The sequence below is a fragment of the Acomys minous genome, assembly GCF_964271855.1.
Source record: "Acomys minous genome assembly, chromosome: 20".
In the NCBI taxonomy this organism is placed as follows: Eukaryota; Metazoa; Chordata; class Mammalia; order Rodentia; family Muridae; genus Acomys; species Acomys minous.
This window is the reverse complement of record NC_140502.1, coordinates 9,975,895-10,119,066: the sequence shown is the minus strand read 5'-3', so window position 1 is coordinate 10,119,066 and position 143,172 is coordinate 9,975,895. Positions and strand designations below refer to the sequence as shown.

At 45.1% G+C, this 143,172-nt stretch overlaps 5 protein-coding genes across 14 annotated transcripts in view; 4 read left to right on the top strand and 1 right to left on the bottom strand.

Annotated features, from left to right (window-relative positions):
- EPS8L1 (EPS8 signaling adaptor L1) overlaps positions 1-7,595 on the bottom strand; it is a 15,791-nt gene extending 8,196 nt beyond the window's left edge. For all 4 annotated transcript variants that reach the window (XR_014777007.1, XR_014777008.1, XM_084770316.1 and 1 more), the window contains exons 1-9: positions 7,493-7,595; positions 6,788-6,842; positions 3,069-3,109; positions 2,511-2,569; positions 1,951-2,112; positions 1,593-1,742; positions 1,149-1,231; positions 546-807; positions 106-232 (exon numbers count right to left, since the gene is read on the bottom strand). Coding sequence is in view for 2 of the 4 variants with exons in the window: in XM_084770316.1 (XP_084626442.1) it covers positions 106-232; positions 546-807; positions 1,149-1,231; positions 1,593-1,742; positions 1,951-2,112; positions 2,511-2,569; positions 3,069-3,109; positions 6,788-6,804 (901 nt within the window). In the remaining 2 variants the exon portion in view is untranslated. The remainder of the gene's footprint in view (positions 1-105; positions 233-545; positions 808-1,148; positions 1,232-1,592; positions 1,743-1,950; positions 2,113-2,510; positions 2,570-3,068; positions 3,110-6,787; positions 6,843-7,492) is intronic.
- A 15,622-nt stretch (positions 7,596-23,217) lies between these two features.
- On the top strand, positions 23,218-44,776 carry RDH13 (retinol dehydrogenase 13). The gene is made up of 7 exons (XM_084770340.1): positions 23,218-23,438; positions 24,236-24,354; positions 26,779-26,934; positions 35,907-36,011; positions 39,499-39,711; positions 40,644-40,745; positions 42,380-44,776. The coding sequence occupies exons 1-7, from the start codon at positions 23,374-23,376 to the stop codon at positions 42,622-42,624; spliced, it is 1,005 nt and encodes a 334-aa protein (XP_084626466.1). The 5' UTR covers positions 23,218-23,373; the 3' UTR covers positions 42,625-44,776.
- Positions 44,777-52,973: 8,197 nt separating this feature from the next.
- LOC311591271 (leukocyte immunoglobulin-like receptor subfamily A member 3) lies at positions 52,974-142,649 on the top strand. 5 transcript variants are annotated; one of them, XM_084770723.1, is made up of 14 exons: positions 52,993-53,106; positions 53,310-53,345; positions 55,557-55,841; positions 56,990-57,274; positions 123,092-123,379; positions 128,135-128,419; positions 129,681-129,968; positions 133,709-133,993; positions 137,268-137,555; positions 141,512-141,613; positions 141,696-141,738; positions 141,940-141,977; positions 142,189-142,241; positions 142,322-142,649. In XM_084770723.1, exons 1-14 carry the CDS (start codon positions 53,073-53,075, stop codon positions 142,484-142,486), a joined length of 2,475 nt encoding a protein of 824 aa, XP_084626849.1. In that variant the 5' UTR covers positions 52,993-53,072; the 3' UTR covers positions 142,487-142,649. The 5 variants fall into 5 exon arrangements, with proteins under 5 accessions (XP_084626853.1, XP_084626849.1, XP_084626850.1 ...); XM_084770727.1 differs by lacking the exon at positions 55,557-55,841 and having other exon boundaries at positions 52,974-53,106; positions 57,145-57,274; XM_084770724.1 differs by lacking the exon at positions 55,557-55,841 and having other exon boundaries at positions 52,996-53,106.
- Positions 70,513-78,532, top strand: LOC311591280 (leukocyte immunoglobulin-like receptor subfamily A member 5). 2 transcript variants are annotated; one of them, XM_084770747.1, is made up of 5 exons: positions 70,513-70,654; positions 70,893-70,928; positions 71,961-72,245; positions 73,499-73,786; positions 78,187-78,532. In XM_084770747.1, the coding sequence occupies exons 1-5, from the start codon at positions 70,624-70,626 to the stop codon at positions 78,324-78,326; spliced, it is 780 nt and encodes a 259-aa protein (XP_084626873.1). In that variant the 5' UTR covers positions 70,513-70,623; the 3' UTR covers positions 78,327-78,532. The 2 variants fall into 2 exon arrangements, with proteins under 2 accessions (XP_084626873.1, XP_084626874.1); XM_084770748.1 differs by lacking the exon at positions 70,893-70,928.
- On the top strand, positions 86,116-94,301 carry LOC311591281 (leukocyte immunoglobulin-like receptor subfamily A member 5). Of its 2 annotated transcripts, XM_084770749.1 has the most exons (5): positions 86,116-86,258; positions 86,497-86,532; positions 87,565-87,849; positions 89,103-89,390; positions 93,795-94,301. In XM_084770749.1, exons 1-5 carry the CDS (start codon positions 86,228-86,230, stop codon positions 93,932-93,934), a joined length of 780 nt encoding a protein of 259 aa, XP_084626875.1. In that variant the 5' UTR covers positions 86,116-86,227; the 3' UTR covers positions 93,935-94,301. The 2 variants fall into 2 exon arrangements, with proteins under 2 accessions (XP_084626875.1, XP_084626876.1); XM_084770750.1 differs by lacking the exon at positions 86,497-86,532.
- Positions 142,650-143,172: the final 523 nt, after the last annotated feature.

Below are 143,172 nucleotides of genomic sequence, written 5' to 3'. Positions count from 1 at the left end.
CTTAGGGAAGTCAGACCTGGTGGGTGGTGGGAGACCCCAGGGAGAGAGACTATTTGGACATCATCCGGGAAGGTGCATTCTCCGGTCTATATGGTGGCACTTTACCTCCAGCAGCTCGGCGTCGTGTCCTGCGGCCGCGTTCGCGGTGCTCCAAAACCCGGGCAGCCTCTGCTGACTTTTGCAGTCTTGATACAAAACTTTCCACGTCGTCAAACACGTGGTTCAGGATATCCTGCCACACGCAAGAGACGGGGAAGAGTAGGGGTGCTCCTGAGTCTCAGACTCTGGTCCAGGTCCAGGCCGCCCGTCTGAGCCCTTGGGCACACCCCCTATGTCAGGCCACGCCCATAACTGCAACAGTGGGTAGTCTATACCAAAGACTCTGACCACACTTTTAGAACTAAGCCCTACTCTGGACCCCAGCACGTTGTCAGCAAGTCACACCTGCGGGTACCACGTTCCTGAATCTCGCTCTTCATCCCCAGTTTGACTTGATTATCGTGAGACTCCTTTCCCCGAAACTGGTGCCTTTCACGCATGCTTACCACGTCCCTCTCCGCCTGCAAACCCGCCAGCTCAGGACCCCGTGGGCCCAGGTCCGGGGAGGTAGGGTCTGCGTTGCTCGAGGTGCGCGCTGGGTCGGGTCTCCTTGCTTCTTCGGTCTCTGGAATTGGCTCCACTTGGGGTCGCCCGCGGCCTGCGGATGGTTCCACGGTGCTGATCGCCGCGCGGACTGACGGGCGACGCTGTAAGGGCGGAGTCTCTGCAGCCGGAGAAGCTCCGCGTTGCAGCTCCTCCTGCGTCGCCCTGAGTAGTGAGAAGGGGAAAACTGAGCCTCGGTCGGCCAACCGATGGGACCAGGGAGGGAGGCAGGGAATCAAAAGTAAGCTGCGCATACCATTAGTCAGAAATTGGGTACCGACATGGGGAAGCAAAAAACCAAGACTTAGCTACAGCAGAGGATTGGAGAGGGAGGTCACCTGGTCTGGGAGGTACAGGCAAGACGTGGCCAAGGCTAACTTGTCACCACATTCAACCTTCTAGGCTGTTGATATCAAGCCCATTTCTTAGTTGAGGAGAATGAGAGCCATACATTTTCGGGAGAATGTTTGCGGGGCGCTTAGCATGTGCTTTCTCCTTCCCCTCACCTGAGCGCGGCCGCCCTGCGTTCTCCCCGCCCGGAGCGGTAGTTCTGCAGAGCCCCTTGGATGTCCTCACGGATCAGCTCCGCCTGCGAATCACACTTTAAGGCCTCCCCCTTTGAGCCCCACCTATTGCCTCCCAGGCTACTCTCTTGTTCTCAGCGCCTTGCCTCCCTTCGGCTGTCTTGGAAAAACCCCATGGACCCTCATCTTGGTTCTGTCTGTTCCCTAGACCATCTTAAGTTTTTCTCAAGGCCTCAGAGTATCTCAGCCTTTCGCCTGCCTGCATCTTCTTCCCATCGTCTTGGTCTAGAGTTCAACCTATTCTCAAACCTGGCTCTCGCTTTCCTATGCCTTGCCCCTCCATTTGCCATAGGCCCCGCCCCAAACAGGGAAGCCCCGCCTTTGAGTACACACTCCAGAAAGCTACCTGGAGCCACACCCACTCACCCCGAGGAGCAGGCCCTGGAAGAAATGGACGTCCGGCTGTGTACGCTCTGGCTCTTGGCACACCAGGAGCAGCAGCGAGCGGCTCCGGCCTCGGGGCATCACTGCGTCGCAGCGTATGATGGCGTCAAGAGGATACGACTCTAGTTCTTCCTGCAGAACGGGACCACAGGGTAAATAGAGGCACAGACTCCTGATACCACTACAGCTGTGCCCAGGAACTGGGGCAAGGCAACCGCAAGAGTTTAGGGCCCTGGAAATGACACCCTGTTTAACAGCCGAGGTTTTAAAAGACAGCTTGCCAAGATTCACCCTCAGGTCCCGGTCCCGTTGCTTTTTCCACCCACGTGCTCCCTGGCACCTTGGAGACAGGATCAAGTAGAGTGACGTGGCCAGGTGACACTCTCAGTAGCATCTCCTGCGCCCAGACGCGCCCCTGGCTATCCATGACGGCCAGCTTTCTAGAAGCATCTTCTACCGTGTGTACGCCGTCTTCCTCCCCCAAGCAGAAGGTGACCAGGTGCTGGCGAGAGACAATGAAAGCAGTGAGTCCCAGGCAATACCAGGCTGGTGCTGCGTGGGCTAAGGGCTTCTAGAGGTAGACTTGCAGTTCAGCCTAGCCACCCTTCCCTCAGGATGCTTTCCTTGGATCTATTGAATCCAGACTCAGTCCTCCTCTCTCAGGACCAGGACTCCTGGCTACTTGGCCCTGCATCCAAGCACTGGGGATGGCTCAGCAGAAGATCTGATGGATCTGAGGTCTCAGGCAATGAGGACGATGTCCATGGGGAGAGAAGGGCCCGCTGAGTTTTCCTAGAGTCTTTTCTGCATGATGGACCATCTGTTTTTAAAACCTCTGCCACTTCGGGCTCACTTCTCCCCCCAAGAGAAATCTCAGGAAAACACAGACCCCAGACTTACATTGACATGATACTGGGACACGTCAGCCATAACCACGGTGGAGTAACGTTTCCTCTGTTCTAAGGGAGGGGAGGGGAAAGTGCATGCAGGAGTCAGACGCCAGCCTTGTTCCTTAGACCTCCCTACCCTCCCCTCAAACCCGGGAATTCAGACCCCAATCTTCTTCCTTCAGATGTAGGAATCCAGACTCCAGCCTCCCCCCTCAGACCCAAGAGCACAGGTCCCAGCCTCCCCCCTCAGACCCAAGAGCACAGGTCCCAGCCTCCTCCCTCAGACCCAAGAGCACAGACCCCCAGCCTCCCCCCTCAGACCCAAGAGCACAGGTCCCAGCCTCCTCCCTCAGACCCAAGAGCACAGGTCCCAGCCTCCCCCCTCAGACCTAGCAATCCACACCCCAACCTCCCCCTTTCAGCCCCAGGAGACCAGAGCCCAGACTTCCTCCCTCAGACCCAAGAGTACAGATTCAATGCCCTTCTCCTCCTGAGACTCAAGACCACAGGCTGCATTCTCTCTTCTCCCAAGACCCATATTCTTGGTCTTTTCCACCCTTAAGCTCACCATAGATAGACTTTGCACTTGGTTTGGGTGCAGCCTCAGGCCTAGTGAAGAAAAAGAAATAAGAGGTTAGAAGGCCGGCGGGGCCGGTGATAGATGCTGCTGGAATGCTAGGCAAGGGAAGGTAATGGTGAGCCATGGAAAGTTTGAGCAGGAGAGAGCAACACTGGGCTTTAAGATGATATGAAGCCGGGCACGGTGGCGCACGCCTTTAATCTCAGCACTCAAGAGGCAGAGGCAGGCAGATTTCAGTGAGTTCGAGGCCAGCCTGGTCTACAAAGTGAGTCCAGGACAGCTAAGGCTAACACAGAGAAACTCTGTCTTGGAAAACAAACAAACAAACAAACAAACAAACAGACTGGTGGCTAGCTTCGGTTGTCAACTTGACTACATCTGGAATCAACTAAAATCCAAGTTGTAAGAAGGTTTTCTCAGTTGGACCATCTGATGTGGGGAGACCCGTCCTAAATCTGGATGACACTGGTGGTGTCATCCCACATAAAAGGCCACAGAGGAAGGAACTCTCTTTTTGCCTGCCTGTTTTCATTGTCACCGGCAGCGCCGTCTGTTCTGTTGCCGAGGCATCCCACCAACTGTATTAGAGTACATGCCTTCAGAATTCTAAGGTAGACTGAAGACCAGCAGCCTTCTAGGAATTCCCGGGGGACTCCACCACCCCACTGGGACTGCTCACACAGTCAGTCCTGTTTACTAAACAGTTACTGAATTCTTGGCTTTTCTATTGTCAGACAGCCATACTCAGACCACAGTATGCAAGCCACTCTAATAAGTCGTGTGTGTGTGTGTGTGTGTGTGTGTGTGTGTATGTGTTCATGTGTATGTGAGTGTATGTGTATATGTGTGACTGTGCATGAGTGTTTATGTGTGAGTGTGTGTGCATGTGTGTGTGAATTCATGTATATATGTGAGTGTGTTGTTCATGTGTATGTGCACGTGCGTGTGCTCATGTGTATGTGTGTGTGTGTGTGTGTGCGCGTATTCACTCTACCAGTTCTGTTCCTTTAGAGATTCCTGACTAATACAAAGATGAAGGGCTGAGCCTGGTATAATTAGTGCACACTCATCATCCCAGAATTCAGGAGACAAAGAAGGAAGGATTTCTGTAAGTTTGAGGCTAGCCAGGGCTACATAGTGGGAGCGTGTCTTCAAAAACCAAACCAAACCAAACCAAACCAACAAAACAAAAGCAAGACCCTATAAATAAAACAAAACAATAGAAAAACAAAAACAACAAACAAACAAAAACACAAAAAGCTAAGAGCCCAGGGCTGGAGGGCTAGCTGAGCAGTTAGGGGCCAGGCACTGTTCTTCCAGAGGACCCAAGTTCAGGTCCCAACACACACATCGGGCAGTTCACAACTGCCTGCAACCAGCTCCAGGAAACCCAGCGTTTTCTTCTAACTTCTGCAGGTACTGCGTACCCACAGACATACACACACACAAATACCAATAAAAATAGACCTACAAAAACAAATAACCCTACAAGACCCTGGTAAGAGGACCTAGCCTTTCCTACCTCAGTTTCCCTCCCCGTAACATAACACAGCATCTACCTGGTGTGGTTGTTGTACAGATTCAACCCAGCAAGTGAAGTATTTTTCTTTTCTTTTCTTTTTTGTTTTGTTTTTTGAGACAGGGTTTCTCTGTGTAGCATTGGCTGTCTTGGACTCGCTTTGTAGACCAGGCTGGCCTCGAACTCACAGCGATCCACCTGCCTCTGCCTCCCGAGTGCTGGGATTAAAGGCGTGCGCCACCACGCCCGGCTTTAAGTGAAGTATTTTTCATTCTCAGTAATAGTTATTATTCTGATTATGTTGATACACAGGGCTTAACACACAACGCTGCGGTTGCTCAATATATGAGAATAAGGTAGCTGGCGTATGTGTGGAATCACTTCCTTCCCCTTCCACTGTGGCTCAGATCTTCCCAGGCAAAGCATCCCCTGGCTCTTCCTGTCCTCAGTCTCCTTTTAAAATTACCACTGGAGAGATGGCCCAGACGTTAAGAGCACTGGCTACTCTTAATAAAGGTCCTGAGTTCAATTTCCAGCAACCACATGGTGGCTCACAGCCACCTATGAGATCTGGTGCCCTCTTCTGGCCTGCAGGGTACATATAGGCAAAACACTGGGTACGTAAATAAATAAATCTTTTTAAAAAAATTACCACATGCAGCCGGGCGGTGGTGGCGCACGCCTTTAGTCCCAGCACTCGGGAGGCAGAGGCAGGCGGATCGCTGTGAGTTCAAGGCCAGCCTGGTCTACAAAGTGAGTCCAGGACAGGCAAGGATACACAGAGAAACCTTGTCTCGAAACCCCCCCCCCAAAAAAAATTACCACATGCAATAATTCCTTTTGTTGTTGTTGTTATTGTTGTTGAGACAGAGTCACATGTAGCCCAGACTGGCCCCAAAGTTGAGGATGACTTTGAACTCCTGAGCCTCCTGCCTTTACATCCTAAGTACTGGGAATACAGGCATAGTCCTTCTTATTACATATTTAATAAAGTATTAATTTAACAAATAATAAATTATTCATTTACATGTTTTTGAAACAATGCCTCTACTATTTTTCTTTTCTTAAAAAAAAAAAAGATTTATTTAAGCTGGGCCATGGTGGTGCACCTGTTTAAACCCAGCACTTGGGAGGCAGAGGCAGGCAGTTCGAGGCCAGCCTGGTCTACGGAGTGAGTCCAGGATAGGCAAGGCTACACAGAGAAACCCTGTCTCAAAAAACAAAACGAAAACAACAACAACAAAAAACTCCAACAACAACAAAGAAGAAGGTGTATTTATTTTATGTGCACCAGTATTTTGCCTATACGTATGTGTATCTCTGTGAGGTGTTGTATCCCCTCGAACTAGAGTTTCAGACAGATGCTGGAGACTGAACCTGGGTCCTCTGGAAGAACAGCCAGTGCTCCAAACAACGGAGCCATCTTTCCAGCCACAACCCCCCCCCCCCCCCCTTCTTGAGTGCCGGATTTAATGTGCTCGTGCCTTATTTATGTGGCGCTGTGGATTAGACCCGACTGTTTCATACATGCTAGGCAAGCACTCTATTAGCTGAGCCACATCCCCACTCCCTGCAATTAAAAAAAAAAATCCCCATTTCTACCAGAAAAACAGTGGGGGGGGGGTGGGCTCAGAGTAGGCATTAAAGTCTAGTTTGACTCCGGCCTTTTATGCTGATCTTGCTTGTCACATTTGACTACCACCGTTGAGCTGGAGGCTCACTACCTCTCCTGGTTTAATTTCCACTCGTTGTTTGTCTTTCTGCCTGCTCCCTCCACGTCTTCACTTTCCTCGGCCCTACTTTTCCAGCCGAAGGTGGACACTTAATACTAAGATAAGGAAGGGAACAGTGGCGGTTCCTAAAGGTGGGGTTGCCTGTTATGGGACAGTCAGCTGAGTCCTGTCCTGCATGATTCTGTCAACAATATGTCCCTATTCCTGTTAATGGAGAGCAGAGGCGGGGGGGATGCAGTAGGTGGCACGCCCCTGCCAGAGGCATACCAAGGCAGAGTATCCAAATTTACAAGGGAACCCCTTCTGTCTGTGCCCAACCACAGGCTGGCCAGGGAGGGGGAGCATTCCTCCTGGATACCTAGAGCCTGGGGCTGAAGAAACAGGATCGGCAGGTGTGGGGGAAGGGTGGAGGGGCTAGGGCTGCCGGGACGGGGGAGGGGGGGGGTGCCACTTACCCTGGGGTGGTGCTCATGGTGGCAGAATGACGGTGCTTTGTCCACTTGGAGGGGCCTTGAGAGCCGGCAAAGACGTGAGTGACTGACTTGGCTTCAGGCACAAGACCCTGACCCAACCCTCTTCCCTCAGACCAAGGAGTCCCCGTGTACTGTTCCCGCCTCCCACCCCCATCCCCTCCTTTAGACCCAAGAGTCAAGACCTGACCATTTACCTGCAGACCCAGGGGTCCAGACCCAGTCTTCCTCCCTCAGACCCAGGGCTCCAGACCCAGCCCTCCTCCCTCAAACTCAAGAGTCCAGAATCCCAGCCCTTCTTCCTCAGACCCAGAGTTCCAAGTCCCAGCCTTTTCCCCTCAGACCCAGGGGACCAGGGAGAAGTTTATCCCTCAGATCCAAGAGTCTAGATCCCAGCCATCCTTGCTCAGGACCAGGGGTCCACGGGGTGGGGGTGGGGGTGGGGGGGAACCTCATCTCTCAGAACTAAGAATCTAGACCCCAGCCCTTCTTGCTCAGACCCAGGGGTCCAGAGGGGACCTTATCTCTCATATCCAAGAGTCTAGACCTCAGCTCTCCTCTCTCGGACCAGTCCTCAGTCCAGGCTCCAGCGTTTCTCCCTCAAGTCCAGGTACGCAGCCCCCAGCTCTCTTCTCCCGGACGCCAGGGTCTGGCCTGACCTAACCACTCCCGGGGTTCAGGCCTCCTCACCTGCCTGCTGGCTCTGTCTGGCTCTCAGCCTTCAGCTCGCCCTCCCTTGTATTCTGGACTCCTCCTCCCAGCCCTTGTGGCTCTCGCATACCTGAGCACTCACCTGGCACTGCCCGACTGAGGTGGCTCAGGGGCGGGGCTGGCTCAGGGGCGGGGCAGGCTCAGGGGCGGGGCTGGCTCAGGGGTGGGGCTGGCACACACACAGTCTCAAGTGCGGGGGCTGGGTCGGCTGCAGGGGATCCCGGAAATTATGTGTGTCCGTTGTAACAACAGAGCAACAACAACAATTTGCTGTCACACTTGTTCACACGTCGTCGTCGGAGTGAAAAGCTCCTCCTCACATATGTCTTTGAGTCCTCCTCCTCCTCCTCCTCCTCCTCCTCCTCGGGCTGGGGGTGGGGTGGAGGTTGGATTTCTTCTTGACTGGTGAGGAAGTTAAGGTGTGGAGTGGTTGGGCCACTTGTTCATACAGCTAGGTCACCAAAAGAGAGAGAGAGAGAGAGAGAGAGAGAGAGAGAGAGAGAGAGAGAGAGAGAGAGAGAGAGAGAGTGTGTGTGTGTGTGTGTGTGTGTGTGTAAAAGGAGATAAAACACTGACTGCGTGACCAGGGACAGCACGTGCCCTGGCTCCTGGGACACCTATCCGTAATTGCCTTCTCCCTGACTCTAGGCTCCACCTACTCTTTTCTGTCTCCCTTGGGGAATTTCCCTCCGTCATCCTCCATGGAGCTGAGGGCTAAGACTTGTCCCTGGTCTCAGTGGGAGAGAATGTACTTAGTTCTGATGTGCCAGGGTGGGTAGGTACCCATGGGGGCCCCTCCTCTTCTCAGCGAAGTGGAGAGGGGGGTGGGGGGAGGGGTTGTGGGGGTGGGGCTGACAGGAGAGGAGGGGAGGGGCTGCAGCCAGCCTGTAAAGTGATTAAATAATGATGATGATGATGATGATGATGATGATGATGATTAATAATAATAATAACTCATGTCATTAGATACCTAGCACAGTGTGGTTTTTAACCTTCCAAATGCTGCAACCCTTTAATACAGTTTCTCATGTTGTGGTGATGCCCCAACCATAGAATTATTTCGTTGCTCTTTCATAACTGTGATTTTGCTACTGCTGTGTATTGTAATGTAAACATCTGATATATAGGATATTTGATATATGATCCCCTTGCCCCAAAAGGGCCACGACCCAGGGGTTGAGAACCCCTGACAAAGCTGGATGTGCTGGGTCACTCCTGTGACACCAGCCAGGAGGCAGAGGTGGAAAGACTGTGTAAAGTTTGAGGCCAGCCTGAACTATGTAGTCTGTTCAAGGCCAGCCTGGGCTACAGTGTTAGACCTTGTTTGAGGATTTAGCTCAATTGGTACAGTCTTGCCTTAGCACACATGAAGGCCGGGTTCAACCCCCAATATCACATAAATTGGTCGTGGCTACACACACTTGTGAGCCCAGCACTAAGAAGGTGGAGGCACCAGGACCGTGAGTTCAAGGGCTTCCTCAGACACATAGTGAGTTTGGGGCCAGCCTGGGCTACAATGGGCTCAAGCAACAGTGATAATAACAACAAAGCCCAAACCCAAACAGAAAGTCCAGCCCACCTGACACATCCTTAAATGAACAGACACCTTTCTGAGGTAGCCTGTTGAAATGCTACCTCTGCGTCATGGTCCTTTGTGACTAAGCTGTGCCACATCATTTCTTCCCCAAACCCATGATGAGTGTGGCTTTACTGAGATGAGGAAACTGAGGCCCAGTATGTCCAGACATTTGCCCAACACCATTATTATAACAGCCAAAGTTGTGGAATCAGCTTAGGTGCCTGTCAATGGTTGAATGAATAAGGAAAATGTGGGATGGGCACACAAGGGAGTATTATGCAGCCACAAAGAGGAGAGATGGCATCATGTCATTTGTGGAAAAGTGACAAGAACTAGAGAGCATCACATTAAATAAAAATGTTCTTAGCCGGGCGGTGGTGGTGCACACCTTTAATCCCAGCACTTGGGAGATAGAGGCAGATGGATCACTGTGAGTTCGAGGCCAGCCTGGTCTACAAAGTGACTCCAGGACAGCCAAGGCTACACAGAGAAACCCTATCTTGATAAACAACAAACAAACAAACAAACAAACAAATGTTCTTACATTTACTTGCTTGTGTGTGAGAGCACGCATGTGCTTACATGTATGCTTGTGTGTGAATGAAGGTGCACATTTGTCACAGAGTGTACATGGTGGTCAGAGGTGGTCTGTGACAGTGTGTACATGGTGGTCTCTGTTGTTGTTCACCGCTGTGAACACCAGGGTAGCCGGCCTATGAGTCACAGGGCATGAATTGGTTCTGTCTCTCATCTTAGTGCAGAAACACTGAGATTCTAGGATCACGCCATCACACCCGGCCACACACACGCCATCACAACTTTACCGGAGCTCTGGGGATTTGAACTCAGGTCCTCATACTTGTACAGCGAGTACTCTGCCCACTGAGACATCTCCCTTTAAATACTGCTATCTGTTCATTGGGTTTACTTTGTGTCTCCTCCCCTCCTTAGCATGTGAGCTTTTGCACGGCAATGGCTGGGTGCCTAGATCGCCACTGACGGCTTTTCCTCGGGTGTTTTGAAAGGGGACCCTGGCCCACTGCGGAATTCCTGTGAGAAGAAGGGGTTCGAGTCACCCCAGGGGCCGGTTTTGATGGTCAAAATGGCTCGGAGCGCAGAACAGGGGGCTGGAGGGGATTTGGCGGTGGCTCGGGGCAGAAGAACACACACTCAGCAGTAAGGGTCTCCATGCTACAGACAGGAATAAGTGGTCCCGTGACTGCCCTTTTTGGGGGCTAGTTAGTGTCCTTACCATGTCACAGTTTTCAAGCGTGAACCACATGGCTGTAGGAAACAACCCAGGGTCGGAGTGAGATGCCGGAGCAGCGGAGCTCAGGAACCCAGCATGGGACACAAACGCAGACCTGGCTGAACCCACATCCCTTCCTTATGTACGGGGATAAGGATTGTTGTGCTCCAGGGACCCTGATTCCAGGGTCTGAGGGAAGAAGGCTGGGGTCTGGACTCTTGGGTCTGAGGGAGGAGGCTGGGGTCTGGACTCTTGGGTCTGAGGGAGGAGGCTGGGGTCTGGACTCTTGGGTCTGAGGGAGGAGGCTGGGGTCTGGACTCCTGTGTCTGAGGGAGGAGGCTGGGATCTGGACTCCTGTGTCTGAGGGAGGAGGCTGGGGTCTGGACTCCTGTGTCTGAGGGAGGAGGCTGGGGTCTGGACTCCTGTGTCTGAGGGAGGAGGCTGGGGTCTGGACTCTTGTGTCTGAGGGAGGAGGCTGGGGTCTGGACTCTTGTGTCTGAGGGAGGAGGCTGGGGTCTGGACTCCTGTGTCTGAGGGAGGAGGCTGGGGTCTGGACTTTTGGGTCTGATGGAGGAGGGCTAGGGCCAGGACTCCTGGGTCTGAGGGAGGAGCACTGAGCCTCGCTTCTCTCTGAGGAGCAGAGGAGGAGTCCCACCCACTGTCCACCCTACCCTCAGTTTCTTCTACCTGCCACTGCTTCTGGTTGTGTGCAGCACGGGTAGCACTGAAACCTGACTCCCCACCCTCATTCCAGAGCAGAGCGAAGAGTTCTTTCCTCCTTTCTTGGCAGCAAAGGAAGCCCCTCCCTCTCCCTGAACTATAGCTTGGGCTCCCAAATTCAAGTGAGGCTCCCACCCCTGGTTAGCCTGACTCGGACAGCCTAGGGTGGAGGTTACAAATGTCCACCTGGGAAATCTCTCCTTGAAGAGGCCTTCCCACTGCCATGCCTGCTTGGGCAGCCGTGGAGGGCCTCTGGTGAAGCTGATAATCTCTCCCCGTGTCCACCCTGGTGCACCGTGGGTCAGGAAGGTGGAATTTTCCTCTCTTGCATTGGAATTCATTCCCAAGTACCAAATGTAGGGCTCTGATGTACTGAGCCTTGCCACTTTCATTTCCCCTACCCTCTCCACTCCTGCCTACCCCATACCCCCAACCTCTCATGAGGAAATCCTGCTGTGGGAGAAAAATCAAGCTCTCAGGTAAGGGGAGCAGCTATGGCTGGTTATCAGGGAGGGTGGAGTCAGGAAAACAGGGACTGGTTAGCAAAAGCCTATGTGTGCTTGAACACAAAGAGAGCCTGTTCACTCAGTACCTAGCTAGCTCCCAGCTGGCTTTAAGGCCTCAAATTCTGAGGCTGAGGCAGGAGGACTGAAATTTCAACGTCTGCCAAGAGCCTGGACAAACGTGGCAACAATTGTCTTAAGATAAAAAAGTAACTGGGTTATTAGGAGCGTTACTTAGCAGAAGGGTGCTTGCCTAGAATCCCCCAGTAAGGGGGCTGGGGGTGTGGCTCAGTGATAGAGCCTGTGGGGGACCTGGGTTCTATGTTTTATTCTCTCTCTCTCTCTCTCTCTCTCTCTCTCTCTCTCTCTCTCCTCCCTCCCTCCCTCCCTCCCTCTCCCCCTTCTCTCTCCCTTTCTCTGTGTTTGAGTCAGAGTTTCTTTGTTTAGCTCTGCTTGTCCTGGACTCACCTTGTAGAGCAGGCTGGCCTTGAACTCAGAGATCCACCTACCTCTGCTGGAATTAAAGGCATGCGCCACCACTGTTCGGCTTTCACTCTCTTTTTATTTTTTTATTTTTAAAGATTTATTTATTTATTATGTATACAATGCCCATCAGATCACATTATAGATGGTTGTGAGCCACCATGTGGTTGCTGGGAATTGAACTCACGACCTCTGGAAGAGCAATCAGTGCTCTTAACTGCTGAGCCATCTCTCCAGCCCCACTCTCTTTTTTAAAAGATTAGTTTTCATTACTTTTAATGATGTCTATATATTTCTCTCTCTCTCTCTCTCTCTCTCTCTCTCTCTCTCTCTCTCTCTCTCTCTCTGTGTGTGTGTGTGTGTGCCAACACCCAAGGAGGACAGAGGCATCAAATCTCCCAGGAGTTACAGGTGGTTGTGAGCCACCCAGAGCAGATGTTAGGAATTGAACTCAGGCTCTTGTGAAGAGTTTTTTACATGCCCTTAACCTCTGAGCCATCCTTCCTCCAGCTCCTGGGTTCTATGCTCAGTACCTGACCTCTAATTGTTGCCTTACCCTTTTCCTCAGCAGGAAAGATTTATTGAGAAAATACGCCCCATCTGTCTGTATACATGGTCTGAGTTTATGGTGTGTGCACAAAAGCAGGTCATGGGCGCGATGTGTCCTGACCCCAGGGAAAGCATTTAATGTATGCTTGAGGGGCTGTGTGCGAGGAACAGATGTCATCTCTGAGCAACGGAATCACTTTCTGTTATAGTTTCCTTCTGTTGCTATGACAACCCCCTAAAACAGCTGAGGGGAGGAAGGACCGATTTTTAGCGTGCAGATTACGGTTCATTCTTCTGTGAGAAAAGTCATGGCATGGACTTGAAGCCAGGCCAACTGTGGGCACTGCCTTCTCATGGACAAACCTATATGCAAACACACGCGTAGACATATTTGTAAAAAATCTTGAAAATAAGACAAAACCCAAACACTTTAAAATATCTTATTTACTTATTTGTGTGTACAGGCATGTGTGTGTGTGTGTGTGTGTGTGTGTGTGTGTGTCCTTGTACAAATGCCAAGGCATGCTTGTCGTGGTCAGAGGACAATTTGTAAGAGTGAGTTCTATGGGTCCCTGGCACTGAACTCAGGTCATCAGGTTTTGCAAAGACTTCTTCACACGCTGAGGCATCTCACAGGCCCCAGAAGATGGTTATGGTCATGGGACTTCAAATTGAGGCTGTGCTTGGTGGCCCATGCCTGTCATCCTAACACCAGTGAGGTTGAGGCAGGAAGATTGCCATACACTGAAGGCCAGTCTGAAGTACTCAGAGTCCCTGACTCAAAACAACAACAGAACCAGGCAGTAGGATATAGCTCAGCTGGCAAATTACTTACCTAGCATTCATGGAGCCCCAGGTTCAATCCCCAGCACTGGATAAACCAGGCCTGGTAATCACACCTGTGTCACAGAAGTCAGGAGGCAGAGGCAGAAGTATCAAAAATACAAGGTCATCCGTAGCTTCATGTCCAAGTTTGATGCCAGCCTGAGCTACATGAGACCAGGGGGTAAAGGTACTCGCTGCCAAGCCTGATGACATGAGTCTCATCTCCAGGATCCTCACAGTGGCAGGAGAGAACTGTCCTTTGGCTTCTACGTAGGTGCCGTTGTGTACATGAGTAACTAACTAATTGAACTGGTGAGACGGCTCAGTGGGCCAGTGCGCTTGCCACAAGCCTGACATCCTGAGTTAGATCTGCGCAACCCGGGGTGGAAGGAGAGAACCAATTTCTGAAAGTTGTGCTCCGACCTTCACATGTGCAGTTTGCCACACACACACACACATGCACTCATGAAAGCATACACACATGCACAAACACACACTCACACCCAAGCACCCAAGCACATATACACAAACTCAAGCAAGCACACGCGTACACTCACACACACACCCACTCACACACACATGCAGTTGCACATACACACACACACACAAACGCACGTACACATGCACTCATGCGAGCATGCGCGCGCGCGCGCACACACACACACACACACACACACACACACACACACACACTAAAACAACAACAACCTGGTAAGAAACAACCAACCATAACGATATTAAACTAAAAAACTAAAACCCAAATCAAACACAGGAGGGACACATCTTCATGCTGAGGGAAGCTCTCAGGGCCAGGTGAGGTGACGACGTGCTGTGAAGAGAGGCAGGCAGGGCCAGCTGTTTGTCTGGGGTGCATAGGGAAGGCTTCCCAGGGTGGTGCCCCAGCGCTGACCTGGATTTTGAGGAATGTGCAGAGGACTCTCGGAGCTGAGGGACGAAGTCTCGAAGGAGGCCAGTGGATGAGCTCTGCAGAGGCACGGCCATGGCTGCGAGAGACCTGTGGCTGTGACGGTGGCCAGGATTGGAGCAGCTGGGACCGAGGGGCTTAAGTGGGTTTGGCCCCTGTGGCTAGGCATGTAGCGCAGGGGTGGAGCGCTTGTTGGGGGCTGAGGGTATGAAAGCACTTGCCTGGATTCTTAACAGCGAGAGGCTGGACATGTGTCGAAGTGGTGGAGCATCTGATTAGAACCCACCAATGAGGCCGTGGCTCAGCTAGAGAGAGCCTGCTGCGCATGCGGAAGCCTCTGGGGTCTATTGCTAGTACTAAAGAAAGAAAGATTTCCTTCCTTCTTTCCTTCTTTCTTTCCTCCCTCCCTCCCTCCCTCCCTCCCTCCCTCCCTCCTTCCTTCTGTCCCTCCCTCCTACCTCCCCTCCCGCTCTCCCTTTCTTTTTGCTCTGTTTTTGTTTTTTTTTCGAGACAAGGGTTTGTCTGTGTAGCTCTTGCTTTCTTGGGACTTACTCTGTAGACCAGGCTGGCCTCGAACTCCGCAGTCTGCCCACCTCTGCCTCCCGAGTGCTGGCGCCACCATCGCCCGGCTAAGACTTCTTTTCTAAGATACCATTTTTAATCTGTCCTTTGAGAGTTTCATGCATGTACACAATAATATTTTCTTTCTTTTCTTTTTTTAAGATAAAGTCTTACCATGTTGCTCTGGCTGCCCTGGAATGCACACATGGGAATGCGCCACCGTGCTTGGCTGTATTTTGATCTTATTCACGCCCATTCCTTCCCTCCAACTCCACCCCAGACCCACCAACTATAAGTCTTATTGTATTATTATTAATAACTACTTGAGTTCAATTAGTGCTGAGCAAATGCAAACGTTGTGGGGCCTCTATGTTTAAGCCAGGCAGGGCCTGGGTGATAGCGTAAGGAGGCAGAGGCAGGGAGATTCAGGGCAAACTCAAAGCCTGGCCGCCCTGTGTACAGTGAGTTTGGGGCCAGTCTGGGCCATGGCCACCTTGGGTACAGTGAGTTTGAGGCCAGTCTGGGTCACAGACGGACCAGGGTGTGGTGCCTGGGTCCCTCGTTAAGCTCTGAGGACAAGCAGGATTCCCCTAGAGTTAGCTCCTGACAGCAGCAGTCTGAAGGCGGGCAGAGAGCCGCGCCTGCCTCGGATGCTTGACTGCAGCTCGGTGCCTCTCCAGAACCGGCCTGGCTGGCAGAGGGAGGTGGAGGAGCAGGTTGGCGGCAGGAACTGTTTGTTATTTGGGAGGGACGGAAGGTGAGGCCCCGTCTGAGCAGCCACTGACTGAAACTGGAAGAGTTGGCCATTCGGAGGAGGCCGGGAGGGGTGGGGGTGGCCAGACCCCAGTGTGGCTGTGGCTTGGAGCAAGTTCCAGCTCTTCCTTTTGAGCTCCTGACTTTCATCTCTTTCCTCTCTAAAATGGGTGCAATTTCTAGTACTTTCCTCCATGGCTGCTAGGGGTGCCTCCTTGTGTGATTGGTAAGACAGAGCAACAGCTTGGGTCATGGTGAAGCAAGTGCTGGGTCAGCCAATGACAAAAAGCCTGGCAGAGGAGTGTAACAAACAGTTCAGTGACCAAGGTGATAGGAAGTGACACGAATATTCATTATATTCTGTGGCCAGGCAGTGCTGCATTCTGGTACTTGTTTTGATGGCTCTAGCCTCAGTTTCCCTTCTTGCTCCTTCCCTTCTCTCCTTTCTTCCTTTCATTTTTGGAAGACAGAGTCAGAGTCTTTTTTTTTTTTTTTTAAGATTTATTTATTTATTATGTATACAATGTTCTGTTCACATGTATTTACACACGTACACCAGAAGAGGGCACCAGATCTCATTATAGATGGTTGTGAGCCACCATGTGGTTGCTGGGGACTTGAACTCAGGACCTTGGGAAGAGCAGCTGATGCTTTTAACCTCTGAGCCATCTCTCCAGCCCTCAGATTAGCTGTGTATCTGAGAATGACATTGAGCTTGTCACCCTCCTATTTTTATGTCCAGAGCTTTTGGATGGCACCAGTGCACAACCATGCTTGGCTTGTGTGGTGCTGGGAAGCGCACCTAGGACCTCAGACATGCCAGACAGGTACTTTACAACCTTAGACTCTAGAGCTGAGCTTCTTTTGACAAAGTCTAAAAATAACTCTTTGATAATCTTTTTTGTTTGTTTGTTTGTTTTTTGAGACAGGGTCTCTCTGTGTAGCTGTGGCTGTCCTGGACTCACTTTTGTAGACCAGGCTGGCCTCGAACTCACAACGATCTGCTTGCCTCTGCCTCCCGAGTGCTGGGGTTACAGGTGTGCGCCACCACGCCTGGGGCTTCCTTTGATCATCTTATACATGCTTTGATTATATTTGTCTCCCTCCAATTCCTCCTAGACCCACCACCCATCCTTCCCTGCCCACTCAACTTTGTGCCTGTCCTTCCTCCCCACCTACCAACTCAATTTAATGCCATGGAGTACTCTTGGATGTGTGGCCTTCCAGGGGACCGTGTCTGACTGAGTCTCCCTGTCTCCATCTATCCATCGCCATCCTCGCTAGTGGACTTCACACCCGCCCCTTCTCTTCATGTTGGTGTTTGCTCTAGCTTGGACTAGCGTGGTTTCATGCGCATGCTCTCTCCTAATCACAGTGAGCTCCTACACGTGCAGCTGCCCTGTCCAGAAGACACTGTTTCCTTTTTAAAAATTTTTTTAAATTTTTAATTAAAAAAAATTTTTTTTTGGTTTTTCGAGACAAGGTTTCTCTGTGTAGCCTTGGCTGTCCTGGACTCACTTTGTAGACCAGGCTGGCCTCGAACTCACAGCGATCCGCCTGCCTCTGCCTCCCGAGTGCTGGGATTAAAGGCGTGCGCCACCACGCCCGGCCCACTTTTTAAAAAAAAAAAAAAAAGATACTAGTTTTTTTTATTGAAAAACAAAATCATTCATATTACATCTCAATTGCTATCCCATCCCGTGCATCCTCCAATTTCTCCCTCCCTCCCGCTTTCACCCCATTCCATTTCCCTATGACTGTGACTGATGGGGAGCTCCTCCCCTTGAATATGATGCTAGGGTATCAGGTTTCTTCTTGGTAGTCTGCCAACAGGCCTCCCCATCAGGGGGACATGGCCATATATGGGGCGCCAGAGTTCGTGTGAAAGTCAGAGGAGACACTGTTTCTTTTTCTTTTTTTTTTTTTTTTAAAGATTTATTTATTTATTATGTATACATTTCTCTGCTTGCTTGTACCCCTGGAGGCCAGAAGAAGGCATCAGATCACATTATAGATGGTTGGGAGCCACCATGTGGTTGCTGGGAATTGAACTCAGGACCTCTAGAAGAGCAGTCAGTGCTCTTAACCACTGAGCCATCTCTCCAGCCCCGAGACACTGTTTCTTATAGTTACTCATACCCTCCGGGTCTTCTACTCTCTCCACCCCTCTACCACGATGGTCCCCGAGTCTTCAGAGGAGGGCGTGTGACACAGAAATGCAGGGATGGGCTCGGTGCTCTGCAGTCTCGTATTCTTTGCCCCTTGGCCAGATGTGAGTCTTTGCACCTTGAATCACCACCTCCTGCAGGTAGAAGCTTCTCCGACGAGCGTCGAAAGATGGATTCTGGTTCCACATCCACTCTGAGCTTTTTTAAAAAAATATTTTTATTTAATTTATGTGCGTTGGTGTGAGGGTGTCAGATCTTGGAGTTACATACAGACAGTTGTGAGCTGCCATGCGGGTGCTGGGAATTGAACCCGGGTCCTTTGGAAGAGCAGGCAGTGCTCTTAACCACTGAGCCATCTCTCCAGCCCTCACTCTGAGCTTCTTATGGCTATTCACTCAAGATGTCCCCTCACCCAATGTTCCCCAAGCATTTCTTCTATGCCAGGTATTGTGGTATGTTCCGGGGATAGAGCTATGAACAAAACAGCCCAGAGTGTCTCTCCCCGAGCTCGATGCTGGTGGAAACACAGCGCCGGCACATTCAGAGGGCTCCAGATTTTTATCATGCTATTCAGAATGACACAACCTGGAACTTGCAAAGTATTTTCCGCTTACTATTTCGAACCAAAGTTGACCTCGTGTATCTGAAGCCATAGAAGGCAGGTCCACGGGTAAGGGATGGGCTACTGCAGACCTTCCACCTTCGGACTCCACCTTCCAGCCAGGAGAAGAAAGGGAATGGAAACTGGTCCAGTGCCATCGCCAGTACCATGAGCAACCGAGGGAGGTATGGATACTGGGGTGCAGCTAGATGCATGGACAAGGACCCGATGCTGAAACTGCTTCACTGCCCCTCTTCAGTCCACAGTCTAAGATGGAGCCAGAAAACAGGAGTGACAAGAAAACCGCACATGCGCAGTAACCCAGGGAAAAGAAGTGGGGAAAGAGATGGAAGGGCAGAGGCTGGGTGAGAAAGGCGTGGTGATGGATAAAAAAAAAAAAAAGAAAGAAAAGAAAGTCACGAGAGGAGAGTTGGTGATGCTGCCTGCCAGGACTGCAGACCCTGGGCAAAGTCAGGCAGGGCTGGGGTGGTCAGCCCTGGGGAGGGCAGAGGAGGCCTCTGCAGGGGGTGCAGAGCACCACTGGCCAGGAGGGGGTTCCCAAATGTGAGAAGAGCTGGGCAAAAAGTAGCAGATAGGGAGGAGGGGAGGTGGGGGGGAGGAGGCAACAGCCTGGTTTTTGAGGCGAGGTTGCAAAAATAGAAGAGGTGAGGCTGCGGTCCTAGAAAAAGGACGTAGATCGTGGCTTAAAGGCCAGGCTGCAAAGCCTGCCTGTGGCTCAGAGGGTGCTGGGGAGCCACAGAGGAGCTTTCAGCAATGGAGGGCCGTGAGCAAGACGGCTGCTTTCGGCTGCTTTCGTGAAAGGAGAGGTGTTTCTTTGTTCACTTTGCCTTTTGTTTTTGTTTTATTTTTTTATTTTTTGATGTGGTGGTTGTGGTGGTGGTGGTGTGTGTGTGTGTGTGTGTGTGTGTGTGTGTGTGCAGCTTAAAGGGACAGGAGGCAGAAAAGAAACCAGAGACGGACCTCAACACACTGGACTGTTTATTTTAAACAGGGAGAGGCTGACACAGCAGGGAAGGGGGTGCCTGCCAAAAGAGGAAGGGTGTACGTACTTAGAGTTTATACAGGAGGGTTGGAAAACGGAAGTGAACACGACTTCAGAGAGCTACGTGCTAAGTCTGCAATTCCTCCTGAACTCGTTCCTCCAGACAAGGACACTTTATCTTTAGACGCTGCCTTGTCCCAGCTATCACCGTGCAGGACACAGAGGGAGGTTGGGTCTGGCAATGGCTTTGAGGCGGAAGGGGCTGGAGTTTCCACACAGGATGTTGGTCAGGGTCTGGCAGAGTTTCTCAGGGTTTATTCTGACAAGGTGAGCTGGTAAGCAGAACGCTTGCTTTACTTGCTGTGGCCATGCAGCAGCATATGGCTCTGCTATCCCCCGGCTTTAAGCAAGGGCCGCTCTGGGGGCTGAGGATGCAGCCGAGTCGCTAGAGCGCTTGTCTCACATGCACAAACGAGGCCCTGGGTCTGACTCCCAGCACTGTGTAAAACAACTAAGTTGTCCTAGCACTTAGGACGCCGACTCAGAAGCCCCAGGCCCGTACAAACCAAGTGCGGTGGTGTCGTCAACTTATAATTCTAGAACCTGGGGTGGGGTGGAGGCGGGAGAATCCAGAGTTCAAGGCCATCCCTCAGCTATATGGGGAATCTGAGCTAGGCTGGCCTGTAAGATACCCTGTTTCAAAAGAGAGAGAGAGAGAGGGAGAGAGAGAGAGAGAGAGAGAGAGAGAGAGAGAGAGAAAGAGAGAGAGAGAGAAAGAGAGAGAGAGAGAGAGAGAGAGAGAGAAAGAGAGAGAGAGAGAGAGAGAAAGAGAGAGAGAGAGAGAGAAAGAGAGAGAGAAAGAGAGAGAGAGAGAAAGAGAGAGAGAGAGAGAGAGAAAGAGAGAGAGAGAGAGAGAAAGAGAGAGAGAGAGAAAGAGAGAGAGAGAGAAAGAGAGAGAGAGAGAGAGAGAGCGAGAGAGAGTGAGAGAGAGAGAGAGAGAGAGAGAGCGAGAGAGAGAGCGAGGGAGGGCAAGGGGGCTGACTGAGAGAGACCTCCTTCACTGAGGGCCTCGAAGCTTCCGCCCTGAGCTAATCTGAGGACCCCGTGGGAGAACCCTCTCAGCACCTGGGACAGCACCCAGTGTGCATCAGTTTCTTCTTGACATCATCAGCCTTTGGCAGAGGCAGCACAGCCAACCTGAAGCCCACAAAGACATTCCATCCGCCCCGGGTGTGTCTGGGAATCGGGTAGGAGGCCTTCAAAAGCAGGAGTTTGTTTGCATCTTTCTCTTTGCAATAATCACTTTCCTAGCCAGCCACGTTCCGGGACTCACCAGGGATCAGGTTCTTGCGAACACAAACGACTTCTTGTCCTCTTTCCAAATTTCATGTCAGGGGCCGGCAAACTGTGGCCCTCTGCTTGTTCTCTAAATAAAGCTTTATTGGAACTCAGCCGTGCTGGTTTGTTTGTGTTTCGCCTGTGGCTGCTTCCTGCTGCTGTGGTGGAGTGTCTGCCACCCTAGGGCAGTTTGAGAGGACTAGCTGGTGTTCTCAGTAGGAGTCTGTCCTTAGGAGTAGATGGATTTTTAAGTTGAATGCAGCCAAGGTTGTTCTCAATTACATAGTGAGTTAGAGACCAGCCTGGACTACAAGAGGCCCTGTTTCCAAACAAACAAACAAACAGACAAACAACAAAGCAAAAAGTACTCACCACTGTGACTTCTTCCACGTCTTGTCTTCTCCTCACCACCTGACTTAGTCAGGGGAGCTACTGTGATGAGACACCATGACCAAAGCAAGTTGGGGAGGAAATGGTTTATTTGGCTCACACATCCACATCACACTGTTCATCATCACAGGAAGTCAGGACAGGGACTCAGACAGGGAAGGAACCTAGAGGCAGGAGCTGATGCAGAGGCCATGGAGGAGTGCTGCTTACCGGCTTGATCTCAGCACTCTTTTCTTTTCTTTTTTCTTTTTTTTTTTTTTTTGGAGTTTTTTGAGACAGGGTTTCTCTGTGTAGCCTTGGCTGTCCTGGACTCTCTTTGTAGACCAGGCTGGCCTTGAACTCACAGCGATCTGCCTGCCTCTGCCTCCCGAGTGCTGGGATTAAAGGAGTGCGCCACCACGCCTGGCTCCTTCTCAGCACTCTTATCTTTCAAGCGTTCACAGAGCAGCTCGCTAAGCTCTCAATACTCAAAGGCTTTTCTAGGCCAGAGTTCCAAGGTCCTTTCACAATCCTCCCCAAAACACATGGCCAGGTTCTGTCAGAGCAATTCCCAATGTCAGATGCCAGTTTTCCAAGCATGGTCCTTCCAAGTCCCCTGCTTCACTGGTCTTGGAGCCTACTTCTTCAGGAGTCTGGCATACGTGGAAGCCTCACCTCATGGATCGAACTACTGGATTCTTTGACCATTGGTAGACAGCTGTTGCTGGACTAGCTGGACCACAGCTTGTAATCCACTCTAATAAATCTTTAACCCCTCACCCCTACCACTGCCACAACTTGCTTTTGGTCATGATGTTTTTTAAAAAAGATTTATTTATTTATTTATTATTTATACAGTATTCTGCCTGCATGTGTGCCAGCAGGCCAGAAAAAGGGCACCATATATCACTATAAATGGTTGTGAGCCACCATGTGATTGCTGGGAATTGAACTCAGGACCTTTGGAAGAGCAGGTAGTGCTCTTAACCTCTGAGCCATCTCTCCAGTCCCTGGTCATGGTGTTTTAGCATAGTAATAGTAACCCTAACTAGGATACCTCCTTACATTTGTGGTACAATGAAGGAACACAGACAGTTTTTAGGACACTCTTTTTAAATTTAAAAAAAATTTAAAAATTTATTTGATGTGTGTGGATGTTGTACCTGCTTGAATGTCTGGGTGACATTTTTGTGCAGTGCCCCTGAGGTGGAAAGAGGGTGTATGATTCCCTGAAACTGGAGTCAGACATGGTTGTGAACCGCCATGTTGGGTGCTGGGAACTGAACTTGGGTCCTCTGCAAGAGCGGCAAGAGCTCTTAAACAATGAACTACCTTTTCAGGCCCAGGGGAACGACCTTTTACTGTAACCACCAGTGTGAGGGCAAGTGCAACTGTGGCTGAATTCAGTAGCTGTGCCTGGAACACAAGAGGTGCTAAATAATTGTTTCAAGAAGTTGTAGGGGAGCATTCACAAATGCACGTTAAGGCTGTTTTTTTTTTTTTTTTTTTTTCTGGAATGACCCTAAGCAGAGCTTCGTACAAAGGGAATGTCTGGGTCAAGTGTATACATGGGCGATCCAGGGACAGATACCTGACTAGACTTTCAGGAACACCCACTGACAGGGAGTTTCCCTCCGTCCTTGCCAACAGTGAATACTTACCATAAATTTGAACGCTGCCAATCTGATAATTGAAAGATATTATCTCATTGTCACCTTCATGAAGACAAATCGGATGTCAAGTGTGATGGGAAGTTTTCAAGCCACAGGATGAATTTGCCCACAATCTGTAGCTTTCTTCCGGCTGCCTTCCTTTCCTTCCCTCTGCTTCTAGACACTGACGCTTCAGTATGTTATAATCTAATTTCCTCTTCTCTCCCTTCCCCTTCCCCCTCTCTCTCCCTCCTTTTTTTTTTTTTTTTTGGTGTGTAAAAGTGTGGGCACGTCTTTGGACTGGTTATGTGTGATGACATTTGATCTGGCCGCCGGCCCGCACCAACTTCCTCCCCGCGCCATCTCCTGAAACTACATTTCCCAGCACCCAGTGCGCCGTGGACCTGCCTTCCAAAGAAGCCCCGCCCCCGTCACTGGCCCCGTGCCAATGCCCTGTTGGGTTAGTTGTGTCCTTCCATTTCCACGCTACGGACCGGAGCGCACGTGGATGCCTGGGCAGCGCGTTCGTCCTCGGAGCGTGCTGGAGTGCAGATCCCCCGACACGCTGATCCACAGCCTGGCATGAACCGGTTTCTGCTGCCGGTGTCCGTGGTGGGCACTGTGATCGGCGGCACGGTGCTGCTCAAGTGAGTCTGTGCACGTCTCTGGGCGCGCTTGGTGGTAGGCCTGCGGCAGGGGAATGCAGCACAAGGCCATCGAAGGGTCCCTTGTTCTTAGTCCTCTCGTCCTGGACTCTCCCAGCTGCCTTTCCGGTCTGAGCTGGAAGAGGGCGGGTCACCTCCCCAAGGTCACCTAGGGAGAAGTGGTGGGGCTTGGACCTTGTGCACTTTTTGTCTCTGGACCGCTCTTTACTTTTCCTCCTCGCCCCCCCCGCCCCCTCCCCCCCCCGCACGCCTTCTTTCTTTTCTTGTGCTTTTCAGACAAGTTCTCACTATGAAGCCCTGGCTGGCCTGGAAACTCATTATATAGACCAGGCTAACGTGGAAGTCACAGAGATCTACCTGGCCCTGCCTCCTGGGTGGCGGAAGCCAGGGCGTGTGCCATCACATTGCCTACATGAGGTGCTTTATTTTTATTTATTTTTGCCCGCATGCATGCTTATGCCATGCTTTTGGAGGTTAAAAGAGGGTGTCAGATCCTCTGGATCCGGAGTTATGGATGCTTGTGAGCCACCGTGTAGGTACTGGGAACTGAACCTGGGTCCCTCTGTAGGAGCCACAGTGCTTTTACCGTTCACACATCTTTCCAGCCTCATGATGTATACAGTGTAATTATGAGCATATCGACTTTCTACTCCTTCTAGGCTGGCCTTGATGACCTTAAATTCCCGGTCTTCCTGCCATTGCCTTCCAACCGCTGGGTGTGCAGGTGTGTACCACTACTGCAGGCAACGCTCACTCACTCGGCTGTTTCTCACCCTCAGGGACTATGTTGCTGGTGGGGCTTGTCCCAGCAAGGCCACCATACCTGGGAAGACTGTCATTGTGACAGGAGCCAACACAGGCATCGGGAAACAAACTGCTTTGGAACTGGCTAAAAGAGGTGAGAACGCCAGCTGCTTCCGGGCTTTGAAGAGGCGTGTGCACGCTGGTGTGTATGGGAGCACAAAGGTGGAAGCATTCCCGGTGTTTATTTGCAGACAAATAAAATGTAGCTCATCCATACAGTGGAATGTTACTAAGCTTTTAAAAGGAATAAAAATGCAGACATGCCTCTGTGTGATGACCCTAGAGGATGCTGTGCTAAGTAAAAAAAGCCAGACACAGAAAAAGACTACTGTATAATTTTGCTTATTAGAGCAGTCACATTCTTTAACAAAACCCTATTTTTATTATGTGGTGTGTGTACGTTGGGGTGGAGTGGGGTTTGAGCTTGCCACCGTGTGTGTGTGTGTGTGTGTGTGTGTGTGTGTGCACGCGTGCGTGTGTGTATCTGTGTGAGTGCGTGTGTGCATGTGTGTGTATGTTGTGTGTGCGTGCATATGTGTATGCGTGTATGTATGTATGTATGTATATGTATGTGTGTGTGTGCATGTGTGTATGTGTGTGTATATCTGTGGGTGTGAATGTGCGCGTGCATGTGTGTGTGTGTGTGGGTATCTTTGTGCGTGTATGTATGTGTGTGTATCTGTGTGTGTGTGTGTGTGTGTATCTGTGTGTGTGTGTGTATCTGTGTGTGTGTATATGTGTGTGTGTGTGTGTGTGTGTATCTGTGTGTGTGTGTATATGTGTGTGTGTGTGTGTGTGTGTGTGTGTCAAGTTCAGAGGATGACTACGGAAGCTGGTTTTCTCCTTCCACTATGTAGAACCTGGGGTTGAACCCTGATCCTGTAAGTGCCTTTACCTATTGAGCCAATCACCCGCCCCAGAACTTGATACGTTTGCTTAAGAGAGAGAGTGTGTGTGTGTGTGTGTGTGTGTGTGTGTGTGTGTGTGTGTCGGGGGACAGAAGACAGCGTCTGGTGGCATTTCTCAGAATAACAGCAGCACATTCCCCATACATCCCCCAAATGTTTCCCTCTTCCCACATGTCCTTAGACTATTTTCATGACCCTGAAGAACCTTTTTCCCCTTATTCATCGCACCCTGATTCCCCTAGCCCCCCAGCTCCAGGAAACCGCGTCTTCTCTCTCTGACTCTGGATTTGCCTCTTCTGGACATTGCATATAAATGGAAGCGCGCATGAATTTTGTGTCTGACTCATTGAGTGTGGTGGCTTCAAGGTCCATTCTCTGTGTCATATGTCAGGGTGTCATTCCTTTTTATGGCTGAATAGTATGCTATTGCATGGATAGGCTACACTTGGTTTCCGTTTATTGATTGGTGGTTGTGACATTTGCTATTTTGTGTGTGTACGTGTGTGTGAGTGCAAGTGTGCATGCATGCATGTGTGTGTGTGTGTGTGTGTCTATGTGTCTGTGCGTGTGCATGCTTGTGCTAGCGATTGAACCTGAGGCCTCTTGTTTGCTAGGCACGTGGTCTACTACTGAGCCACATCTCCAGCCCCTCACTGGGGGATTCTAGGCAGGTGCTCTACCACTGAGCCACACCCCCAGCTCCTCACTGGGGGATTCTGGGCAGGGGCTCTACCACTGAGCCACACCCCAGCCCCTCACTGGGGGATTCTAGGCAGGTGCTCTACCACTGAGCCACACCCCAGCCCCTCACTGGGGAATTCTGGGCAGGGGCTCTACCACTGAGCCACACCCCAGCCCCTCACTGGGGGATTCTAGGCAGGTGCTCTACCACTGAGCCACACCCCCAGCTCCTCACTGGGGGATTCTGGGCAGGGGCTCTACCACTGAGCCACACCCCAGCCCCTCACTGGGGGATTCTGGGCAGGGGCTCTACCACTGAGCCACACCCCAGCCCCTCACTGGGGAATTCTAGGCAGGGGCTCTACCACTGAGCCACACCCCAGCCCCTCACTGGGGGATTCTAGGCAGGTGCTCTACCACTGAGCCACACCCCAGTCCCTCACTGGGGGATTTTAGGCGGGGCTCTACCACTGAGCCACACCCCAGCCCCTCACTGGGGGATTTTAGGCGGGGCTCTACCACTGAGCCACGCCCCCAGCCCCTCACTGGGGGATTCTAGGCAGGGGCTCTACCACTGAGGTACACTCCAGCCCCTCACTGGGGGATTCTAGGCAGGGGCTCTATTGCTGAATTACATCCTTAGCCCTGTTTCTGCTTTTGAGACAGGTTCTTACTAAGTTGCCCAGGCAGGCTTTGAACTTACTTTGTAGCCTAGGCAGGCTTTGAACTTGTAGTCCTCTTGCCTCAGCCTCTAGAGTCACTGCCATTTCAGGCCTATACCACCAAGCCTGGTATATTTTGGCTATTGAATAGGTTACTAATAACACTTGTGTACAGGTTTTATGTGGGTGTACATTTTCTATTTCTGTTGGTAGATGTGTAGGACGAGGTTTGTTTTCTTCTCATGTTTTCTTCTCCTGGGCTTTTAGGAGGCAACATCATTCTGGCCTGTCGTGACATGGAGAAGTGTGAGGCGGCTGCAAAGGACATTCGTGGAGAGACCTTGAATCCCCATGTACGTGCCCAGCACCTAGACTTGGCTTCCCTCAAGTCCATCCGAGAGTTTGCCAGGAAGATCCTCAAAGGTAGGCAGGAGGACACTGGCTTTTCCAGCCAAGGTTTGGAGCTTCAGGCCAGCCTCTGAGCAACCTGAAGCCGGTAAGTTAGGGAGCAGAGGTTAGCTGAAAGGGGCTGCTAGCTAAATACAGCTGCCACCTGTTTTTTTCTGTCACCTCCATAAGGTCAGCTGTGCGTACTCATGAGAGTCCAGTCACCATCTGGCTTGTGGACAATGGGCATTCCCTAGAGGTAGGAGGGGGTGGTGTTTTTTTTGAGACAGGGTCTCTCTGTGTAGCCTTGACTGTCCTGGACTGGCTTTCTAGACCAGGCTGGCCTCGAACTCACAGCGATCCGCCTGCCTTTGCCTCCCGAATGCTGGGATTAAAGGCGTGCGCCACCACGCCCGGCGGGAGTGGTGGTTTGAATGAGTATGGCCTCATAGGCTCATATGTTTGAATACTTGGTCCCCAGTCAGTGGAACCTTTTGGGAAGGATTAAGAGGCGTGGCCTTGCTGGAGAAGGTGTGTCACTGAGAGTGGGCTTTGGGGTTGTAAAAGCCCACACCATTCCCAGTTAGCTCTGTCTGCTGCAAACTTGTGGACCAGATGTGAGCTCTCAGCTGCTGCTTCGGCCCTATGCCTGCTTGCCTGCTGCCATGCTCCCCACTAAGATGGTCATGGACACTAACCTTCTGAAACGCTAAGCCTCCGATCAATTCTTTCCTCTATAAGTTGCCTTGGTCGTGGTGTCTTATCGCAGCAATAGAAAAGTAACTAAGAGGGGCTAGGGAGAGTCATTGGACCTTCATCTGAGTGGACATTCCTTCCGGCCATTTATATGTGGTTTTGCTCTAATGGTACATGGGTTCTGGGTCTGGGGAAGGAACTAAAACACATAGGCTGGGGATGGTTAACTTAGAAAGGCTTTCTCTATGTGGCCTTGGACGTAGACCTTCCATGGGGCTTTGAGGTCACCTACGCTGTTGCCCACAACTATTTACCCATGGTCTGTAAATAAACCCAAATAAACTCATGGGTTTCCCAGGGTGAACTTTGGTGGAATGGAACTGTGCTTTGCCATTGGGACCTCCTCAATAGTATTATTATTTTGTCTTAAAGATTGCTTTATTTTTGTGTAAGCATAGGAGTGCTGTCAGACACCCGAAGAAGGTGTCGGGTCCCCTGCAGCTGGAATTACAGGTGATGGTGAGCCTCTCTGCGTGGGTGCTGGGAACCAAGCATGGGTCCTCTGGAAGAGTATCAAGTACTCTTAACCACTGAGCCGTCTCTTCAGCACCTCTGTGGGACCTTGCAAGGAGGAAAAGGAGGTAGACGTGGTTTGCGGGGCTTGGGCAGCTCAGTCGAGTTTACTCTTTCTAAGTGGAGGCTTCCACTGTTTCCCGAGCTAGTGAGAGGGTCTTGCTGGGCCATAGCTGGTTGTTGCAGCCATGATGTTTATGCTGAACACCTGTTTCCCTGCTGGGAGTCTGAGCACTTAGGCTGTTTGGGTGGGTGGCTGGGTGATGAGTGGCAGCAGACGTTTGCCCCTGTTCCTCTGGAGGCTGGAAGTGCAAGGCTGTGTCCGGTGAGGCCCCACTTCCTGCTCATAGGTAGCACCATGGCTGTGTCCGTGGTGGAAGGGAAGGAGAAGGAAGCCTCTTTTGTGAATGTCGATCAAATCCTGAGCTTCTGTCCTTGTGACCCAGTGCCAACAGGGAACAAGAACTAACAGGATCCAGATCTCTCTCTCTCTCTCTGCCTCCCTCCCTCCTCTCCTTCCTCCTCCTCCTTTCTCCTCTTCCTCCTTCTTTTTCTTCCTCTCGCTCTCTGCCTCCTTCCTTCTCTCCTTCCTCCTCCTCTTTCCTTTCTTCTTCTAATTCTTCTCTCTCTCTCTCATATACGCACATACGTATGTATGTATGTATGTATGTATGTATGTATGTGTGTGTGTATGTATGTATGTGTGTGTATGTATGCATGCATGTATGTGTGTGTATGTATGTGTGTGTATGTATGTGTGTGTATGTATGTATGTATGTGTATGTATATATGTGTGTATGTATGTGTGTATGTGTATGTATGTGTGTGTGTGTATGTATGTATGTATGTGTATGTATGTGTGTATGTGTGTATGTGTATGTATGTATGTGTGTGTATGTATGTATGTATGTGTATGTATGTGTGTATGTGTGTATGTGTGTGTGTATGTATGCATGTATGTATGTGTGTTTGTATGTGTGTATGTATGTGTGTATGTGTGTATGTATGCATGTATGTGTATGTATGTATGTGTGTATATATATGTCCACACACACACACACACACACACACACACACACACACACACACGCACACACACACTACAAGGAATCGAATCACACAGTTATAAAGCCAGATCTGCAGCTCGCAAGCTGGAGGCCGAGGACATACAGTGGGTACTGTTTCTGTCCAGGGCTTGCAGGCTCCAGACTGGTTTGACTTTGAAGGCAGAAGAGAGTTAATGTTCCAGCTCAAAGGCCTTAGGGGGAGGAATTCTCTCCCCTGTGCAGAGGGTCAACTTTTATTGTGGTTGGGGCTTCTGAAGGTTGGAGGGAGCCCACTCATGTGGGGGTGGGCTGTCTGCTTCATAGTTTGTTGGTGCAAATATTAATCTCATTCAAAATGTAATTTGGTAGTGTTTGACCAAATAGCTGGGCATGCTGTGACCCAGCCATGTGAACACATAAAAATGTACCATCCCTGTCCAATCTTACAACATTCATTATGTGTGTGCATATGTATGTGTGTAAATTAGTATGTATATATATATTTATGTATGTAGCTTATTGTATATGTATATATGCATACATATATATATGTAGTTTTATTGTGTGTCATAGCTCACATGTGGGAGCCGAGGACAACCTGCAGGAGTCAGGTCATCAGGCTTGGTAGCATGAACCTTTATTCACTGAGCCCTCAGCCTTAAGACCTTTTTTTTTAGATAAAATTTCACTATGTAGGTCCTCATATATAGATGTACCTCTGCCTCCCAAGTGCTGAGCTGGCATTAAAGGCATGGTGTATGCCATTACACCTGCCCTTTCCTCTTTTTAAAAACATTTAATAATTTTTATTTATTTATTTTGAGACAGGGTCTTACTCTGTAGCCATGGCTGGCCTGGACTCCCTATGTAGATGGATTGGCATGGAACTCACAGTGATCCCCCTGCCTCTGTCTTTTGAGTGCTAGCATTAAAGGCGTGCACCACCCACACCTGGACCTTTTCCCATCTTTTTTTTAAATTTTAATATTTTATTTAATTTTAATCTATGTGCATTAATGTGAAAGTGTCAGATCTTAGAGTTACAGACAGTTGTGAGCTGCCATGTGGGTGCTGGGAATTGAACCCCGGTCCTTTGGAAGAGCAGGCAGTGCTCTTAGCCACTGAGCCATCTCTCCAGCCCCAGCCCCCCTTTTCCCATCTTAATTTGGTATGTTGCACAGCAGAGCTCTCAGCGTCAGGAGTTCAACATGCTCTTTTAAAAGTTTTTTTACTTTGATTACCTTTTATTTTTTATTATTTTTGGTTTTTCGAGACAGGGTTTTTCTGTGTAGTCTTTGCTGTCCTGAAACTCTGTAGACCAGGCTGGCCCCTCACTGGGGGATTTTAGGCAAGTGCTCTACCACGGAGCCACACCCCCAGCCCCTCACTGGGGGATTCTAGGCAGGGGCTCTACCACTGAGCCACGCCCTCAGCCCTTCACTGGGGGATTCTAGGCAGGGGCTCTACCACTGAGCCACACCTCCAGCCCCTCACTGGGGGGATTTTAGGCAAGTGCCCTCCTACTGAGCCACACCCCAGCCCCTCACTGGGGGATTCCAGGCAGAGGCTTTACTCCTGAGCTCCATTCTCACTCAGCCTTTACCATATTGTTTTAGGAGTTCAACTCAGAGCAGATCGTGACTGTGCAGGACAACGGATGGACCAAGTGGTGGGGATGTGTTACGGTGCTTAAAAACACAGCACCTACCATGTGGTTGGAAGGCAGGAGTCAGGTGGAGCCAGATCTGGGAGTGCAACATAGTGCTGCCAGGTAGCAATTTGCAAGGCTAGCCGCTGAAATGAGGTCGGTCTTCTTTCAGCATCACATCTGAACTTGGAGGGTGAGTGGAGAAGAAGGGCAGGAGGCTGTGACTCATCATGGCGCCCAGGCTTTTCTGAGGACACGGATGAGTCAGATGGGCCCTATGTGTCAGGTCATGGGTGATCCGCGTGCTGCGGGAGGGCCGTGCCTGGAGCTCCCTTTTGCCGAGTGCCCTTTGATAATCCCGGGGCTCGGCTGGCAAATTCTGTACTTCTGCCACAACGAGGGCTGACTCAGCCCGTGTGGTTTCCTTCCAGGTGATGTCAACGCTGGCGCGTGTCAGTGTTTTGAACAGGAGCATAGTTCCGTCTTGAGGCAACTGTCAGGAAGTACAAGACGTGTTCAGCGTGCTGCTAGCTTCCTTATTTTAATTTGTTTATTAAAAAGTTAATCACGTGTATGGGTATTCTTCTTACATGCATGCAGTGCTTGCAGAGGCCAGAAGAGGGCGTCAGATCCTCTGGAACTGGAGTTAGAGATAACTGTGGGACACCATGTGGGCTCTGAGGATCAAACCCAGGTCCTCTGGAAGAGTAGCCAGTGCTCTTAACCCCTGAGCCATCTCCCCAGCCCTTTGTTAACTTTTTGAATTACATTTACTCAATCTAATTATTCATCTATCTGTCTGTCTATCTATCTATCTATCTATCTATCTATCTATACTCGAATTATTCATCTATCTATCCATCTATCTAGCATCTGTCTGTCTGTCTGTCTGTCTGTCTGTTTGTCTACCATATGCTAGTGCAGGTGTGCCAACAGCGCACACATAGAGGTCAGAGTATAACTTGCAGTCCGTTCACCTGTGCGTCCTGGGATCAAACTCAGGGGAAAGGCATGGCCGATAGATCTGGTCAGAGCATTTTGTTTGGAGGTGGTGGGAGCATTTGGCACAGGCTGCTCGCATCATGGTAGATCTGGAAGCAGAAAACATTGGCAGGAACCAGAAGCGTGCATTCCCTTCAAGGCCGGCCTTCAGCGACCCGCTTCAGCTAGCGGAGGGGGAGGGGAGGGGGGTCGTACCAAGGATCCTGCAAGGGGCACCAGCTAGAGACTGAGTGCTCAGACATATGGGCCTTTAGTGTGTGTGTGTGTGTGTGTGTGTGTGTGTGTGTGTGTGTGTGTGTGTGTGTACATGGGTGTGCATGTGTACCAGGGTATCAGCAAGCACTTTTTCTCACTGAACCTTTCTCCAGCCCATTTGTTCCCTGTACAGCTACCATTGGTGTTTTGTTTTTTTTAAAAATCTACTTAATTAGTTTTAATTATGTATATGTCTGTGATTATGTGAACGTGAGTGCTTTGGACTTCCCTGTAGCTGGGCTTACAGGAGATTGTAAACCGCCTGATGTGGGTGCTGGGATGCAAACTGAACTTGTGTCTTCTGCAAGGGCACTATGTACTCTCAGCCACTAAGCCATCGCCAGCCCAAGGGAGTTTTGTTTCTTTTTTCTTTTCTTCTTTTTTTTTTTTCTTTAAATAAAACCACTTATTAGCCTGAGAAACCTCCTCTGGTTAGAACTTATTGATGAGTAGGAGAGTTCTCTTTTGTGTGTTTGGTTCTCAGTCTTGTGGAATGTCTGTTTCAGGGAGGCGGTGACCTCAACTCTCCTGCACACCCTGTATTTCCAGTGTTCAATAATAGGTGCTTAGAAAATACTTGTTGCCTGACTAGTAATGACACGTTTCTACCAGGCAGCTACTATTATCTTTTTTTTTTTTAAATAAAGGAAGAAACCGAGTCCCAAAGAAGCTATGTGAACTGCCAGGGTCAAAAATCCGGTCAGGTTTTTTTTTTTTTTAATTTTTAATTTTTTTGGGGACAGAGTCTCACTCTGTAGCCCAGGCTGGTCAGGATTATAGGCACGAGCCACCATGTCAGGCTTGAGAGTTAAGATTTGAACTCTTGTCTGCGTGGTACCTCTTATTCCCGCCCCTACCCCAACACTGGGAATCAAACCTGCGACTCTGCACATGGGTGATGGTTGGTTGTCTCTGTCACATACATCTGGCCACAGCTGTCAGGGAGTTTGTCCATTCAGGTACTTGGGATGGGGGAGACCCGCTGTAACTGTGGGCAACATCATCTCCTGGGCTGCGGTTCCTGGACTGAACAAGATGGAGAAGCAGTCTCTTTGTGCCGGGGTTAAAGGGGGTGTGCCCGCTAGGCCCAGCCTTTAGATTCATCTTATTTCATTACTTATTTAGTTCTGGTTTTATATATTAGCGTGTGCCTGTTTGTGCGTGTGGGTGCAGGTGCCTGCAGAGACCAGGAGGGCAACGGAGATGGAGTTACAGGTGGGTGCTGGGAACTGAAGCGTGGTGACCCTGGATGGCCTTGAACTTGTAATCCTCCTGCCTCAGCCTCCCCGGTAGCCTACACTACCTACCACCCGTGGCTTGGAGCTTGTCTTCTTCATTGGTGTCTTGTATTCCATGCTCCCACCAAGTGAAGAACGAGATCCTGGGCCACGTCTTTCACATGCTAGACACCCGATTCCTTGCCTCCACTGATGATATCTCGCAAGTGCTGTGGGTTCAACGAAGTCTCTTATGTGGGAGGCTCAGAAGGTGGCCTTGCTTGGAGATAGGCTCTTTGTAGAGATGATCAAGTTCTCAAGTGAGGTCATCAGGATGGGTCCTGGGTCAGTATCCCTGGTGTCCTCATTATAGGAAGCTGGGACAGAGAGGGAGGGCTGTGCACAGAGGGAAGATGATGTGACGGAACAGGGAGTAGTTGGCCATCACCTAGCCAAGGCCAGGGACAGACGCTCTTCCTTAGACCCAGTCCGACCAGCTCTTGATTAGATCATGATCCTGGCTTTTCAGTGCTTCAGCCATCTATTTCTGATTTTTTTTTTTTCGAGACAGGGTTTCTCTGTGTAGCCTTGGCTGTCCTGGACTCACCTTGTAGACCAGGCTGGCCTCGAACTCACAGCGATCCACCAGCCTCTGCCTCCCAGAGTGCTGGGATTAAAGGTGTGTGCCACCATGTCTGGCCATTTCTGAATTTTTTAAGTTTCTTTCTTTCTTTCTTTCTTTTTTTTTTTGAGACAGGGTTTCTTTGTGTAATAGAACCCTGGCTGTGCCGGAACTCTCTCTGTAGACCAGGCTGGCCATGAACTCATAGAGATCCACCTACCTCTGCCTCTCGAGTGCTGGGATTAAAGTTGTGCACCACCACCGCCCAGCTAAGATGTATTTATTTTATTTTTATGTGCATGAGTGTTCTGCTTGCGTAGATTCATGTGTACCGTGTTCATGCCTGGTGCCCAAGGAGGCTAGAAGAAGCCATTAGGTCCCTTAGAACTGCAGTTAAGGACAGGTGTGAGCTACTATTTTAATACACGGTCACTGCAGTGAAACACCATGATCAAATGCACGTTGGGGAGGAAAGGGTTAATTTTATTTGGCTTACACTTCCACACCAGAGCTGTCATTGAAGGAAGTCAGGACAGGAACTCAAGCAGGGCAAGGACTTGTAGGCAGGAGCTGATGCAGAGGCCATGGAGGGGTGCTGCTTACCAGCTTGCTCCTCATGCCTTGCTTACCCTTATCGAACCCAGGACCAGCAGCCCAGGGATGGTAGAACCCACACAATGTACTGGGCACCTCCCCCCATCAATCGCTAATTAAGAAATGTCCTACAAGTTTGCCTAGAGCCTTACCTAATGGAAACATTTTCTCAACGGAAGTTCCGCCTTTTCGGCTGATTCTAGCTAGAGTCAAGTTGACATAAAGCTACCCAGGGCACCTACCATGTGGGTGCTGGGAACCGAACTCAGGCCGTCTTCAAAAAATCAGCAAGTTTGTTTAACCGCAGAGCTGCCTCTCCAGCTCCCCATTTCTGTTTTTTAAGTTGCTTGGTTTGTAGTGTTTTGTGATGTCAGCCAGAACAAATGTTCAGGGTCCTCTTTAAGAACAATATGAACTCGGGAGGCAGAGGCAGGTGTATTGCTTTGAGTTCGAGGCCAGCCTGGTCTACAAAGTGAGTCCAGGACAGCCAAGGCTACACAGAGAAACCCTCTCTCAAAAAACAAAAAACAAAAACCAACCAACCAACCAACCAACCAAACAAACAAACCCCCAACAACAACAAAACAAAACAAAAAAACCCCCCAAAACCAAAACCCCCCAAAAACCAAAAACCAAAAACCAATATGCACTCTTAACTGCGAAGACATTTACTTACATTTTTTGAGACAAGGTATCTAGCCAAGGTTGTCCTTGGACTCTCTATGTAGCCTGAACATAACTCCAACTTTCTGATCCTCTTATGGCCTCCTGAGTGCTTGGATTTCCACAACACCTGTTTCCTGTGGTCCTGGGCATGGAAGCCAGGGCCTAGTGCATGCTAGACAAACCGCGCACCAACTGAGTATAACTCAGACCCTGAGGACCTCTCTTTAGCTGGCTTGTCTTTTCTGACAGTCTTACTTTCAGGGTTTATGTGTTGAGCTGCCAGGGATCAGGCTCAGCACACAGCCTTGGGAGTATGAGAGAGAGGTTGCACACATCATGGCTGACCAGTAAACAAGCAGAGAGTGGGGGGAAAAGGCAGGACACTTTGGTAATGTCCAAGACCCTCTCCCAGCAACCTCCTCCTACCGGTCAGTGCCCCATGGTCTTTGTGTCTGTTGTCACGTGACATCCTCCCTTTGTGCTTTAGCCTGGCTTGTCTCCCTTAGTAGGACACTAACTGTTGCATCAGGGCACATTCCGTGATCTTATTATCATCCTGTTTCCCAGGGTGTCCACCTTCACAGGCGCAGGGTAGACAGGACAGGAATGTGTGTGGGTAGCCCCGTCCTACCCTCAGGCAGGGGCGCAGTCGCCCTCAGCCCTCACGTGTCTGTCATCATGTCTTCCAGAGGAGGAGCGAGTGGACATTCTGGTCAACAATGCAGGCGTGATGCGGTGCCCACACTGGACCACTGAGGACGGCTTTGAGATGCAGTTTGGTGTCAACCACCTGGGTGAGGTCTGGGCTGACGGCTGGGCTGGTTTTACATGGGGTGAGAGTGGGTTCTCGATGGGGGTGGGATCTTGCTCCATTTTAAAATTTATTAATGTTTCTGTTTGTCCATAGACTGGGTGAATCTTCTTTTTTTTTCCCTTTCTTTCTACCACTTTTTAAGATTACTTTTCAGGTCATTATAAAGATGATGGCCTTTTCTTTTTTCTTTTCTTTTCTTTCTTTTTTTTTCTTTTTAAGATTTTATTTATTTATTTTATGTATGTGAGTACTCTACCTGCATGTATACCTGCCTCCCAGAAGAGGGCATTAGAGGGTACAGATAGTTGTGAGGCACTATGTGGTGGCTGGGAATTGAACTCAGGACCTCTGGAAGAGCAGACAGTGCTCTTAACCACTGAGCCATCTCTCCAGCCCAATGATGGCCTTTTCATACACAGGGTCCTTAAACCTTGGTGTCACTTGGTCCTTTCTCCCACTGACCTTCCCTCCATGCTCCTCTGTCCTCCCCCAGTTAGTCCTCCTTCATAGTTTTTTATTTTTGTGGCTGTGATAAAATACCCTCGCCAAAAAAAAAAAAAAAGCAGCTTAAGGGAGAAAGGGTTACAGGTCACAGTCCATCGCTTCGGCAAGTCCAGGCAGCCAGGACCTGATGTGGCTCCTGCAGAGCCGAGAGATGCACGTGTGCGTGCTCAGCTAGCTTTCTTTACTCATATCGCGGGGCTCAAAATGAGCGCACGGCACCGCCCACTTTCAGGGTGGATCTTCCTGCATCCGTGATCATAATCTACACGCCCTACAGTCAGGGCTACAGCCAACATGGCCTCTGCAGCTGCACTGCAAGGCTGTTTACAGCACCAGATTGACAATGAAAAGACTGTATCTTCCTTCTGTTCTCTCTCTCTCTCTCTCTCTCTCTCTCCCCCTCCCTTCTCGCCCCCCCTTTTCTTTCTTTTTTTAAGATTCATTTTTATTGTGTGTATATGGGTATTGCCCTGCACGTGTGTCTGTGCACCACAGGCATGCCTGGTGTCCTCTGAGGACAGAATTGAGTGTCAGATCCTCTGGGGATAGGAGTTGTGAGCAGCCATGTGGGTGCTTAGAATTGAGCCCGAGTCACCCAGAAGAGCAGCCAGTACTCTTAACGGCTGAGCCATCTCTCCAGCCCTGATTTCAATTTCTCATGGCCTCTTATTCATTGCATGTATCTATCTCATTTTCTTAATTTTTTTTCCCTTTAATCAAGTGGTGGTGCTGCGTACCTTTAATTTCAGCACCAGGGAGACAGAGGCTAGTGGCATCTTTATGAGTTCCTAGGTCAGCGTGGTCTACATAGCAACCTCCAGACCATCACAGGCCGTGTATAGTGAGTTCCATTCTCAAAAAACTAAAAAAAAGAAAATTAATTTAGCTTTGAGAATCTCATACATGAATACAATGAAATATGATCATGTCTACCCAGTATTGCTTTCCCATTCCACCCACCATGTCCCCTTGTATTATGCTCCTTTCCCAATATCATGTCTTTTGAAGCCCAGGCTGGCCTTGAACTTGTACGTAAAGATGACTGTGAGCATCTGGTCTTCCTCCGTTTCTAGGTGCTGGGATTGTAGGCATATGGCACCGTGCCTGGTCGGTTTTTTTGGATGCAGGGTCTTGGTGTCACGTCTTCTTTATCCGTTCGTCTGTTGATGATCATCTAGGCTGGCCACCGGGATCAGTGTGGTGATAAACATGGATGAGCTAGGGTGTGCTGACCCAGGGTCCCTTGGGTCTCCGTCGCCAGGAGAGGTGGAGCTGGGTTATAAGGTAGTCCAGTGTAGAGAAGCCTCCATACTGATCTCCACAGTGACTTTACTGGTTTACGTTCCAGCAGCAGCGAGTAAGGGCTCTTCTTTCCACATGTCCTCGCCAGCCTTGGTTGTTATTTGTTTTCTTGGTGATGGGCGTTCCGAGCAGGCTGAGATGAAAGAGGAGTTTCCCCCAATGGCTAAAGATACAGAAAACCTTTTCAAGTATTTATTGGCCGTTTGTATTTCTTCAGCTGAGAACTCTGTCAGTCCCTTATTGTGTTTATTGATTGGTTGATTTTTTTTTTTTTTTTTTGGTTCTTTAACTTTTGCCATTCTTCCCAAGTCATCATTCTTCCTAATGGAAAGGAGGAAAAAAAAGGAAGAAAGGCTGGGAAAGGGAAGCTATTATTTTACCAGTAAGTATAGCTATGATAAAAAAACACCAAAACAAGCATAGTGAGGTTGTTTTAATGAGAATGGCCCCCATAAGCTCGTATGTTTAAAATGCCCGGTTCCCAGTTAGTGGAACCGGTTGGGAAGGATTAAGGGGTGTGGCCTCGTTAGAGGAGGTGTGTCACCCGGGGCAAGGACTTTGAAGTGTCAAAAGCCCACACCAGGCCCAATGTCTCTCTCCCTTTGCACGTGGATCAGGATATAAAGCTCTCAGATACTTCTTGGACACCAGTGCCTGCCTGCCTGCCACCATGATTACCATGGACTGGTCCTCTAAAGCTTGGCAAGCCTCCCTGCCCCCCCCCCCCCCAATTAAATGCTTTCTCTTGTAAGAGTTGATTTGGTCATGGTGTGTCTTCATAGCGGTAGAACAGTAACTAAGACACTGGGCCATGGCGTCATGCACCTTTGAGAGCGTGATTAGGGGTTGTGGTGGAGGAGCGCAGCCACTCATGCACCCCTGAGGGAAGGGAGAAGGTCATCTTCAACCAAGCGCACAGCTCTTGGACGTGCTTGGAGCACTGAGGGAGGATGGGAACACCTGGCTAGCCAGACGGAGCAGCTGACATCAACCCTGACGATTAATGGGATGACAGATGTCCCAGCCAGCTTTCCCTTACATCCAGGTGGCGTGTGTCTTTAATCCCCGCAGAGTCAGGAGGATTGCCTCAAGTTCAAGGCTAATCCAACACACGGAGTGATAAACAAAGCACTTGCTGCTAAGCTGAGACCCACATGGTGGAAGGAGAAAAAAAAAACCAACTCCTGGAGGAGGTTCTTGTCTCTCCATGCATGCTGTGGCACATGTTCCCTCCCCTTCCCCAAATAAAGGCAATTGCCAAGAAGAAGAATCAACTGAACATAAATTTTTTTGTTTTTTTTGTTTTTTGTTTTTCTCCTCAGAAAAATAACAACTCCAAACAAAATACCAAGAGTGGGTGAGGATATAGAGGAGGAGGATTATACTGCTGCTGGGAATGAAAACTAAATTAGTGGGACTGGAGAGATGACTCAGTGGTTAGGTGGTTAGGAGCGCAGGTTGCATTGGGTTTGATTCCCATGCATGGCTTCTCACAAACCTTATTTGTCCGGTTCCAGTGGATCCACTGCCCTCTTGTGGCCTCTATGGGCACTGCATTCATGTTTTGCACAGACACACATGCAGACAAAACTCCGATTCGCACTAAAAAAAAAAAAAAAAAAGTAAAACAGAAAACTATTTTCTTGTCATCCTTCATCCAGGTCACTTTCTATTGACAAATTTGCTGTTGGACAAGCTGAAGGCCTCAGCCCCTTCACGCATCATCAATCTCTCGTCCTTGGCTCACATTGCTGGGCACATAGACTTTGATGACTTGAACTGGCAGATGAAAAAGTTTGACACCAAGGCAGCCTACTGCCAGAGCAAGTTGGCTGTTGTCCTCTTCACCAAGGAGCTGAGCCGCCGGCTGCAAGGTGTGTCAGTGACTGCCTTTCCTCGTCTCCTTCCTTACTCTCTGCGTCTAGAATAGTTGTATATATAGCCCCGAGCTGGTGACGAAAAGGAAAGCAGTAGTCAAAAGGATGGCACCTGTACCACCATGTCCCCTTCCAGTGCCGGAGCCAGGCATCACTAATAAATCATGGCTCTAATAATTGTTCTTTAGTCTCAGTCAGCTTGCCTTCATCAGACATGCTTATCTTGGATAGACTTCTAAGCCTTTGGGGCTGTAAGCCAGTGGCTGTGAACGGGGAGTGGTGTTGTATCAGTGTTTGCAGACATGCCTATCACAGCTGGGTCAGCAAGAGGGGCCAACCTGGTCTTTTTTCACTAGTCTTTGTGTGTACCTGTTTGTTTGTTTGTTTGTTTTTGTTTAAATTGTTTTTTTTCGAGACAGTGTCTCTCTGTGTTAGCCCTGAATGTCCTAGACTCACTTTTGTAGACCAGGCTGGCCTCGAACTCACATCGATCCGCCTTCCTCTGCCTCCTGAGTGCTGGGATTAAAGGTGTGAGCTACCACCACCTGGCTTGGGTACCTGTTTGTATGTGTGCATGCATGTATGGCGTGTGTGGCTGTGTGTAAGTCAGTGGACAATGTTGGGTGCCATTCGCTTTGTTCTTTTATTAGAGGTAGCATCTCTTTTTGGTCTGGAGCTCACCTACTAGGCTAGGCTAGGTGCTCAGTGAGCCCTAGGGATCTGTCTGTCTGTCTATGCCTCCTCAGCGGCCCCCCACCCCACACTCCCCTACCCCCCACCCCCCTGCCCAGGGATTGCAAGCATGTACCACAGACACGTGTTTTGTCCTGTCTTCTGGGCATCAGACTCAGGGCCTCCTGCTTGCGTGGCAAGCTCTTTAACCACTGAGCTATCTTCACGGTACTCAGCGAGCTTTTGGTTTTTCACAGGCACTGGTGTGACTGTCAATGCTCTGCACCCTGGTGTGGCCAGGACAGAGCTGGGAAGACATACAGGCATACACAACTCTACCTTCTCCAACGTCACACTTGGTGAGTCCCCTTCCAAGCTTGGTGCCCTCTCCCTGTGGCCTCTCAGCTGGGGATGCAGGGCTTTCCCTCAGACGCCTTCACTTCATTTCCTTTTCTTTTTCTTTCTTTCTTTCTTTTTTTTTTTTTAAAGATTTATTTATTATGCTTGTGCAGGCCAGAAGAGGGCATCAGAACACATTATAGATGGTTGTGAGCCACCATGTGGTTGCTCACAGAGACAGAAGCAGCAACCATGGAGCCTGCGTGGGTTTGAACTAGGTCCTCCGCATGTATGTTTATGGGGGTTTTGTGGGACCCCCTAACAGTGGGAGTGGAGCTGGTCTCTCTGACTCTTTTGCCTGCGCCTGGGACCCTTTTCCTGGGTTTCCTCACCCAGCTCCCCCAATATGAAGGCTTGTGCCTAGTCTTATTCTGTTTTGTTATGCTGTGTTGTGTTATGTGGGAGGCCTGCTCATTTCTAAAGGGAAACAGAGGAGGAGTGGATATGGGGAGAAGGGAGGGGGTGAACCTGGGAGGAGTGGAAACTGCGGTTAGGATGCATCGGGTGAGAGAAGAACTCAGTCTGAGTCAATAGAGCATTACAGCTGGTGTTCATAGTCCCTGAGGATCATTTAATGGCTGTGTATTAAGAATTTTAGTGAGCCGGGCGGTGGTGGCGCACACCTTTAATCCCAGCACTCGGGAGGCAGAGGCAGGCGGATCGCTGTGAGTTCGAGGCTACCCTGGTCTACAAAGCAAGTCCAGGATAGCCAAGGCTACACAGAGATACCCTGTCTTGAAAAACGAAAAACAAAACAAAATAAAAAGAATTTTAGCTGGAGAGATGGCTCAGTGGTTTAGAACACTGCCTGCTCTTCCAGAGGTCCTGAGTTCAATTCCCAGCAACCACATGGTGGCTCACAACCTTCTGTAATGTGATCTGATGCCCTCTGCTGCAGATAAAGCGCTCATATACAATAATAAATAATAAATAAATACATCTTTAAAAAAAAAAAGAATTTTAACATGGGAGTACCGCAAGGTGCATGCAGTAAATTGAGGGCTGGAGACGTAGCTCAGTTGGCAGACTGCCTGGCTGGCATGCATGAAGCTCTGGGTTGGATCCCCAGCACCACACAAACCTGATGGGCTATGAAATGCCTCCCAGCACTCGGGAGGTGAGTGAGCTCAGGGCCAGCCTGGGCTACACATGTTCCTGTCTGAGAAGAAAGAAGATTATTTCCAGGAAAGATTAGAATAGGGAAAAATACAAAAACAAAAACGTGCTTTCATCTTTCTGGGAACCTCTGGAGAGGCTTCCTGTAGGAGGCAGCATTTGGATTTGTCCCTCCTTTTGGAGGAATTTGGGGGGATGTTGCCAAGGGAGGGACCTTTAGGTAGAGGGAACTCCAAGGACAGAGGTCTGGAGGTGGGGCTCTTTGGGACTTCAGGGCAGATTCCAATTCCAGCCTCAGGGGTTTTGGGCTCCCTGAGTGTAGAGCAGGGATTCTCTCTCTCTCTCTCTCTCTCTCTCTCTCTCTCTCTCTCTCTCTCTCTCTCTCTCTCTTTCCCTCTCCCCCTCTCTCCCTCTCCCCCTCTCTCCCTCTCTCTCTGTCTCTCTCTCTCTTGATGGAATGTTCTGTGATTGCTTGTAGGGCCCTTCTTCTGGCTGCTGTTCAAGAGTCCCCAGCTGGCGGCCCAGCCCAGCACATACCTTGCCGTAGCAGAGGAACTGGAGAGTGTTTCTGGGAAGTACTTTGATGGACTCAGAGAGAAGGCTCCATCCCCCGAGGCTGAAGATGAAGAAGTAGCCCGGAGGCTTTGGGCTGAAAGTGCCCGCTTGGTGGGCTTGGACTCGTCTCCTGGGTCTCCTGGGAAGGGGCAGTCCATCCGCAGATAACCGTCAAAGACCCGGATGGAACTGCATTACCACGGCTGCTGCTGGCCATGCCCTCATCATCCTCTAGGGGCAGTGCTGCACTTGCACTGTTAGACTCTCAAGACCACGGATGCTGGCTGCCACGCCCTCATCATCCTCTAGGGGCAGTGCTGCACTTGCACTGTTTGACTCTTGAGACCACGGATGCTGGCTGCCATCTTCTCCTCATCCTTTAGGTGGCAATGTTGCACTGTTAGACTCTCAAGACTACGGAGGCTGGCTGCCATGCCCTCCTCATCCTCTAGGTGGCAATGTGGGTCCTAGCTTTTATTGTGGTCCAACATTGAGTTGGACTGTGGTAGGTAGGCATTGACTCAGGTCCAGTGTACTCTCTTGGTTACTGGGGAGCTGGCCCATCAGGTGCCTCCCTTGGGAATCTGATGGAGGGGAGTGATGGGGGGAGGAGTCAGTCACTCTGGTTATGGGCAGCGTCCAAAGACAGCAGTAGCTGCTGTGGTGGACTGCTTGGTCTACTGTTGAAGAGCAGGTAATCAGACATATACGACCAGTCGTAATTCCCTGTGGGGCCTTGCACACTTCTTGGCTGTTGTTCTAGTTTGCTTTCTGTTGCTGTGATCAACACCTTGGGGAGGAACTTGGGGAGAAAGGGTTATAGGTTATAGGTTATAGGTTATAGGTTATAGTTCACTATGGAAGAGCGAAGCCAGGGCAAGAAGTTAGGCAAGAGCTTGAAGCAGGTACCCATGGGGCTTTGCTCCCAGCCTTATTTCATATACATTTCTTTTAGTTTTATTATTATTATTATTATTTTACAGAGAGGGACTCATTTTGTAACCCTGGCCTTCCTGGAACTTGCTGTGTAGACCAGGCTGGCCTTGAACTCACAGATGTCTGCCTTCTGGGATTAAAGGCATGTGTTTCCATGATACCAGCCCAGGCCTACCCGTCCAGGGATGGCAGCGCCCACAGTGGGTTTGTACCTCCAACATCGGTTAGCAGTGAGGAGGATGCCCCAGAGACATTCCCCCAGGGCTGTCTGGCCCAAGCGGTTCCTCAGCTGAGGGTCCGTTCTCTTCTATGTATGTCAAGTTGACAACCAAATGAACGGGGACAGCTCTTGATTGCAAACTGCAAAGGATAACTGCTACCTCAGGGGTGGTGTGGGCGTGACTCAGGGAACGGCAGCTGTGGACCTCCTGTGCTGGGCGCTGGCTGCGGTGCTGGGATCCAGTGGGAAGGCTGGCATAGCCCCGCCGTTTGCTAGCCCTGAAGTGCTCGGGACAGAATGAGAGCGAAAAGCTGCCAACTGCTGCTGCTGCACAAAACCGAGTGACCTCTCCAGTTCCTGTCGTGACTGTAACCTTGGACACTCAGGCTTCTTGTTTGATTATAATCACATGTGGGGTGTAGTGGCCCCCACACATCGCTAACTCCAGCTCTCAAGAGGCGGAGGCAGGGGGATCAAGACTTCCAGGTCATCCTCGGCCAGCCTGGGTTTGTACAAGATCCTGTCAGAACAAGTGAAAGCAGTGAGGTCTCCAAACATGAGCCGGGTCACAGGTTTAAACTAAAAACAAACATTTATTTAGTGTGTGTGTGTGTGTGTGTGTGTGTGTGTGTCTGTGTGTGTGTACAGGTGTCTGCACATTCCCTCGTGTGTGTGTTCCATGATGGAAGTCAGAGGTCGACTTGTGGGGGGATCTATCTGTTCTCCTCATGAGTCCTGGGGATCCAACTCATCTCAGGCATGATGGTAAGGACCTTTACCTTCTGAACCATCGTGCTGGCCCTGAGTCGCAGGTTTTATTTTATCTTTTATTTTTTATTTTTTTAATATGGGAATTTGTTCCACACACAACTTGTGCATGTATTCCTTTTAAGAAACCAAGACGTTCAATTGTTAACCAAGACAGTGATTTTTCAGCAGCTGCCCGGTATTTCTCATCCATTCTGTTCTGCTTAAATTAGGCTGGATCAACTTCACCTCCCCCCGCCCCGCCCCCACGCCCCACCCCTCCACAGGCTAAACTTGAGCTCTCGGTCTTCTTGTCTCAGCCTCTGGAGTCCAGAGATTACAGGCCCCCCTCGCTACACCCTGCCAACTCCCAGTGTTTACAAACAAGTGGATGGAATTAAACACTTCTGTCACTAATTGGTCGACGTCTCTTTTGTGTCGTGTGGGGGGTGTGTACCTCTCTTGCTGGGACAAAATTTCTGCAAAAGCAGCTTTAGGAAGGAAGGGTTTTTAGTCTGGCTGCCAGTTCCAGGGGAAGACGTGGTGGCAGGAGGCAGGGACTGGGCAGCTCACTATGTCCGCAGCCAGGAAGCAGAGAAAGGAATGCTAGTGTTTAGCTCCTCTTGGCCTTTAATTTTTTTGTATATTATTTGTGTGTGTGTGTGTGTGTGTGTGTGTGTGTGTGTGTGTGTGAGTCTGTGATCTTAATGTGCTTGCCTGTAGGAAGGAATGTGCCACTTCCTGGGGCTTAAGAAGCTTCGCTCGTGGAAATGTTTTACTCATGATGAAACTGCCACCCAGCAGGGATACAGAGTCTCCTTTAGGCGACACGGTGTGGTAGTTCATCATTGACGCAGGCAAGCCTTGGGGAAAGTTTACTAACCTCGGGCTCAATTAGGTTTGGCTTATACATACTTTCTCTTCCAGTGGTATCCTTGGCAGCCTTGCTTCTTGACTTGCATGCCCCCCATATTCTTCCTGGCTTAGTAGAGCAGATTATTTTCTGTGCTGGAGACTGAATCCTGGGTCTTATGTATGTCAGGCAGGTACTCTACCACTGAGCTACACCCCTCAGCCGTTCTCACAGGGTTTTTTTTTTTTTTGTTTGCTTGTTTGTTTTATTCATTTAGAGATAGAGTCTTATGCACTACAGGCTGGCTCTGAACTCAGTATGAATCTGAAGATGATGTTGCATTAGCAACCATCCCTTCTGCCTCCTGAGGGCAGGTGGGTGCCACTATGCCTGTTTTATATGATGCTGGAGATGGAACCTAAGGCTTTGTGATGGCTGGGCAGGCACTCCACCAACTGAGCGGCCTTCCCAGCCTCTCTCATAGGCTCTTAACTGACGTGGCCAGATTTTTACTTATCTCCCTAATCTTCTTTGACCATAGCCTAGAAGTCATTTGCTCAATGCAGGGTAGTGACGGTGGGGGTGAGGCCCCGGGGTCTGTACCTTTTACTTTTTCATTACTAGTGTTAGGGTCTGAAAATCCAAAACAACCTAAGCAGGCACAAGAGTCCAGCAAAGCAAGATCTTTATTTGAATTAGGCAGCAAAAACTGACCAGTCAGGGACAACAGCACAGACTGTTCAAGCTTTCATCTTAGTAAATAAATATTTAGCAGACGACGAAAATTTTATTGTACTCAGGTCACTACTGATCGATCAGAGATACAGAATAGACTTTGGAACCAAAACAAAACCCAGACAAATATCCTCATGAAGGATAAGACAAATGCTTGTCTTCTCTCCCCTGTCCTGAGGCTCTCATTAGTGGAATCTAGGTAGGTGTTCCATTCTCCCACTGGGGGAATCTAGGCAGGTGCTCTGCCACTGAGCCATGCTCCCAGCTGCTTACCGGTGGATTTTTAGGTAGGTGCTCTGTCTACTGTTGGAGCTATAACTGCAGCCCCTCACTTTTCGATTCTAGGCAGTCACTCCATCACCGAGCTATTTTTGGTTTTTCGAGACAGGGTTTCTCTGTGTAGCCTTGGCTGTCCTGGACTCACTTTGTAGACCAGGCTGGCCTCGAACTCACAGCGATCGGCCTGCCTGCGCCACCACGCCCAGCTCCTTTTCACTTTTTATATTGAAACACGAACCCATTGAACTGCCCAGGCTGATCTTGAACACACATGGCGGCCCAGGAAAGCCCAGAACTTGCAACTACAGCTGGTTAAAAACAATTTGTTGAAAGTGGGTGTGGCCTCCCCTTGGTGGGGAGGCCTGGGGACACTCAAAGAAAGAATAAGCAGGCTGCCAAGATGAGACTTGATAGCCTATGACCATATAGTGGGGGAGGAGGTCCCCCTCGGTCATAGACCTAGGGGAGGGGAATAGGGTGAAAGCAAGAGGGAGGGAGGAATGGGAGGATACAAGTGATGGGATAAACAATTGGGTTGTAATCAAAATAAATTAATACAGTTTAAAAAAAAAAAGAGAGAAAGTGGGTGTGGGGCACAAGCCTGTAATCCTAGTACTGGAAAAGCTAAGCTCCCCCACTTTCTTGTCATTCAACACCACCTCAGCAGGAGTGTCACCTCAGCCTGGCGTGTGGAGAGAAGAGTGACCCTCTAGTCCAAGGTTTTGAAACGTTAGTCCTTCTCTCTGCCCGGTTGTACGGCCGCGTTGAGACCCTAGGTGTCTTTCATTTCTCTACAAGGCGTCTACAAGGACAAACCCATCCTCTCCACGCAGCCAAGCGCTGCGGTCCTGCTGTGACTGTGTTTCTCAACCTTCCTGATGCTGTGACCCTTTAATGCAGTTCCGTGTGCTGTGGGGGAGCCCAGCCATAAAGCTATTGTCATTGTACTTCACAACTGTGGTTTTGCTGCTGTTATGGGTCATAACGTTAATAATATCTGATATGTATGTAGGCTATCTGATATCCTGAGGAAAGTTCATTTGACCTTTAAGGAGGAAATGCAACCTTTTGTTGCCTTTTGCCAAACACCTAAGACATATTTATTTATTTATTAACTAATTTATTTATTGACATATTTATTTCTAAAGAGGAAAACCTGCCTTTATTTCCAAACCGTATCCAAGAAGGCCGGAAAGACTTCAGTCTATCGTTTGTTTCCCAGGCCCACACGGGGACCTATGGATGCTTTGGTTCTGTTGACTACCCCCTCTACAAATGGTCAGGTTTCCAGCGGCTTTCTGAGGTGACTGTTACAGGCGAGAAAGCTGTGGTGCAGCCTTCCAACTGCAGGAACTCTACATGACCATTTGTTTGGCAATGCTGCCGTGTGTTGGGTGCAGGTGTTCTACTGGGGTGAGGCCAAAGGATTGGGGATGACCAGCAAAGAGGGACAGTTATTAGGGAGAGGAACCATGCCACACTACTGCAGAGCCACTTGGAGAAGGTTCGGCTGGCTGCTGTGCCGCAGGGAAGAAAAGAAAGGAGAGAGGAGAGGGAGGCAGGGCCAGGACCCTTTTGTTGTGGTTTTATAGGGGAAAGGCAGGATAAAGAGGTTTCAGATAGATCCATTCGGATGATTTTAGAATCTCCGTGGTGCGTGGGTCACCTTGGTTCTCTGTAGCCTGACCCTGAGGGTCACTAGGGCAGAGAAACAAACGCCAAGACCTGGAATGGAGTGCCAGGCTGGAACGGAGAGAAGGTGTGTGAGAGCGTGGGCTCTGGGTTTGGTGGGTTTGGTCTGAGTGGCTCAAGGGCGGCCTCATCTATGACTCAGCCTAGTCCTAGGATGGGAATTCTCCAGAGGGCCAGTTAGGCACCAAGACTCCAAGACTATCAGGAACATAGAAAACAAGAAAACAGCCAGCGGCTGAGACCACAGAGGTGACCTGCAGGGGGCTCCAGTGAGCATGACAGGGAGATGGGGAGTTCAACGTGCAGCTTGAGACCTTCAGAACTGGTTTCTTAGGTGAGGTGAGTTTTGAAGCTGTGACCGGGTGTGGGTGTGGGTGTGGGTGATGTGTGGGGGAGGTGGGGTGTGGGTGGTGTGTGGGGGAGGTGGGGGTGTGTGGGGAAGGTGGGGCATGGAGGATGAGAGTCTTCAGGATCCATAGCACAGAAACAGCAAAGAGAAGGCTTAGAGGAGTATTAGCAAGAGCTGAGCCACCGCATTGCTGGGCTGATGGGGGGCGGGGGGGGGGCGGGGGGCGGGGCGGGGCGGGGCGGGGGGGGCGGGGCGCGGACAGGAAGTGGGAGGGATTTGTGGAGTTTAACTGGGTCAGGAAGTTGCTGGTCATCAACTCAGCTGGCTATCAGGCAGGAGGGAGACTTGGGGGTGAAAGATAAGATTATTAGGAAGCTGTCAGGTGTCTGCCGTTGGACCGACATTAATGTCTGCAGCTGGGAACTTCCTCGCAGAGAGAGTCCTAGTTCTTAGGAACAGAAGTAGGTTCCTTTTGTCCCGATCAGCAGGGGCGGGGCACGTTTTTTCGTACAGAGGTTCTACGGCAATATCTGGGGACATGTTGGTTGTTATGACGACGGGGGTAGTGTAAGTGCTCACATGGCGGGTGAAGTCCCAGGACACTGCCCGCTTTGTAAAAGGCACAGGATAATGGGCTTGCTTGATATTTTTAATAGGCATCAGATGGGATTGTAAAGATGTTCTCAAAGAGCTTTTCTTGTGCACATCTTTATTACTGGGATGAGCATCCATGAGCATAACAGTGTAGGAGCTCGCTTCTCCCTGGAGTCCAAGAGAACCTTTACTGTGACTAATGTTCACCACTCACATGCTTTTCCTTATAACATCTGTAGGGACTCCGTGACACACAGGGTCCTGGGAGTGAGGACCAGGAGATCAGAAGACAAAGAGGATAGGAGATACAGAAGATAAGAAACTCTGGGATCAGGTCAGGCATAAGCTATGTCTTATGCCAATGAAGCTTATTAAGAAGCACAGCCTCTTTAAATTTCATTTACTTATGTATTTCTTAAACGTAGGAGTGCTCTGTCTGCATGTACACCTGCATGCCAGAAGAGGGCATCAGATCCCGTTATAGATGGTTGCAGGCACCATGTTGTTTCTGAGGAATCCTGGAAAGAGCAGCCAGTGCTCTTAACCACTGAGCAACCCCACCAGCCTGAAGTGCAGCATCTTATAAACTATTTGCAGGAGAGAAACAGGACAAAGGCAGCAGAAACTGTCATACAATAGAATGAAACCAGCAGGAGGGAGTCAACCAATGTTTTACAAGAGGAACATTACAGGCTGAGCACAAAGTGGTGCCGTGGCTGATAACTCCATGTCTCTTCAAGGGAAAAAGCCAAGTTCCCAGGAACCAAAACCTTAATTCTTATGGGTCATTGCTACTTGCATCTTATGCCTTTCATGTCGTGTCCTATTGGGGAGATTTGTCTAGACTATGCAATTTATCAATTTCCATTTTATGTATATATGTATGTGTGTGTGTGCATTTATACATATATGTATATGAACTTATCCATTCCCTCAGTCTCAACATAGAGATTTTAATGAATGCTTACTCTGCTGCGGAAGAAGAGAACAAACCAAACCAAAAATAGAATAGAGATTATGCTGTCACACGGTGGTCAGAGCAAGGCTATGAAGTGGAGAGGGATGGTGACACTTTATTGATGAAATGGGAAAGAAAATCCTCTACCAAGAGGGTAGTCACTGCGCTATGGAGTGTGTGAGGGAAAAAGGACACCATGAAGTGGGAACAGAGCATACAAAGGCCTGGAGGGTAGACATGCTGGCAGTATTCATTGAAAAACAAGGATTGCAGCATGTGGAACAGTGTGCATGTGGCGGATTGTAGGTGTCACAGCAGGGGTATAGCAGAACTCATTTCCAAAGGAGGTGAGAGAGTGCGGAGAGGCTAAGTGTAGCGAGAGGCTGCATTCCTTTGACTGACTGTGGCTTTCTCCTTTTCTAGGAATGTACAAAAAGCCACAGATTTTCACCTCTGCTCAACTGCTCTGTGACATCCTGTAAGAAGGTGACCCTGTAATGCAGAGATATGGTATGATGTGTCTCTTTTGACCCAGAAACGCAACATGAACTTTACCCAAGGCCTGAAATCTCAGTACAGGCTCAGACTCTTTTAATTAATTAATTAATTATTTATATGAGTGTTCAATTTACATGTATGACAGAAGAGGGCATCAAACCCCATTATAGATGGTTGTGAGCCACCATGTGGTTTCTGGGAATTGAACTCAGGACCTCTGGAAGTGCAGCCAGATACTCTTAACTGCTGAGTCATCTCTCTGGCCCCAGGCTCAGACTCTTTCAGGCTAACCTTACGGTGGGCTCCGAGTGGAAGGCCCACAGGAACACCTACAGATGCTACAGTTCGCTAAGGCCTCTGCCTTTCCTGTGGCCAGACCCTAGTGAGCCCCTGACATCCCAAGAAAAAGGTAGTGAGGAGGGAAGATGCTGGCTGGTGTTCTCTGTAGGATCTTAGATCCACCCACCCATCATCTTTTTTTCCATTGGTGTCCGTGGTGATGAAGGGGTGACCCAGATTCTTTGGGGGGTCAGAGAAAGAAGTACAAAAAGAAAATGGAGTGGGTATCAAGAGAGATCCATCCTTCATGGTGGGAAGAGCTTACTGTGGCTTGTTCATAAGCCAAGATATAACCGTCAAGCCCCACTCTAGTGGCCTATCTGCTAGCCTGGACCTAATATCTTAAAAGTTCTACAACCTCCCAAACAAGAACCAAGTTGGGAACCAAGTGTTGAAATGAGCGTACGGAGGACATTTCACATTCAGACCACAACTGTCTTAGCGCCTGTTACTGTCAACTGGACACAGCCTGGAGTTATCGGAGAAACAAGGTCTAACTGAAGGATTGCCCGGATCAGGTCGGCCTGTAGGCATGTCTGTAAGGGACTGTCTTGACTGTTATTGATGTGGAAGGATTCAGCCCCACTATGGGCGGCACCCTTCCCTGGACAGGGGCCCTGGGATGTATAACAAATCCGAGTAAGCTTGATCTCACAAGCCAGCAAGCACCATTCCTGGCTTCCTTTAGTGAGGGACTACAACGTGGAAGTGTAAGCCAAGTAACCTTTTATTCTCCAACTTTCCTTAGGTCATGGTGTTTCATTGCAGCAATAGAAACCCTAGCTAAGACACAGGCTAGCTCCTTTCTGGGAATTCTCATTCAGGGCGAATGCATTTAATGCCACGGAACTGTACCCCTATGAGTGGCTAAGGTGACGTTTCGGTGTTATGTTTGCCTTGCCATAAGCTACACAAAAGAAGACGTGTTCGTATACATCTCACATGAAGACCACTTGCTGCTCTTTTTGAAAACCGGGGTTAGGTTTCTTTTTTTTTAAAGATGCTTCATAGATTTTTAATATAAAAACAGTTCTGTTCCATAACAAATAATCGATACAACTTTTGTAGGCTTTTTTTCTTTTATTTTTAAATTTTATTTTATTAATTTATTCATATTACATCTCAATGGTTATCCCTTCCCTTGTATCCTCCCATTCCTCCCTCCCTCCCATTTTCCCCTTACTCCCCTCCTCTATGACTGTGACTGAGGGGGAACCTCCTCCCCCTGTATATGCTCATAGGGTATCAAGTCTCTTCTTGGTAACCTGCTATCCTTCCTCTGAGTGCCACCAGGTCTCCCCCTCCAGGTGACATGGTCAAATATGGGGCACCAGAGTTCATGTGAAAGTCAGACCCCACTCTGCACTCAACTATGGAGAATGTCCTGTCCATTGGCTAGATCTGGGTAGGGGTTTGAAGTTTACGGCCTTTATTGTCCTTAGCTGGTGCCATAGTTTGAGTGGGACCGCTGGGCCCAAATCTGCCTATCATAATGTTCTTCTTGTAGGTTTCTAGGACCCTCTGGATCCTTCTACTTTGCTATTCTCCCATGCTTCTCTCATCTAGAGTCCCAATAGGATGTCCTCCCCTCTATCCCAGTTTCCTGGTTAGTGAAGACTTTTGTGGGACATGCCCCTTGGGCTAATATGCAGATATAAGTGAGTATATACCATTTGAGTCTTTCTGCTTCTGGGTTAGCTCACTCATTATGATCATTTCTAGTTCCACTGGGTTAGGTTTTAACCCAGTTGTAACTGCCTGTAGCTCTACCTCCAGGGAACCAGACACCTTCTGGTCTCTGCTCAGCATACACACAAAATCAAAAGAATACTGAAGAGCTCTCTTAGGTAAATGTAAGTAACCAATATACTATTGTCAGCTGTATGGACTTGGCTGTGTAGTTAGGGGTCGCAGGAATGTCCCTTGCACAGCATCTATGTATTACATAAGTACTGGTCCTCGGCACCTTCTCTGGTCCTCGCTTCTCCTTCTCCTCCACTTTCTCAGGTTTGGTGTCTTCCTGTGCTCTACCGGGAACAGTCCAACTGCACGATGGATTCCACACTTACATTCCATGCCTCCCAGCTGCATCTCAATACAGCACCTCCCACGAGCTTCCTACACCAAATATGCAGAGGCCAAGGGACAGCATCACACATCTCACAGGTCTGGGGCTAAAAGTCAGAAGAGGAAGTGTAGAGAGGAACTAGAAACCGGAGAGGAGAACTGAGAGGGCAGAGGCAGTTCTTGTGCAATGAGAAGCTCCAATCTTTCTGCTTTGCACTGGACCTCACCATCTTGGTAGGGGTACTGGGCTCCAGTCTGCTCTGTCCCATGGGTGTGTCCTCCTGCGCAGAATGTGTTGCCCGTTCTCAGTGCTGTGTGTGCGCGCGGAGATCTGGCACGAGGAACTGCCATGGCCCTCACGGTTACTCTGCTGTTTGGAGCTGGTAAGTGCTGCAGGGACCATCATTATTACCCAGAAGGCAATGACTGTAAAGACCCCGGTTCAGAATCTGGTGGCTACGTAGGTCATTATTCCTGGCACCTGCCTTTCTGTCTGAGCCTAATCTCTTACCCTGAGCTTTGTAGTTGGGAATAGGTGTATTATGTACGGGATGGACATCTCTCACGAGGTCCTCTTCTATTTCAGTGTTTTTCCAGGAGCAGAGGATCTGGGCACACTGCGGTGAGTCTCCGCCATTTTAGCCCCGGGAGCTCTGAGTTTGGCTGGGATTGGCATGCTGCTGGGGGTGGGAGTATGATGCTCTTGTGCTGATCCTGAAATGAGAGCACACCCACTTCCCATTTGTTCCTTGCAATGGCAGCCATCATTAAGCTAGTGATTATCCACAGCGTGTGAATGCTGACAAGACCCCTGGGTCAGAAGGACATGGCAACCGTCAACACAGAGGATGGGACACACACACACACACACACACACACACACACACACACACGTACATTTCCTCCTGACAACAAGGACAAGGCTTTGGATTTGCTTTCTCTATTCCCATCCGCTTTCACCTGGGCTGAGTCTAGCTCTCTTACTGAGTTCTGCTCCTTGGCCATATATCACCCATGAGGCAGAACTGAGGTAAACGCAGGCTCAAGTTTTAGCTCATCCAACCTTATTCTGTAAACCTTGTTTTGCCTCTGGACCCAGTTTCTTCTCCTTGAACGGCAAAGTAGTAAGGTGTTGGTCAGTGGAGTCAGAACACATGTAAGGGGGAAAAAAAAAGTCCTTCCCTGTTCTGGACACTTTCATACAGAGCTTATGATTGATTGATAACATTAGTGTTAATTCTATTTTTAATCTTTAAGGCACCTCCATACTGATTTATATATTTCAGGCATAAGTTTGCATTGCCCTAAGAAGTAAATAAAAGGTTTCCTCAGGCCATCATCACCAATACTACTTTGTCTTTTTTTTTTCTGATGACAGAATTTGCATTCCCTGGTGGCTACCTCCCTCCTACAGTGCATGTGGCCTGTGCCTAAACTCCTGTGATGCCAGTAGGCAGAACAGAGCCCAGCTGGTAGACTGTAGATATTTACTCCCAACTGTATGGCCAGGCACATGCTTTATCTCAATATGCTGGCTCCTACTCTGCTCAAGCGTGTAATCAGGAAGGTCTGAGGAACTTGGTGCTGCCGCTTCTTTTCTAGAGCATTTAAGCTTCCAGATTTTTTCTAGGTGGACCAGCCCATATTTTCTTTTTCTCTTTTGGTTTCTTGAGACAGGGTTTGTCTGTGTAGCCTCGGCTGTCTTGGACTCATGCTGTAGACCAGGCTGGCCTCAAACTCACAGAGATCTGTCTGCCTCTGTCTCCCAAGTGCTGTGATTAAAATTATGCACCACCATTGCTTGGGTGCTTGGAAAATCTTTTTTTTTTTCAACCCTTTCCTCTGAGGTAATGTGCCAGGGACCAAACGGCCTGTGGCCGACCCCCACCCATTCAGCATCTGCAGCAAACATCCTGCTTGGCCACTCATTAGGCATGCAAGGCATCCGGCTTAGCCCTGAGAAGAGAGCGATCCGATCCTGAGAACCACAGAGACAACCTGCTTTGCCCCACCTAGGAAAACCCCTCTCCCTGCAGATGTTCCCGGGGCTCAACCCCAGAAGATTTTGTACTTTTCCATTACTCTCCTCGCTTACCCCCGCCCTCCCTAAAGCAGGTTTTAAAAAGCCTGCCCTCACCTTCAATAAACGGCTCTTGACAAGCTACTGTTTCCTTGAGCTCTGCGTCTCTCTCGCCCATTGCTTTATCCACAGGTTGCGACCCCCCTCAGCCCCCCAATAACTGACCAGCCGGACTGGTTATGTGGATACTTTTAGTGGAGTAATGTCTATCTTTGATCTTAAGGTGTATTTCTTGTGTGAAGCCAAAGGATAGATTCTCTTTTTTTGCATCCATTCTGTTAGCCTGTGTCTTTTTACTGGGGAATTGAGTCCATTCATATTGAGATTTAAAACCATAATGACCAATGGTTTTAAAAAGTCATATATATATATGTATATATATATACATACATAAATGAATCTATGACATTATATATCATGCTGATTGCAATTTTTCCTTCCTCTTCTCCTTTAAGTCTCTCCCATCACCTCTTCTCTTCCTCCTACCCCCATTCACCCTTCCTTTGCTTCCTTTGCCGGGTGGTGTCACATATTCCTGGTATAGTGAGGTGCAATTTATGACCTCAACATCTGGGTGAAGGACTAGCATCCCTACTCAAAGCCACCTGTCCTGATGAAGCACGGCCAATCTGGAGGTCACAGTTCAGATCCCCGGGGGTCCATATCACCACACGATCAGGTACTCCATAGATCCTTAGGAACAAGGCTTTCATGACATCATCAAACTCAAGCTCTTTTTCTGTGTCTCTCCAGGTCCATCGCCCCAGCCTTCTATATGGGCAGTTCCAGGAGATGTGATTTTCAAGGGCAGTTCTGTGACCATCTTCTGCAGGACACCTCCAGGAGTGACCAAAGTGTGTCTAAAACATTCTGTATCTGATAGAGAGTGGCATCACTGCACCCAATGGGGATCCCAGGAGGTTTTTGAGTTCAGTATGTGTAATATGATACACACCAAAGAAGGGGTTTACTACTGTGTGTACTACAAGAAAGACCAATGGTTGGGAGATAGTGACAAACTGGAGCTGGTGTTGACAGGTGAGCAACTGCCCCAATACACTGTTCTTCACACTTAATCTCACTGAACCATGTAGGTCCCATCATGTTCCCTGCACCCATATATTGGTCCCTTTCCTCCCCCTCTTGTTCCTTCCACTCACTTCCGCTCCTCTCCTCTTTTGTCCTCTCCATTTTTCTCATTCTCCTCCATCGCTTTTTATCTCTTCCTTTCCTATCTTCTATCTTCTGTCTTATTTCCCCCCCTCTCCTGAGATGGGATTTTCATTGTCATCCACTCCTTCACTTACTTCCTAATTAGTCCATATTTGCTGCCATCTTTGGGCTGTGGATTCTCCTTCACAGGCTGGTAATGTGCACATGATATCTGGCTAAGAAGGATATTGAAACAAATGGCACAGAGGATGTGGTATTCAGACAGACAGACACACAGACAGACAGACAGACAGACAGACAGACAGACACACACACCCCTTTCTTCCTTAGGATAATTTGGAATTAATTTTGAATTTGCTTTCCTTTTCTCTCTATCTCTTTTCACCTGGACTATGTCTGGCTCTCTCCCTGAAGCCTGCTCTTGGGAGGATATCATCATCCTTGGGACAGAGTTGACATCAACGCTGTCTAATGAGGGTGCATTACAGACAGGATCCAGCTAATTTCAGAGTCTCCCAGACATTGTGTGACACAGGAGGTGTACATAATGCTTGGGTTTTATATGGAAGCAAGAGTTTATATGGAAGCAACACCATGTTGAGTGTCCCTTGGAAGTGGCAAGGTTTTGTGATAAGAAAGGCAACACAGAGGGTTCATTCCTAGGCAGGCAGGAGACAAGAGAGACGCTACTAGATAGCACTAAGGCAGGAGAGCTGTTCTTACATTGTTTGGTAACAGTGAAGATTATTTAGGCCACCTCAAATGTGTCAGAAGTCCTGGAAACTGTGAGTTGAGACTTCCCTTTGGAGGTGTGCTGGTTAGTTTTCTTCAACATGACATAATTGGGAGTCATCTGGGAAGAAGGAATGTCATGAGAGGAATTGACCCCATCATATTAGCCTGTGGGCATCTCTGTGATGCACTTTCTTGATTCCTTCTTGATGTGTGAGCTCCTTGGGAAGCAGGCTCTCCTGACATTAGATGGTTAGATCTCTTTTTCTGTGTCTCTCCAGGTCCATTGCCCCAGTCTTCAATATGGGCAGTTCCAGGAACTGTGGTTTCCAAGGGCAGTGATGTGACCATCTTCTGCAGGACCCCTCCAGGAGTGACCAGAGTGTGCCTAACCCATCATGTATTGGATAGAGATTGGAGTGATTGTACCTCACAGGGATCCCAGGAGGTTTTTGAGTTCATGATTCTGAACATGATACACACCAATGCGGGGATTTACTACTGTCAATACTACAAGGGAGGTGGATGGTCAGAAATTAGTAACAAACTGGAGCTGATGGTGACAGGTGAACAAACACTTAAGAATACTGTTCTTTAGCCTCAGTCACTGTTGCCTACCTCACTGTACTACCTATGTTCCCTCACAGGCCCTGCCTTTATATCTGCTCCCATATGCAGGTGTTCTGGGTTACTTGGGACTCTTGATTGAAGAAAAGAGAACCACTCCAAGATGAATTTATGTATCTCAGAGGCAGGGGGTCAGCCTCTGAAGTACTGACAGCCTCCCAGAGATTTTAAAAATTGTTACACAAAATCTCCCTTTAGCATGACAGTTTCTACATACCAAGACTTCTTATCTGATCTAGGGGTTGTCTTGAAAGACCCATCACCCAGCAGTTCTCAGCCTTAAGAGACTTCCTGGTTTGCAAGGCCTGTCTCCGGACTCTGTTATGCAAAGGCTCTGAGAATTCTTCAAGAGAACAAGTTCATAAAATCTCAGATAAGAATCACTAACAAAGGCTACTTCAAAGTTTAGGAACCATCACTCCATACAATGGTTTACTAAATTTCTACTCCACACGGACATTGGCCTGTCCTCTTTCCTTTTGTTTTCTCTCCTTTTCTCTGCTTTCCTCTCCTCTCATTTCATCCTTTCCTCTTCAATTTTCATTTTTCTTTACTTTTTTTTTGAGACAGGGTCTCAATATCTCAGTCTGGCCTTAGACTTGATGTGTATCTAATCATAATCTTGAACTTTTGATTCCTCTACTCTCTTATGACTAGCCTTATAGACTAGACAACCACAGCATTCATGTGGTGATGGTAACAGAACCCAGGGCGTTGTGTATACTAGGCAGGAACCTATCAACTAAGTCTGATTCCCTGAGGATGAGGTTTGTCATCCTCCCACTGCACTGACTGTGGCCTAGCCTCTGTTCAGAATATGGACTATTGCTCCTAAGGAATGGGGTTCATGGGAAATTACAGCACCTTCCTACAGTACCTATATAGAGCCTCCCTATGGTCCTTGTTCATATAAAAAATGGAAACATGTTTTGTGATTTCTGTAGAATAGCAATGGATGAATTTCCTTTTGTTTTCATGTGTTCTTTCCTCTGCTCAGTCTGTGAATTGTAGGCTTAATTATAATGATAAATAACAGGATCGTTTTGTGATTATTCTTAGACAGGATGTCCCATGTAAATGCGGCTGGCCTCAAAATATTTATATAGACCAGGCTGGTTTTAAACTCACAGTGATATATCTGTCTTGCTTCCTGACTGCTAGGATCAACGGCATGTGCTGCCATGACAGCTATTAACAGGGTCTTTAATTCCAGGTGTTTATGAGGAAAAGCCATCCCTTACTATTGATTCTGGCCACTGGGGTCTCTCAGAAAGAAATGTGACTCTCCTCTGTCACTCACAGCGAGTCTTTGACACCTTCATCCTCTGCAGAGATGGAAATGCTTCCTTTCCTCAGAACTGCTCCTATCAGGACCACAAGACATTCATCATCTCCCCTTTGAGCCCAGGGCACAGGAGGACCTACAGATGCCTTGGCTCTTTCAAAAAGAATTCATACTTATGGTCACTTCCTAGTGACCCCCCTGAGCTTCCAATCCCAGGTAAGTATGTTTGACATTTTTTGTTATCTCTGTGCTTAGGGAGACCTCAGTGGATGCCATGTGGAACACATCAATATCTCTACATGTCTGCTGTATAGTGTTTGTTTCACACTGTACAGGTGTCATGACTGTAATTGATTTCATTGTCATTGTAGAAGCTGAATATTACTGGCTAATTATGTGATATTAGTGTATATGCAGGTATATTCATTTGGAGAAGCGATATTACTCATTGTGATATTTGGGGTGCCACTCAATTTCTGGCTGTGTAACACACTGCATCATACAATAACACACAGACAAACATTGAGAAACACACAGACACAAACTCAGAAACACACACACACACACACACACACACACACACACACACAACCACACCACGTAGTCACCCTTAGCTAATTGTGATAGAGAATTTGAAATGGTCCATCATAGTTATGTCATTCAGGATTACCATAATCTTTACCTTACACCATATTATATGAGCACAGTGCTGTGTCCAAATAGCCACCATGTTGCTTGAGAAAGCATGAGACATTCACAGAAGAGAACAAGAGAGATTCATCGTCAGGACCTTGTATGATTAGGCCCCAGCTTCATGATGGATAGGATTCTGTCTGTATCCTCAGCTCTCTCAGTTATTTGGTATGTTTCAGTGTTTCAATGGAGCTGACAGATTCTAGATATGTAGACGATGGGAACAGAAGTGTTGTCTGAGAAGTATGGGAAACTGTGGGTGTTGATGGGTTAGGGACAGAAGCGTGAATCTGAGGATGCAGGAAGAAACAATATCCCAAGAAAAAGCATCATGGAAAATAGAGTGGGACTTTTTGGGTAAAGAAGCTGTTTTGTTTAGCTCATGGGATGAGAGTCAGTACTGGAACATGAATAGAAGCAAAATATATTTCATGTATCTATGATATTTCAAAGTATAAAACTATTAACAAATAATCCAATGCAAAACAAAAAACATATTTTCAAACTGAATGACACAACGTTGCCGTCAGGAAGCCAGGCAGCTAAATACTACAATAACACACAGAAGAGCTAAGAAGAGGAAGTAGTGTGCTGAGGTTGTGTGGAAACAGTCAACAGATAAGCATGGTCTGGTGCTTGTGCTGTTTAGCATAATTGTCAACTTGACCTAGCCTAGAGGCACCTGAGAGGAAAGCCTCTATTGAAGCATTTTGTAAATCAGAGTGTCCTGTAAGCATGGCTGTGGGTATCCTCCTGACCATTAGCTGATCCAGAAGAGCCCAGACTACTGCCCACAGTGTAACCTTTTTGCATGTGGCTCTGAGCTGTATATGAAGGTTCTCAATGAGAATTAGAGTGACTGTGGGAGAAAAGGAACACAGGGGGAGTGCAGTCTCCTCAAGACTCTTCTTCCCTCACTTTTTATTATTCTTATTTTCTAACGGTATTGGGAGGAGAGAAGTGGGAAGGCACATATGGGTTGTAAACAAGCCAAAGGATATGGAGAGGACCCAACACCTCAGCACAATATTGAATCCTGTGTCCCCTTAAGGGACTTTCAGCATTAGGCTTCTGTCAACCTGAATGGACAGACATAGCTGTGAACTTCCCTTTCTCTGAGACTTGGTATTCTATTTTTCTGTCTCATTCAATTATTTCTTCTTGGTTCATGACCTCATTGTACGTTGTCTGTCATGAAACTCTGTAAGTAGGTCAGGCTGGACTCAAGCTCACAGAGACCCACCTTCTTCTGCTTCCCACATGCTGGGATTAAACTTTTGGCCCTAGTGTGCAATGCACTCATTCAATTCTTTGTCAGTGTTATTGTGTGAGTTTACTAATCTCCTATATGACTGCCAGTATCCCTGTCAGCAGCAGCCAAACAAGAACCCAGAGTTAGGGAGGCAACAAACAGTGTTTGTACATCATTTAAATTTTAGAGTCCTGCAAGAGCTCCTGCCCGGACCTCACTCAAATGCACAGTGTGAAATAGATGCCTAAGATGCTAAGACTCTAGTCGGGAGAGGCTATTACTGGAAGCACCCAAATGAGAGATGGGTTCTGGATCAATACAAAAGCAAGAGGTTTACTGTTCCAGTGCACTGGGGTCTATCTACTCATTAGAGTGAGGCAACCCTGAGCAGCAAATTTATTGTGATCTTATAGGTTTTAGACAAAGAAATGAGTTTTACAGTATGTGAGTGGTTGGCATTTGGACAGAAAAGCTACAATCAAGGAGTTATGAACCTTGGCATTTTGTGGTTTGACAATAGGTGGAGAGGCAAGTTGACCTATGGAAAATATTGGCTGAAGCAGTCACAGGGGACGTTAGGAACTTTAACCTGGCTTCCCCTAATTTGTTGTTGCTATGTGATAGATCATTTGCTGATCAGCTTGACTAGAAGCGAGTATGTTTTGAATTTTGAGACAAGCTGTCTGTGTTGTTAGTGAAAACAGTGTATTTCTTTAACTCTTGGAACAGTCTACCCTGGCAGGTGGCTAGGATCAGTTAATTGTGGCTCCTCTCAGAATTGTTTTACTGTCAGAGAAGGGAAGTGTAAAAGTAGTCTGCAGCAGTGGAGATGTACAGACTTTGGCCTTAATGGGGGTCCTTAAGGGAGGACTGGGTAGGCTGGCTTCTACATTGCCCCAGATGTTGGCTTACGTGGGTTCCTTAAGGAGTGGGGGATCTTCAAGATAAATCAACTTTCCCCTCCAAGTTGCTCTTAGTCATAGTATTTTATTACCCCAACAGAAAGGAGACTAGCATAATGACAAACATTTGTAGGATTTGCTCAAGTGAAGTGTTTTTCTGATGCTCATTTATTTTAGTGCTATAGTCAGACATTTCCATGATCCTGAGTTTTGTATTTAATGGAGTATATGACATCTATCTGATCAGACACCTGGTCACATCTCAACAGACATCTTAATTGGCGAATATACAAACCTCCTCTCATCATCATGTCCTGGTTGCATGAGATTTCATCAGTCCTATTGGATATGTTATTTGTCTGTGCTCTTTTGTATTCCCTCAACATGGATCTTTACCATATTCCAACTTGTTTTCTTTTTACAAATAAGTTTATATTTTCAAATTTATTTAGTTTACATCCCACTTGCAGCCCCCTTCCTCTCTTCCTCCCACCCTCCCCTAGTCCTCAGAAAGGCAGAGCCCTCCTCCCCTATCATCTGACCCCAGCCAATCAAAGTCTCATCAGGACTTCCTGTATCTTCTTCCTCTGTGGCTTAGGAAGGCCTCCCTGCCAGAAGGAAGTGATCAAGAAGCAGGCAACAGAGTCTATATCAGGAACAGCAATTGCTTCCTATATTAGATGGTCCTCAGGGAGACTGAGCTGCCTATTGAGCACACCTGAGCAGGGGTCTAGGTACTCTCCATGCATGGCCCTTGGTTGATGCATCTGTCTCTTGTCAACATCTAACTACAGATGGAGAAGGTCTCAAGAGTTTCTGACACCTTTATGATGAACTAGTGAGTACTGATAGGTTCTGGAAATTAGGGCGTCACTGCCATTGGCTGTGTAATCTTTTCTCCTGCCCATAGCTCACCACCCACCCATGACGTCTTCTCAGCTATCCCTACAGTTCTGGTTATTTGGGAGAAGTGATCTTTTAATAACTTGTGTAGAGATGTATTGTGTTCTAAGAGCATGTGTAATGGTCATTTAAGAAGTAGCATCCCTAAATTAATAATAATAATAATAATAATAATAATAATAATAATAATAATAATAAAAATAACACATATATTAACAATTAAGATGTAATATGAATAAATTAATCAAATAAAAAGGAAGTAGCAGCCCAGAATAAATTACATATGTGTATATATTTGATATCTGTTGATGCATAAATTTAAATATTGTTTTTTTCTCTCCACAGAGTTTTCTACTTCAGATTACAGACTAGAGAACTGTCTCCGGATTAGCCTGGCTATCCTCCTCCTGTTAGCCCTTGGGGCTCTATTGCTTGATGCTTGGAAGAGCAGGAGAGGTCCCCATGGAGCCTGTAGAGAGTCTTAAGCTGAGAGCCTTGCTATCCAATCCTAGATAAAATAAAATGTCTAAATAAGATTGTGATGTTTCTCCTGAACTTCCAGTGTCCGTAGATGCATTACAATACTTGTGATGCAGCAACAGACTGGTTGATCAATGGAATTGAATCGAAGACCCAGATATGAACCCACACACATATGGTCAGTTGATTTTTGACAAAGAAGCCAATCCATTCAGTGGAAAAAGGATAGCATCTTTAACAAATGGTGCTGGTCTAACTGGATGTCTATGTGCAAAAAAATGCAACTGGACCCATATTTGTCACCTTGCACAAAACTCAAATCCAAGTGGATTAAAGACCTCAACATAAAACCAGAGACACTAAGTCACTTAGAAGAAGAAGTGGGGAAGAGCCTGGAACATATTGGCACAGGAGACAACTTCCTGAACAGAACACCAACAGCCCAGACATTAATGTCAACAATTAATAAATGAGACCTCATGAGGCTGAGAAGCTTCTGTAAGGCAGGTGACACTGTCAAGAGAACAATGCGACAGCCTACAGACTGGGAAAAGATCTTCACCAACCCTACATCTGACAAAGGCCTAATATCCAAAATATATAAAGAACTCAGGAAATTAAACAGCACCAAACCAAATAACCCAAATTAGAAATAAATTGGGCTTGGAACTAAACAGAGAATTCTCAACAGAGGAATATCAAATGGCTGAGAAACACTTAAAGAAATGCTCAACCTCCTTAATCATCAGGGAAATGCAAATGAAAACAACGCTGAGATTCCATCTTACACCCATCAGAATGGCTAAGATCAAAAATTCAAGCGACACCACATGCTGGTGAGGAAGTGGGGAGAGAGGAACACTCCTTCATTGCTGGTGGGAATGCAAACTAGTACAACCACTTTGGAAAGCTATCTAGTACTATCTTAGAAAACTGGGAATAGAGCTTCCTCAAGACCCAGCTATTCCACTCCTTGGAATATACCCAGAAGATGCTCCAGCACACAGCAAGAAAATTTGCTCAACCATGTTCATAGCAGCCTTATTCATAATAGCTGGATAATGGAAACAGCTTAAGTGTCCCTCAATAAAAGAATGGATAAAGAAACTGTGGTACATATACACAATGGAATACTACTCAGCTATTAAAAACAAGGAATTTCCAAAATTTGTGGACAAATGGATTGAACTAGAAATGATCATAATGAGTGAGTTAAGCCAGAAGCAGAAAGACTCAAATGGTATATACTCACTTATATCTGCATACTAGCCCAAGGGGCATGTCCCATGAAAGCCTTCACCAACCAGGAAACTGGGACATAGGGGAGGACATCCCATTGAGACTCTGGATGAGGGAAGCATGGGAGAATAGCAAAGTAGAAGGATCCAGAGGGTCCTAGAAACCTACAAGTAGAACATTATGATAGGCAAATTTGGGCCCAGGGTTCCCGCTCAAACTAAGGCACCAGCCAAAGACAATATAGGCTGTAAACTTTAAACCCCTACCCAGATCTTGCCAATGGTCAGAACATTTTCCACAGTTGAGTGGAGAGTGGGATATGACTTTCTCATGTACTCTGGTGCCTCACATTTGACCATGTCCCCTGGAGGGGGAGACCTGGTGGCACTCAGAGGAAGGACAGCAGGCTACGAAGAAGAGACTTGATACCCTATGAGCATATCCAGGGGGAGGGAGGAATTCCCCCTCAGTCACAGGCATAGGGGAGGGGAGTAATGGGAAAATGGGAGGGAGGGAAGAATGGGAGGATACAAGGGATGGGATAACCATTGAGATGTAACAAGAATAAATTAATAAAAAAATAAAAAAACAATACCCTTGATGTTATTGGAATATCAGAGTGCTTTGTGTGGTGTTTTCAGGAGACACCCCCTGTGTAGCCGAGCCCACTTCTCTCTCCTGTGTCCTGTGTGACCTCTCTGTAGTGTCCATCCCTCATTTCTTATTTCTCTGCATTTGATTGCTTTGGAGTGTGAGTGCATGTGCAGTGTTGACCTGATCACAGTCAGGTCATGGATGCTCACACCCTACACCCATGGGAACGCCACAGCCCTCCCTGTTTTTTGTGCAGATGTTGATAGTGCATACTGAAAATGTCCTTTGCAGCTTCTTCATCCAGGAAGACTGCAGCCATAGACTGCTCTTCTGCAGAGGTCTCTGATGAGACCAGCTAACCAACTCCCCCTCACTCCTGTAGCATATATCATAAGCAACTCAATATGAGTTCCCAGGGTGCTCGTGCAGCCCCATCAGAGTGCACACTGTCCACCTGATCACAGCTTTGCCTGGTTCACTTGAATCTTTGTTTCTTAATCACGTTTTGTCCCCAGTAAGGTCCTGGAGCTTAGCTGCATGTGCTGTGTCTCTACCACATCTCATGCGGTTAGGTCCTTACTCTGTCTCATTCTCTCACCTCATTCCTGGGTTACTGATCCTGTGAGCAACATCCATCATCCAGTATGAGTGCTTTTGTAAAGCCCAGAAACTGTCTTTCTTTTTGATATTTATTTTGTGACCAGCATATGGGTTTATTTGACATATGTTACTACATTTGTGACACTGGAATCATCCTTTTTTTCCTGTGCCTTTTTCTGTATAACCTGACTGCTCTAGCTCATTTTCTTCCTATCTCTACTGCCACTGTACGACATAAACTCCATCATCTTGTCTATTTCTCCCTCCTGTAAGATCTTTGAGAACTATATGATGATTTTTACCAAATTTCACTCATACGAGAGGACCATATTTTCCTGTGAAGCATAACACTAATTAAATTCACATCTATGCATATATCCATTCATATATACATAAAATATTTAGGAAGCTCAATAATAGTAGGTTTCCATGTGGCTTTTTAATACATCATTATTGTTAGTTATCCCTTCCCCTACTCCTATTCTGCGCTCCACCACCTCCCTCTGATTAGACCCGTTTCCCCGTTATTCCATATTTCCCCTTGACATCACTTGTGTTATAGGGTGCTGACTCCCTTAGGGTGTGTCTTCCCTCACCCTACCAATGGTCCCTATCTACTTTTCTGGAATCTTCATGTACTTCAAATGAAACACACAGCCGTAGAACCTCAACAATGATATCCACATGTGAGTGAGAACATGCAACGTTTGTCTTTTTGTATCTGGATGCTTCCCTCAGTGTAGTGTTTTCCTCCTTCATCTGCTTACCTGTAAGTTATCTTTTCTTTACAGCTGAATATGGTCCTGAATTGTACAGATACCTGTCCTAGTCACTGCTCTCCATTGCTGTGTAGAGACACCATGACCGAGCCAATTCCTATGAAAGGAAACAATTCATTGGGGGCTTGCTTACAGTTTCTGAGGTTTGTCCATTATCATCATGGAGAGAAGCATCATGGTATACAGGGAGACACCAGAGCAATAGCTGAGAACAGCATCCTGCTCTGTATGCAGAGAGGGAGACTCTAGGCCTGGCAAGGGCTTCTGAAACCTCAAAGCATTCTTTATAATTCCTCCAACAAAGCCATGCCTCCTTATGTTTTAAATAGTGCCACTCTCTGGTGACTAAGCACTCAGATCTATGAGCCTATGGGTGCCATCATCAGTCAAACTACCAGAGACTCACAGTTTTATCATTTACTTGTAATCTGATGGACCTCTAGTGACCTAGTTATCTTCTGTGACCTAGTTATTTTGAATAGAGAAGGTGTGAGCATACAAAGACATGCACCTCTAAAGTAGAAAATAGAATATTTTGAGTATTTGCCAGGAGCAGTATCGTGGGGTCATATGGTAGATCTAGTTTTATTTTTCAGAGGAATTACCTCACTGGTTTCCACAGTGTGTACCCCAGTTTGTGCTCCCATCAACAGTATTTGAGGGCTCCCAATTTATCCAACATACTAAACAGCATTTTGTTTTCATTTTTATAATTTTATTTAAATAATTTATTCAGATTACATCTAGATTGCTGTTCCTTCACTTGTATCTTCCTTTTTCTCCCTCCTTTCATCCCTCTTTCACCTTATTTTCATCCTCTAGGCCTGTGACAGAAGGGAACCTCTTCCCCCACCATTAGTTCAGGTTATCAGGTCTCATCTAGGTAGCCTGCTTCCCCTTCCTCTGAGTGCCACCATGCCTCTCCACAAAGGGAAAGTGGTCAAATGGGGGCCCCAGAGTTCTGCCAGAGTCAGTCTCCTCTATCCACCCACCTGTGAGGAGTGCACTGTGCATTGGATAGATTCGAATAGCTGTTCTAGGTTTACTGAATGCACTGTCCTTTGTTGCTACAGTAGATTGTGGCGGCTCCTCTGGATCCAGATCTGCCAGCCTTGATGGTCTTCTTGTAGGTTTGCAGGACCCTCTGGTTCTTTCTATCTCCTCATTCTCCCATACCTCTCTTACCTGGAGTCCCAATAGCAAGTCTGAACATCTGTCCCCCGCACTGAGTGAAGACCCTTTGGAGACCTCCTTGTTGGACCAGTGGTGCTAAGAGGAAAACTCATAGCATTAAGTGCCTTTATAAAGAAATTGGAAACATCCCATAGGAACAATTTTTACTTGGTTATGTCGAGCCATCTTCTGGTCCATATGACCCCCCTATTTTTGTTATTAAAAAGTAGTCTGGTATTTATAGACTCCTTCAGGATCTTAGACTAAGTAAACATATGCTTAAAATGGGCTCCTTCCACACTGGCTTCCCACATCTGGGGGCCGTCCCTGTTCACCTCTATTTAGTCATTGTGGACATTAAGCATTGCTTTTTTCCTCTCGAAAACTGGGCCTATTTATGACTTCCTGTGTGGAAACCTAATCATAATGTGACCACCGAGAGATTTCAATGGAAGGCTTTCCCCCAGGCAAGGAGAATTAGGCCCTCCATCTTGCTTCAAGGGCATGGTGAGAGTACAGCGTCACTGCCTGGTCATCCATTATACGGACAATCAGTTACTTGCACATTGCTTCAAGGGTTCCCTTTTGAACCTACTAAAAATATTGGTCTCAGATCTTGAGAGAGTTGGCCTTACATTTGCTAATGAGAAGATTCAGACCCTGCCCCTTCTTCATCTTCCTGGGATATAAGATCACCAGTGAGATAAAACCTCTCACCCCACCCCACTACTAATTAAAGGGTCACATTCCCTTAATGATCTCCCAAAACTCTGTGGTCAACTTAGTTGGCTCACCTTTCCTCTCTTTTCCTCCCATTGGGTTGCTCCCTCTTCTCAACCTATTGCCACATGCTTCTGATCCACCCAAACATTTCTCCACAAAGTATCAAGCTCTCTCTTCTCCATGGGGCTCTGATCCTTAATATTATCCTCTGGATGGGGGAAGTTCCATTGTCTGTCTTCTAGTCCAACAATTGGCCTCTTTATTGGATCCACCTCTCTTGGTCATATACTCATAAATTAGCCACAAAAACTGAATTCCTTCTTATGTTAGCCATCCAAACACAGAAATACACTAACAAAATCTTTAATACAGAACCCCTCAATGTCTTCCTCTTTTATGTGTCAGAAATTCAAATTTCTTTTTTGAGATAGTTCCCTCTTCCATATCCCAATGCCAGGATACCCCAATAACATTGATAACCATCTCTCAGCACACAAACTTTTACAATCCCATACCCTCTTGTGCCTAGAGAGCACCCCCTTTTCCAGACTCTCTGGATGCCTCATTTCCTGAACTACCTTGGCATTCACTGACACAAACACATCCTTTTTTGGGGTCATCCTTAAGAGACCTAATCAGGCAGATATAACTCACATGTTCCCCAACCTGCCCTAGGTCCAATTGGGAGAACTTCTGGCTGTCCTGAAGGCTCTGGAACTCTGACAGCAGGAGCCCATTAACATCTTCTCTGACAGCAATTATGCTGTACAAATGGTCAGGGTTCTGCTCCTGCCCTGCCCTTGATCCTCCCCTCTTCTCATCGACAACATGAATGGTACCTCAAGAATCATGCTGGATAACAGACAGCATCATTGGTTTATGGAACATGTATGCTTCCATACAGGGCTCCATGGTACCATAGCTGAGGGGAATGGCCAAGTGGACAAGCTTATTGTCTTAGTGGCACGTGCCCCCATAGAACATGCAAGGATCCTTCATCACAGATTCCACCTGTCTCCTTCCGGCACACACACTCTATTTCCTGAATTTCTCTTGACACAATGTAAACATGTGGCTCATGCCTGTAAATCTTGCACCTCTCTTATGATACCGGAGCCTCTTAGGGTTACTCTTAGTTTGTTACTCTTAGGACAGTCATGCCCATCTCTGGTTGGCAAATGGATATTACCTACACTCTGAGCTTTGGTAATGTTAAATATGTCCATGCAATCCTTGACACATATTTCAAGTTTGTCTGTGCATAGGCTCTCTCAGGTAAGGAACAGCCCACACTATTAAGGCCAATAAGAGTGTCATGCTGGATTTGTGGGTGCCATGAGATATTAAGACTGACAAAGTCCCAGCTTACACTTCTGCCCAATTTAAGGTATTCACGTAATTTGGTGCCTTAAACACTCCACTGGCATCTGCCATAATCCACAGGGACATGCCATAGCGGAGAGAGCCAATAGAAGCCTAAAAGAATTGATCTTCAAACAAAGATTCATTATGATATCCCAGGAGGCACATTTGACACCATAGAGGAACTTTTTACAGTTAACTTCCTCACTTTTGATACAACTGAGGCCTCCTGTGCATACAAACTGTGGAGTGTATATTAATAATTAAAATTGAGTTATTTTAGTGAAATCAGTAGTTACTCCTTAAGCAGTTTTATACACAAATACCCACACAGAGAGATTAGGATATATTTAAGTAGCCTACAGCACAATGATGCACTAAAAATACTCCAACCTAAACCTCCATGCTTGTATAGTTTTTCTCCCATTTTGATTTCCCATTTGCTTTTCACTTACATCCCAGGCCCAGCTCATTCCTCCTGGTGCTTCTTGGTCTTCTCCTCATGTCCCCCAGAAATGAGCACCCATTGCCCAGCTTAGAGATGGTGTGGAGGAACCTGACCGGTTGGCCAAAGCCATAGAACCTGCTGTCTCCTGCCGAATAAACGCACCTGCAGCCTCTTACCCTTGATGTTTTCACCAGACTCCTGGTGTCCCTGTGGCGGCTCAACCCCTCTCAACTCCTCTGCCCGAGCCCCCTCCCATCTCCCTCCTCACCCTCCTCACCCAGAGGCTGGACTCTTTGGAGTAGGATCAAGAGAGACTTGGCTGTTTCCTTAGTTGGTCAGGAGAATTATTTACTGAGATCATGCACATACTACAGAAGCATTTGTCTGTATCTTTCCTGGTCTTCTCCTCCTGTATTCCAAGTTGTCATATTTTACATCTGCGTATATCCCATCCAGTTTAGTGTAACTGTTCCAGTGTATTCACGGAGCATTGGGGATCCATGTTTTCTGGCTGCATCTCATTGTTTTCTCTGACCTTGCCCACAAGTCTACACCACATATGGGAACACCAGACGTCAGTATGTGCACACCCATAATGCCTTTAAGAATTTCAATCCAGAACAGGAAGTGTATAGAGAAACTGTTGCCTGGACCAGAGCTGTGGTATAGAATTGGTGAGTCACAGGCTGGTCTTGTGTAAAAGCACATCCCCTTTCTGTTTATTTGGATGTCATCATCCCTGACAGAGGTTCTGTACTCCAGTCGGCTCAGTCTCATTGGTTAAGTCCCTCTGTGCAGACTCTGTCACCAGTTCCCTCTGTGTGTGCATGTGGAGATCTGGCATGAGGTGCTGCCATGGGCCTTGGGGCTGCTCTTCTTGGATTTGGTAAGTGTTACAGAGGTCATTATTCTTAGCCAGAGGGTAATGAATATAGACTCCCAGTTTTAGGACCTGGGTTCTGTTCACAGAACTTTCCCTCTGTGAGTGCCTGGCCTTATGGCTGCAAAGGGGTCCCTCCTGACCTCAGTATGTCCGTCTGGCCTGGTCTTTTCATCTGAGCTCTAGTTGGGATCAGTGTATAACAGGACAGACTTCTCTCACCGGGTCTTTTTTCCTGTTTCAGTGTGTTTAATAGAGCAGAGGATTTGGGCACACGATGGTGAGTCTGTTCTCTGTTTTAGCCTTGGGGAACTGAATTTGGATGGGAATAGTACGGGATCTGCTTGCAGAGGCCTCCTGAGCAGACTCTAAGATGGGATTTTCATTGTCACCCACCCCTCCACTTACTTCCTATTTAGTCCATCTTGGGCTGTGGATTCTCCTTTACCGGCTGGTAATATGCACAAGATATCTGGCTCAGAAGGATATTGGAACAAATGGCACAAGGGATGTGGCATTCAGACAGACAGACACACAGACACAGACACAGACACACACAGACACACATACACACACACGCACACACACACAGACACACACACCTTTGTTCCTGAGGATGATTTTGAATTAAGTTTGATTTTGCTTTCATCTTCTCTCCATCTCTTTTCACCTGGACTATGTCTGGCTCTCTTCCTGAATCCTACTCCTGGGAGGACACATCATTTTTGGGACAGGGTTGATGTCAATGCTGTCCAATGAGGGTGCATTAATACAGGATTCAGTTATTTTCTGAGGCTCCCAGACATTTTTTGATATTGGAGGAGTGCATAATGCTTGGGTTTTTATACAGAAGCAAAGTTAACATAAGACATAGACCAGAGATGTAATGGGACATCATATTGACTGTCCCATGGAAGTGGCAAAGTTTGGTGAGAAGAAAGGCAACGCAGAGTGTTCATTCCTTGGCAGGCAGGAGACAAGAGAGACGCTATTAGATAGCACTAAGGCAGGAGAGCTAGTCTTACATTGTTGGTAACAGTGAAGATTATTTAGGCCACCTGAAATGTGTCAGAAGTTCTGGAAACTGAGTTGAGATTTCCCTTTGGAGGTGTGCTGGTTAGTTTTCTTCAACATGACGTAATTGAGAGTCATCTGGGAAGAAGGAATGTCAACAGAGGAATTAGCCCTGCCATATTGGCCTGTGGGCATCTCTGTGATGCACTTTCTTGATTCCTTCTTGATGTGTAAGCTCCTTGGGAAGCAGGCTCTCCTGACATCAGATGGTTAGATCTCTTTTTCTGTGTCTCTGCAGGTCCATTGTCTCAGCCCACAATATGGGCAGTTCCAGGAATTGTGGTTTCCAAGGGCAGTGATGTGACCATCTTCTGCAGGACCCCTCCAGGAGTGACCACAGTGTGCCTGTTCCATTATGTATCTGATAGAGAATGTCATGATTCTACCCCACAGGGATCCCAGGAGGTGTTTGAGTTCATTCTCCGTAACATGATACACACCAATGCGGGGATTTACTACTGTTGGCCCAAGAAGGGAGCTCAATGGTCACAAATTAGTGACAAACTGGAGTTGACGGTGACAGGTGTGCAAATGTTAAGAATACTGTACTTTAGCCTCAGTCACTGTTGCCCACTTCACTGAAGTATCTATGTTCCCGCACAGGCCCTGCCTCTATCTCTGCTCCCATATGCAGGTCTTCTGATTTACTTGGGAGGATTTATTGAAGAAAAATGAACCACTCTGGGATGAGTTTATGTTTCTGAGCAGAAGGGATTGTCAGTCTCTGAAGTATAGACAGCCTCTGAGAGCTTTTCTTAAATTGTTACAGAGTGGGAATTTCTACATAGCAAGCCTTCTTATCTGATCTCGGGGTTGTCTTGAAAGACCCGTCACCCAGCAGTTCTCAGCCTTAAGAGACTTCCTGGTTTGCAAGGCCTGTCTCCGGACTCTGTTATGCAAAGGCTCTGAGAATTCTTCAAGAGAACAAGTCCATAAAAATCTCAGATAAAAATCACTAACAAAGGCTACTTCAAAGCGTAGGAACTATTACTCCATACAATGGTTTGCTAAATTTCTACTCCACACGTACATTGGCCTGTCCTTTTTCCTATTGTTTGTCTCCTTTTTTCTGCTTTTCTCTCCTCTCATTTCATCCTTTCCTCTTCAATTTTCATTTTTCTTTACTTTTTTTTAGAGAGGATCTCAATATCTCAGTCTGGCCTTAGACTTGATATATATCTAATCATAATCTTGAACTTTTGATTCCTCTACTCTCTTATGACTACCCTTATAATCAACACAGCATTCACATGGTGATGGTAACAGAACCCAGGGTGTTGTGTATATTAGGCAGGAACCTAGCAGCTAAGTCTGATTCCCTGAGGATGAGGTTTGTCATCCTCCCACTGCACTGACTGTGGTCTAGCCTCCATTCAGAATATGGACTATTGCTCCTAAGGAATGGGGTTCATGGGAAATTACAGCATCTTCCTACAGTACCTATATAGAGCCTCCCTATGGTCCTTGTTCATATAAAAAATGGAAACATGTTTTGTGATTTCTGTAGAATAGCAATGGATGAATTACCTTTTGTTTTCATGTGTTCTTTCCTCTGCTCAGTCTGTGAATTGTAGGCTTAATTATAATGATAAATAACAGGATCGTTTTGTGATTATTCTTAGACAGGATGTCCCATGTAAATGCGGCTGGCCTCAAAATATTTATATAGACCAGGTTGGTTTTAAACTCACAGTGATATATCTGTCTTGCTTCCTGACTGCTAGGATCAACGGCATGTGCTGCCATGACAGCTATTAACAGGGTCTTTAATTCCAGGTGTTTATGAGGAAAAGCCATCCCTTACTATTGATTCTGGCCACCGGGGTCTCTCAGAAAGAAATGTGACTCTCCTCTGTCACTCACAGCGAGTCTTTGACACCTTCATCCTCTGCAGAGATGGAAATGCTTCCTTTCCTCAGAACTGCTCCTATCAGGACCACAAGACATTCATCATCTCCCCTTTGAGCCCAGGGCACAGGAGGACCTACAGATGCTTTGGCTCTTTCAAAAAGAATTCATACTTATGGTCACTTCCTAGTGAACCCCTTGAGCTTCCAATCCCAGGTAAGTATGTTTGACATTGTTTTGTTATCTCTGTGCTTAGGGAGACCTCAGTGGATGCCATGTGGGATACAACAATATATCTACATGTCTGCTGTGTATTGTTTGTTTCACACTGTACCGGTGTCATGACTGTAATTGATTTCATTGTCATTGTAGAAGCTGAATATTATTGGCTAATTATGTGATAGTGTATATGCAGGTGTATTAATTTGGAGAAGCGATATTACTCATTGTGATATTTGGGGTGCCACTCAGTTGCTGGCTGTGTAACATACTGCATCATACAATAACACACAGACAAACATTGAGAAACACACAGACACACACAATCACACACAGAAACACACACACACACACACAACCACACCACGTAGTCACCCTTAGCTAATTGTGATAGAGAATTTGAAATGGCCCATCGTCGTTTTTTCCCATTCAGGACTACTATAATCTTTGCCTTACACCATATTATATGAGCACAGTGTTGTGTCCAAATAGCCACCATGTTGCTTGAGAACGCATGAGACATTCACAGAAGAGAACAAGAGAGATTCATCGTCAGGACCTTGTATGATTATGCCCCAGCTTCATGATGGATAAGATTCTGTCTGTATCCTCAGCTCTCTCAGTTATTGGGTATGTTTCAGTGTTTCAATGGAGGTGACAGATTCTAGATATGTAGACGATGGGAACAGAAGTGTTGTCTGAGAAGTATGGGAAACTGTGGGTGTTGATGGGTTAGGGACAGAAGGGTGAATCTGAGGATGCAGGAAGAAACAATATCCCAAGAAAAAGCATCATGGAAAATAGAGTGGGACTTTTTGGGTAAAGAAGCTGTTTTTTGTAGTTCATGGGATGAGAGTCAGAACTGGAACATGAATAGAAGCAAAATATATTTCATGTATCTATGATATTTCAAAGTATAAAACTATTAACAAATAATCCAATGTAAAACAAAAAACATATTTTCAAACTGAATGACACAACGTTGCCGTCAGGAAGCCAGGCAGCTAAATACTACAATAACACACAGAAGAGCTAAGAAGAGGAAGTTGTGTGCTAAGGTTGTGTGTAAACAGTCAACAGATAAGCATGGTCTGGTGCTTGTGCTGTTTAGCATAATTGTCAACTTGACCTAGCCTAGAGTCACCTGAGAGGAAAGCGTCTATTGAAGCATTTTGTAAATCAGAGTGTCCTGTATGCATGGCTTTGGGTACTCTCCTGATTATTAGCTGATCCAGAAGAGGCCCAGACTACTGCCCACAGTGTAACCTTTTTGCATGTGGCTCTGAGCTGTGTATGAAGGTTCTCAATGAGAATTAGAGTGACAGTGGGAGAAAAGGAACACAGGGGGAGTGCAGTCTCCTCAAGATTCTTCTTCCCTCACTTTTTATTATTCTTATTTTCTAACAGTATTGGGAGGAGAGAAGTGGGAAGGCGCATATGGGTTGTAAACAAGCCAAAGGATATGGAGAGGACCCAACACCTCAGCACAATATTGAATCCTGTGTCCCCTTAAGGGACTTTCAGCATTGGGCTTCTGTCAACCTGAGTGGACAGACAGAGCTGTGAACTTCCCTTTCTCTGAGACTTGGTATTCTATTTTTCTTTCCCATTCAAATATTTCTTCTTGGTTCATCACCTCATTGTACGTTGTCTGTCATGAAACTCTGTAAGTAGGTCAGGCTGGACTCAAACTCACGGAGACCCACCTGCTTCTGCTTCCCACATGCTGGGATTAAACTTTTGGCCCTAGTGTGCAATGCACTCATTCAATTCTTTGTCAGTGTTATTGTGTGAGTTTACTAATCCCCAATATGACTGCCAATATCCCTGTCAGCAGCAGCCAAACAGAAACCCAGAGTTAGGGAGGCAGGGAACAGTGTTCATACATGGTTTCAGTTTCAGAGTCCTGCAATAGCTCGTTCCCGGACCTCACTCAAATGCACAGTGTGAAATAGATGCCTAGTCAGGAGAGCCTATTCCTCGAAACACCCAAATGAGAGATGGGGACTGGATCAATACAAAAGCAAGAGGTTTACTGTTCCAGTGCACTGGGGTCTATCTACTCATTAGAGTGAGGCAACCCTGAGCAGCAAATTTGTAGTGATCTTAGAGGTTTTAGATGAAGAAATGAATTTTACAGTACGTGAGTGGTTGGCATTTGGACAGAAAAGCTACAATCTAGGAGTTATGAACCTTGGCATTTTGTGGTTTGGTAATAGGTGGAGAGGCAAGTTGACCTATGGAAAATATTGGTTGAAGCAGTCACAGGGGACATTAGGAACTTTAACCTGGCTTCCCCTAATTTGTTGTTGCTATGTGATAGATCGTTTGCTGATCAGCTCGACTAGAGGAGAGTATGTTTGGACTTTTTTGAGACAGGCTGTCTGTGTTGTTCGTGAAAACGGTGTATTTCTTTAACTATTGGAACTGTCTACCCTGGCAGGTGGCTAGGATCAGTTAGTTGTGGCTCCACTCAGAATTGTTTTACTGTCAGAGAAGGGAAGTGTAAAAGTAGTCTGCAGCAGTGGAGATTTACAGACTTTGGCCTTAATGAGGGTCCTTACAAGAGGACTGGGTAGGCTGTCTTCTTCATTGCCCCAGACGTTGGCTTACATGGGGTCCTTAAGGATGGGGGATCTTCAAGATAAATCAACTTTCCCCTCCAAGTTGCTCTTGGTCATAGTATTTTATTACCACAACAGAAAGGAGACTAGCATAATGATAAACATTTGTAGGATTTGCTCAAGTGAAGTGTTTTTCTGATGCTCATTTATTTTAGTGCCATAGTCAGACACTTCCATGATCCTGAGTTTTGTATTTAATGGAGTATATGACATCTATCTGATCAGACACCTGGTCACATCTCAACAGACATCTTAATTGGCGAATATACAAACCTCCTCTCATCATCATGTCCTGGTTGCATGAAATTTCATAAGTCCTATTGGATATGTTATTTGTCTGTGCTCTTTTGTATTCCCTCAACATGGTTTTTACCATATTCCAACTTGTTTTCTTTTTACAAGCAAGTTTATATTTTAAAATTTTATTTAGTTTACATCCCACTTGCAGCCCCCTTCCTCTCTTCCTCCCACCCTCCCCTAGTTCTCAGAAAGGTGGAGCCCTCCTCCCCTATCATCTGACCCCAGCCTATCATGGTCTCATCAAGACTTCCTGTGCCTCTTCCTGTGTGGCTTGGGAAGGCCTCCCTGCCAGAAGGAAGTGATCAAGAAGCAGGCAACAGAGTCTATATCAGGAACAGCCTTGCTCCAACTATTAGGTGGCCCTCAGAGAGACTGAGCTGCCTATTGAGCACACCTGAGCAGGGGTCTAGGTACTCTCCATGCATGGCCCTTGGTTGATGCATCTGTCTCTTGTCAACATCTAACTACAGATGGAGAAGGTCTCAAGAGTTTCTGACACCCTTATGATGAACTAATGAGTACTGACAGGTTCTGGAAATTAGGGCATCACTGCCATTGGTTGTGTAATCTTTTGTGAGTCCACCAGGCCCCTGTGGTAACTTACACAGGCATAATCACACAGATCTGTCGGGTTCAATGAGTGCATTGGATCTCACAGAAAACAAAAGCACATGAGTGTGGAAAAGGGGCTTGTGGCGAGGATGAGGTTGGGTAGAGATGGTAGGGAGACAGAGGAGGAGGAACCCAGAGTCATGAGTATTCATTTTCAAAGAATTGAGTATAAAGGGACATCTAGAACTTATCAAATGGAGTTGGTTATTGCTATCTGTATTGTAAATTTGCAGCTGAGAAGCATGAACAAAATTATGAACATTTACTCTGAAAATAGAACCTGGTCTTAAGTAGTTAATGGCTTGGGTCACCCAACTGATTCTCCCAAATATTCTTGAATTAGAAAAACCACAATGACAATATCCTAGTAATGAGCATTGATCCCAAGTGATGCTGTCTCTGATGATTTCTGTATGGATCCAGCATGCTTTTTTTTTTTTAGTGTTTTGTTCCAAAATATAATCCTTGAATGGGTCTGGTGGTGTAGAAGGTGTAGTAGATGCCTTTTGTAATCTCCTGCCCATAACTCACCACTCACCCATGACGTCTTCTCAGCTATCCCTACAGTTCTGTGTATTTGGGAGAAGTGATCTTTTAATAACTCGTGTAGAGATGTATTGTGTTCTAAGAGCATGTGTAATGGTTATTTAAGAAGTATCATCCCTAAATTAATAATAATAATAATAATAATAATAATAATAATAATAATAATAATAAATAACATATATATTAACAATTAAGATGCAAATGAATAAATTAATCAAATAAAAAAAGAAGTAGCAGCCCGGAATAAATTACATATGTGTATATATTTGGTATTTGTTGATGCATAAATTTAAATATTGCTTTTTCTCTCCACAGAGTCTTCTACTTCAGATTACAAACTAGAGAACTGTCTCCGGATTAGCCTGGCTATCCTCCTCCTGTTAGCCCTTGGGGCTCTATTGCTTGATGCTTGGAAGAGCAGGAGAGGTCCCCATGGAGCCTGTAGAGAGTCTTAAGCTTAGAGCCTTGCTATCCAATCCTAGATAAAATAAAATGTCTAAATAAGATTATGATCTCTCTCCTGAACTTTCAGTGTCTGTAGATGCATTACAATACTTGTGATGCAGCAACAGACTGGTTGATCAGTGGAATTGATTCGAAGACCCAGATATGAACCCACACACATATGGTCACTTGATTTTTGACAAAGAAGCCAAATCCATTCAATCAAAAAGGATAGCATCTTCAACAAATGGTGCTGGTCTAACTGGATGTCTATGTGTAAAAAAATGAAACTGGACCCATATTTGTCAGCTTGCACAAAACTCAAATCCAAGTGGATTAAAGACCTCAACATAAAACCAGAGACACTAAGTCACTTAGAAGAAGAAGTGGGGAAGAGCCTGGAACATATTGGCACAGGAGACAACTTCCTGAACAGAACACCAACAGCCCAGGCATTAATGTCAACTAATAATAAATGGGACCTTATGAGGCTGAAAAGCTTCTGTAAGGCAGGATACACTGTCAAGAAAACAAAGCGACAGTCTACAGACTGGGAAAAGATCTTCACCAACCCTACATCTGACAAAGGTCTAATATCCAAAATATATAAAGAACTCAAGAAATTAAACACCACCAAACCAAATAACCCAATTGAGAAATGGGGCTTGGAACTAAACAGAGAATTCTCAACAGAGGAATATCAAATGGCTGAGAAACACTTAAAGAAAGGCTCAACCTCCTTAATCATAAGGGAAATGCAAATGAAAACAACTCTGAGATTCCATCTTACACCCATCAGGATGGCTAAGATCAAAAATTCAAGCGACACCACATGCTGGCGAGGATGTGGGGAGAGAGGAACACTCCTTCATTGCTGGTGGGAATGCAAACTAGTACAACCACTTTGGAAATCTATCTGGTGCTATCTCAGATAAATGGGAATAGGGCTTCCTCAAGACCCAGCTATTCTACTCCTTGGAATATATCCAGAAGATGCTCCAGCCCACAACAAGAAAATTTGCTCAACCATGTTCATAGCAGCCTTATTCTTAATAGCCGGATCATGGAAACAGTGTAAGTGTCCCTCAGTAGAAGAATGGATAAAGAAACTGTGGTACATATACACTATGGAATACTACTCAGCTATTAAAAACAAGGAATTCCCGATATTTGTGGACAAATGGATTGAACTAGAAATGATCATAATGAGTGAGTTAAGCCAGAAGCAGAAAGACTCAAATGGTATATACTCACTTATATCTGCATACTAGCCCAAGGGGTATGTCCCATGAAAGTCTTCACCAACTAGGAAACTGGGACAGAGGGGAGGACATCCCATTGAGACTCTGGATGAGAGAAGCACGGGAGAATGGCAAAGTAGAAGGATCCAGAGGGTCCTAGAAGCCTACAAGTAGAACCTTATGATAGGCAGATTTGGGCAGATAGGGGTCCCGCTCAAACTAAGGCACCAGCCAAGGACAATACAGGCAGTAAACTTTAAACCCCTACCCAGATCTAGCCAATGGTCAGAACAGTCTCCACAGTTGAGTGGAAGTGAGATTGACTTTCTCACGTACTCTGGTGCCTCACATTTGACCATGTCCCCTGCAGGGGGAGACCTGGTGGCACTCAGAGGAAGGATAGCAGGCTACCAAGAAGAGACTTGATACCCTATGAGCATATATAGGGTGAGGAATTCCCTTTCAGTCACAGTCATAGGGGAGGGGAGTAAGGGGAAAATGGGAGGGAGGGAAGAATGGGAGGATACAAGGGATGTGATAACCACTGGGATGTAACAAGAATAAATTAATATAAAAACAATACTCGTGATGATATTCGAATATCAGAGTGCTTTGTGTGGTGTTGTCAGGAGACATCCCCTGAGTAGCAAAGCCCGTTTCTCTCTCCTGTGTCCTGTGTAACATCTCTCTGTAGTGTCCATCCCTCATTTCTTTCTTTTTTTTTTTTTTGGTTTTTCGAGACAGGGTTTCTCTATGTAGCCTTGGCTGTCCTGGACTCAGTTTGTAGACCAGGCTGGCCTCGAACTCACAGCGATCCGCCTGCCTCTGCCTCCCGAATGCTGGGATTAAAGGCGTGTGCCGCCACGCCCGGCTCCCATCCCTCATTTCTTATTTCTCTGCATTTGATTGCTTTGGAATGTGAGTGCATGTGCACTGTTTACCTGATCACAGTCAGGTCATAGATGCTCACACCCTACACCCATGGGAACGCCACAGCCCTACCTGTTTTTTGTGCAGATGTTGATAGTGCGTACAGAAAATGTCCTTTGCAGCTTCTTCATCCAGGAAGACTGCAGCCATAGACTGCTCCTCTGCAGAGATCTCTGATGAGACCAGCTAACCAACTCCCCCTCACCCCTGTAGCATATATCATAAGCAACTCAATATGAGTTCCCAGTGTGCTGGTGCGGCCCCATCAGAGTGCACACTGTCCACCTGATCACAGTCTGCCTGTTTCACTTGAATCTTTGTTTCTTAATCACGTTTTGTCCCCAGTAAGGTCCTGGAGCTTAGCTGCATGTGCTGTATCTCTCCCACATCTCATGCGGTTAGGTCCTTACTCTGTCTCATTCTCTCACCTCATTCCTGGGTTACTGATCCTGTGAGCAACATCCATCATCCAGTATGAGTGCTTTTTTTGTAAAGCCCAGAAACTGTCTTTCTCCTTTAGATTTATTTTGTCAACAGAAAACGAGTTTATTTGACATATTTTACTACATTTGTGATACTGGAATCATCCTTTTTTCCAGTGTCTTTTCTGTATAACCTGACTGCTCTAGCTCATTTTCTTCCTGTCTCTACTGCCACTGTAGGACATAAACTCCATCATCTTGTCTATTTCTTCCTCCTCTAAGATCCTTGAGAACTACATCATGATTTTTACCAAATTTAACTCATAGGAGAGGACCATATTGTCCTGTGAAACATAACACTAAATTCACATCTACGCACATATCCATTCATATATACATGAAATATTTAGGATGCTCAAAAATAATAGGTTTCCATGTGGCTTTTTAATACATCATTATTGTTAATTATCCCTTCCCCTTCTCCTATTGTGCGCTACACCTCCTCCCTCTGATTAGACCCGATTCCCCATTTTTTCTTATTTCCACTTGACATCACTTGTGTTATAGTGTGCTTACAACCTTAAGGTCTGTCTTCCCTCACTCTACCAATGGTCCCTATCTACTTTTCTGGAATCTTCAGGTACTTCAAATGAAACACACAGCCCTAGGACCTCAACAATGATATCCACATGTGAGTGAAAACATGCAACGTTTGTCTTTCTGTATCTGGATGCTTCCCTCTTTATGTTTTCTTCCTCCATACGTTTCCTTTTGTTTACAGCTGAATATAGTCCTGAATTGTACAGATACCTGTCCTAGTCACTGTCGGTTCCTGTGTAGAGACACCATGGCCAAGGCGATTCCTATGAAACGAAACATTTCATTGGGGGCTTGCTTACAGTTTCTGAGGTTTGTCCATTATCATCATGGAGAAAAGCAGCATGGTATACAGGGAGACACCAGAGCAATAGCTGAGAACAGCATCCTGCTCTGTATGCAGAGAGGGAGACCTTGGGCCTGGCAAGAGCTTCTGAAACCTCAAAGCCTACTTTATAATTCCTCCAACAAAGCCATGCCTCCTTATGTTTTAAATAGTGCCACTCCCTGTTGACTAAGCATTCAGATCTATGAGCCTATGGGGGCCATCCTTAGTCAAACCACCAGAGATCCACAGTTTTATCATTTACTTGTAATCTCATGGACCTCTAGTGTGTTTCTATGCCCTAGTTATTTTGAATAGAGAAGGTGTGAGCATAGAAAGACATGCACCTCTGAAGTAGGAAATAGAATATTCTTAGTATTTGCCAGGAGCAATTTAGTTGGGTCATATGGGAGATCTAATTCTATTTTTCAGAGGAATTACCTCACTGGTTTCCACAGTGTCTACACCAGTTTGTGCTCCCATCAACAGTATTTGAAGGCTCCCAATTTATCCAACATACTAAACAGCATTTTGTTTTCATTTTTAAAATTTTATTTAAATAATTTATTCAGATACATCCAGATTGCTGTTCCTTCACTTGTATCTTCCTATTCTCCCTCCTTTCCTCCCTCTTTCACCTTACTCTCATCCCCTAGGCCTGTGACAGAAGGGAACCTCTTCCCCCACCATTAGATCACAGCTTATCAGGTCTCATCTAGGTAGCCCGCTTCCCCTTCCTCTGAGTGCCACCATGCCTCTCCACAAAGGGGAAGTGGTCAAATGGGGGCCCCAGAGTTCTGCCAGAGTCAGTCTCCTCTATCCACCCACCTGTGAGGAGTGCACTGTGCATTGGATAGATTCGAATAGCTGTTCTAGGTTTACTGCATGCACTGTCCTTTGTTGCTACAGTAGGTTGTGGCGGCTCTTCTGGATCCAGATCTGCCAGCCTTGATGGTCTTCTTGTAGGTTTGCAGGACCCTCTCGTTCTTTCTATCTCCTCATTCTCCCATACCTCTCTTACCTGGAGTCCCAATAGCAAGTCTGAACATCTGTCCCCCCCACTGAGTGATGACTCTTTGGAGACCTCCTTGTTGGACTAGTGTTGCTAAGGGAAACTTCATAGCATTAAGTGCCTTTATAAAGAAATTGGAAACATCCCATAGGAACAATTTTTACTTGGTTATGTCGAGCCATCTTCTGGTCTATATGCCCCCCCTATTTTTGTTATTAAAAAGTAGTCTGGTATTTATAGACTCCTTCAGGATCTTAGACTAAGTAAACATATGCTTAAAATGGGCTCCTTCCACACTGACTTCCCTCATCTTGGGGCCATCCCCATTCACCTCTACTTAGTCATTGTGGACATTAAGCATTGCTTTTTTCCCCTCAAAAACTGGCCCTATTTATGACTTCCTGTGTGGAAACCTAATCATAATGTGACCACCCAGAGATTTCAATGGAAGGCTTTCCCCCAGGCAAGGAGAATTAGGCCCTCCATCTTGCTTCAAGGGCATGGTGAGAGTACAGCGTCACTGCCTGGTCATCCATTATACGGACAATCAGTTACTTGCACATTGCTTCAAGGGTTCCCTTTTGAACCTACTAAAAATATTGGTCTCAGATCTTGAGAGAGTTGGCCTTACATTTGCTAATGAGAAGATTCAGACCCTGCCCCTTCTTCATCTTCCTGGGATATAAGATCACCAGTGAGATAAAACCTCTCACCCCACCCCACTACTAATTAAAGGGTCACATTCCCTTAATGATCTCCCAAAACTCTGTGGTCAACTTAGTTGGCTCACCTTTCCTCTCTTTTCCTCCCATTGGGTTGCTCCCTCTTCTCAACCTATTGCCACATGCTTCTGATCCACCCAAACATTTCTCCACAAAGTATCAAGCTCTCTCTTCTCCATGGGGCTATGATCCTTAATATTATCCTCTGGATGGGGGAAGTTCCATTGTCTGTCTTCTAGTCCAACAATTGGCCTCTTTATTGGATCCACCTCTCTTGGTCATATACTCATAAATTAGCCACAAAAACTGATCTCCTTCTTATGTTAGCCATCCAAACACAGAAATACACTAACAAAATCTTTAATACAGAACCCCTCAATGTCTTCCTCTTTTATGTGTCAGAAATTCAAATTTCTTTTTTGAGATAGTTCCCTCTTCCATATCCCAATGCCAGGATACCCCAATAACATTGATAACCATCTCTCAGCACACAAACTTTTACAATCCCATACCCTCTTGTGCCTAGAGAGCACCCCCTTTTCCAGACTCTCTGGATGCCTCATTTCTTGAACTACCTTGGCATTCACTGACACAAACACATCCTTTTTTTGGGTCATCCTTAAGAGACCTAATCAGGCAGATATAACTCACATGTTCCCCAACCTGCCCTAGGTCCAATTGGGAGAACTTCTGGCTGTCCTGAAGGCTCTGGAACTCTGACCGCAGGAGCCCATTAACATCTTCTCTGACAGCAATTATGCTGTACAAATGGTCAGGGTTCTGCTCCTGCCCTGCCCTTGATCCTCCCCTCTTCTCATCGACAACATGAATGGTACCTCAAGAATCATGCTGGATAACAGACAGCATCATTGGTTTATGGAACATGTATGCTTCCATACAGGGCTCCATGGTACCATAGCTGAGGGGAATGGCCAAGTGGACAAGCTTATTGTCTTAGTGGCACGTGCCCCCATAGAACATGCAAGGATCCTTCATCACAGATTCCACCTGTCTCCTTCCGGCACACACACTCTATTTCCTGAATTTCTCTTGACACAATGTAAACATGTGGCTCATGCCTGTAAATCTTGCACCTCTCTTATGATACCGGAGCCTCTTAGGGTTACTCTTAGTTTGTTACTCTTAGGACAGTCATGCCCATCTCTGGTTGGCAAATGGATATTACCTACACTCTGAGCTTTGGTAATGTTAAATATGTCCATGCAATCCTTGACACATATTTCAAGTTTGTCTGTGCATAGGCTCTCTCAGGTAAGGAACAGCCCACACTATTAAGGCCAATAAGAGTGTCATGCTGGATTTGTGGGTGCCATGAGATATTAAGACTGACAAAGTCCCAGCTTACACTTCTGCCCAATTTAAGGTATTCACGTAATTTTGGTGCCTTAAACACTCCACTGGCATCTGCCATAATCCACAGGGACATGCCATAGCGGAGAGAGCCAATAGAAGCCTAAAAGAATTGATCTTCAAACAAAGATTCATTATGATATCCCAGGAGGCACATTTGACACCATAGAGGAACTTTTTACAGTTAACTTCCTCACTTTTGATACAACTGAGGCCTCCTGTGCATACAAACTGTGGAGTGTATATTAATAATTAAAATTGAGTTATTTTAGTGAAATCAGTAGTTACTCCTTAAGCAGTTTTATACACAAATACCCACACAGAGAGATTAGGATATATTTAAGTAGCCTACAGCACAATGATGCACTAAAAATACTCCAACCTAAACCTCCATGCTTGTATAGTTTTTCTCCCATTTTGATTTCCCATTTGCTTTTCACTTACATCCCAGGCCCAGTTCATTCCTCCTGGTACTTCTTGGTCTTCTCCTCATGTCCCCCAGAAATGAGCACCCATTGCCCAGCTTAGAGATGGTGTGGAGGAAGCTGACCGGTTGGCCAAAGCCATAGAACCTGCTGTCTCCTGCCGAATAAACGCACCTGCAGCCTCTTACCCTTGATGTTTTCACCAGACTCCTGGTGTCCCTGTGGTGGCTCAACCTCTCTCAACTCCTCTGCCCGAGCCCCCTCCCATCTCCCTCCTCACCCTCCTCACCCAGAGGCTGGACTCTTTGGAGTAGGATCAAGAGAGACTTGGGTGTTTCCTTAGTTGGTCAGGAGAATTATTTACTGAGATCATGCACATACTACAGAAGCATTTGTCTGTATCTTTCCTGGTCTTCTCCTCCTGTATTCCAAGTTGTCATATTTTACATCTGCGTATATCCCATCCAGTTTAGTGTAACTGTTCCAGTGTATTCATGGAGCATTGGGGATCCATGTTTTCTGGCTGCATCTCATTGTTTTCTCTGACCTTGCCCACAAGTCTACACCACATATGGGAACACCAGACGTCAGTATGTGCACACCCATAATGCCTTTAAGAATTTCAATCCAGAACAGGAAGTGTATAGAGAAACTGTTGCCTGGACCAGAGCTGTGGTATAGAATTGGTGAGTCACAGGCTGGTCTTGTGTAAAAGCACATCCCCTTTCTGTTTATTTGGATGTCATCATCCCTGACAGAGGTTCTGTACTCCAGTCGGCTCAGTCTCATTGGTTAAGTCCCTCTGTGCAGACTCTGTCACCAGTTCCCTCTGTGTGTGCATGTGGAGATCTGGCATGAGGTGCTGCCATGGGCCTTGGGGCTGCTCTTCTTGGATTTGGTAAGTGTTACAGAGGTCATTATTCTTAGCCAGAGGGTAATGAATATAGACTCCCAGTTTTAGGACCTGGGTTCTGTTCACAGAACTTTCCCTCTGTGAGTGCCTGGCCTTATGGCTGCAAAGGGGTCCCTCCTGACCTCAGTATGTCCGTCTGGCCTGGTCTTTTCATCTGAGCTCTAGTTGGGATCAGTGTATAACAGGACAGACTTCTCTCACCGGGTCTTTTTTCCTGTTTCAGTGTGTTTAATAGAGCAGAGGATTTGGGCACACGATGGTGAGTCTGTTCTCTGTTTTAGCCTTGGGGAACTGAATTTGGATGGGAATAGCACGGGATCTGCTTGCAGAGGCCTCCTGAGCAGACTCTAAGATGGGATTTTCATTGTCACCCACCCCTCCACTTACTTCCTATTTAGTCCATCTTGGGCTGTGGATTCTCCTTTACCGGCTGGTAATATGCACAAGATATCTGGCTCAGAAGGATATTGGAACAAATGGCACAAGGGATGTGGCATTCAGACAGACAGACACACAGACACAGACACAGACACACACAGACACACATACACACACACGCACACACACACAGACACACACACCTTTGTTCCTGAGGATGATTTTGAATTAAGTTTGATTTTGCTTTCATCTTCTCTCCATCTCTTTTCACCTGGACTATGTCTGGCTCTCTTCCTGAATCCTACTCCTGGGAGGACACATCATTTTTGGGACAGGGTTGATGTCAATGCTGTCCAATGAGGGTGCATTAATACAGGATTCAGTTATTTTCTGAGGCTCCCAGACATTTTTTGATATTGGAGGAGTGCATAATGCTTGGGTTTTTATACAGAAGCAAAGTTAACATAAGACATAGACCAGAGATGTAATGGGACATCATATTGACTGTCCCATGGAAGTGGCAAAGTTTGGTGAGAAGAAAGGCAACGCAGAGTGTTCATTCCTTGGCAGGCAGGAGACAAGAGAGACGCTATTAGATAGCACTAAGGCAGGAGAGCTAGTCTTACATTGTTGGTAACAGTGAAGATTATTTAGGCCACCTGAAATGTGTCAGAAGTTCTGGAAACTGAGTTGAGATTTCCCTTTGGAGGTGTGCTGGTTAGTTTTCTTCAACATGACGTAATTGAGAGTCATCTGGGAAGAAGGAATGTCAACAGAGGAATTAGCCCTGCCATATTGGCCTGTGGGCATCTCTGTGATGCACTTTCTTGATTCCTTCTTGATGTGTAAGCTCCTTGGGAAGCAGGCTCTCCTGACATCAGATGGTTAGATCTCTTTTTCTGTGTCTCTGCAGGTCCATTGTCTCAGCCCACAATATGGGCAGTTCCAGGAATTGTGGTTTCCAAGGGCAGTGATGTGACCATCTTCTGCAGGACCCCTCCAGGAGTGACCACAGTGTGCCTGTTCCATTATGTATCTGATAGAGAATGTCATGATTCTACCCCACAGGGATCCCAGGAGGTGTTTGAGTTCATTCTCCGTAACATGATACACACCAATGCGGGGATTTACTACTGTTGGCCCAAGAAGGGAGCTCAATGGTCACAAATTAGTGACAAACTGGAGTTGACGGTGACAGGTGTGCAAATGTTAAGAATACTGTACTTTAGCCTCAGTCACTGTTGCCCACTTCACTGAAGTATCTATGTTCCCGCACAGGCCCTGCCTCTATCTCTGCTCCCATATGCAGGTCTTCTGATTTACTTGGGAGGATTTATTGAAGAAAAATGAACCACTCTGGGATGAGTTTATGTTTCTGAGCAGAAGGGATTGTCAGTCTCTGAAGTATAGACAGCCTCTGAGAGCTTTTCTTAAATTGTTACAGAGTGGGAATTTCTACATAGCAAGCCTTCTTATCTGATCTCGGGGTTGTCTTGAAAGACCCGTCACCCAGCAGTTCTCAGCCTTAAGAGACTTCCTGGTTTGCAAGGCCTGTCTCCGGACTCTGTTATGCAAAGGCTCTGAGAATTCTTCAAGAGAACAAGTCCATAAAAATCTCAGATAAAAATCACTAACAAAGGCTACTTCAAAGCGTAGGAACTATTACTCCATACAATGGTTTGCTAAATTTCTACTCCACACGTACATTGGCCTGTCCTTTTTCCTATTGTTTGTCTCCTTTTTTCTGCTTTTCTCTCCTCTCATTTCATCCTTTCCTCTTCAATTTTCATTTTTCTTTACTTTTTTTTAGAGAGGATCTCAATATCTCAGTCTGGCCTTAGACTTGATATATATCTAATCATAATCTTGAACTTTTGATTCCTCTACTCTCTTATGACTACCCTTATAATCAACACAGCATTCACATGGTGATGGTAACAGAACCCAGGGTGTTGTGTATATTAGGCAGGAACCTAGCAGCTAAGTCTGATTCCCTGAGGATGAGGTTTGTCATCCTCCCACTGCACTGACTGTGGTCTAGCCTCCATTCAGAATATGGACTATTGCTCCTAAGGAATGGGGTTCATGGGAAATTACAGCATCTTCCTACAGTACCTATATAGAGCCTCCCTATGGTCCTTGTTCATATAAAAAATGGAAACATGTTTTGTGATTTCTGTAGAATAGCAATGGATGAATTACCTTTTGTTTTCATGTGTTCTTTCCTCTGCTCAGTCTGTGAATTGTAGGCTTAATTATAATGATAAATAACAGGATCGTTTTGTGATTATTCTTAGACAGGATGTCCCATGTAAATGCGGCTGGCCTCAAAATATTTATATAGACCAGGTTGGTTTTAAACTCACAGTGATATATCTGTCTTGCTTCCTGACTGCTAGGATCAACGGCATGTGCTGCCATGACAGCTATTAACAGGGTCTTTAATTCCAGGTGTTTATGAGGAAAAGCCATCCCTTACTATTGATTCTGGCCACCGGGGTCTCTCAGAAAGAAATGTGACTCTCCTCTGTCACTCACAGCGAGTCTTTGACACCTTCATCCTCTGCAGAGATGGAAATGCTTCCTTTCCTCAGAACTGCTCCTATCAGGACCACAAGACATTCATCATCTCCCCTTTGAGCCCAGGGCACAGGAGGACCTACAGATGCTTTGGCTCTTTCAAAAAGAATTCATACTTATGGTCACTTCCTAGTGAACCCCTTGAGCTTCCAATCCCAGGTAAGTATGTTTGACATTGTTTTGTTATCTCTGTGCTTAGGGAGACCTCAGTGGATGCCATGTGGGATACAACAATATATCTACATGTCTGCTGTGTATTGTTTGTTTCACACTGTACCGGTGTCATGACTGTAATTGATTTCATTGTCATTGTAGAAGCTGAATATTATTGGCTAATTATGTGATAGTGTATATGCAGGTGTATTAATTTGGAGAAGCGATATTACTCATTGTGATATTTGGGGTGCCACTCAGTTGCTGGCTGTGTAACATACTGCATCATACAATAACACACAGACAAACATTGAGAAACACACAGACACACACAATCACACACAGAAACACACACACACACACACAACCACACCACGTAGTCACCCTTAGCTAATTGTGATAGAGAATTTGAAATGGCCCATCGTCGTTTTTTCCCATTCAGGACTACTATAATCTTTGCCTTACACCATATTATATGAGCACAGTGTTGTGTCCAAATAGCCACCATGTTGCTTGAGAACGCATGAGACATTCACAGAAGAGAACAAGAGAGATTCATCGTCAGGACCTTGTATGATTATGCCCCAGCTTCATGATGGATAAGATTCTGTCTGTATCCTCAGCTCTCTCAGTTATTGGGTATGTTTCAGTGTTTCAATGGAGGTGACAGATTCTAGATATGTAGACGATGGGAACAGAAGTGTTGTCTGAGAAGTATGGGAAACTGTGGGTGTTGATGGGTTAGGGACAGAAGGGTGAATCTGAGGATGCAGGAAGAAACAATATCCCAAGAAAAAGCATCATGGAAAATAGAGTGGGACTTTTTGGGTAAAGAAGCTGTTTTTTGTAGTTCATGGGATGAGAGTCAGAACTGGAACATGAATAGAAGCAAAATATATTTCATGTATCTATGATATTTCAAAGTATAAAACTATTAACAAATAATCCAATGTAAAACAAAAAACATATTTTCAAACTGAATGACACAACGTTGCCGTCAGGAAGCCAGGCAGCTAAATACTACAATAACACACAGAAGAGCTAAGAAGAGGAAGTTGTGTGCTAAGGTTGTGTGTAAACAGTCAACAGATAAGCATGGTCTGGTGCTTGTGCTGTTTAGCATAATTGTCAACTTGACCTAGCCTAGAGTCACCTGAGAGGAAAGCGTCTATTGAAGCATTTTGTAAATCAGAGTGTCCTGTATGCATGGCTTTGGGTACTCTCCTGATTATTAGCTGATCCAGAAGAGGCCCAGACTACTGCCCACAGTGTAACCTTTTTGCATGTGGCTCTGAGCTGTGTATGAAGGTTCTCAATGAGAATTAGAGTGACAGTGGGAGAAAAGGAACACAGGGGGAGTGCAGTCTCCTCAAGATTCTTCTTCCCTCACTTTTTATTATTCTTATTTTCTAACAGTATTGGGAGGAGAGAAGTGGGAAGGCGCATATGGGTTGTAAACAAGCCAAAGGATATGGAGAGGACCCAACACCTCAGCACAATATTGAATCCTGTGTCCCCTTAAGGGACTTTCAGCATTGGGCTTCTGTCAACCTGAGTGGACAGACAGAGCTGTGAACTTCCCTTTCTCTGAGACTTGGTATTCTATTTTTCTTTCCCATTCAAATATTTCTTCTTGGTTCATCACCTCATTGTACGTTGTCTGTCATGAAACTCTGTAAGTAGGTCAGGCTGGACTCAAACTCACGGAGACCCACCTGCTTCTGCTTCCCACATGCTGGGATTAAACTTTTGGCCCTAGTGTGCAATGCACTCATTCAATTCTTTGTCAGTGTTATTGTGTGAGTTTACTAATCCCCAATATGACTGCCAATATCCCTGTCAGCAGCAGCCAAACAGAAACCCAGAGTTAGGGAGGCAGGGAACAGTGTTCATACATGGTTTCAGTTTCAGAGTCCTGCAATAGCTCGTTCCCGGACCTCACTCAAATGCACAGTGTGAAATAGATGCCTAGTCAGGAGCTCCTATTCCTCGAAACACCCAAATGAGAGATGGGGACTGGATCAATACAAAAGCAAGAGGTTTACTGTTCCAGTGCACTGGGGTCTATCTACTCATTAGAGTGAGGCAACCCTGAGCAGCAAATTTGTAGTGATCTTAGAGGTTTTAGATGAAGAAATGAATTTTACAGTACGTGAGTGGTTGGCATTTGGACAGAAAAGCTACAATCTAGGAGTTATGAACCTTGGCATTTTGTGGTTTGGTAATAGGTGGAGAGGCAAGTTGACCTATGGAAAATATTGGTTGAAGCAGTCACAGGGGACATTAGGAACTTTAACCTGGCTTCCCCTAATTTGTTGTTGCTATGTGATAGATCGTTTGCTGATCAGCTCGACTAGAGGAGAGTATGTTTGGACTTTTTTGAGACAGGCTGTCTGTGTTGTTCGTGAAAACGGTGTATTTCTTTAACTATTGGAACTGTCTACCCTGGCAGGTGGCTAGGATCAGTTAGTTGTGGCTCCACTCAGAATTGTTTTACTGTCAGAGAAGGGAAGTGTAAAAGTAGTCTGCAGCAGTGGAGATTTACAGACTTTGGCCTTAATGAGGGTCCTTACAAGAGGACTGGGTAGGCTGTCTTCTTCATTGCCCCAGACGTTGGCTTACATGGGGTCCTTAAGGATGGGGGATCTTCAAGATAAATCAACTTTCCCCTCCAAGTTGCTCTTGGTCATAGTATTTTATTACCACAACAGAAAGGAGACTAGCATAATGATAAACATTTGTAGGATTTGCTCAAGTGAAGTGTTTTTCTGATGCTCATTTATTTTAGTGCCATAGTCAGACACTTCCATGATCCTGAGTTTTGTATTTAATGGAGTATATGACATCTATCTGATCAGACACCTGGTCACATCTCAACAGACATCTTAATTGGCGAATATACAAACCTCCTCTCATCATCATGTCCTGGTTGCATGAAATTTCATAAGTCCTATTGGATATGTTATTTGTCTGTGCTCTTTTGTATTCCCTCAACATGGTTTTTACCATATTCCAACTTGTTTTCTTTTTACAAGCAAGTTTATATTTTAAAATTTTATTTAGTTTACATCCCACTTGCAGCCCCCTTCCTCTCTTCCTCCCACCCTCCCCTAGTTCTCAGAAAGGTGGAGCCCTCCTCCCCTATCATCTGACCCCAGCCTATCATGGTCTCATCAAGACTTCCTGTGCCTCTTCCTGTGTGGCTTGGGAAGGCCGCCCTGCCAGAAGGAAGTGATCAAGAAGCAGGCAACAGAGTCTATATCAGGAACAGCCTTGCTCCAACTATTAGGTGGCCCTCAGAGAGACTGAGCTGCCTATTGAGCACACCTGAGCAGGGGTCTAGGTACTCTCCATGCTGGCCCTTGGTTGATGCATCTGTCTCTTGTCAACATCTAACTACAGATGGAGAAGGTCTCAAGAGTTTCTGACACCCTTATGATGAACTAATGAGTACTGACAGGTTCTGGAAATTAGGGCATCACTGCCATTGGTTGTGTAATCTTTTGTGAGTCCACCAGGCCCCTGTGGTAACTTACACAGGCATAATCACACAGATCTGTCGGGTTCAATGAGTGCATTGGATCTCACAGAAAACAAAAGCACATGAGTGTGGAAAAGGGGCTTGCGGCGAGGATGAGATTGGGTAGAGATGGTAGGGAGACAGAGGAGGAGGAACCCAGAGTCATGAGTATTCATTTTCAAAGAATTGAGTATAAAGGGACATCTAGAACTTATCAAATGGAGTTGGTTATTGCTATCTGTATTGTAAATTTGCAGCTGAGAAGCATGAACAAAATTATGAACATTTACTCTGAAAATAGAACCTGGTCTTAAGTAGTTAATGGCTTGGGTCACCCAACTGATTCTCCCGAAGATTCTTGAATTAGAAAAACCACAATGACAATATCCTAGTAATGAGCATTGATCTCAAATGATGCTGTCTGTGATGATTTTTGTATGGATCCAGCATGCTTCTTTTTTAGTGTTTTGTTCCAAAAATATAATCCTTGAATGGGTCTGGTGGTGTAGAAGGTGTAGTAGATGCCTTTTGTAATCTCCTGCCCATAGCTCACCACCCACCCAAGACATCTCTTCAGCTATCCCTACAGTTCTGGGTATTTGGGAGAAGTGATCTTTTAATAACTCGTGTAGAGATGTATTGTGTTCTAAGAGCATGTGTAATGGTCATTTAAGAAGTAGAATCCCTAAATTAATAATAATAATAATAATAATAATAATAATAATAATAATAATAATAATAACAACAACCACATGTATTAACAATTAAGATGTATTATGAATAAATTAATCAAATAAAAAAGAAGTAACAACCCAGGATAAATTACATATGTTTATATATTTGATATTTGTTGATGCATAAATTTAAATATTGTTTTTTTCTCTCCACAGAGTCTTCTACTTCAGATTACAAACTAGAGAACTGTCTCCGGATTAGCCTGGCTATCCTCCTCCTGTTAGGCCTTGGGGCTCTATTGCTTGATGCTTGGAAGAGCAGGAGAGGTCCTCATGGAGCCTGTAGAGAGTCTTAAGCTGAGAGCCTTGCTATCCAATCCTAGATAAAATAAAATGTCTAAATAAGATTATGATCTCTCTCCTGAACTTCCAGTGTCTGTAGATGCATTACAATACTTGTGATGCAGCAACAGATTGGTTGATCAGTGGAATAGAATCGAAGACCCAGATAAGAACCCACACACATATGATCAGTTGTTTTTTGATAAAGAAGCCAAATCCATTCAATGGAAAGAGGATAGCATCTTCAACAAATGGTGCTGGTCTAACTGGATGTCTATGTGTAAAAAAATGCAACTGGACCCATATTTGTCACCTTGCACAAAACTCAAATCCAAGTGGATTAAAGACCTCAACATAAAACCAGAGACACTAAGTCACTTAGAAGAAAAAGTGGGGAAGAGTCTGGAACACATTGGCACAGGAGACAACTTCCTGAACAGAACACCAACAGCCCAGGCCTTAATGTCAACAATTAATAAATGGGACCTCATGAGGCTGAAAAGCTTCTGTAAGGCAGGAGACATTGTCAAGAGAACAAAGTGACAGCCTACAGACTGGGAAAAGATCTTCACCAACCCTATATCTGACAAAGGTCTAATATCCAAAATATATAAAGAACTCAAGAAATTAAACAGCACCAAACCAAATAACCCAAATGAGAAATGGGGCTTGGAACTAAACAGAATTCTCAACAGAGGAATATCAAATGGCTGAGAAACACTTAAAGAAATGCTCAACCTCCTTAATCATCAGGGAAATGCAAATCAAAACAACTCTGAGATTCCATCTTACATTCATCAGAATGCCTAAGATCAAAAATTCAAGCGACACCACATTCTGGCGAGGATGTGGGGAGAGAGGAACACTCCTTCATTGCTGGTGGGAATGCAAACTAATACAGCCACTTTGGAAATCTATCTGGTGCTATCTCAAAATGGGAATAGGGCTTCCTCAAGATCCAGCTATTCCACTCCTTGGAATATACCCAGAAGATGCTCCAGCACACAACAAGAAAATTTGCTCAACCATGTTCATAGCAGCCTTATTCATAGTAGCCAGATAATTGAAACAGCCTAAGTGTCCCTCAGTAGAAGAATCGATAAAGAAACTGTGGTAAATATACACTATGGAATACTACTCAGCTATTAAAAACAAGGAATTCCCGAAAGTTGTGGACAAATGGATTGAGCTGGAAATGATCATAATGAGTGAGTTAAGCCAGAAGCAGAAAGACTCAAATGGTATATACTCATTTATATCTGCATATTAGCCCAAGGGCCATGTCCCACGAAAGCCTTCACTAACCAGGAAACTGGGACAGAGGGGAGGATATCCCATTGAGACTCTGGATGAGAGAAGCATGGGAGAATAGCAAAGTAAAAGGATCCAGAGGGTCCTAGAAACCTACAAGTAGAACATTATGATAGGCAGACTTGGGCCCAGGATTTTTGCTCAAACTAAGGCAGCAGCCAAGGACAATACAGGCGGTAAACTTTAAACCCCTACCCAGATCTAGCCAATGGTCCGAACAGTTTCCACACTTGAATGGAGAGTGGGATATGACTTTCTCACGTACTCTGGTGCCTCACATTTGACCATGTCCCCTGGAGGGGGAGACCTGGTGGCACTCAGAGGAAGGATAGCAGGCTACTAAGAAGAGACTTGATACCCTATGAGCATATACAGGGGGAGGAATTCCTCCTCAGTCACAGCCATAGGGGAGGGGAGTAAGGGGAAAATGGGGGAGAGGGAAGAATGGGAGGATATAAGGGAGGGGATAACCATTGAAATGTAACAAGAATAAATTAATAAAAAATTAAAAAAAAACAATACCCGTGATGATATTGGAACATCAGAATTCTTTGTGTGGTGTTTTCAGGAGACATCCCCTGAGTAGCAGAGCCCACTTCTCTCTTCTGTGTCCTGTGTGACCTCTCTGTAGTGTCCATCCCTCATTTCTTATTTCTCTGCATTTGATTGCTTTGGAATGTGAGTGCATGTGCAGTGTTGACCTGATCACAGTCAGGTCATGGATGCTCACACCCTATACCCATGGGAACGTCACAGCCCTCCCTGTTTTTTGTGCAGATGTTGATAGTGCATACAGAAAATGTCCTTTGCAGCTTCTTCATCCAGGAAGACTGCAGCCATAGACTGCTCTTCTGCAGAGGTCTCTGATGAGACCAGCTAACCAACTCCCCCTCAGTCCTGTAGCATATATCATAAGCAACTCAATATGAGTTCCCAGGGTGCTTGTGCGGCTCCATCAGAGTGCACACTGTCCACCTGATCACAGCTTTGCCTGGTTCACTTCAATCTTTGTTTCTTAATCTCGTTTTGTCCCTAGTAAGTTCCTGGAACTTAGCTGCATGTGCTGTATCTCTCCCACATCTCATGCGGTTAGGTCCTTACTCTGTCTCATTCTCTCACTTTATTCCTGGGTTACTGATCCTGTGAGCAACATCCATCATCCAGTATGAGTGCTTTTTGTAAAGCCCAGATACTGTCTTCCTCCTTTATATTTATTTTGTTATCAGCAAACGAGTTTATTTGACATATGTTACTACATTTGTGACACTGGGATCATCCTTTTTTCCAGTGTCTTTTCTGTATAACCTGACTGCTCTAGCTCATTTTCTTCCTATCTGTACTGCCATTGTAGGACATGAACTCCATCATCTTGTCTATTTCTTCCTCCTATAAGATCTTTGAGAACTACATCATGATTTTTACCAAATTTAACTCATACTAGAGGACCATGTTTTCCTGTGAAACATAACACTAATTAATTTCATATCTATGCATATGTCCATTCATACATACATGAAATATTTAGGAAGCTCAAAAATAGTAGGTTTCCATGTGGCTTTTTAATACATCATTATTGTTAATTATTCCTTTCCCTACTCCTATTCTGCGCTACACCACCTCCCTCTGATTAGACCCGTTTCCCCATTATTCCATATTTCCCCTTGACATCACTTGTGTTATAGTGTGCTGACTCCCTTAGGGTCTGTCTTCCCTCACCCTACCAATGGTCCCTATCTACTTTTCTGGAATCTTCATGTACGTCAAATGAGACACACAACCTAGAACCTCAACAACGATATCCACATGTGGGTGAGAACATGCAACGTTTGTATGTATATATCTGGATGCTTCTTTCAGTATAATGTTTTCCTCCTTCATCTGCTTACCCATAAGTTATCTTTTCTTTACAGCTGAATATGGTCCTGAATTGTACAGATACCTGTCCTAGTCACTGCTCCATTGCTGTGTAGAGACACCATGGCCGAGCCAATTCCTATGAAAGGAAACATTGCATAGGGGGCTTGCTTACATTTTCTGAGGTTTGTCCATTATTATCATGGAGAGAAGCATCATGGTATACAGGGAGACACCAGAGCAATAGATGAGAACTACATCCTGCTCTGTATGCAGAGATGGAGACTCTGGGCTTAACAAGGGCTTCTGCAACCTCAAAGCCTTCTTTATAATTCCTCCAACAAAGCCATACCTCCGTATCCTTTAAATAGTGTCAGTCTCTGGTGACCAAGTATTCATATCTATGAACCTATAGGGGCCATCCTTAGTCAAACCACAAGAGACTCACAGTTTTATCATTTACTTGTAATCTCATGGACCCCTAGTGTGTTTCTGTGCCCTAGTTATTTTGAATAGAGAAGGTGTGAGCATAGAAAGACATGCACCTCTGAAGTAGGAAATAGAATATTCTTAGTATTTGCCAGGAGCAATTTAGTTGGGTCATATGGGAGATCTAATTCTATTTTTCAGAGGAATTACCTCACTGGTTTCCACAGTGTCTACACCAGTTTGTGCTCCCATCAACAGTATTTGAAGGCTCCCAATTACCCCCAAATACTAAACAGCAGTTTGTTTTCTTTTTTAAAATTTTATTTAAATAATTCATTCAGATTACATCTAGAAGCCGGGCGGTGGTGACGCACACCTTTAATCCAAGTACTTGGGAGGCAGAGGCAGGTGGATTGCTGTGAGTTTGAGGCCAGCCTGGTCTACAAAGTGAGTCCAGGACAGCCAAGGCTACACAGAGAGACCCTGCCTTGAAAAACTAAAAAACAAACAAACAAAACCAGATTATATCTAGATTGCTGTTCCTTCACTTGTATCTTCCCATTTCCCCTCCTTGCCTTCCTCTTTCACCTTATTCCCATCCCCTAGGCCTGTGACAGAAGGGAACCTCCTCCACCACCATAACATGACAGCCTCTCAGGTCTCATCTGGATAGCCTGCCTCCCCTTCCTCTGGGTAGCACCGGGCCTCCCCACCAACAGGAAATGTTCAAATAGGGGGTACCAGAGTTCATGTCAGAGTCAGTGTCCACTCTCCACACAACTGTGGAGAATGCACTCTCCATTAGGTAGATCTGAGTATGGGATCTAGGTTTACTGTATGCATTGTCCTTGGTTGGTACAATAGTGTATGCCCCCTCCTGGGTACTAGACTTCGTGTAGAGTTCCAGGATCCACTGGTTTCCTCTATTTTCCAATTTTCCCACACCTCATACATCTCACCTGGAGTCCGAATAGCAAGTCCTAGCATCTTTCCCAGTCCTCTGTTGAGTAATGACCTCGGAGGACATCCATGTTGGGCTAGTATCCAATTATGAGTACATACCATGTGTATCTTTCTGGGTCCTGGTTAATTTTCTCAGGTTGATCATTTCTAGTTCCATCCATTTCCTTGAAAATGTCATGATTTCCTTGTTTTTAATAGCTGAGTAGTATTCCATATTGTAAATGTATCATGGGTTCTTTATCCATTCTTCAACTGAGGGACATCTCAGTTGTTTCTAGACTCTGGCTATTATGATTAAAGCTGGTACGAGCAGAGTTGAGCCAATGTACTTGCTGTTTGGTGGAGCATCTTTCGGGTATATTTCAAGGAGTAGAATAGCTTGGTTTTGAGGAAGCCTTATTCCTAATTTTCTGAAAAAGTTCAAGATTTATTTCCAAAGAGGTTTTTTTTTTTATACAAGTTTTCATTCCTACCAGCAATGAAGGAGTGTTTCTCTTTCTCCACATCCTCATCAGCATGCACTGTCATTTGAGTTTTTGATCTTAGCGTTTCTGATATGTGTAAGATGGAATCTCAGTGTCGTTTTCATTTTCATTTCTCTGATGAGTAAGAGCAGCGAACATTTCTTTAAGTGTTTCTCAGACTTTTGATACTCCTCTGTTGAGAATTCTCTGCTTAGCTCTAAACCCCATTTCTTTCTTTAGATGTTTTTTCTTTTTCTTTTTTTCTTTAAACAGTTTATTCAGATTACATCTCCATTGTTATCCCCTGAGTTGTATATTCCCGTTCCCATTCCCTCCCTCTTTCATCCCATTTCCCTCTCCTAGGCCTGTGACAGAGGGGACCTCTTCCCTGCCACATGCTTACAGCCTATCAGTTTATTTTCCTTTTTTTATTAATTTATTTGTGTTACATCTCAATGGTTATCCCATCCCTTGTATCCTCCCCTTCTTCCCTCCCTCCCATTTTCCCCTTATTCCCCTCCCCTATGACTGTTCCTGAGGGGGATTTCCTTCCCCTGTATATGCTCATAGGGTATAAAGTCTCTTCTTGGTAACCTGCTGTCCTGGAGACCTGGTGGCACTAAGCCTATCAGTTTTCATCCAGATAACCTGCTTCCCCTTCCTCCGAGTGCCACCAGGCCTCTCCACAAAAGGGAAGTGGTCAAATGGGGGCATCAGCATTCTGTCAGAGTTATTCTCCTCTATCTACCCAACTGTGGAGAGTGCACAGTCCATTTGATAGATTCGAATAGGTGTTCTAGGTTTACTGAATGCACTGTCCTTGGTTGCTACAATAGTTTGTGGTGGCTCTTCTGGATCCAGATCTGCCAGCCTTGATGGTCTTCTTGTCGGTTTGCAGGACCCTCTGGTTCTTTCTCTCTCCTCATTCTCCCATACCTCTTTTACCTGGAGTCCCAATAGCAAGTCTGATATATGTCGCCCCCCTCCCCCCCTGCCACCCCCCCCCGCCACCCCGGAAGTGAAGACTCTTTGGAGACCTCCTTGTTGGACCCGCGGTGCTAAGAGGAAAATTCATAGCATTAAGTGACTTTACAAATACATTGGAAACATCCCATAGGAACAATTTTACTTTGCTATGTTGAGCCATCTTCTGGTCCACAAAATCCCCTATGTTTGTTATTAAAAAGTAGTCTGGTATATATAGACTCCTTCAGGATCTTAGACTAATTAACAAACGTATGCTTAAAATGGGCTCCTTCCAAACTGGCTTCCCACATCTGGGGGCCGTCCCTGTTCATCTCTAATTAGCCATTGTGGACATTAAGCATTGCTTCTTTTCCCTCGAAAACTGGCCCTATTTATCATTTACTGTGTGGGAACCTAATCATGATCTTACCACCCAGAGATTTCAATGGAGGGTTTTCCCCCAGGAAAGGAAAAATAGGCCCTCCATCTTGCTTCCTTAGGCATGGTGAGAGTACAGCCTCACTGCCTGGTCATCCATTATACAGACAATCAGTTACTTGCTCATGAGAAGATTCAGACCCTGACCCTTCATCTTCCTGGGATATAAGATCACCACTGATATAAAACCTCTCACCCCACCCCACTACTAATTAAAGGGTCTCATTCCCTTAATGATCTCCCAAAACTCTGTGGTCAACTTAATTGGCTCATCCTTTTCCTCCCTGTTCTTCCCATTGAGTTTCTGCCTCTTATCAACCTATTGCCCCATGCTTCTGATCCACACAAACATTTCTCCACAAAGTATCAAGCTCTCTCTTCTCCATGGGGCTCTGATCCTTAATATTACCCTCTGGATGGGGGAAGCTCCATTGTCTGTCTTCTAGTCCAACAATTGGCCTCTTTATTGGATCTACCCCTCTTGCTCACATACCAAGTAATTAGCCACAAAAACTGAACTCCTAATGCTAGCCATCAAAGCACAGAAATATAGTAACAAAATCTTTAATACAGAACTCTTCAGTGTCCTCCTCTTTTATCTGTCAGAAATCCAGTTACTTTTTCGAGATAGTTCCCTCTTCCATATCCTGATCTCAGGATACCCCAATAACATTAATAACCATCTCTCAGTCCAAAAACTTTTACAATCCCATACCCTCTTGTGCCTAGAGAGCACCCCCTTTTCCAGACTCTCTGGATGCCCCATTTCCTGACCTACCTTGGAATTCACTGACACAAACACATCCTTTTTTGGGGTCATCCTTAAGAGACCTAATCAACCAGATATAACTCACATGTTCCCCACACTGCCCTAGGTCCAATTGGGAGAACTTCTGGCTGTCCTGAAGGCTCTGGAACTCTGACCGCAGGATCCCATTAACATCTTCTCTGACAGCAATTATGCTGTACAAATGGTCAAGGTGCTGCCCCTGGCCTGCCCTTGATCCTCCCCTCTTCTCACTGACAACATGATTGGTACCTTAAGAATCATGCTGGATAACAGACAACATCATTGGTTTATGGAGCTTCCATACAGGCCTCCATGGTACCATAGCTGAGGGGAATGAGCAAGTGACAAGCTTATTGTCTTAGTGGCACGTGCCCCCAAAGAACAAGCAAGGATCCTACATCACAGATTCCACCTGTCTCCTTCCAGCCCACACACTCTATTTCCTGAATTTCTCTTGGCACAATGTAAACATGTGGCTCATGCCTGTAACTCTTGCACCTCTCTTGTGAGACTGGAGCCTCTTCATCCACAGGGTGTTATTCTTAGGGCACTCATACCCATCTCTTTTTTGCAAATGGATATTACCCACACTCTGAGCTTTGGTAATCTTAAATATGTCCATGCCAGAACTTCACCAAATTCCTTCTATGAGGCCACAGTCACATTGATACCTAAACCCCACAAAGACCCAACAAAAAAAGAGAATTTCAGACCAATTTCTCTTATGAACATTGATGCAAAAATACTCAATAAAATACTTGCAAAACAAATACAACAGCATATCAAAGACATCATTCACCATGACCAGGTAGGCTTCATTCCAGCCATGCAGGGATGGTTTAACATATGGAAATCCATCAATGTAATCCACCATATAAAGAAACTGAAAGAGAAAAACCACACGATAATCTCTTTAGATGCAGAAAAAGCATTTGACAAAATCCAACACCCATTCATGTTTAAAGTTCTGGAGAGATCGGGAATACAAGGCACTTATCTAAACATAATAAAGGCTATATACAGCAAACCAACAGCCAACATTAAATTAAATGGAGAGAAATTCAAGGAAATCCCTCTAAAATTGGGGACCAGACAAGGCTGCTCACTTTCCCCATATCTCTTCAATATAGTTCTTGAAGTTCTAGCCAGAGCAATAAGACATCAAAAGGAGATCAAGGGGGATCCAAATGGGAAAGGAAGAAGTCAAATTATCCCTATTTGCAGATGATATGATAGTGTATATGTGACCCCCAAAATTCTACCAGAGAACTCCTACAGCTGATAAACACCTTCAGCAAACTGGCAGGATACAAAATAAACTAAAAAAAAGTCAGTAGCTTTCCTATATACAAATGACAAATAGGCAGAGGAAGAAATTAGGAAACCTAATCCTTTCATGATAGCCATAAGCAAATATCTAGGAATAACCCTAACCAAGCAAGTGAAGGACTTATTTGAAAAAAATTTTAAATCTCTGAAGAAAGAGATTGAAGATGACATCAGAAGAAGGAGGGATCTACCCTGTTCGTGGATCGGGAGAATTAACATAGTAAAAATGGCCATTTTACCAAAAGCAATTCACAGTTATCAGAATACCTACAAAATATTTTGAAGATATTGAAAGATCAATATTCAACTTCATATGGAGAAATAAAAAGCCCAGAATAGCAAAGACAATCCTCTACAATAAAAGATCATCTGGAGGAATCTCCATACCTGATCTCTAGCTGTACTATAGAGCAACAGTAATTAAAACAGCATGGTACTGGCACAACAATAGGCTTGTGGATCAATAGAATCGAATTGAAGACCCAGGGATGAATCCACACACATTTGCTCACTTGATTTTTGACAAAGAAGCCAAATCCATTCAATGGAAAAACAATAGCGTCTTCAACAAATGGTGCTGGTCTAACTGGATGTCTACATGTACAAAAATGCAATTAGACTCCTATTTGTCACCATGCAGAAAACTTAAGTCCAAGTGGATTAAAGACCTCAACTTACACCCAGAGACATTAATTCAGTTAGAGGAAAAAGTGGGGAAGAGCCTGGAACACATTGGCACAGGAGACTACTTCCTGGACTGAACACCAACTGCCCAGGCCTTAAGGTCAACAATTAATAAATGGGACCTCATGAGGCTGAGAAGCTTCTGTAAGGCAGGTGACACTGTCAAGAGAACAAAGCAACAGCCTACAGACTGGGAAAAGATCTTCACCACCCTTCATCTGATGAAGGTCTAATATCCAAAATATATAAAGAACTCAAGAAATTAAAGCCACCAAACCAAATAACCCAGTAGAGAAATGGGGCTTGGAACTAAACAAAGAATTCTCAACAGAGGAATATCAAATGGTTGAGAAACACTTAAAGAAATGCTCAACCTCCTTAGCCATCAGAGAAATGCAAATCAAAACAACTCTGAGATTCCATCTTACACCCATCAGAATGGCTAAGATCAAAAATTCAAGCGACACCACATGCTGGTGAGGATGTGGGAATGCAAACTAATACAACCATTTTGGAAATCTATCTGGTGCTTTCTCAAAAACCGGGAATAGGGCTTCCTCAAGACCCAGCAATTCCAGTTCTTGGAATATACCCAGAAAATGCTCTACCACAAAACAGGGACATATGCTCAACCATGTTCATAGCTGCCTTATTCATAATAACCAGAACATGGAAACTGCCTGCATGTCCCTCTGTAGAGAATGGATAAAGAAACTGTGGTATATTTACACTATGGAATACTACTCAGCTCTTAAAGACAAGGAATCCCCAAAATTTGTGGACAAATGGATTGAACTAGAAATTATTGTAATGAGCAAGTTCACCCAGAAGCAAAAAGAGTTAAATGGTATATACTCACTTATATCGAGACACAAGTCCGAGGGGTACTTCTCATGAAAAACTTTACTACCAGGAAAGTGGGTCAGAGGGGAGGACATCCTATTGAGACTTTAGGTGAAAGAAGCATGGGAGAATATGGAAATAGAAGGATCCAGAGAGTCCTGGAAACTTACAAGAGGAACTCTATGAGAGGTGGTTCTGGGTCCTGTGGTCCTCCTCAAACTACGGCACCAGCCAAGGAAAATATAGGCAGTAAACTTCAAACCCCTACCCAGACTAGCCAATGGACAGGAAATACTCTACCGTTGAGTGGAGAAGGAGATCTGACTTTCACACAAACCCTGGTGCCCCATCTCTGACCATGTCCTCTGGATGGGGAGGCCTGGTGGCACTCAGAGGAAGGATAGCAAGTTACAAAGAAGAGACTCGATACCCTAAGAGCATATATAGGGAGAGGAGGTCCCCCTCAGTCACAGATATAGGGGAGGAGACTAGGAGGGAATTGGGAGGGAGGGAGGAATGGGAGGATACAAGGGATGGGCTAAGAATTGAGATGTAATATGAATCAATTAATAATAATAATAATCATAATCATAATAATAACCAAAAATATGTCCATGCCATCCTTGACTCATATTTTAAATTTGACTGTGCATAGGCTCTCTCAAGGTAAAGAACAGCCCACACCATTAAGGCCAATAAAAGTGCCATGTTGGTTTTGTGAGTGCCATGAGATATTAAGACTGACAAAGGCCCAGCTTACAATTTTGCCCAATAATGTATTCATGTAATTTTGGTGTCTTAAACACTGCACTGGCATCCGCCATAATCCACAAGGACACGCCATAGTGGAGAGAGCCAATAGAATCCTCGAAGAATTGATCTTCAAACAAAGATTCATTATGATATCACGGGAGACACATTTGACACCATAGAGGAAATTTTTACAGTTAACTTCCTCACTTTTGATACAACTGAGGCCTCCTGTGCATACAAACTGTGGAGTGTATATTAATAATTAAAACTGAGTTATTTTAGTGAAATCAGTAGTTACTCCTTAAGCAGTTTTTTACTCAAATACCCACACAGAGAGATTAGGATATATTTACGTAGCCTACAGCACAATGATGCACTATAAATACTCCAACCTAAATCTCCATGCTTGTATAGTTTTTCTCCCATTTAGATTTCCCATTTGCTTTTTCACTTACATCCCAGGCCCAGCTCATTCCTCCTGGTGCTTCTTGGTCTTCTCCTCATGTCCCCCAGAGATGAGCACCCATTGCCCAGCTTAGAGATGGTGTGGAGGAACCTGACCGGTTGCCCAAAGCCATAGAACCTGCTGTCTCCTGCCGAATAAACGCACCTGCAGCCTCTTACCCTTGATGTTTTCACCAGACTCCTGGTGTCCCTGTGGTGGCTCAACCCCTCTAAACTCCTCTGCCCGAGACTCCTCCCATCTCCCTCCTCACCCTCCTCACCCAGAGGCTGGACTCTCTGGAGTAGGATCAACAGAGACTTGGGTGTTTCCTTAGTTGGTCAGGAGAATTATTTACTGAGATCATGCACATACTACAGAAGCATTGGTCTGTATCTTTCCTGGTCTTCTCCTCCTGTATTCCAAGATGTCATATTTTACATCTGCGTATATCCCATCCAGTTTAGTGTAACTGTTCCAGTGTATTCATGGAGCATTGGGGATCCATGTTTTCTGGCTGCATCTCATTGTTTTCTCTGACCTTGCCCACAAGTCTACACCACATATGGGAACACCAGACGTCAGTATGTGCACATCCATAATGCCTTTAAGAATTTCAATCCAGAACAGGAAGTGTATAGAGGAACTGTTGCCTGGACCGGAGCTGTGGTATAGAATTGGTGAGTCACAGGCTGGTCTTGTGTAAAAGCACATCCCCTTTATGTTTATTTCGATGTCATCATCCCTGACAGACGTTCCGTACCCCAGTCTGCTCAGTCTCATTGGTTATGTCCCCCTGTGCAGACTCTGTCACCAGTTCCCTCTGTGTGTGCATGTGGAGATCTGGCATGAGGTGCTGCCATGGGCCTTGGGGCTGCTCTTCTTGGATTTGGTAAGTGTTACAGAGGTCATTATTCTTAGCCAGAGGGTAATGAATATAGACTCCCAGTTTTAGGACCTGGGTTCTGTTCACAGAACTTTCCCTCTGTGAGTGCCTGGCCTTATGGCTGCAAAGGGGTCCCTCGTGACCTCAGTATGTCCGTCTGGCCTGGTCTTTTCATCTGAGCTCTAGTTGGGATCAGTGTATAACAGGACAGACTTCTCTCACCGGGTCTTTTTTCCTGTTTCAGTGTGTTTAATAGAGCAGAGGACCTGGGCACACGATGGTGAGTCTGTTCTCTGTTTTAGCCTTGGGGAACTGAATTTGGATGGGAATAGCATGGGATCTGCTTGCAGAGGCTGCCTGAGCAGACTCTAAGGTGGGATTTTCATTGTCACCCACCCCTCCACTTACTTCCTATTTAGTCCATCTTGGGCTGTGGATTCTCCTTTACCGGCTGGTAATATGCACAAGATATCTGGCTCAGAAGGATATTGGAACAAATGGCACAAGAGATGTGGCATTCAGACAGACAGACACACAGACACAGACACAGACACAGACACAGACACACACAGACACAGACACAGACACACACAGACACACACAGACACACACAGACACACACACACACACACACACACACACCCACAGGCACACACATACCTTTGTTCCTGAGGATGATTTTGAATTCATTTTGATTTTGCTTTCATCTTCTCTCCATCTCTTTTCACCTGGACTATGTCTGGCTCTCTTCCTGAATCCTACTCCTGGGAGGACACATCATTCTTAGTACAGGGTTGATGTCAATGCTGTCCAATGAGGGTGCATTATTACAGGATTCAGTTATTTTCTGAGGCTCCCAGACATTGTGTGATATTGGAGGAGTGCATAATGCTTGGGTTTTTATACAGAAGCAAAGTTAAAATAAGACATAGACCAGAGATGTAATGGGACACCATATTGACTGTCCCATGGAAGAAGCAAAGTTTGGTGAGAAGAAAGGCAACACAGAGGGTTCATTCCTTGGCAGGCAGGAGACAAGAGAGACGCTATTAGATAGCACTAAGGCAGGAGAGCTGTTCTCACATTGTTTGGTAATAGTGAAGATTATTTAGGCCACCTGAAATGTGTCAGAAGTCCTGGAAACTGTGAGTTGAGACTTCCCTTTGGAGGTGTGCTGGTTTTCTTCAACATGACATAATTGGGAGTCATCTGGGAAGAAGGAATGTCATCAGAGGAATTGACCCTGCCATATTGGCCTGTGGGCATCTCTGTGGTACACTTTCTTGATTCCTTCTTGATGTGTGAGCTCCTTGGGAAGCAGGCTCTCCTGACATCAGATGGTTAGATCTCTTTTTTTGTGTCTCTGCAGGTCCATTGTCTCAGCCCACAATATGGGCAGTTCCAGGAATTGTGGTTTCCAAGGGCAGTGATGTGACCATCTTCTGCAGGACCCCTCCAGGAGTGACCACAGTGTGCCTGTTCCATTATGTATCTGATAGAGAGTGTCATGATTCCACCCCACAGGGATCCCAGGAGGTGTTTGAGTTCATTCTCCGTAACATGATACACACCAATGCGGGGATTTACTACTGTTGGCCAAGAAGGGAGCTCAATGGTCAAAAATTAGTGACAAACTGGAGTTGACGGTGACAGGTGTGCAAATGTTAAGAATACTGTACTTTAGCCTCAGTCACTGTTGCCCACTTCACCGAAGTACCTATGTTCCCTCACAGGCCCTGCCTTTATCTCTGCTCCCATATGCAGGTCTTCTGATTTACTTGGGAGGATTTATTGAAGAAAAGTGAACCACTCTGGGATGAGTTTATGTTTCTGAGCAGAAGGGATTGTCAGTCTCTGAAGTATAGACAGCCTCTGAGAGCTTTTCTTAAATTGTTACAGAGTGGGAATTTCTACATAGCAAGCCTTCTTATCTGATCTAGGGGTTGTCTTGAAAGATCCATCCCCTAGCAGGTCTCAGCCTTAAGAGACTTCCTGGTTTGCAAGGCCTGTCTCCGGACTCTGTTATGCAAAGGCTCTGAGAATTCTTCAAGAGAACAAGTCCATAAAAATCTCAGATAAGAATCACTAACAAAGGCTACTTCAAAGCTTAGGAACTATTACTCCATACAATGGTTTGCTAAATTTCTACTCCACACGTACATTGGCCTGTCCTCTTTCCTTTTGTTATTTCTCCTTTTCTCTGCTTTCCTCTCCTCTCGTTTCATCCTTTCCTCTTCAATTTTCATTTTTCTTTACTTTTTTTTTGAGACAGGATCTCAATATCTCAGTCTGGCCTTAGACTTGATGTGTATCTAATCATAATCTTGAACTTTTGATTCCTCTACTCTCTTATGACTAGCCTTATAGACTAGACAACCACAGCATTCTTGTGGTGATGGTAACAGAACCCAGGGCGTTGTGTATACTAGGCAGGAACCTATCAACTAAGTCTGATTCCCTGAGGATGAGGTTTGTCATCCTCCCACTGCACTGACTGTGGTCTAGGCTCCATTCAGAATATGGACTATTGCTCCTAAGGAATGGGGTTCATGGGAAATTACAGCATCTTCCTACAGTACCTATATAGAGCCTCCCTATGGTCCTTGTTCATATAAAAAATGGAAACATGTTTTGTGATTTCTGTAGAATAGCAATGGATGAATTTCCTTTTGTTTTCATGTGTTCTTTCCTCTGCTCAGTCTGTGAATTGTAGGCTTAATTATAATGATAAATAACAGGATCATTTTGTGATTATTCTTAGACAGGATGTCCCATGGAAATGCGGCTGGCCTCAAAATATTTATATAGACCAGGTTGGTTTTAAACTCACAGTGATATATCTGTCTTGCTTTCTGACTGCTAGGATCAACGGCATGTGCTGCCATGACAGCTATTAACAGGGTCTTTATTTATTTTTTATTTTTTATTTTTATTTTTTTATTATTATTAATTTATTCTTATAACAGGGTCTTTAATTCCAGGTTTTTATGAAGAAAAGCCATCCCTTACTATTGATTCTGGCCACCGGGGTCTCTCAGAAAGAAATGTGACTCTCCTCTGTCACTCACAGCGAGTCCTTGACACCTTCATCCTCTGCAGAGATGGAAATGCTTCCTTTCCTCAGAACTGCTCCTATCAGGACCACAAGACATTCATCATCTCCCCTTTGAGCCCAGGGCACAGGAGGACCTACAGATGCTTTGGCTCTTTCAAAAAGAATTCATACTTATGGTCACTTCCTAGTGAACCCCTTGAGCTTCCAATCCCAGGTAAGTATGTTTGACATTGTTTTGTTATCTCTGTGCTTAGGGAGACCTCAGTGGATGCCATGTGGGATACAACAATATATCTACATGTCTGCTGTGTAGTGTTTGTTTCACACTGTACAGGTGTCATGACTGTAATTGATTTCATTTTCATTGTAGAAGCTGAATATTATTGGCTAATTATGTGACATTAGTGTATATGCAGGTGTATTCATTTGGAGAAGCGATATTACTCATTGTGATATTTGGGGTTCCACTCAGTTGCTGGCTGTGTAACACACTGCATCATACAATAACACACAGACAAACATTGAGAAACACACAGACACACACAATCACACACAGAAACACACACACACACACACACACACAACCACACCGCGTAGTCACCCTTAGCTAATTGTGATAGAGAATTTGAAATGGTCCATTGTCGTTTTTTCATTCAGGATTATTATAATCTTTGCCTTACATCATATTATATGAGCACAGTGTTGTGTCCAAATAGCCACCATGTTGCTTGAGAAAGCATGAGACATTCACAGAAGAGAACAAGAGAGATTCATAGCCAGGACCTTGTATGATTAGGCCCCAGATTCATGATGGATAGGATTCTGTCTGTATCCTCAGCTCTCTCAGTTATTGGGTATGTTTCAGTGTTTCAATGGAGCTGACAGATTCTAGATATGTAGACGATGGGAACAGAAGTGTTGTCTGAGAAGTATGGGAAACTCTGGGTGTTGATGGGTTAGGGACAGAAGGGTGAATCTGAGGATGCAGGAAGAAACAATATCCCAAGAAAAAGCATCATGGAAAATAGAGTGGGACTTTTTGGGTAAAGAAGCTGTTTTGTGTAGCCCATGGGATGAGAGTCAGAACTGGAACATGAATAGAAGCAAAATATATTTCATGTATCTATGATATTTCAAAGTATAAAGCTATTAACAAATAATCCAATGCAAAACAAAAAACATAATTTCAAACTGAATGACACAACATTGCCGTCAGGAAGCCAGGCAGCTAAATACTACAATAACACACAGAAGGTGAATGTCTCAGGTAGAGCTAAGAAGAGGAAGGTGTGTGTTAAGGTTGTGTGTAAACAGTCAACAGATAAGCATGGTCTGGTGGTTTTGCTGTTTAGCATAATTGTCAATTTGACCTAGCCTAGAGTCACCTGAGAGGAAAGCCTCTATTGAAGCATTTTGTAAATCAGAGTGTCCTGTAGGCATGGCTGTGGGTATCCTCCTGACCATTAGCTGATCCAGAAGAGGCCCAGACTACTGCCCACAGTGTCCTTTTTTTGGGATGTGGCTCTGAGCTCTATATGAAGGTTCTCAAAGAGAATTAGAGTGACAGTGGGAGAAAAGGAACACAGGGGTAGTGCAGTCTCCCCAAGACTCTTCTTCCCTCACTTTTTATTTTCTTATTTTCTAACGGTATTGGGAGGAGAGAAGTTGGGAAGGCGCATATGGGTTGTAAACAAGCCAAAGGATATGGAGAGGACCCAACACCTCAGCACAATATTGAATCCTGTGTCCCCTTAAGGGACTTTCAGCATTAGGCTTCTCTCATCCTGAACGGACAGACATAGCCGTGAACTTCTGTTTTTCTGAGACTTGATATTCTATTTTTCTGTTCCATTCAATTATTTCTTCTTGGTTCATGACCTCATTGTATGTTGTCTGTCATGAAATCTGTAAGTAGGTCAGGCTGGACTCAAACTCACGGAGATCCATCTGCTTCTGCTTCCCACATGCTGGGATTAAACTTTTGGCCCTAGTGTGCATGCACTCATTCAGTTCTTTGTCAGTGTTATTGTGTGAGTTTACTAATCCCCTATATGACTGCCGGTATCTCTGTCAGCAGCAGCCAAACAAGAACCCAGAGTTAGGGAGGCAGCAAACAGTGTTTGTACATGGTTTAACTTTCAGAGTCTGCATGAGCTCCTTCTAGGACCTCACTCAAATTCAAAGTGTGAAATAGATGCCTAAGATGCTAAGACTCTAGTCGGGAGAGCCTATTCCTGGAAGCACCCAAATGAGAGATGGGGACTGGATCAATACAAAAGCAAGAGGTTTACTGTTCCAGTGCACTGGGGTCTATCTACTCATTAGAGTGAGGCAACCCTGAGCAGCAAATTTGTAGTGATCTTATAGGTTTTACATGAAAAAATGAGTTTTACAGTACGTGAGTGGTTGGCATTTGGACAGAAAAGCTACAATCAAGGAGTTCTGAACCTTGGCATTTTGTGGTTTGGTAAGAGGTGGAGAGCCAAGTTGACTTATGGAAAATATTAGTTGAAGCAGTCACAGGGGACGTTAGGAACTTTAACCTGGCTTCCCCTAATTTGTTGTTGCTATGTGATAGATCATTTGCTGATCAGCTCGACTAGAGGCGAGTATGTTTGGACTTTTTTGAGACAAGCTGTCAGTGTTGTTAGTGAAAACAGTGTATTTCTTTAACTCTTGGAACAGTCTACCCTCGCAGGTGGCTAGGATCAGTTAGTTGTGGCTCCTCTCAGAATTTTTTTTACTGTCAGAGAAGGGAAGTGTAAAAGTAGTCTGCAGCAGTGGAGATTTACAGACTTTGGCCTTAATGGGGGTCCTTAAAGGAAGACTGGGTAGGGTGGCTTCTACATTGCCCCAGACGTTGGCTTACATGGGGTCCTTAATGAGTGGGGGATCTTCAAGATAAATCAACTTTCCCCTCTAAGTTGCTCTTGGTCATAGTATTTTATTACCACAACAGAAAGGAGAATAGCATAATGACAAACATTTGTAGGATTTTCTCAAGTGAAGTGTTTTTCTGATGCTCATTTATTTTAGTGCCATAGTCAGACACTTCCATGATCCTGAGTTTTGTATTTAATGGAGTATATGACATCTATCTGATCAGACACCTGGTCACATCTCAACAGACATCTTAATTGGCGAATATACAAACCTCCTCTCATCATCATGTCCTGGTTGCATGAGATTCCATCAGTCCTATTGGACATGTTATTTGTCTGTGCTTTTTTGTATTCCCTCAACATGGATCTTTACCATATTCCAACTTGTTTTCTTTTTACAAACAAGTTTATATTTTAAAATTTTTTTAAATTTACATTCCTCTTGCAGCCCCCTTCTTCCCTTCCTCCCACCTCACCCTCCCCTAGTTCTCAGAAAGGTGGAGCCCTCCTCCCCTATCATCTGACCCCAGCCTATCAAAGTCTCATCAGGACTTCCTGTGCCTCTTCCTCTGTGGCTTGGGAAGGCCTCCCTGCCAGAAGGAAGTGATCAAGAAGCAGGCAACAGAGTCTGTATCAGGAACAGCAATTGTTCCCTATATTAGGTGGCTCCCAGGGAGACTGAGCTGCCTATTGACAACACCTGAGCAGGGGTCTAGGTACTCTCCATGCATGGCCCTAGGTTGGTGCATCTGTCTCTTGTCAACATCTAACTACAGATGGAGAAGGTCTGAAGAGTTTCTGACACCCTTATGATGAACTAATGAGTACTGACAGGTTCTGGAAAATAGGGCGTCACTGCCATTGGCTGTGTAATCTTTTGTGAGTCCACCAGGCTCCTGTGGTAACTTACACATGCATGGGCACACACATCTGTCGGGCTCAATGAGTGCATTGGATCTCACAGAAAACAAAAGCACATGAGTGTGGAAAAGGGGCTTGCGGCGAGGATGAGGTTGGGTAGAGATGGTAGGGAGACAGAGGAGGAGGAACCCAGAGTCATGAGTATTCATTTTCAAAGAATTGAGTATAAAGGGACATCTAGAACTTATCAAATGGAGTTGGTTATTGCTATCTGTATTGTAAGTTTGAAGCTGAGAAGCATGAACAAAATTATGAACATTTACTCTGAAAATAGAACCTGGTCTTAAGTAGTTAATGGCTTGGGTCACCCAACTGATTCTCCCAAAGATTCATGAATTAGAAAAACCACAATGACAATATCCTAGTAATGAGCATTGATCCCAAGTGATGCTGTCTCTGATGATTTCTGTATGGATCCAGCATGCTTCTTTTTTAGTGTTTTGTTCCAAAAATATAATCCTTGAATGGGTCTGGTGGTGTTGAAGGTGTAGTAGATGCCTTTTGTAATCTCCTGCCCATAGCTCACCATCTACCCATGACGTCTTCTCAGCTATCCCTACAGTTCTGTGTATTTGGGAGAAATGATCTTTTAATAACTCGTGTAGAGATGTATTGTGTTCTAAGAGCATGTGTAATGGTCATTTAAGAAGTAGCATCCCTCAATTAATAATAATAATAATAATAATAATAATAATAATAATAATAATAACAACAACAACATATATTAACAATTAAGATGTAATATGAATAAATTAATCAAATAAAAAAGAAGTAGAAGCCCAGAATAAATTACATATGTGTATATATTTGATATTTGTTGATGCATAAATTTAAATTTTGTTTTTTTCTCTCCACAGAGTCTTCTACTTCAGATTACAGACTAGAGAACTGTCTCCGGATTAGCCTGGCTATCCTCCTCCTGTTAGCCCTTGGGGCTCTATTGCTTGATGCTTGGAAGAGCAGGAGAGGTCCCCATGGAGCCTGTAGAGAGTCTTAAGCTGAGAGCCTTGCTATCCAATCCTAGATAAAATAAAATGTCTAAATAAGATTGTGATGTCTCTCCTGAACTTCCAGTGTCCGTAGGTGCATTACAATACTTGTGATGCAGCAACAGACTGGTTGATCAATGGAATTGAATCGAAGACCCAGAGATGAACCCACACACATATGGTCAGTTGATTTTTGACAAAGAAGCCAAATCCATTCAGTGGAAAAAGGATAGCATCTTTAACAAATGGTGCTGGTCTAACTGGATGTCTATGTGCAAAAAAATGCAACTGGACCCATATTTGTCACCTTCCACAAAACTCAAATCCAAGTGGATTAAAGACCTCAACATAAAACCAGAGACACTAAGTCACTTAGAAGAAGAAGTGGGGAAGAGCCTGGAACATATTGGCACAGGAGACAACTTCCTGAACAGAACACCAACAGCCCAGACATTAATGTCAACAATTAATAAATGAGACCTCATGAGGCTGAGAAGCTTCTGTAAGGCAGGCGACACTGTCAAGAGAACAATGCGACAGCCTACAGACTGGGCAAAGATCTTCACCAACCCTACATCTGACAAAGGCCTAATATCCAAAATATATAAAGAACTCAGGAAATTAAACAGCACCAAACCAAATAACCCAAATTAGAAATAAATTGGGCTGGAACTAAACAGAGAATTCTCAACAGAGGAATATCAAATGGCTGAGAAACACTTAAAGAAATGCTCAACCTCCTTAATCATCAGGGAAATGCAAATCAAAACAACTCTGAGATTCCATCTTACACCCATCAGAATGGCTAAGATCAAAAATTCAAGCGACACCACATGCTGGCGAGGAAGTGGGGAGAGAGGAACACTCCTTCATTGCTGGTGGGAATGCAAACTAGTACAACCACTTTGGAAAGCTATCTAGTACTATCTTAGAAAACTGGGAATAGAGCTTCCTCAAGACCCAGCTATTCCACTCCTTGGAATATACCCAGAAGATGCTCCAGCACACAGCAAGAAAATTTGCTCAACCATGTTCATAGCAGTCTTATTCATAATAGCTGGATAATGGAAACAGCTTAAGTGTCCCTCAATAAAAGAATGGATAAAGAAACTGTGGTACATATGCACAATGGAATACTACTCAGCTATTAAAAACAAGGAATTTCCAAAATTTGTGGACAAATGGATTGAACTAGAAATGATCATAATGAGTGAGTTAAGCCAGAAGCAGAAAGACTCAAATGGTATATACTCACTTATATCTGCATACTAGCCCAAGGGGCATGTCCCATGAAAGCCTTCACCAACCAGGAAACTGGGACATAGGGGAGGACATCCCATTGAGACTCTGGATGAGGGAAGCATGGGAGAATAGCAAAGTAGAAGGATCCAGAGGGTCCTAGAAACCTACAAGTAGAACATTATGATAGGCAAATTTGGGCCCAGGGTTCCCGCTCAAACTAAGGCACCAGCCAAAGACAATATAGGCTGTAAACTTTAAATCCCTACCCAGATCTTGCCAATGGTCAGAACATTTTCCACAGTTGAGTGGAGAGTGGGATATGACTTTCTCATGTACTCTGGTGCCTCACATTTGACCATGTCCCCTGGAGGGGGAGACCTGGTGGCACTCAGAGGAAGGACAGCAGGCTACGAAGAAGAGACTTGATACCCTATGAGCATATCCAGGGGGAGGGAGGAATTCCCCCTCAGTCACAGGCATAGGGGAGGGGAGTAATGGGAAAATGGGAGGGAGGGAAGAATGGGAGGATACAAGGGATGGGATAACCATTGAGATGTAACAAGAATAAATTAATAAAAAAATCAAAAAACAATACCCGTGATGATATTGGAATATCAGAGTGCTTTGTGTGGTGTTTTCAGGAGACATCCCCTGTGTAGCCGAGCCCACTTCTCTCTCCTGTGTCCTGTGTGACCTCTCTGTAGTGTCCATCCCTCATTTCTTATTTCTCTGCATTTGATTGCTTTGGAATGTGAGTGCATGTGCACTGTTGACCTGATCACAGTCAGGTCATGGATGCTCACACCCTACACCCATGGGAACGCCACAGCCCTCCCTGTTTTTTGTGCAGATGTTGATAGTGCATACTGAAAGTGTCCTTTGCAGCTTCTTCATCCAGGAAGACTGCAGCCATAGACTGCTCTTCTGCAGAGGTCTCTGATGAGACCAGCTAACCAACTCCCCCTCACTCCTGTAGCATATATCATAAGCAACTCAATATGAGTTCCCAGTGTGCTCGTGCAGCCCCATCAGAGTGCACACTGTCCACCTGATCACAGCTTTGCCTGGTTCACTTGAATCTTTGTTTCTTAATCACGTTTTGTCCCCAGTAAGGTCCTGGAGCTTAGCTGCATGTGCTGTGTCTCTCCCACATCTCATGCGGTTAGGTCCTTACTCTGTCTCATTCTCTCACTTTATTCCTGGGTTACTGATCCTGTGAGCAACATCCATCATCCAGTATGAGTGTTTTTTGTATAGCCCAGAAACTGTCTTCCTCTCATATATTCATTTTGTGACCAGCATATGGGTTTATTTGACATATGTTACTACATTTGTGACACTGGAATCATCCTTTTTTCCAGTGCCTTTTCTGTATAACCTGACTGCTCTAGTTCATTTTCTTCCTGTCTCTACTGCCACTGTAGGACATAAACTCCATCATCTTGTCTATTTCTCCCTCCTCTAAGATCTTTGAGAACTACATCATGATTTTTACCAAATTTAAGTCATACTAGAGGACCATGTTTTCCTGTGAAACATAATACTAATTAATTTCATATCTATGCATATGTCCATTCATTCATACATGAAACATTTAGGAAGCTCAAAAATAGTAGGTTTCCATGTGGCTTTTTAATACATCATTATTGTTAATTATCACTTCTTTTACTCTTATTCTGCGCTGCACCACCTCCCTCTGATTAGACCCGTTTCCCCATTATTCCATATTTCCCCTTGACATCACTTGTGTTATAGTGTGCTGACTCCCTTAGGGCCTGTCTTCCCTCACCCTACCAATGGTCCCTATCTACTTTCCTGGAATCTTCAGGTACTTCAAATGAGACACACAACCTAGAACCTCAACAACGATATCCACATGTGGGTAAGAACATGCAACGTTTGTCTTTCTGTATCTGGATGCTTCCCTCAGTGTAGTGTTTTCCTCCTTCATCTGCTTACCCATAAGTTATCTTTTCTTTACAGCTGAATATGGTCCTGAATTGTACAGGTGTCTGTCTTAGTCACTGCTCTGTTGCTGTGAAGAGACACCATGACCGAGCCAATTCCTATGAAAGGAAACAATTCATTGGGGGCTTGCTTACAGTTTCTGACGTTTGTCCATTATCATCATGGAGAGAAGCATCATGGTATACAAGGAGACACCAGAGCAATAGCTGAGAACAGCATCCTGCTCTGTATGCAGAGAGGGAGACTCTAGGCCTGGCAAGGGCTTCTGCAACCTCAAAGCCTTCTTTATAATTCCTCCAACAAAGCCATGCCTCCTTATGTTTTAAATAGTGCCACTCTCTGGTGACTAAGCACTCAGATCTATGAGCCTATGGGTGCCATCCTCAGTCAAATTACCAGAGACTCACAGTTTTATCATTTACTTGTAATCTGAAGGACCTCTAGTGACGTAGTTATCTTCTGTGCCCTAGTTATTTTGAATAGAGAAGGTGTGAGCATAGAAAGACATGCACCTCTAAAGTAGGAAATAGAATATTTTGAGTATTTGCGAGGAGCAGTGTAGTTGGGTTGTCTGGTAGCTCTCATTTATTTTTCAGAGGAATTGTCTCTTTGGTTTCCACAGTGTGTACCCCAGTTTGTGCTCCCATCAACAGTATTTGAAGGCTCCCAATTTATCCAACATACTAAACAGCATTTTGTTTTCATTTTTAAAATTTTATTTAAATAATTTATTCAGATTACATCCAGATTGCTGTTCCTTCACTTGTATCTTCCTATTCTCCCTCCTTTCCTCCCTCTTTCACCTTATTCCCATCTCCTACACCTGTGACAGAAGGGAACCTCTTTCCTCACCATAAGATAACAGCCTATCAGGTCTCATAGATAGCTTGCTTCCCCTTCCTCTGAGTGCCACCATACCTCTCCACAAAGGGAAAGTGGTCAAATGGGGGCCCCAGAGTTCTGTCAGAGTCAGTCTCCTCTATCCACCCACCTGTTAGGAGTGCGCTGTCCATTGGATAGATTCGAATAGGTGTTCTAGTTTTACTGCATGCATTGTCCTTTTTTGCTACAGTATGTTGTGGCGGCTCTTTGGGATCCAGATCTGCCAGCCTTGATGGTCTTCTTGTAGGTTTGAAGGACCCTCTGGTTCTTTCTATCTCCTCATTTTCCCATACCTCTCTTACCTGGAGTCCCAATAGCAAGTCTGAACATCTGTCCCTTCCACTGAGTGAAGACCCTTTGGAGACCTCCTTGTTGGACCAGCGGTGCTAAGGGAAAATTCATAGCATTAAATGCCTTTATAAAGAAATTAGAAACATCCCATAGGAACAATTTTTACTTGGTTATGTTGAGCCATCTTCTGGTCCATATGACCACTCTATTTTTGTTATTAAAAAGTAGTCTGGTATTTATAGACTCCTTCAGGATTTTAGACTAAGTAAACATATGCTTAAAATGGGTTCCTTCCACACTGGCTTCCCACATCTGGGGGGCCGTCCCTGTTCACCTCTACTTAGTCATTGCGGACATTAAGCATTGCTTTTTTCCCCTCAAAAACTGGCCCTATTTATGACTTCCTGTGCGGAAACCTAATCATAATGTGACCACCCAGAGATTTCAATGGAAGGCGTTCCCCTAGGCAAGGAGAAATAGGCCTCCATCTTGCTTCAAGGGCATGGTGAGAGTACAGCGTCACTGCCTGGTCATCCATTATACGGACAATCAGTTACTTGCACATTCCTTCAAGGGTTCCCTTTTGAACCTACTAAAAATATTGGTCTCAGATCTTGAGAGAGTTGGCCTTACATTTGCCAATGAGAAGATTCAGACCCTGCCCCTTTTTCATCTTCCTAGGATATAAGATCACCACTGATATAAAACCTCTCACCCCACCCCACTACTAATAAAAAGGTCACATTCCCTATATGATCTCCCAAAACTCTGTGGTCAATTTAGTTGGCTCACCTTTCCTCTCTTTTCCTCCCATTGGGTTTCTGCCTCTTCTCAACCTATTGCCCCATGCTTCTGATCCACCCAAACATTTCTCCACAAAGTATCAAGCTCTCTCTTCTCCATGGGGCTCTGATCCTTAATATTACCCTCTGGATGGAGGAAGTTCCATTGTCTGTCTTCTAGTCCAACAATTGGCCTCTTTATTGGATCCACCTCTCTTGGTCATATACTCATAAATTAGCCACAAAAACTGAACTCCTTCTTATGTTAGCCATCCAAGCACAGAAATACACTAACAAAATCTTTAATAAAGAACCCCTCAATGTCTTCATCTTTTATCTGTCAGAAATTCAAATTTCTTTTTTGAGATAGTTCCCTCTCCCACATCCCAATGCCAGGATACCCCAATAAAATTGATAACCATCTCTCAGCCCACAAACTTTTACAATCCCATACCCTCTTGTGCCTAGAGAGCACCCTCTTTTCCAGACTCTCTGGATGCCCCATTTCCTGAACTACCTTGGCATTCACTGACACAAACACATCCTTTTTTGGGGTCGTCCTCAAGAGACGTAATCAGGCAGATATAACTCACATGTTCCTCAACCTGCCCTAGGTCCAATTGGGAGAACTTCTGGCTGTCCTTAAGGCTCTGGAACTCTGACAACAGGAGCCCATTAACATCTTCTCTGACAGCAATTATGCCGTACAAATGGTCAGGGTTCTGCTCCTGCCCTGCCCTTGATCCTCCCCTCTGCTCATCGACAACATGAATGGTACCTCAAGAATCATGCTGGATAACAGACACCATCATTGGTTTATGGAACATGTATGCTTCCATACAGGGTTCCATGGTACCATAGCTGAGGGGAATGGCCAAGTGGACAAGCTCATTGCCTTAGTGGCACGTGCCCCCATAGAACAAGCAAGGATCCTTCATCACAGATTGCACCTGTCTCCTTACGGCACACACACTCTATTTCCTGAATTTCTCTTGACACAATGTAAACATGTGGCTCATGCCTGTAAATCTTGCACCTCTCTTGTGATACCGGAGCCTGTTAGGGTTACTCTTAGGTTGTTACTCTTAGGACACTCATGCCCATCTCTGTTTGGCAAATGGATATTACCTACACTCTGAGCTTTGGTAATGTTAAATATGTCCATGCAATCCTTGACACATATTTCAAGTTTGTCTGTGTATAGGCTCTCTCAAGGTAAGGAACAGCCCACACTATTAAGGCCAATAAGAGTGTCATGCTGGATTTGTGGGTGCCATGAGATAGTAAGACTGACAAAGTCCCAGCTTACACTTCTGCCCAATTTAAGGTATTCACGTAATTTTGGTGCCTTAAACACTGCACTGGCATCCGCCATAATCCACAGGGACATGCCATAGTGGAGAGAGCCAATAGAATCCTCAAAGAATTGATCTTCAAACAAAGATTCATTATGATATCCCAGGAGGCACATTTGACACCATAGAGGAACTATTTACAGTTAACCTCCTGACTTTTGATACAACTGAGGCCTCCTGTGCATACAGACTGTTGAGTGTATATTAATATTTAAAATTGAGTTATTTCAGTGAAATCAGTAGTTACTCCTTAAGCAGTTTTATACACAAATACCCACACAGAGAGATTAGGATATATTTAAGTAGCCTATGGCACAAAGGTGCATTATAAATACTCCAACCTAATCCTCCATGCTTGTATAGTTTTTCTCCCATTTAGATTTCCCATTTGCTTTTCACTCACATCCCAGGCCCAGCTCATTCCTCCTGGTGCTTCTTGGTCTTCTCCTCATGTCTCCCAGAGATGAGCACCCATTGCCCAGTTTAGAGATGGTGTGGAGGAACCTGACTGGTTGCCCAAAGCCATAGAACCTGCTGTCTGTTGCCGAATAAACGCACCTGCAGCCTCTTACCCTTGATTTGTTTTCACCAGACTCCTGGTGTCCCTGTGGTGGCTCAACCTTCTCAACTCCTCTGCCCGAGACTCCTCCCACCTCCCTCCTCACCCTCCTCACCCAGAGGCTGCACTCTCTGGAGTAGGATCAACAGAGACTTGGCTGTTTCCTTAGTTGGTCAGGAGAATTATTTACTGAGATCATGCACATACTACAGAAACATTGGTCTGTATCTTTCCTGGTCTTCCCTTCCTGTATTCCAAGTTGTCATATTTTACATCTGCCTATATGTCATCCAGTGTAGTGTAACTGTTCCAGTGAATTCATGGAGCATTGGGGATCCATGTTTTCTGGCTGCATCTCATTGTTTTCTCTGACCTTGCCCACAAGTCTACACCAGAGATGGGAACACCAGACGTCAGTATGTGCACACCCATAATGCCTTTAAGAATTTCAATCCAGAACAGGAAGTGTATAGAGGAATTGTTGCCTGGACCACAGCTGTGGTATAGAATTGGTGAGTCACAGGTTGGTCTTGTGTAAAAGCACATCCCCTTCCTGTTTATTTGGTTGTCATCATCCCTGACAGAGGTTCCGTACCCCAGTCTGCTCTGTCTTATGCTTTTGTCCCCTACTGCAGGCTCTGTCAGCAGTTCTGTGTGTGTGTGTATGTGCATATCCTGGATGAGGTGCTGCTATGGGCCTTGGGGCTGCTCTTCTTGGATTTGGTAAGTCCTGAGGGTCATTATTCTTATCAGAGGGTAATGAATACAGATTCCCAGTTTTAGGACCTGGGGTCTGCTCACCGAACTTTCCCTCTGTGCATACCTGGCGAGATGGTTGCAAGGGGGTCTCTTCTGACCTCAGTATGTCCATCTGGCCTGGTCTTTTCATCTGAGCTCTAGTTGAGATCAGTGTATAACAGGACAGACTTCTCTCACCGGGTCTTTTTCCTGTTTCAGTGTGTTTAATAGAGCAGAGGATCTGGGCACAAGATGGTGAGTCTGTGGTGCATTTTCCTGATTCATTATTGATGTGGGAGCTCTTTGGGAACAAGATTCTATTGATATCAGAGGGTTTGATCTCTTTTTCTCTGTCTCTCCAGGTCCGTTGCCCAAGCCTTCAATATGGGCAGTTCCAGGAACTGTGATTTCCGTGGGCAGTGCTGTCACCATCTTCTGCAGGACCCCTCCAGGAGTGACCACAGTGTGCCTGTTCCATAATAGATCGGAAAGAGAGTGTCGTGATTCTACCTCACAGCGTTCCCAGGAGGTGTCTGGGTTCATTATTCAGAACATGATACACACCAATGTGGGGATTTACTACTGTCAATACTACAAGGGAGGTCAATGGTCAAAAAGTGACAAACTGGAGCTGATGGTGACAGGTGAACAAATGCTTAAGAATACTCTTCTTTAGGCTCAGTCACTGTTACCTACCTCACTGAACTACCTATGTAGGTATTTTTTTTGAAAGGATCTCAATATCTCAGTCTGGCCTTAGACTTGATGAGTATCCAATCATAATCTTGAACTTTTGATTCCTCTACTCTCTTATGTCTAGCCTTATAGACTGGAGAACACAGCATTCATGTGGTGATGGTAACAGAACCCAAGGTGTTGTGTATATTAGGCAGGAACCTAGCAGCTAAGTCTGATTCCCTGAGGATGAGGTTTGTCATCCTCCCACTGCACTGACTGTGGTCTAGGCTCCCTTCAGAAAATGGACTATTGCCCCTAAGGGATGGGGTTCATGGGAAATTATCGCATTTTCAGACAGTACCTATATAGAGCTTCTCTATGGTGTTGGTTCATATAAAAAATGGAAAGAGGTTTTGTGATTTATGTAGAGTAGAAATGGATGAATTTCCTCTTGTTTTCATGTGTTCCTCTCTTTATTCAGTTTTTGAATGGTTGTTTTAAATAACAGGATCTTTTTGTGATTATTTTTAAACAGGTTCTGACATGTAACTCTGGCTGGCCTTGAGTTCTCTATAAACCAGGCTGGTTTTAAACTCACAGAAACATATTCACTTCTGCTGAGTGTTAGAATTACAGGCATGCGCTACCGGCTAATAACAGGGTCTTTTCACTTCCAGGGGTATACGAGGACAAGCCATCCCTTACTGTTGATTCAGGCCACCAAGGACTCTCAGAAAGAAATGTGACTCTCCTCTGTCACCCACCTAATTTCTTCGACACCTTCATCCTCTGCAGAGATGGAAATGCTTCCTTTCCCCAGAACTGCTCATATCAGGACCACAAGACATTCATCATCTCCCCTGTGAGCCCAGGGCACAGGATGACCTACAGATGCTTTGGCTCTTACAAATCTAATTCCTACTGGTGGTCACCGCCTAGTGACCCCCTTGAACTTCCAATCCCAGGTAAGTATGTTTGACATTTGTTTGTTATCTCTGTGCTTAGGAAGACCTGAGTGGATGCCATGTGGAACACATCCAATCCTCTGTATGTCTGCTGTGTAGTGTTTGCTGCATATCACTGCTGTTATGGTTGTAATTGCTTCCAGTTGCATCACAGAATTAGAGTATTATGTGCTAATATGTGATATTAGTGTAGATGCAGGTGTATTCTTTTGGAGAAGAGATATTACTCATTGTGACATGTGAGGTCCCACTCAATTGCTGCCTGTGTAACCCACTACAGCACACACACACACACACACAGACAAACACCAAGACACACACAGACACAGCACACCATGCCACACCACACCACACCTTACACACTGCTCCTTAGCTGAGTCTGATAGAGAATTTGAAATTGTCTGTTGTGGTTTCCTCATTCAGGATGACTGTAATCTTTGCCTCACACCATGTTTTGTGAGCACAGTGCTGTTGTCTAAATAGCCACCTTGTTGCTTGAGAATGCATGAGACATTCACAGAAGAGAACAAGAGAGATTCATAGCCAGGACCTTGTATGATTATGCCCCAGCTTCATGATGGATAAGATTCTGTCTGTATCCTCAGTTTTCTCAGTTATTGGGTATGTTTCAGTGTTTCAATGGAGGTGACAGATTCTAGATATGTAGACGATGGGAACAGAAGTGTTGTCTGAGAAGTATGGGAAACTGTGGGTGTTGATGGGTTAGGGACAGAAGGGTGAATCTGAGGATGCAGGAAGAAACAATATCCCAAGAAAAAGCATCATGGAAAATAGAGTGGGACTTTTTGTAGTATTTGCTCAAGTGAAGTGGTTTTCTGATGGTCATTTATTTTATTGCCATAGTCAGACACCTCCATGATCCTGAGTTTTGTATTTAATGGAGTATATGACATCTATCTGATCAGACACCTATGAACATCTCAATAGAGATCCTAATTGGCTAATATACAAACCTCCTCTCATCGTCATGTCCTGGTTGCCTGAGATCTCATCAGTCCTATTGGATGTGCTATTTGTCAGTTCTCTTTTGTATTCCTACCACATGATTCTTTAGCACATCCCAACTTGTTTTCTTTTTAGAAATAAGGCATTGTTTAAAAAACTAAAAAGATTTAAGATTTATTTATTCATTTATTTATTTATTATTATTATTGTTATTAATTATTTATTATCATACAGTGTTCTGCCTCCATGTACACTTGTAGGACAGAAGAGGGCATCAGATCATATTGTAAGTGGTTGTGAGCCACCATATAGTTGCTGGAAATTGAACTCAGAACCTTAGAAAGAGCAGGCGGTGCTCCTAACCTCCGAGCCATTTCTCCAGCCCATTAAATTTAAATTTTAAATTTAAAGTTTACAGTCCACCTGTTGCCTCCTTCCTCTCCCCCTCCCACCCCACCCTCTAGTTCTCAGAAAGGTGGAGCCCTCCTCCCCTATCATCTGACCCCAGCCTATCAAGTCTCATCAGGACTTCCTGTATTCTCTTCCTTTGTGACCTGGGAAGGCCTCCCTGCCAGAAGGAAGTGATCAACAAGCAGGCAACAGAGTCTATGTCAGTGACAGCACTTGCTCCTCATATTAGGGGGTCCCTATGGAAATTGAGCTGCCTATTGACTACACCTGAGCAGGAGTCTAGGCACTCTCCATACATAGCCCTTAGTAGGTACATCAGTCTCTTGTCAACAACTAACTATAGATGGAGAAGGTCTCAAGAGTAATGAATACTGACAGGTCCTGGGTATTAGGGCATCACCGCCATTGGCTGTGTAACCATTTGAGAGTCCACCAGGCTCTTGTGTTAACTTACACATGCATGGTCACACAGATCTCTCTGGTTCAAAGAATGCATTGGATCTCACACAAAAGAAAAGAACATGACTATAGAAAATGTGTTTGTGGAGAGGACGAGGGTGGATGGAGGTGGCAGGGAGACAGGGGAGGAGGAATCCAGAGTCATCAGTATTCATTTTCAAAGGATTGGGTACAGGAGGACATCTAGAATCCATGAAACTTACTTGGTTATTGCTCTTTGTATTGTAAATTTGAAGCTGAGAAACAGCACAAGTATGAACACTTACTGTGAACATACTAACTGGGTCTTAAGTAGTTAATGGCTGAGATTACCAAACTGAGTCTCCTGAATAATCCAGAATCAGAAAAACCACAACGACATTATCCTAATAATCAGCATTGGGTCCAATAGATGTTGTCTGTGATGATTTTGGTATGGACCCAACATGTTTCTTTATCAGGGCTTTGTTCCTAAGATATAATCCTTGAATGAGTCTGGTAGTGTAGAGGGTGCAGCACCTGCACTTTGTAATCTACTGCCCCTAGCTCACCACCCACCCATGACGCCTCCTCAGCTAGTTCTGTGTATTTGGGAGAAGTGATCTTTTAATAACTCATGTCGAGATGTATTGTGTTCCAAGAACAATTGTAGTGCTTATTTAAGAAATACCAGCCCACAATAAGTATATTTATATATTATATTTGATATTTGTTGATATGAAACTTAAATATTATTTTTTCTGTCCATGGAGTTTTCCACCTCAGATTACAGAGTGGAGTACTGCCTCCACCTAGCCTGGCTATCATCCTCCTTTTAGGCCTTGGGCCTTCCTCTATTGCTGGATGCTTGAAAGTGCAGGAGAAGTCTTCATGGAGCCACCTGGAGTCCTTAATAGGAGAGCCTTGCTACCCAATCCTAGTCCTCATCAAAATACGGCCAATAAAATGCTTAAATAAGATTATTTTTCTGCTAAATGTCCAGTGTTTGGAGATGTGGTAAAATATTGTCATGATATTGGAATTTCAGGATTCTTTTTGTGGAGTTTGCAGGAGAGATCCCCAGAGTAGCAAAGCCCACTTCTCTCCTTTTTCTCCTGTCTGACATCTCTCTGTAGTGCCCATCTCTCATTTCTTCTATCTCCGCATATGATTGCTTTGCTCTTCTTTCTTCCCTGCTATCCTGTGGAGACCAGATTTTGGAAAGTGATGAAGGTGCATTGTTGACATGAGCATAGTCAGGTCATGGATGTTAACACCCTAGACACATGGGAATGTCATAGCCCTCCTTGGTTTTGTGTAGATCTTGATAGTGAGTGCAGAAAGTATGCTTTGAGGCTTCTTCATGCAGGATGACTGTAGCCTTAGAGTGCTGTCTTATAGAGATCTCTGATGAGCCAGGTTAACCAACTCCCCCTCACTCCTGCAGCATATATCATAAGCCACTCAATATGAGTTCCCAGTGTGCTCATGGGTCTCCATCAGAGGATGCTCTGCTCACCAAATCACAGGTTCTTCTTGTCCCTAGTCAGGTTCTCAGGTTCAGCTGCATGTGCTGCATCTGTACCACATGTCATGCAATTAGTTGCTGACTCTGTCTCGTTTCCTCACTATGTTCCTCCATCACCGACCAGTGAGCAACATCCTTCCCTCAGTGTGAGTTTTATTGTCAAACACAGAAACTATCTTTGTTCTTTAGATTTATTTTGTGATCAGAAAATGAGTTTAATTGGAATATATTGCTACATTTCTGACATTAGACTTTAGATCCATCCCATTCTCCAGTATATTTCCTGTATAACTTGCATCCTTTTCCTCATCTTCTTCCCATCCCCACTATCATAGTAAGACATAATCCCTACCTCCTGTCTATTTCTCCTCTATAATATTTTAGAATTATATAATGAATTTTGATCAAAGTTATTTAATACCAGAGGAACATAATACCCTGTGTAGAGTAACAAGAGTTAAACTCACATATATGCATAAGTACATACATACATGCATACATACACAAATATTTAGGAAGCTCAAAAGCAGTAGGTTTCCATGCGGCTTTTTCAAACATCGTTAATGCCAGTCATTCTTTGCCTTGCTATTGTTTGTTCTGCCCTACCAACCCCTCTCCCTGATTAAACCTTCTTCCTCATTTTTCCATATTGCCTTTTGACATCACTTTCGTTATACTATGCTGACTCTCTTATGATGGTCTCTTTTTTACTTTTCTGAATACTTCAGGAGCTTCAAATAAACACACACGCTTAAAATGTCAACACTGATATCCTCATATGTGTAAGATATTTGAGCATTTGCTTTTCTGGGTCCTGATTACCTTTCCACATTCTTCTGCATAATTGCATGTCTCATCATGGGAGAGAATTGAAATCAATGTTGTCTAATGAGGGTGCATCACAGACAGGATTAATTTATTTTCAGAGGTTCCCAGACAAGGAGTGATATTAGAGGCTTGCATAATAGTTGGGTTTTTAACATGAAAGTAAGATATAAAGTAAGACAGTCGAGTGATGTAATGGGACACCATGTTGTCTGGCCCAGGAAAGTGGCAAAGTTTGGTGATAAAAGTGGCAACCCACAGGGTTCATTCCTTGGCTGCCAGAAGCCACTAGATAGCACTAAGGAATGAGAGTTATTCTTACATGGTTTGGGAATCAGATGTTGATTAATGAGGCCACTTCAAATATGTCAGAATTTCTGGAAACTCTGAGACTTCCTTTGTAAGTGTGTTGGTTAGTTTTCATCAACATGATATAATTGAGAGTCATCTGGGAAGAAGGAATGTCAACAGAGGAATTGACCCTGCCATATTGGCCTGTGGGCATCTCTGTGGTGCATATTCTTGATTCCTTCTTGACGTGTGAGCTCCTTGGGAACCAGGTTCTGCTGACATCAGATGGTTAGATCTCTTCTTCTGTGTCTCTCCAGGTCCATTGCCCCAGCCCACAATATGGGCAGTTCCAGGAACTGTGGTTTCCAAGGGCAGTGATGTGACCATCTTCTGCAGGACCGCTCCAGGAGTGACCAGAGTGTGCCTAACCCATTATGTATCTCATAAAGACTGGCATGATTGCACCCCACAGGGATCCAGTGACATTTTTGAGTTTGTTCTTCAGAACATGATAAACACCAAAGCAGGGATTTACTACTGTCAATATGAGAAGGGAGGTGAATTGTCCGAAATTAGTGACAAACTGGAGTTGATGGTGACAGGTGAGCACATGTTAAGAATACTGTACTTTAGCCTCAGTCACTGTTGCCTACCTTATTGAACTACCATTGTTCCCTCACAGGCCCTGGCTTTATCTCTGCTCCCATATGCAGATGTTCTTGTTTATTTGGGTCTATTGATTGAAGAAAAGTGAACCACTCCGGGATGAATTTATGTTACTCAGAGGCAGGGGGCTCAGACTCTGAAGTACTGACAGCCTCCCAGAGATTTTAAAAATTGTTACACAAAATATCCCTTAGCATGGGAATTTCTACATACCAAGCCTTCTTATCTGATCTAGGGGTTGTCTTGAAAGATCCATCACCTATTCAGTTCTCAGCCCTAAAAGAATTCCTGGTTTGCAAGGCCTGTATCCACACTCTGTTATTCAAAGGCTCTGAGAATTCTTCAAGAGAACAAGTCCATAAAATCTCCGATAAGAATCACAAAGGCTACTTCAAAGCTTAAAAACCATCACTCCATACAATGGTCTCGCTAAAGTTTGACTACACACATACCTTAGTCTGTCCTCTTTCCTTTTGTTTTCTCTCTGTTTTCCCACTTTCCTTGCCTCTCATTTCATCCTTTCCTCTTGAATTTTCATTTTTCTTTACTTTTTTTTTCGAGACAGGATCTCAATACCTCAGTCTTAGACTTGATGTGTATCTAACCATAATCTTCTGATTGCTCAATTCTCCTGTTACTAGCTGTGTAGACTTTATAACCACAGCATTCATGTAGTCATGGTAACAGTAGCCAGGGCATTGTGTATACTAGGCAGGAACCTATCAACTAAGTCTCATTCCCTGAGGATGAGGTTTGTCATCCTCCTCCTGCAGTGACTGTGGTCTAGGCTCCTTTCTGAATACTGACTATGGCCCTTAAGGGATGGGGTTCATGATAAATTGCACCATCTTCGTACAGTACCTATTTGGAGCCTTTCTATGGTTCTAGGTCAAAGAAAAATTGGAAACATGTTTTGTGATTTCTGTAGAGTAGCAATGGATGACTCGTCTTTTGTTTTCATGTGTTCTTCTCTCTGCTAAGTCTGTGAATTGTAGGTTTAGTATAATGTTTTAAATAACAGGATCTTTTTGTGATTGTTTAGACAGGATCTCACATGTAAATCTGGCTGTCCTCAAAATTTTTATATAGAACAAGCTGGGTTTAAACTCACAGTGATATATCTGTCTTGTTCCTGACTGCTAGGATCAAAGGCATGTGCTACCATGAGAGCTAGTAACATGGTCTTTTCACTTCCAGGTGTTTATGAGGAAAAGCCATCCCTTACTGTTGATTCAGGCCACCAGGGACTCTCAGAAAGAAATGTGACTCTCCTCTGTCACCCACCTAATTTCTTCAACACCTTCATCCTCTGCAAAGATGGAAATGCTTCCTTTCCCCAGAACTGCTCACATCAGGACCACAAGACATTCGTCATTGCCCCTGTGAGCTCAGGGCACAGGACAACCTATAGATGCTTTGGCTTTTATAAAAGGAATTCATACTTGTGGTCACTTCCTAGTGACCCCCTTGAGCTTCCAATCCCAGGTAAGTATGTCTGATATTTGTTTGTTATCTCTGTGCTTAGAGAGACTTCAGTGGATGCCATGTGGAATACATCAATATCTCTACATGTCTGCTATGTACTCTTCTTTCACACTGTATAGCTATTATGACTGTAATTGTTTTCATTCTCGTTGCAGAATCTGAGTATTATCTGCTAAATATGTGATATTAGTGTATTTGCAGGTGTATTCATTTGGAGAAGAGATATTACTCATTGTGATATATGGGGTTCCACTCAGTTACTGGGTGTGTAGCACACGGCAACATATATATATATATATATATATATATATATATATATATATATATATATATATATATAAACACTGAGAAACACACAGACACACACAGACACAACCACACCACATACTCCTCCTTAGGTAATTGTGATAGAGAATTTGAAATGGTCCATTGTGGTATTTTCATTCAGGATTACCATAATCTTTGCCTTACACCATATTATATGAGTACAGTGCTGTGTCCAAATATCCACCATGTTGCTTGAGAAAGCATGAGACATTCACAGAAGAGAACAAGAGAGATTCATAGCCAGGACCTTGTATGATTATGCCCCAGCTTCATGATGGATAAGATTCTGTCTGTATCCTCAGCTCTCTCAGTTATTTGGTATGTTTCAGTGTTTCTATGGAGGTGACAGATTCTAGATATGTAGACGATGGGAACAGAAGTGTTCTCTGAGAAGTATGGGAAGCTGTGGGTGTTGATGGGTTAGGGACAGAAGGGTGAATCTGAGGATGAAGGAAGAAACAATATCCCAAGAAAAAGCATCATGGAAAATAGAGTGGGACTTTTTGGGTAAAGAAGCTGTTTTGTGTAGTTCATGGGATGAGAGTCAGAACTGGAACATGAATAGAAGCAAAATATATTTCATGTATCTGTGATATTTCAAAGTATAAAACTATTAACAAATAAGCCAATATAAAACAAATAACATTTTTTTGAAACCGAAGGGCACAACCTTGCAGTAAGGAAGCCAGGCAGCTAAATACTACAACAACACACAGAAAGTGAATGTCCCAGGTAGAGCTAAGAAGAGGAAGGTGTGTGCTAAGGTTGTGTGTAAGCAGTCAATGACCTAGCCTAGAGTCATCTGAGAGGAAAGCCTCTATTGAAGAATTTTGTAAATCAGAGTGTCCTGTAGACATGACTGTGGGTATCCTCCTGACCAGAAGAGCCCAGGCTACTGGCCACAGTGTAACCTTTTTGCATGTGGCTCTGAGCTGTGTATGAAGGTTCTCAAAGAGATTTAGAGTGAAAATGATGGAAAAGGAACACAGGGGGAGTACAGTATCCTCAAGACTCTTCCTCTCTCACTTCTTATTATTCTTATTTTCTAACGGTATTGGGAGGAGAGAAGTGGGGAAGGCGTATATGGGTTGTAAACAAGCCAAAGGATATGGAGAGGACCCAACACCTCAGCACAATATTGAATCCTGTGTCCCCTTAAGGGACTTTCAGCATTGGGCTTCTCTCATCCTGAATGGACAGACAGAGCTGTGAACTTCCCTTTCTCTGAAGCTTGATCTTCTATTGTCCCCTTCCATTCAATTTCTATTTTGTTACATGAGCTCATTGTATCTTGTCTGTAGTGAAACTCTGTCAGTAGATCAGGCTGGACTCAGACTCACAGAGACCCACCTGCTACTGCTTCTCAAATGCTGGGATTAAAGATTTGGCACTACTGTGCCTGGCTCTCATTCAGTTCTTTGTCAGTGTCATTGTATGCGTTTACCAATGCCCTATATGACTGCCAATAACCCTGTTAGCAGCAGCTAAGCAAGAGTCCAGTGTTAGGGAGACAGCAAAGAGTGGTCATACATGCTTTCAGTTTCAGAACCACACTTGAGATCCTGCCCAGGCCTCACTCAAATGCACAGTGTGAAATAGAAGTCTAAGACAAATCAACCTCTTCCTCTCCAAGTGATCTCGGTCATAGTGTTTTATTAGCACAGCAGAATGGAAACTCGAATAATGAAAAACATTTGTAGGATTTGCTTAAGTGAAATGTTTTTCTGATGTTCATTTATTTTAGTGCTTTAGTCAGACACCTGAGTTTTGTATTTCATGGAGTATATGACATCTATCTGATCAGACCCTTGGTAACATGTCAATAGAGATCCTAATTGGCTAATATATAAACCTCCATCATCATGTCCTGGTTGCATGAGATTTCATCAGTCCTATTGGATGTGTATGTGTCAGTTCCATTTCGCATTCCTTCAACATGGCTCTTTAGCATATTCCAACTTGTTTTCTTTCTGTTCCCAGACATGTTCTCAAGGTCATTTGCATGTGTGGCATCTCTACAACATTTCATGCAATTAGTTCCTGAATCTGTCTTGTTTTCTGTCTACGCTTCTCCGTCACTGACCAGTGAGCAATATCCTTCCTTCAGTATGAGTTTTATTGTCAAGCACATAAACTGTCTTCCTTCTTTAGATTTATTTTGTGATCAGCAAATGAGTTTAATTGGAATAGATTACTACCTTTCCAACAGTAGACTTTAGATACATTCCATTCTCCATTGAATTTCTTGTGTAACCTGGCTCCTTTTGCTCACACCATCATATGACATAATCTCCACATTCTGTCTATTTCTCTTTCCTTTCCAATCTTTGAGGATTACATAATTAATTGTGATCAATGTTATTTCACACCAGAGGACCATAATAGCCTGTGTAGAGTAACAATAGTTAACCTCATATATATGCATAAGTATGTTCATTCATACATAAATATTTAGGAAGCTCAAATACAGTAGGTTTCCATGTGGCTTTTTCAAACATCATTAATGTCACTTATTCTTTGTCCTACTACTGTTCTGCCCTACCACTCCCTCTCCTTGATTAAACCTTCCTCCCCATTACTCCATATTTCCTTGTGACATCACTTTTGTTATACATTGCGGACTCCCTTAAGATCTTTCTTCTCTCACGATAGTGATGGTTTCTTTTTACTTTTCTGGATTCTTCAGGTACTTCAAATAAACACACACCCCTAAAACACCAACACTGATATCCACATATGTGTAAGATAATGGAACATTTGTTTTTCTGGATCCTGATTACTTTTCTCAGTATAATGATGTCCACCTTCATCTGCATAACTGCACATGTCATCATGGGATAGAATTGAATTCAATGTTGTCTAGTGAGGGTGCATCACAGACAGGATTAATTTATTTTCAGAGGCTCACAGACCAGGTGTGATATTAGAGGGTTGCATAATAGTTGGGTTTTTACATAGAAGGGAGATATAAAGTAAGACAGTCCAGTGTTGTAATGGGACACCATGCTGTCTGGCCCCGGGAAGTGGCAAAGTTTGGTGATAAGAGTGGCAACCCACAGGGTTCATTCCTTGGCTGCCAGAAGCCACTAGATAGCACTAAGGAATGAGAGTTATTCTTATGTGGTTTGGGAATCAGAATGTTGATTAATGAGGCCACTTGAAATATGTCAGAACTTCTGGAAACTCTGAGTTGAGACTTCCCTTTGTAGGTGTGCTGGTTAGTTTTCTTCAACATGACATAACTGAGAGTCATTTGGGAAGAAGGAATGTCAACAGAGGAATTGACCCTGCCATATTGGCCTGTGGGCATCTCTGTGGTGCATTTTCTTGATTCCTTCTTGATGTGTGAGCTCCTTGGGAACCAGGCTCTCCAGACATCAGATGGTTAGATCTCTTTTTCTGTGTCTCTCTAGGTCCATTGCCCCAGCCTTCAATATGGGCATTTCCAGGAACTGTGGTTTCCAAGGGCAGTGATGTGACCATCTTCTGCCGGCCCCCTCCAGGAGTGACCAGAGTGTGCCTAACCCATGATGTATCTGATAAAGACTGGCATGATTGCACCACACAGGGATCCAATGACATTTTTGAGTTCACTGTTCAGAACATGATACACACCAATGCGGGGAATTACTACTGTCAATCTGAGAAGGGAGGTGAATTGTCCAAAATTAGTGACAACCTGGAGTTGATGGTGACAGGTGAGCAAATGTTAAGACTACAGTTCTTTAGCCTCAGTCACTGTTACCTACCTTATTGAACTACATGTGTTCCCTCACAGGCTCTGCCTTTACCTCTGCTCCCACACGCAGGTGTTCTTGTTTACTTGGGAGTATTGGTTGAAGAAAAGCAAACCACTCCAGGATGAATTTATGTTTCTCAGCAGCAAGGCATCAGTCCCTGAAGACCTGACAACCTCCCCGAGCTTTTTTTTTTATTTTTACAGACAAGCCACTTTTAGCATGGCAATCTCTACATACCCTAGGGGTTGCTTTGAGAGACGCATCACCTACAGTTCTCAGCCATAAGAGACTTTCTGGTTTGTGAGTCCTGTCTCTAAACTATGTTATGCAAAGGCTCTGAGAATTCTTCAAGAGAAAGACTTTATAAAATCTCAGCTAAGAATCACCAATAAAGGCTACTTTAAAGCTTAGGAACTATTACTCCATACAATGGATTTGCTAAATTTCTACTCCACACGTACATTGGTCTTCCCTCTTTTCTTTGTTTTCTCTCTTTTCCTCCACTTTCCTCTCCTCTCATTTCATCCTTTCCTCTTCCATTTTCATATATTTAATTTTTTTGAGACAGGATCTTAATATTTCAGTCTGGCTTTAGACTTGGTGTGTATCTAACCATAATCTTGAACTTCTGATTCCTCTACTCTCTTATGACTAGCATTATATACCTGGACAACCACAGCATTCATGTGATGATGGTAACAGAACCCAGGGCTTTGTGTATATTAGGCAAGAACTCAGCAACTAAGTCTCATTCCCTGAAGATGATGTTTGCCATCCTTCCCCTGCACTGACTGTGGCCTAGTTTCCCTTCAGAATACTGACTACGGCCCCTAAGGGATGGAGTTCTTGGGAAATTACAGCAGTGTTCATAGAGTACCTACATAGAGCCTCTCTATGGCCCTGCTTCATAGAGAATAATAGGAACATGTTTTGTGACCCCTATAGATTAGCAATGGATGATAGATGAATTTTCTTTTGTTTTCATCTTTTTTCTCAGCTCAGGCATGATTTGTAGGTTTCATTTTAATAATGTTTTTAGTAACAGGGTTATTTTGTGATTTATTTTGAGAAAGGGTCTCACCTGTAACTCTGGCTAGCCTTGGAACTTCTTTTTTTTTTTTTTTTATTATTAATTTATTCTTGTTACATCTCAATGGTTATCCCGTCCCTTGTATCCTCCCATTCTTCCCTCCCTCCCATTTTCCCCTTATTCCCCTCCCCTATGACAGTTCCTGAGGGGGATTACCTCCCCCTCTATATGATCATAGGGTATCAAGTCTCTTCTTGGTAACCTGCTGTCCTTCCTCTGAGTGCCATCAGGTCTCCCCATCCAGGGGACATGGTCAGAGGTGTGGCACCAGAGTGTGTGAGAACGTAATATCCCACTCTCCACTTTACTGTGGAGAGTGTTCTGTCCATTGTCTAGATCTGGGTAGGGGTTTAAGGTTTACCGCCTGTATTGTCCTTGTCTGGTGCCTAGTTTGAGTGGGACCCCTGTGCCCAAATCTGCCTATCATAATGTTCTACTTGTAGGCTCCTAGGACCCTCTGGGTCCTTCTACTTTGCCTTTCTCTCATGAATCTCACATCTAGAGTCCCACTAGAATGTCCTCTCCTCTGTCTCTGTTTCCTGGTAAGTGAAGGCTTTCGTGGGACATGCCCGTTGGGCTAATATGCAGATATAAGTGAGTATATACCATTTGAGTCTTTCTGCTTCTGAGTTAACTCACTCATTATGATCATTTCTAGCTCAATCCATTTATCCACAAATTTTGGGAATTCCTTGTTTTTAATAGCTGAATAGTATTCCATAGTGTATATGTACCACAGTTTCTTTATCCATTCTTCTACTGAGGGACACTTAGGCTGTTTCCATGTTCTGGCTATTATGAATAGGGCTGCTATGAACATGGTTGAGCAAATTTTCTTGCTGTGTGCTGGAGCATCTTCTGGGTATATTCCAAGGAGTGGAATAGCTGGGTCCTGAGGAAGCCCTATTCCCATTTTTCTGAGATAGCACCAGATAGATTTCCAAAGTGGTTGTACTAGTTTGCATTCCCACCAGCAATGAAGGAGTGTTCCTCTCTCCCCACATCCTCGCCAGCATGTGGTGTCGCTTGAATTTTTGATCTTAGCCATTCTGATGGGTGTAAGATGGAATCTCAGCGTTGTTTTGATTTGCATTTCCCTGATGATTAAGGAGGTTGAGCATTTCTTTAAGTGTTTCTCAGCCATTTGATATTCCTCTGTTGAGAATTCTCTGTTTAGTTCCATGCCCCATTTCTCGATTGGGTTATTTGGTTTGGTGGTATTTAATTTCTTGAGTTCTTTATATATTTTGGATATTAGACCTTTGTCAGATGTGGGGTTAGTGAAGATCTTTTCCCAGTCTGTAGACTGTCGCTTTGTACTCTTTACGGTGTCATCTGCCTTACAGAAGCTTTTCAGCCTCATGAGGTCCCATTTATTAATTGTTGACATTAATGCCTGGGCTGTTGGTGTTCTGTTCAGGAAGTTGTCTCCTGTGCCAATATGTTCCAGGCTCTTCCCCACTTTTTCTTCTAAGTGATTTAGTGTCTCTGGTTTTATGTTGAGGTCTTTAATCCACTTAGATTTGAGTTTTGTACAAGGTGACAGATAGGGGTCCAGGTGCATTTTTTTACACATAGACATCCAGTTAGACCAGCACCATTTGTTGAAGATGCTATCCCTTTTCCATCGAATGGATTTGGCTTCTTTGTCAAAAATCAAATGACCATATGTGTGTGGATTCATATCTGGGTCTTCGATTCGATTCCACTGATCAACCAGCCTGTTGCTGTGCCAGTACCATGCAGTTTTAATTACTATTGCTTTATAGTACAATTTGAGATCGACCAGGCTGGTTTTATTTTTATTTTTATTTTAAAAATTTTTTTTATTAATTTATTCTTGTTACATCTCAATGGTTATCCCATCCCTTGTATCCTCCCATTCTTCCCTCTCTCCCATTTCCCCCTTATTCCCCTCCCCTATGACCATTCCTGAGGGGGATTTCCTCCTCCTGTATATGCTCATAGGGTTTCAAGTCTCTTCTTGGTAACCTGCTATCCTTCCTCTGAGTGTGCCTCTAGGTCTCCCCCTCCAGGGGACGTGGTCACAGAGGCATACCTGTCTCTCTTTCCTGAGTGCAAGGATTAAAGGCATGCATGTGCTACCATGATAAGCTAATAATAGAGTCTTTTCACTTTCAGGTATTTACAAGGACAAGCCATCCCTTACTGTTGATTCAGGCTCCCAGGGACTCTCAGAAAGAAATGTGACTCTCGTCTGTCACCCACCTCATTCCTTTGACACCTTCATCCTCTGCAGAGATGGAAATGCTTCCTTTCCCCAGAACTGCTCACATCAAGACCACAAGACATTCATCATCTCCCCAGTGAGCCCAGGGCACAGGAGGACCTACAGATGCTTTGGCTCTTTCAAATCTGATTCCTACTTGTGGTCACATCCTAGTGACCCCCTTGAGCTTCCAATCCCAGGTAAATATGTTTGATATTGGTTTGTTATCTCTGTGCTTAGAGAGACCTCAGTGGATGCCACGTGGAACACATCCATTCCTCTTTATGTCTGCCATGTACACTTTGCTTCACACTGCACTGCTGTTATGACTGGAAATGTTTCATTTGCATAATAGGCTGTTAATATTATAATTTAATTGTTTTACTTTGAACAGATACACATTTATATTCTTTTGTGGAATGGAAGTCTTCATCTTCCCATAATAAGAACCATTCTGAAAGATGTTGTACCACTTTGACTACTGACTGTTACTCACCAATGTTCCTTTCTGAGGAGTGTGTGTGTGTGTGTGTATGTGTGTATGTATGTGTGTCTGTGTATGTGTGTGTCACAAGTACATCACTAGCTGATGGTGACACGAAAGATGAAAGAGAATATATGTTTCTTCATTGAATGTGACTTTATGTGTCTCAGGAGATCATCACTTTTTTCTTTTTTGATTGTAATGTAGACAAATCTTTTCTCCCCTTCATTTCCTCATTCTAAACGATCCCGTATACTCCTCTTTCTCTCTTTCAAATTCATGGCTTCTTTTTTTCCATTACTTGTTGTTATATGCTCTCACTTACACACACAATATAACCCATTCAGTCTGTATAATGTTATTGTATGTATGTTTTCAGTGGTGGTCATTTGGTACTTGATAACCAGTTGGTGTGTTCTTCCCTGGGGAAGACTATTTCTCCAATTCTCAGAATTTCTAGCTCCCTGTGGTTGTGTAGAGTTGAACCTTCATGAGCATTCTTCCATGCACTTTAACATGCCCATTTTTTTTTGTTCTTGTTCAGCTCATGTTTAGGCAGTCATGTTGGGGAAAGTTTATATGTGTTGTTTCTGCAATCATTAGGAGATACAGTCTCACCACCAACTCTGATTCACTGGCACTTATACTTTCTTTTCCTCCTCTTTCACAATGTAGGAGTCATTTTGTAGATGTATCCATTGCACTACTCTGATTTTGATTTGTTATCTTTTCAATGCTATGTGTCATTAATGTGGACCTGTCACTTGTTGAAGGGAAGATGTTTTTTTGATGAGTGATGAAGACTACACATATCTGTCCTGTCACCTTTGCCATCACAGTGGTACCTCTGAAGAACCATCAGCCCAGTGGAAAATTCAGGAAACATTTACAGAAGAGAATTCAGGAAAGCTCTCTTGAATATACACATTTATGATGTGAAAGTAGAGAAGAGATTAGATAAGAATAGAAGGACCGGTGAGAGCCTGGACAGAGACAAAAATAAAGTAATGGTGGTGACATCTCAGAATTCTCAGAAAAGAAGACAGCAGGGTCAGCTTTCTTAATGGAGGGAGCTGATTTCTTTCTATCTTAGCACTTCTGCTAAGACATCTTTTAGGATGTCTTGGGGTTTTAAAAGTAGGACATGTTTTATGTATGTGGAACAAAGGAGGCAGGGCCACGGAAGTTCAACTTGGGAACTAGAAAAAAACATCAAGTGTGCATGGGTTGAAGATGGAAAGATGCTCATGAGGATGCAAGAGGAAGAAATGCTATGTAGAATAGAGAAGGGGATGGCACATGATTTACGTGAGCAAGTGGCCAACTGGTTTCCTTTCTTCCAAGAGTTAATCTCCATTTATGTCTCTTATTTTCTTTTTTTTGTTGTTTCTTTTTTTTTCTTTTTTTAATTAATTACTTAATTAATTTATTTTTTATTAATTTATTCTCATTACATCTCAATGGTTATCCCATCCCTTGTATCCTCCCATTCTTCCCTCCCTCCCATTTTCCCCTTATTCCCCTCCCCTATGACTGTTCCTGAGGGATATTTCCTCTCCCTGTTTATGCTCATAGGGTTTCAAGTCTCTTCTTGGTAGCCTGCTATCCTTCCTCTGAGTGCCACCAGGTCTCTCCCTCCAGGGGACGTGGTCAAATGTGAGGCACCAGAGTACGTGAGAAAGTCATACCCCACTCTCTACTCAAGTGTGGAGAATGTTCTGACCATTGGCTAGATCTGGGTAGGGGTTTAAAGTTTACCACTAAGTCTCTTCTTTTCCTTTCTTGGAAAGTGTGAGAGTGTGTGGTGCACTCTCATGAGGGTGTGGTGTATGCACACATATGGAGTCCAGAGTAAGACGTCAGGAGTCTTCCTCCATCACTCTCTACCTTATTTCCTTGAGATAGGAAATGTCATGGATCCTTTAGCTTGCTGTTTTTGTTAGCCTGGCTGACCACTGCACTCTAGAGACTCTCCTGTCTCCATTCTTCAATGCATGCACAGCTCACGAATATCTCTCCATGTGGATGATGGAGAGTTGACCTCAGGTTCTCATGCTTACAAAGCAAGTATGCTCATCCACTGAGCCACCTCATCAGTCTTTTGCCTTCTTCCTTCTTAACAAAATGGTTTTTGTTTTTTGAATCAGGTTTCTCTTGTGTAACTGTGGCTGTCCTGGAACTCGCTCGGTAGACCAGGCTGGCCTCAAACTCAGAGATCTGCCCGAGCCTGCCCCTTATTTGTTGGGATTTAAGGTGTGCGCCACCACTGCCTGGCTCAGTTAACTTTTAAATTAAAAATTCAGGCCAGGTGTGATGGCTCACATAAACCCCTTTAATTCTAGCACTCATATCTCTGTGAGTTCAATGTCATATGTGTTATTATTACTGTTTCTTTTTCTCCCATAAGATAGTCCCCCTCTGCTGATTTCATATTACATAATTTTATTACACTTTCACTTTCCTAACTATCTTGAGTTCTCTTTCTCTCATGGTCCCCTTCTTAGTTTCAGCACACACCTACACCCCCCCACCCCCCACACTTTTAGATATAACTGTCATATATAAGTGCTATCATGTGATATTATCCCTCTGAGTATGGCTTACTTGGTGTAATAATGATTCCAGTTTCATCTGTTTTCTTATAAGCATCATGGTTTCATTTTTCTTCCCAGCTGCATAAAGTTCCACTTTGTCTATGTACCACATTTTCTTTATTCATTTATCAGTGAATGGACATCTAAGCTGGCCTGGTCCAATTTCTGGCTGCTGTAAGTAGAACAGTATTTCACACAAATGTGCAATCCCCCTGCTACGTAGACTTAGATTTGGGCCACATTTCTGAAGAGAATCTGTTCCTTTTTCTAAAAAACCAAACACAACGTATTAGTCATTGTATGCCAACCACTCTTTATTGGCTGGTATTTCATTTAAACTTGTTTTGGTCACTTGCAATGTTTTTCAATTTCTGATTGTTGCATGTAACTTTTTTTCTATTTTTTTCCTTTATTAATTTATTCTTGTTACATCTCAATGGTTATCCCATCCCTTGTATCCTCCCATTTTTCCCTCCCTCCCATTTTCCCCTTATTCCTCTCCCCTGTGACTGTTCCTGAGGGGGATTACCTCTCCCTGTATATGTTCATAGGGTATCAAGTCTGTTGCATGTAACTTTTGATCTCCAATTTTATTAGAAAAAACTTCCCTTACTGATTGTCCTTACTCTGTGTGGTTCACTCAGACTAATCTGTGTATGTTCTTCATAGACTTGGAAAAGTTCTCCTTGAACCTCTGAGGGATGGGTGTTTCTTTTCATTTATGGACCATTTCCTCAAATAAATTTTATTTGTTATTGCATTTAACTTGTTTCATTAGGTGGGTGTGCTGGTGCATCCCTATGATCCCAGCTGAAAACAGGAAGGCCTCAAGGTTGAAGTCATTTTTGGCTACAGAGTAAGACCCTGTGTTTAAAAGACTCATCATATACTCTAACTATATTATCAATAACACGTGAATTGATTGCTTCAATTATTTTATTAGGTAAATTCCCTATAGTTTCATAAATCCCCAGTTCTGTGTTTTGTAGAAGGTTTGTATTCAATAAATGTTTGGCTGAATGAGTGAATTAACGTAACAGATGTTTAATAACAGACCACTACTCTTTTCTAATTCCAGACTCATCTGGTCCCATTGCGGTTTGGGCCTCAGTTGCTGCTGCATGCTTCCTTGTCTTCCTCCTCATTTTCATCTGCCTCTGTTGCTACTGGGCCAAATGCAGTATGTCTCAGGAAGGGTGATGAGCCTGGGAGGGTTGTATAGGGCTTGGTGGGTTCTAAGACTGGTCTTTGTCTCTCTGTAGGAACCACCAATGGTGAGACCAAGAGACAAGTAAAATATAGGAGGTAGGAAAATTTCGACTCTTTTTAATAAATACACACCTGCATCCTCATGTAAGATTTTTGTCTGAGCACTGGGTATTGAAGCCAGGGCCCCTGCCTGCTAGACAAGCAGTCTATCACTGAGCTACAACCACAACTCCTAAAATTTCTACTCATGTATCATTTCTCAGGCATAATTGAACATTTCCACTTCTTTTCACTCAGATCCAGCCCAGCCGTGGACATGGACGAAAAAAATAAATGTAAGGTGGAGTGTATGTCTCTGAGGAAAGGGATGTTTTTGGGGCTTAGGAGGCTTACTGGGAAGAGCAGAAGAGGTGGGAGGAGCCACCTTGCTGTGTGATGTTCCTGTCTTTCTCTAGGGTTCAGTTGGTCACCTATGAGATATAAACACAAGGCTATATAGTTTAAAGGCTCATGTGAAACAGGCCATCTTCTCGTCTTTTCTTCCAGATGATGACTTTGAGGGCATTCGGCCTGAGAACTGTAGTAAGGTGGACACACAAGTAAGCTCTCCCTACCTCCCTGCTGTCCTTTTCCACTCCCCCTGGGTATACTCTTCTTAATTTGTGTTTCATGATGGCAGGCATCTGCACCAGAAGACTCACAGGAAGTGACTTATGCCCAACTAAACAGAGAGATTGTCAAGAGGAACATGGATTCACTTCCCTCCAATACCCTTCCGGGCACGTCTACACAGACCTGTGTGTACGCTACCCTCACGTTATCCCAAGGGAAGAGTCAGAGCTAGCAGTGAGATGTGCAGGTGCTTCTTCAGCAAAGGGAGGCTCCATGAACACCAACTCATGTTCTTCAGCTCAATCCATCAGTCTGGCGCTGCAAAATGGACTTGAGTATAGAGAAGCTTGTTCGCTGTAAAGGAACCCCAGAGCTCATAAACATCTATCAGCAAACTTCTGATTCCTTGTGATTTGCTCACTATCTCACTTACTACTGCAACGGTCAGATGTGTACAGATGACTATTTCCTTGGGTTCAGGTTAACTTAGTAAGACATGGCTCCCACCATCTACTGAAGATGCAAGTTGCACAGTCTAGATTCCTGGCGATTAGTTATGCAGAGCATTTCAACCTGGACTGTCAAGTTGATGGATTTTAGAATCACTTAGGAGGCATAATATAGGTATGCCCATCAGAGCTCCTCCAGAGATGATGTTTATCTGAAGTGAAAAAGACATACTTTGAATATAAGCGATACTATTTTATGGGCTAGGGTTTTACATTGAATAGAAAGGGGAAAATAAGTGTGGCATCATTATTCATTGATCTCTCTCTGCTTCCTGACTATGGATACAGAACGACCAGCTTTATCATGCTCCTGATACTACATTTAGAGGCACTTTCACCTACCATATTCTCACTTCCATGATAGATTACACATGATAGAATAAACCCTTGGTGATAATTAGTCTCAGTT

Excerpts from the sequence above, each read along its gene's own strand:
- LOC311591271 (XM_084770723.1), top strand. The coding sequence starts at position 53,073 with ATGGCCCTCACGGTTACTCTGCTGTTTGGAGCTG. Across the intron at positions 129,969-133,708 it reads CCTTGAGCTTCCAATCCCAG|GTCCATTGCCCCAGCCTTCA; the intron begins GTAAGTATGTCT and ends GTGTCTCTCTAG. Across the intron at positions 142,242-142,321 it reads GTAGTAAGGTGGACACACAA|GCATCTGCACCAGAAGACTC; the intron begins GTAAGCTCTCCC and ends TCATGATGGCAG.
- LOC311591280 (XM_084770747.1), top strand. The coding sequence starts at position 70,624 with ATGGGCCTTGGGGCTGCTCTTCTTGGATTTG. Across the intron at positions 70,929-71,960 it reads GAGGATTTGGGCACACGATG|GTCCATTGTCTCAGCCCACA; the intron begins GTGAGTCTGTTC and ends GTGTCTCTGCAG. Across the intron at positions 72,246-73,498 it reads ACTGGAGTTGACGGTGACAG|GTGTTTATGAGGAAAAGCCA; the intron begins GTGTGCAAATGT and ends CTTTAATTCCAG.
- RDH13 (XM_084770340.1), top strand. The coding sequence starts at position 23,374 with ATGAACCGGTTTCTGCTGCCGGTGTCCGTGGTGGGCACTGTGATCGGC. Across the intron at positions 23,439-24,235 it reads GGCGGCACGGTGCTGCTCAA|GGACTATGTTGCTGGTGGGG; the intron begins GTGAGTCTGTGC and ends TCTCACCCTCAG. Across the intron at positions 24,355-26,778 it reads TTTGGAACTGGCTAAAAGAG|GAGGCAACATCATTCTGGCC; the intron begins GTGAGAACGCCA and ends CTGGGCTTTTAG.
- LOC311591281 (XM_084770749.1), top strand. The coding sequence starts at position 86,228 with ATGGGCCTTGGGGCTGCTCTTCTTGGATTTG. Across the intron at positions 87,850-89,102 it reads ACTGGAGTTGACGGTGACAG|GTGTTTATGAGGAAAAGCCA; the intron begins GTGTGCAAATGT and ends CTTTAATTCCAG. Across the intron at positions 89,391-93,794 it reads CCTTGAGCTTCCAATCCCAG|AGTCTTCTACTTCAGATTAC; the intron begins GTAAGTATGTTT and ends TTCTCTCCACAG.